The sequence below is a fragment of the Loxodonta africana genome, chromosome 5 (genome assembly GCF_030014295.1).
Source record: "Loxodonta africana isolate mLoxAfr1 chromosome 5, mLoxAfr1.hap2, whole genome shotgun sequence".
In the NCBI taxonomy this organism is placed as follows: Eukaryota; Metazoa; Chordata; class Mammalia; order Proboscidea; family Elephantidae; genus Loxodonta; species Loxodonta africana.
This window is the reverse complement of record NC_087346.1, coordinates 146,419,385-146,563,563: the sequence shown is the minus strand read 5'-3', so window position 1 is coordinate 146,563,563 and position 144,179 is coordinate 146,419,385. Positions and strand designations below refer to the sequence as shown.

Below are 144,179 nucleotides of genomic sequence, written 5' to 3'. Positions count from 1 at the left end.
GGTAAATAACTAAGATGAAAGAATGATCAATCAAGAGACAGCATAGAATAGAATAATATGCTCTTGAGCCCACTGCTTGGGTTTGAATTCCAGTTCTACCATCTATCAGCTAGGTGACCTTGGGCCAGTCACTTATTCTTTCTGTGCCTCTGTTTCCACTTGTAAAATGGAGCCACAGCTAACACCTACCTCATGGGATTGTTATGGGGACTGAATGAGTTAATGTTTGTAGAGCCTGGCATGGTGTTTTTCTCTGCAATATCTCCTCTTCAGTGTGTATTATGGATTGAACTGTGTCTTCCAAAACTGTGTTGTAAATCCTAACCTCTATGCCTGTGTTTATAATCCCATTTGGATTAGTGTAGGGTGTATCTTGAGTCAATCTCTTTTGAGATGTAAAAGAGATCAATTGCAAGCTAGTAAGCAGAGATGGGGGAAGAGAGATGCCAAGCCATATGAAGATTGCCCAGGAGCAGAAGCTCAGAAGAGACAAGGCCCTTCCCCCAGAGCCCACAGAGAGAGAAAGCCTTCTGCTAGAGTCAGTGCCCTGAATTTGGACTTCTAGCCTCCTCAACTGTGAGAAAATAAATTTCTGATGGTTAAAGCCATCCACTTATGGTATTTCTTTCATAACAGCACTAGATAACTAAGACACTGTGCAATGGGCATCTCAAACTTAACATGTCCAGAAGTGCTTCTTCTTCCACAGTCTTTCCCAACTCAGTAAATTATAAGTCCATCCTTCCAATTATTCAAGCAAAAAAACTTGGCATTGTCTTTGACCTCTCTTTAACCTATCAGAAAATCCTCTCATCTCTGCCTGCAAAATATATCCAGAATTCAACCACATCCACTGATGCCAACCTATTCGAGGCACCATCGGCTCTTGTGTGGATTATGGTCTCTCCGCTTCTGGCTTTGTCCCACTTCAGTTTATTCTCAACAAGCAGTGAGATGAGCCTGATAAAATGTAAGTCAGATATGTAAGTATTCTGCATATCCCCTATCCTTACCACAGGCAGTGATGTCTCTATCCTTACTCATCTTACTCATCTAGTGATGTTTAAACACAAACACCACAAATGAGTGGCTTGAAGGAATAGAACTTTGTTTTCTCACAGTTTAGGAGACCAGAAGTCTGACTTTAGGGCACGGCTCTAGGGAAAGGCTTTTTATCTCTTTCTGCTCTGGAGGAAAGTCATTGTCTCTTTTCAGCTTCAATTCCTAGGTTCCTTGGTGATCATGTAGCGTGTATCTTCCTCTCCTTTTGTGCTTACTTGTTTACTTGCTTAATCTGCTCTTTTATATCTCAAAAGAGATTGATTTAAGACATGTCCTACACTAATCCCCCATGTATCTGTCAGTTTGTAGTACTGTGGTGGCTTGTGTGTTGCTCCGGTGCTGGAAACTATGCCACCAGTATTTCAAATATCAGCAGGGTCACCCATGGTAGACAGATTTCAGCTGTGCTTCCAGACTAAGGCAGATGAGGAAGAATGACCTGGCAGTCTACTTCTGAAAAAAATTAGCCAATGAAAACCTTATGAATAGCAGCAGAACATTGCCTGGTACAGTGCTGGAAGACGAGTGCCTCAGGTTGGAAGTCACTCAAAGGACAACTGGGGAAGAGCTGCCTCCCCAAAGCAGAGTCGACCTTGATGACGTGGATGGAGTCAAGCTTTTGGGACCTTCATTTGCTGATGTGGCACAATTCAAAAGGAGAAGAAATAGCTGCAAACATACATTAATAGTTGGAACCTGGAATGTACAAAGTATGAATCTAGGGAAATTGGAAATCATCAAAAAATGAAATGGAACACATAAACATTGATATCCTAGGCATTAGTAAGCTGAAATGGACTGGTATTGGTCATTTTGAATTGGATAATCACATGGTCTTCTATGCCAGGAATGAAAACTTGAAGCGGAATGATGTTGCATTCATCGTCAAAAAGAATATTTCAAGATCTATCCTGTCAGTGATAGAATAATATCCATATACCTACAAGGAAGACCAGTTAATACGGCTATTATTCAAATTTATGCACCTACCACTAAGGCCAAAGATGAAGAAATTGAAGCTTTTTACCAACTTCTGCAGTCTGAAATGGATTGAACATGCAGTCAGGTAGCATTGAAAATTACTGGATATTGGAATGGGAAAGTTGGAAACAAAGAAAGATAGGTAACTGGAAAATACGGTCTTGGTGATAGAAACGATGCCAGAGAGCTCATGACAGAATTTTGCAAGACCAATGACTTCTTAATTGCAAGAAGTCATTGCTGGGTGGAATACACAGAAATCAAATCGACTACATCTGTGGAAAGATACAACGGAAAAGCTAAATATCATCAGTCAGAACAAGGCCAAGGGCCAACTGTGGATCAGACTATCAATTGCTCATATGCAAGTTCAAGTTGAAACTGAAGAAAATTAGAACAAGTCCACGAGAGCCAAAGTACAATCTTGAGTATATTCCACTTGAATTTAGAGACGATCTCAAGAATAGATTTGATGTGTTGAACACTAACGACTGAAGACCAGATGAGCTGTGGAATGACATCAAGGACATCGTAGTGAAAAAAGCAAGAGACCATTGAAAAGATGGAAAGAAAGAAAAGACCAAAATGGATGTCAGAAGAGACTCTGAAACTTGTGCTCAAAAGTTGAGTAGCTAATGTGAATGGAAGAAATGATGAAGCAAAAGAGCTGAACAGCAGATTTCAAAGGGCAGCGTGAGAAGACAAAGTATTATAATGACACGTGCAAAGACATGGAATTGGAACATACTCGGCATCTCTCAAGCTGAAAGAACTGAAGAAAAAATTCAAGCCTGGAGTTGCAATATTGAAGGATTCTTTTTTTTATGGTCAAAATACTGAACAATTCAGGAAGCATCAAAAGTAGATGGAACACAGGGTCACTGTACAAAAAAAGAATTCCTTGAAGTTCAATCATTTCAGGAGGTAGCATATGATCAAGAACCAATGGTACCGAAGGAAGAAGTCCAAGCTGCACTGAAAAACAAGGTTCTAGTTGAAAAACAAGGTTCTAGGAATTGATGGGATAAAATTTGAGATGTTTCAACAAACGGATGCAGGGCTAGAGGTGTTCGCTCCTCCAAGCCAAGAAATTTGGAAGATAGCTACTTGGCCAAACAACTGGAAGAGATCCATATTTATGCATATTCCAAAGAAAAGTGAACCAACAGAATGTGGGAATTATCGAACAATATCATTAATATCACACACAAGTAAAATTTTGCTGAAGATCATTCAAAAGCAGCTGCAGCAGTACATCAATAGGGAACTGCCAGAAATTCAGCTGTATTCAGAAGAAGACCTGGAACCAGGGATATCATTGCCGATGTCAAATGGATCCTGGCTGAAAGCAGAGAATACCAGAAAGATGTTTACCTGTGTTTAATTGGCTATTCAAAGGCACTTGACTATGTGGATCATAACAAATTATGGATAACATTGCAAAGAATGGAAATTTCAGAACATTTAATTGTGCTCATGAGGAACCTGTACATAGTCCAAGAGGCAGTTGTTTGAACAGGACAAGGGGATACTGTGTGGTTTAAAGTCAGAAAAGGTGTGTGTCAGGGTTGTGCCCTTTCACCATATTTATTCAACCTGTATGCTGAGCAAATAATCCGAGAAACTGGACTATATGAAGAAGAACGGGGCGTCAGGATTGGAGGAAGATGCATTGACAACCTGCATTATGCAGATAACATAACCTCACTTGCTGAAAATGAAGAGGACTTGAACCACTTATTGATGAAGATCAAAGACCACAGCCTTCAGTATGAATTACACCTCGACATAAAGAAAACAAAAATCCTCACAACTGGACCAGTAAGTAACATCAAGATAAATGGGGAAAAGATTGAAGTTGTCAAAATTTTATTTTACTTGGATCCAGAAATAACACCCACGGAAGCAGCAGTCAAGAAATCCAAAGATGCATTGCATTGGGCAAATTTGCTGTAAAAGGCCTCTTTAAAGTGTTAAAAAGCAAAGATACCACTTTGAGGACTAAGGTGCACCTCACCGAAGCCATAGTATTTTCAATGGCCTTATATGCATGTGAAAGCTGGCCAATGAATAAGGAAGACTGAAGAAGAAAAGATGACTTTGAGTAGTGGTGTTGGCGAACAATATTGAATATACCATGGACTGCCAGAGCAAACAATCCGTTCTGGAAGAAGTACAGCTAGAATGCTCCTTAGCTGTGAGGATGATGAGAGTCTGTCTCACATACTTTGGACATGTTACCAGGAGGGACCAGTCCCTGAAGAAGACATCATGCTTGGAAAAGTGGAAGGTCAGTGAAAAGGAGGCAGACTTATCAATGAGATTAATTGACACAGTGGCTGCAACAATGGGCTGAAGCATAACAAAGATGATGAAGATGGTGCAGGACTGGCAAAGTTTTGTTCTGTTGTACTTAGGGTCACTATGAGTCAGAATTGGCTCCATGGCACCTAACAACAACAACAACTACTACACTAGTACTGCCTCATTAACATTCCCAAACACAATTATAACCACAGGTGTAGGGGTTAGGATTTACAACACATATTTTGGGGGAATGAAATTCAATTCACACAGTCCTCATCTCTTACTTTCCTCCTTGCTCTTTCTGCACCAGACACCTGTTACTTGCACTTTGCTGTTCTTTGAACACACCAGGTGGACTTCTGCCTTAGGGCCTTTGAATGTGCTCTTTTCTTCCCTCTTCCAAGAACTGTTTCCCCAGGTGTTTATATGGCTCCCTCATTTCCCCCAGACCCTTACTTAAATGTCACCTTCGGGTTGAAACCTTCCTTTGCCCTCTATCCAAAGTTGCAATCCTCCCCCCACTTCTTATCCCGTTCTCTGCTTATTTTTTTCCTTAGCACTCATTCCTATTTCACGTATGGTACACTTATTTATCTTGTCTGTTATCTGTCTGCTTCCCCAAAAGAATATAAGCTCCAGAAGGGCAGAATTTTTTAGCCTGCTCTATCCCCAGAGCTTAACACACTTCCTGGAGCATAGTAGGTACTCAGTAAGCCCTTATTGTGTGAATTGATGAATAAATGAATGAAAGAAAAAAGATTTACATTAAGGTGTGTAATTTACCCACAAGTGGTTCGGTTTTTTTAGGAAGAATGTTTAAAGACAAAGTAAAATATCTATCATATAATGTTAAGTTGTAATGCTTAGAATATAAACTCTGGGAAAATTATATACAATAAAACCTTCAAAAGCTGGAACCTGTACAAGGCAAAAACCTATCAGGGAAGGAAAATTCAAATATTTTCCACTAAAAGGAATGATAAAAAAGTGGCACCTTGTCAAAGACGGAAAACTTGCAAGACGTGGAAAAACAAGGCAGTCCCATTGAGTTCCGGCTCTCACCGGTTTCACAGTATCTATGTATCATCAAAATGTTAATATTAACGGTAGTTATTTCTGAGTTATGAGGTTATGGGTAATTTTAATTTTATTCTTTATATTCTTCTTAATTATCAAAATTATATACGAGCATAAAATTGATTCGTAACCTGAAAAAAGGTTATTCGAATAGCTTGCCACTTTTCAAGAAGGGAGGGAGATTGCGTTCAATTCTTGGCCAATGCATCTCATGCAGAGCCACCACCCATCTGTCAGTAGAGGCTTGTGTGTTGCTCTGATGCCGAACAGGTTACAGCAGGGCTTCCAGACTGAGACGGACTAGGAGGAAAGGCCTGGCAATCTACTTCTGAAAATCAGCCAGTGAAAACCGTATGGATCACAATGGCCCAAACTGCAACCGATCAGGGGGATGGCACAGGACTAGGCAACGTTCTGTTCCACTGTTAATAGGGTCGCCATGAGCCAGGGGCAGACATGACTGCAGCTAACAACAACAATAACGTGCATCAACAAACAGTTTTGGACTGCCTACTGGGTACCAGGTATTTGGTAGTTACTAGAAACATACCCTAGAGAGAAGACTGTTCTGTGTCTGTTTACAGTGTAGTGGGGAGCAGAGAGTGTCAGGGACACTACCCCAAAAAAGGTCATTATAATCAGGAGGTACGTTGTGCATACAGAAACCCATGACAGAAGCTTGGAACCCAGATGTGGGGGCTCATAAAGGTGTCGTTAGAGGCCGGGTGTCTAAGCTGTGACCTGGAGGTTCAAGAATAGTAATCTGGTGGAGGTGAGGATGGAGCTCTGGTGGCACAGTGGTTAAGAGCTTGGCTGCTACCAAAAGGTCTGAGGTTTGAATCCATCAGCTGTTCCTTGGAAACTCTATGGGGCAGTTCTACTCTGCCCTATAAGGTCGCTGTAAGTTGGTATCAACTAGATAGCAATGGGTTTGGTTTTTTTGGTTTTGAAGGTAAGGAGAACTGAGAAGTCATTGACTCTTTTAGGCTGAGGTTAGCCCCCACGGAGGAAGTGGCTGAGAAGTTGACTTTTCATGTGCTTAGCTCTCTACCCAGATTAAACATACAAACAGCCAGTGCTCTATAAGGAAGAGAAGACAACCTGAGTGAATCAAAAACATTTTGAGGTATTCTGCCAAGTCCTGTTTATTCTTGTTTCATTGAAAATCTAGAATAAGCAGCAAATATGAGATACAGCTCTGCTCAGTTGGGGGATGTGGGAGGAGGAGCCATGCACCCTTCCTTTTCACAGGCTGCTAGAAAAAAACAGATCACAGGTACTGAGCCTCCCTGAGCTTCTCAATGATGGTCTGGCCTCTCAGTTGCCAGAGGCCCGGGCAAGGATATGTTTCCAGAAAACTCCCTGCTGGACCATAAATTCTGTACAAAACAGGGTGAGTCTAACTCTGAGCCAGCACATAGTGGGTGCCCATTAACCATTTGTTGGCTGATGGCTTAAAGCTAGCATTACTTGGACAGGATTGAAATGAGATCATCTGGCTTCAAAGCCCTTCTTGACTAACTCTGACTCTGACCAAGTTACTTACCTTGCTGAGCCTTGGATTTCTTATCTGTAACATGGGGTAATAAAATGTTTACATTATGACAGTGTTATGGGGCGTTGTGGACTGAACCGTGTCCCCCCAAAATGTGTGTCAACTTGGCTAGGCCATGATTTGCAGTATTGTGTGATTGTCAGTCATTTTGTAGAATGATGTGATTTTCCTGTGTGTTGTAAATCCTAGCCTCTATTATGTTAATGAGGTAGAATTAGAGGCAGTTATGTTATGAGGCAGGACTCAATCCGCAGGATTAGGCTGTATCTTGAGTCAATCTCTTCTGAGATATTAAAGAGACAAGCAAGCAGAGAGGAGGGTGACCTAATACCACCAAGAAAGAATCATGGGAACGGAGCATGTCCTTTTAGACTTGGGATCCTGCACGGAGAAGCTCCTAGACCAGGGGAAGATTGATGACAAGACCCTTCCCTCAGAATCAACAGAGAGAGAAAGCCTTCCCCTGGAGCTGGCATCCTGAATTCGGACTTCTAGCCTCCTAGAATGTGAGAGCATGAATTTCTGTTTGTTAAAGCCAGCCACTTGTATTTCTGTTATAGCAGCACTTGATAACTAAGACGTGGGGTTAAACTAAGATAATTGTACACAAAGCACTTGACATTCAAAGATGTTAACAATTGTTGCTGAAGGAGGAAGAAGAACTCTGTAGCTAATTTGCAGCATCTTGCCTCCTCTCCTGTCAGCACCGTGCTTCACTGCGCAGCAGATGAGCGATTGACGCTGGTTGATGGATTCTGACGAAGACTGCGGACCCACTGGGTGCGTCCAGTTGCAGTGGAGCTTGAGCTGTGGGAGCAGGAGTTGTTCATTCTGCAGGCATTGCTTGAGTGCCAACCACATACCAGGCAATGTTTCGGTGAACAGAAACACAGTGGTGAACAGAAGCAGGCAATGGCCCTGCTCCCATGAAGCTGACTTTCTGTTGGGAGAAGTGATGAGAAGACGCACCCCTGGGCCTAGAGGTTTACCAGGGAAGTTGGTTGCTATTTGCTTTTTTTCTTATAACTTATTTTTGTTGTTGTTGAGAATGCACACAACAAAACAGACACTAACTCAACAGTTTCTGCATGTACAATTCAGTGACACTGATTGCATTCTTCAACTTGTACAACCATGCTCACTCTCCTTCACCGAGTTTTCCCTCCCCCATTACCTGCAACTCACTACGCCCTAAGGCTCCTGTCTCATCCTTCAAGTTGCTGTTGTCACTTTGATCCCATACAGATATATCTTCAAAAAGCGTAATGCTCAAGGCAGATATTCTAGATAAGCTAAATTATTGTTTGATTTTAAGAAGACTTCAGGGAATATTTTTGGTTTAAGGTTTAAAGATTATCTCAGAGCAATTTTTTCAGGGTTTCATCCAGCCCTCTTGGCTCTAGAAAGTCTGGAGTCCATGAGAATTTGAAATTTGGTCTGCATGTTCCCCCTTTTGATCTGGATTCTTCTACAGAACCTTTGATCAAAATGTTCAGTCATGGTAGCCAGGCACCATTCAATTCTTCTGGTCTCATGGCAGAGGAGACAGTTGTTCATGGAGGCAGTTAGCCAGACATCCATGTCCTCCTCCTATCCCCAATGCTCTTTCTTCCTCTCTTGCTCCAGGTGAGTAGAGAACAATTGCTGTGTCTTGGATGGTTGTTTGCAAGCTTTTAACATCCCAGGAACTATGAAAAGAACTAAGAGGTAGAACAGAAGCACTAAACACTTATTAGGCCAGTTAACTGAGATGCCTCATGAAGCCATAAACTTAAGCCTCCCAACTAAGGAACTAAATCCAATGAGGTGTTTGCTTGTACATAAGCAGCCTCAGCAGCTACACATTTGTGTGTGTGTGTATGTGTTATTGTTATAAATATATTAATCTCATAACTTTTGCCAATACAACATTTTACAGGTATACAACTTTTTGGGAGCAATTATGATAATCAGCTCTGCAACCTTGTCCTTAGTCAATGTGATTTTTCCATCACTGTAACCTGAACTCAGTACTCCATATGCTCTTTTGCTTTATTCATATGCTCACATGTCCTTACAGCAAGCCTGAGGCACAAGTAGATTAAATTAAATAAGACACTCAGGCTCAAACAACTACCAAGGAGTAGAGAGGTAGGATTTGAGCCTGGGCTTTGGTGGTCTGGGAGAAAGGACATGGCCTGGCAGGAATCATGTCCACACAGTGAGGTGGAAAGAGCAAAATTCAGAATTTTTTTTATTATAATTTTTATTCTGCTTTAAGTGAAAGTTTACAAATCAAGTCAGTTTCTCACATAAAAACTTATATACACCTTGCTACATACTCCCAATTACTCTCCCCCAATGAGACAGCCCATTCTCTCCCTCCATTTTCTCTTTTCATGTCCATTTCTCCAGCTTCTACCCCCCTCCACCCTCTCATCTCCCCTCCAGGCAGAAGATGCCAACACAGTCTCAAACGTCCACCTGATCCACGGAGCTCACTCCTCACCAGCATCCCTCTCCAACCCATTGTCCAGTCCTATCTATGTCTGAAGAGTTGGCTTCGGGGATGGTTCCTGTCCTGGGCCAACAGAAGGTTTGGGGACCATGACCGCTGAGATTCTTCTAGTCTCAGTCAGACCATTAAGTCTGGTCTTTTTATGAGAATTTGGGGTCTGCATCCTACTGTTCTCCTGCTCCCTCAGGGGTTTTCTGTTGTGCTCCCTGTCAGGGCAGTCATTGGTTGTGGCCAGGCACCATCCAGTTCTTCTGGTCTCAGGATGATGTAAGTCTCTAGTTCATGTGGCCATTTCTGTCTCTTGGGCTCATAATTATCGTGTGACCTTGGTGTTCTTCATTCTCCTTTGATCCAGGTGGGTTGAGACCAATTGATGCATCTTAGATGGCTGCTTGTTAGCATTTAAGACCCCAGATGCCACACTTCAAAGTGGGATGCAGAATGTTTTCTTAATAGGTTTTATTGTGCCAATTGACTTAGATGTCCCCTGAAATCATGGTCCCCAAACCCCTGCCCCTGCTACACTGGCCTTTTAAGCATTCAGTTTATTCAGGAAACTTCTTTGCTTTTGGTTGAGTCCAATTGTGCTGACCTCGCCTGTATTGTGTGTTGTCTTTCCCCAAAATTCAGAATTTACAGTTTAGATGCATTTCCCCTTTCTGCAAACCTTGCTTGCCCTTCAACAGCCTGATCTATATCACTATCTTTTCAAAGCCTTCTTGAAAACCACTCTGTCTCAGCCATTTCTCCTCTCTATTGAAGCACCTTTGCAAAAATAATGCTTATTTGTTGAATACTTGCTATGGGCCAGACACTCTGCTAAATTCTCCAGATATGCTACCTAGTTTAATCTTCACAGTAATTCCATGATGCCCACAGGTATATTTAAGCCTATTTTACAGAATAAGTTGTCCTTCAGAGAAGTTCTGTTACTTGTACAAGTGGCCGGCCTCACCCAGATATGCCTGACCACAAAGCCTGTGCTCTTAACTGCAGCTCTACACTGGAACTCCTCAGGCCACTTACTTCTGTGTCCTCAGCACCCACACAGTGCCTGGCGTGTGTGAGTCCTTATTAGTTATTGAATGAATGAAGGCCAGAATATGCCATTTAAAAAAATATATTTTATTGTGTCTTAGATGAAAGTTTACATAGCAAATTAGGTTCTCATTTAACAATTTTTATACAAATTGTTTCATAACATTGGTTATAATCTTCAGAATGTGTCAGCCTTCTCTTTATTTCATTTCATTTTCTTCTCATTATTTGTTCTGTTTCCATTGATCTAGCTTCCCCTCCCCTCCTTGCCTTCTCATCTTTGCTTTTGGGTAACTGTTGATTGATTGTTCTCATATAGTTAATTGTTTTAAAGGAGCACATTACTTATGGGAGATATTGTTTATTTTATAAGCCAATCCATTTTTTGGCTGAAAGGTGATCGCCAGGAATAGCTTCAGTACCATATTTAAAGAGTATCTTAGGGCAATAGTCCTGGCGGTTTCACTAGTCTTTATCAGTCTAGTAAGTCTGACCTTTTTTAGGAATTTGAATTTTGTTCTAGATTTTTCTTCCATTCTATCTGGAATTTTCTTTTGTGTCCCTGGTCAGAACAATCAGTAGTGGTAGCTGGACACCATCTTGTTCTGGTCTCAAGTTAGAAAAGGCCATGGTTCATGTAGGCTATTGAAATAGTTTATTCTTTGTGTCTTTGGTTTCCCTCATTCTCTTTTGCTCCAGATAAGTAGAGACCAGTAGTTGTACCTTAGATGGTCGCTTACAAGCTTTTAAGACCCCAGATGCTACTCACCAAACTAGGGTGTAGAACATTATCTTTATAAACTAAGTTATGCCAGTTGACTAAGTTGTCCCATGAGACTACGATCCTTTTAACCTAGTAAACCAATCCTGTGAGTTGTTTGGATTCGTCTAGGAAGTCTCCATAACTGTGCCCCCATGTGCTTTATTGTTGTTAGGTGCCGTTGAGTTGATTCCAACTTATAGCCACCCTAAGTACCACAGAATGAAACACTGCCTGGTCCTGTGCCACCCGCACAGTGGTTGTTACGCTTAAACCCATTGTTGCAGCCACTGTATCAAACCATCTCACAGGGAGTCTTCCTCTTTTTCAATGATCCTCTGCTTTACCAAGCATGATGTCCTTCTCCAGAGACTGATCCCTCCTGATAACATGTCCAAAGTAGGTGAGACGTAATCTCGCCATCCTTGCTTCTAAGGAGCATTCTGGTTGTACTTCCTCTAAGACAGATTTGTTCGTTTTTTTGGCAGCCCATGGTATATTCAAAATTCTTTGTCGACACCACAATTCAAAGACATCAATTCTTCAGTCTTCCTTATTCATCATCCAGCTTTTACATGCATGTGAGGTGATTGAAAATATCATGGCTTGGGTCAGGCCCACCTTGGTCTTCAAGGTGACATCTTTGCTTTTCAACACTTTAAAGAGGTCTTTTTCAGCAGATTTGCCCAATGCAATGCGTCTTTTGATTTCTTGACTGCTGCTTCCATGGATGTTGATTATGAATCCAAGTAAAATGAAATCCTTGACAACTTTAATCTTTTCCCTGTTTATCATGATGTTGCTTATTGGTCCAGTTGTGAGGATTTTTGTTTTCTTTATGTTCAGGTCTAATCCACACTGAAGGCTGTGGTCTGTGATCTTCATCAGTAAGTGTTTCAATTCGTCTTCATTTTCAGTAAGCAAGGCTTACAGGTTGTTAATGAGTCTTCCTCCAATCCTGATGCCCCGTTCTTCTTCATATAGCCCAACTTCTTAGATTATTTGCTCAGCATACAGACTGAATAGTTATGATGAAAGGATACAACTCTGATGCACACCTTTCTTGACTTTAAATCATGCAGTATCCCCTTGTTCTGTTTGAATGACTGCCTCTTGATCTATGTACAGGTTCCTCATGAGCACAGTTAGGTGTTCTGGAATTCCCATTCTTTGCAATGTTATCCATAATTTGTTATGATCCACACAGTCAAATGCCTTTGCATAGTCAGTTAAACACAGGTAAACATCCTTCTGGTATTCTCTGCTTTCAGCCAGGATCCATCTGACATCAGCAGTGATATCCCTGGTTCCATATCCTCTTCTGAATACAGGTTGAAATTTGGGCAGATCCCTGTTGATGTGCTGCTGCAACTGCTTGTGAATGATCTTTAGGAAAAATTTACTTGTGTGTCATATTAATAATATTGTTTGATAATTTCCACATTCTGTTGGATCACCTTTCTTTGGAATGGGCACAAATATGGATCTCTTCCAGTCGGTTGGCCAGGAAGCTCTTTTCCAAATTTCTTGGCATAGAGGAGTGAGCCCTTCCAGTGCTGAATCTGTTTGCTGAAACACCTCAATTGGTATTCACTGTACCAAAAAGAATTGATTGTCATTCAGCCATTTTAGGAGGTAGCAAAAGGTCAGGAACTGATGGCGCTGAAGGAAGAAGTCCAAGCTGCACTGCAAGTATTGGCAAATAATAATAAAAAAGACTCCAGGAATTGAAAGAACCCCAATTGAGGTGTGCTTTATTATATATATGGATATATACACGGCTCACACAAACACGTATATACTCCTGAAATTGTCCCTTTTTCTTGAGCACTTCAATGTCTTTATTTACCTTGGTCAATTTATGCAGACTTCTCCCATATTTGGTATTGCCTTTCCCATCACCAAAAATAACACATGCCTACTATCTAGAAAGTGATTCCCTCTCCCTCCCCCTCCCACCCTGGTAACCATCAAAGAACGTTGCTTTCTGTGTGTATATGTATTCCTGGCTTTTTATAATAGTGGAGCCATATAATATTTGTCCTTTTGTGATTGATATATTTCACTTAGCATAACTACCCCCAGATTCATCCATGTTATGTTTTGCTGACTCCTTATTATTCTTTATAGTTGCGTAGAATTCTGTTGCATGTATGTACCACAATCTGTTTATCTATTCATCGTTGATGGTTGCTTAGGTTGTTTCTATCTTTTTGCTATTGTGAATAATGCTGCAATGAACATAGATATGAGAACATGCCATTTTTTGAGACTCTGCGCACTGTAACTATGGGCACATAACTTCATAACAGCAATATTATCATGCGTTGAATGCCTAGCCTGTCCCAGGTGTGTATATTATCTCAATTAAAAAAAAATTTTTTTTTTTGACCTGAGGAGTAGGTATTGTACTTTCCCATTTTACAAATGAGGAAACTGAAATTCAAAAAATGTAAGTAACTTTTCCAAAATCACTCCTTAACAATATGTTGTGCAAGAGCTGGAGGGGAATTTTTTTTTTTTTTTTTTTTTTTGTGCAGTTGTAGTCTTCCAGTGGGCCAGTGGGTGGGCAGTCTTCCCCAAGGCCACACCAAATGTTTGACATTTGTATTTGTAGCTCAACATCTTACTTGCAGAGAGATAAAATACAAAGGGAAAGTGTTTGGAAACCAATGACTTAGCAGGAGTTAAGCACGTTTTAAGTTCAAATCCGCCAGGCGCTCCTTGGAAACTCTATGGGGCAGTTCTACTCTGTCCTATAGGGTCGCTATGAGTCAGAATTGACCTGAAAGCACTGGGTTTGGTTTTTTTTTTTTTTTTAATAGGGTTGCTATGAGTTGGAATCGACTCGATGGCAACCGGTATTATAGGTTGTGTTTTCTCAAGTGTTCGTCACATTTAAAAGAAGGAGCTAAAAGCTGAAGTTCCCCCAAGTTACAGCTGACTAAGCAATAATCAGAAATAGAAATAAAGAAAATCAGATATTGCAGCTGTGTAAATGTTGAGAAACTCACATTCTCGTAAAGTGTGTGAGTTTCAATTGGTACGATCTCTTCGACTGGTGATATCTTTCATAAATTTCAAAGCTCCTGATCTTTGACTAGAGAAGTCTACTGTCTTAGTTACCTAGTACTGCTATATCATAATACTACAAGTGGATGGCTTTAACAAACAGAAGTTTATTCCCTCACAGGTTAGGAGTCTGGAAGTCAGAATTTGGGGTGCCAGCCCGGGGGAAGGCTTTCCCTGTCAGCTCTGGGGGAAGCTCCTTGTCATCAATTTTCCCCTGGTTCTAGGAGCTTCTCAGAGAGACTCCAAAGGACACAATCTGCTCCTGACTCTTCTTGCTTGGTGCTGATGAAGTCCCCTCCCCTCTGCTCGCTTCTCTCTTTTATATCTCAAAAGAGATAGATTCAAGATACGATGTAATCCTGTAGATTGTTTCCTGCCTCATCAACATAACTGCCTCTAATCCTGCCTCATTAACTTCATCAAAACTGCAAACCCATTGCCATTGAGTGGATTCTGCTTTCTAGTGACCCTATAGGACAGAGCAGAACTTCTCCGTAAGGTTTCCAACAAGTGGCTGGTAGATTCCAATTGCTGACCTTTTGGTTAGCAGCTAAGCTCTTAACCACTGCGCTACCAGGGCTCCCATTAACATCATAAAACCAAGTTCATCATAGCGGTTAGGATTTACAACACATAGGGTTATCAGATGACAAAATGGAGGATAACCACACAATACGGGGAAACATGGCCTAGACAAGTTGAAACGCATTTTTGGAAATGCAATTCAATCCCTAACATCTACTTTTAGGCATGTTCATGGACATGTGAACAAATTTATTGACACAGAATTTAATGTAGAAACAAGAGAGTAGAAAATCTAAGTGCCTATTACTATGGGCCTGGTTAAGTAAATGATGGTGTATCCACAGGGTGGAATGCTAGGGAGGCGCTTGAATTGGGTAAAGCAACATGCGCTGGTTATTTGTTTTAAGAAGTCCCTAACCAAAAAACCAAACGTGTTGCCACTGAGTCGATTCTGACTCATAGTGACCTTATAGGATAGAGTAGAACTGCCTCATAGGGTTTCCAAGTCTGCATATCTTTACAGAAGCAGACTACTGCATCTTTCTCTCATGGAGCTGCTGCTGGGTGCTAACCACCAAACTTTAGGTCAGTAGCCGAGCACTTAACCACTTCATCACCAGGGCTCCTAAAAGGCCCTTAAAAAAGAAAAAAATCAATTGCTGTGGAGTTGATTCCGACTCATAGCAACTCTACAGGACAGAGCAGAACTGCCCCCATAGGGTTTCCAAGGAGCAGCTGGTGGATTCCAACTGCTGACATTTTGGTTAGTAGCCAAGCTCTTAACCACTGCGCCACCAAGGCTCCAAAAGGCTCTTAGGTGGCGTAAATGATTTGTGGCCAACTACTTACTTAAGTTGGCTCTTTGAACCCACCCAGCAGTGCTGGAGAAGAAAGGCCTGGCAATCTGCTTCCATAAAGATTACAGCCAAAAAAAACCTTATGGAGTTCAGTTCTACTCTGTAACACATGGGGTCACCGTGAATTGGAATCGACATTTTTCTTTGAAAAAATATTGTTACAAAGCTGGCATTAATCCAAAAAACACAAAATAATAAATGTTAGAGAGGCCGTGGAGAGATTGGAACACTTATACACTGCTGGTGGGAATGTCAGATGGTACAACCACTTTGGAAATTGATTTGGCACTTCCTTAAAAAGCTAGAAATAGAACTACCACACGATCCAGCAATCCCACTCCTTGGAATATATCCTAGAAAAATTAGAGCCTTTAGGTGAACATACATATGCACACCCATGTTTATTGCGGCACTGTTTACAACAGCAAAAACATGGAAGCAACCAAGGTGCCCATCAATGGATGAATGGATAAATAAATTATGGTATATTCACACAATGGAATACTATGCATTGATAAAGAACAGTGAGGAATCTGTGAAACATTTCATAACATGGAGGAATCTGGAAGGCATTATGCTGAGTGAAATTAGTCAGTTGCAAAAGGACAAATATTGTATAAGACCACTATTATAAGAACTTGAGAAATAGTGTAAACTGAGAAGAAAACACTCTTGTGGTTACGAGAGGGGGGAGGGAGGGAGGGTAGGAGAGGAGTATTTACTAATTAGATAGTAGATAAGAACTACTTTAGGTAAAGGGAAAGACAACACACAATACAGGGGAGGTCAGCACAATTGGACTCAACCAAAAGCAAAGAGGTTTCCTGAATAAACTGAATGCTTCGAAGGCCAGCATAGCAGGGGCAGGGGTCTGGGGACCATTGTTTCAGGGGACATCTAAGCCTATTGGCATAATAAAATCTATTAAGAAAACATTCTGCATCCCACTTTGAAGAGTGGCGTCTGGGGTCTTAATCGCTAGCAAGTGGCCATCTAAGATGCATTAATTGGTCTCAACCCACCTGGATCAAAGGAGAATGAAGAACACCAAGGACACAAGGTAATTACCAGCCCAAGAGACAGAAAGGGCAACATGAACCAGAGACTACATCACCCTGAGACTAGAAGAACTAGATGGTGCCCGGCCACAACCGATGACTGCCCTGACAGGGAACACAACAGAGAACCCCTGAGGGAGCAGGAGAGCAGTGGGATGCAGACCCCAAATTCTCATAAGACTAGACTTAATGGTCCGACTGAGACTAGAAGGACTGTGGTGGTCATGGCCCCCAGGCCTTCTGTTGGCCCAGGACAGGAACCATTCCCGAAGCCAACTCTTCAGACATGGATAGGACTGGACAATGGGTTGGAGAAGGATGCTGGTGAGGAGTGAGCTTCTTGGATCAGGTGAACACTTGAGACTATGTTGGCATCTCCTGCCTGGAGGGGAGATGAGAGGGTGGATGGGGTTAAAAGCTGGCGAAATGGACATGAAAAGAGAAAATGGAGGGAGAGAGCGGGCTGTCTCACTAGGGGGAGAGTAATTGGGAGTGTGTAGAAAGGTGTATACGGGTTTTTGTGTGAGAGACTGATGTGGTTTGTAAACTTTCTCTTAAAGCACAATAAAAATTATTTAAAAAAATATTGTTGTTAGCTGTTGTTGACTTGACAGCAATGAGTTTGGGTATTTTTCTGTGTGTGCGTGTCTTTAAAATATATGATTACGTGAAGAATGCCAGGTACACAACACAGTATGCAATATACTTTAACTTATATGAAGCAACTAAGGCTTCTATCTCTGTACATGTATATGTACGTGCAGCCTACTCATTAATTCGGTAGGAGGTGAGTCCAGGAAAGGATAAAGAATGATTTTGTATGACGTATAATTTTGTTCTGTGACCTAGAGGGTTGCTATAAGTTGGAACTGACTCAACAACAACTGGTTTATCAAAAAACAGATTCAATTTTTAAAGGAGTCGTTTTTTGTGACAGATCTGAAAACTCTAATACCAGGCTGTTGGGGTCAATAAAAGACAGGTGGCAAGCCTCCTTGGTCACATAGTAACTGGTTTTGAACCTTGCGCAATAAACAACATGAAAGAAAGAAACTATTGCCAAGGACAGACCAGGAAGTGGAGGAAGGCAGAGAACATCAAGTTCAGAGTTTTGGGAAATGAATCTTTCTCTTTCCATTTCTATGTTCTTTAGATTAAATCCAGGATTGCAAGACCAATCCCACGAATCTAGTTCTCCATTTTTCAGAAAGGGTGAGGTGCCTGAGTAGTATGGGCTCTTAACCCAAAGGTTGGTGGTTGGAATCCACCCCTCAGTCCACGGAAGACCTGGTGAGAACTGCTCTCGTAAAGATTACAGCCAAGAAAACCCTATGGAGTAGTTCTACTCTGTCACACATGGGGTCACTAGGAATGGGGCCCACTCAACAACTAACAAGTAGGTGCCAGAAATAAAATTCAGGTCCTTCATTCATCCAGTCATTCATTGCACTGCCCGTACAATGTTGCCACTTTCCAGGGAGCAGGCTAAAGCCTAAAGTGCAGGGTTGCAGAGGGAATTAGTCCAGGGGTACAAAGATTAACTGCCGGCATTTACAGAGGTAAGGTGCCTAAGGAGCTCTGTTGTAATAGTGGTTAAGTTCTTCGCTGCTAACCTAATGCTTGGCAGTTTGAACCCACCAGCTGCTCGGTGGGAGAAAGATATGGCAGTTGGCTTCCAGAAAGGTTACAGCTTTGGAAACCCTATGGGGACTGCCTTATATGGTCTCAATGAGTTGGAATTGACTCGATGTCAATGAGAAGGCAGCTGTTTCTCTTTGGAGATGGAGAGTCTCGGTCTGTTTGCTTGGGAGACTAGAAGGGGGTGGGGGCGGGAGAGGTAGTAAAAAAAAAAAAAATCCTTGTAGAAGCCCTTTAAGTTTCTTAAACTCTTATTGGTCCATCCGGCCAGGGTACTTTGCAGGAGGGGTTTAAGGGAGGCAAAGAAAAGGCAAGTGAAAGATACAGGGGAGGTGCAGTTACAGAACCTCTTCCTGACCAGCCTCTGGCCGGCTCTCCTCCGTCTTCGTCCCCCCGACCCCGCATTAGGCTCCATGGCCCGGGTGTGCTGCGTCGTGTTTGGCCTCGGCGCCTTGATCCTGGCGACCGTCGCTGTAACGACCGGAATCCTGCTGTGGCGCCAGCGGCACTTGCAGTGGCACGGGAAGGGCACCACGGCCAATATTTCTGAGATCATCCTGAGGCGGTGCGAGAGCTACACGCCGAGGAAGGGGCTCCAGCTGAAGTGAGTGGGGCGCACGGCTGGGCACCCCGCGCGGCTGGGCACAGCTGGACACTTTGCACGGGACAGCCGGCCCGACTGCCCGAAACAAAGCATCATCTGTTTGGGGTCAGCTGAGGGCCGGATGGGGGCTGGCCTGGGTGGGGAGCCCGGGACTTAGGATTCCGCACGCGACTTGCAAGAACGGCTGGCGCTGGCGCCTAGCGTGCCCTCCGAGAGGGCGCTGCTCGATGGCCGGTCAGCTCAGCTGGCGGACCCTTGGCAGATGTGCCCGCATCCTGCGTCAGGTGCCGGAGCCCGGCGGAGCCGTGGGTGTAGCCCACCCTCGGCGCGCACAGCCCCGTGGCGCGAAGGGAAAATCAGCAGCAGGCGCGAATGTTTGCCCTGCGTTTGTCTCTTTGCAAGGGGTTTCCGTTTGCGCGCTTTGCCGGGAAAGTGCCCGAGTGTTACAGGTGACACCTGGTTCAGCGGTTTGAGCAACCTGAGATGGGGGCAGGACAGAGTCAGAAGGGCGTGACCGCCGAGATTAGTTTTATTACAATAAAACAGCCCCCCATTCTTCTCCTGGGTCTTGGAATGCGTGTAACCAGAGAACTCATGAAAAACAAACGATCAAAAAATTAAAAAAAATTAGGATATAACTTGTACCGTTAGGTACCTCAGCTAGTTGAATGTTTCCATCTGTATGGACGGTTAGAAGAGAATCCCTGGTGGCTCAGCAGATAAAGCGCTAATCCAGCAGTTGGGAGTCACCAACCCCAGGAAAGATGTGGCGGCCTGCTTCCGTAAAGATTTGCAGCCTTGGGAAGCCTATTGGAACAGCTCTACTTTGACCTATAGGGTTGCTATGAGTTGCAATTCACTCCATGGCAATGGTTTTTTGTTTGTTTAAGACCTTTAGAAACACCACCAAGATTAGTTTATGGAAACTTTCCAGAAGTTTCCTTTTGTCCTTTCCCAGATGCTAACCGTTGAGTCATTCAGACTTACAGCGACCATATGTATTACAGAGTCGAACTGCACTCCACAGGATTTGGCACTGGGTGATGGTTAAGCGTTGGACTACTAGCAGAAAGGTTGGCTGTTGGAACTCATTTAGAGGCACCTAGGAAGATAGGCCTAGCATTTGGCTTCAGAAAGGTCACAGCCTTGAAAACCCTATGGAGTAATTCTACTCAGCACATATGAGGTTGCCATGAGCCGGAATCCCATGGCAACTAACAGCAATCTTGAACAAAGGCAGAGAGTCAGGCCTTTCTTTCTTCCACACTGATGAGTGGAGGTGGACCACCAAGTTTTAGGTTAGTAGCAGAGTGAAAACTTGTTTGTGCTACCTGGGAACCATTCTTCCCCCAAACCCAAACCCACTGAAGTTGAGTGGATTCCGACTCATAGTGACCCTATAGGATGGAGTAGAACTGCCCCGTAAGTTTTCCAAGGAACAGCTGGTGGATTTGAACTGCTGACCTTTTGGTTAGCAGCCAAGCTCTTAACCATTGCATCACAAGGGCTCTATTTCTTCCCCAAAGAAAACTGCTATTTTGACTTCTATTTCCGGGAATTAGTTTTGCCTCATTTTGAAGCTGTACATAAAGTAGCAGATCCCTGGGTGGTGCAGTGGTTAAGAGCTTGGCTGCTAACCGAAAGTCAGCAGTTGTAATCTACGAGTTGCTCCTTGGAAACCCTATGGGGCAGTTCTGCTCTGCTTTGTAGGGTCATTTTGAGTCGGAATTGACCGAATAGCAACAGGTTCGGTTTTGGGTTTAGACTAGATAGATAGATATTTTTCAAGAAAATATTAGCAGATTAACCAAAATCAAATCGGTTGCTGTCAGTCAGTTCTGACTCATGGTGACCCCACGTGCTGCAGGCTAGAACTGTGCCCTGTAGGGCTTTCAAAGATCGTGACCTTTTGGGAGCAGATCACCAGGCCTTTCTTCTGAGGTTCCTCTGGGTGGTTCGAACTGCTAACCATTCAATTGGAAGCCGGGTACTCAACTGTTTGTGCCACCCAGAGACTCCTATTTTTTCTTGGTGCTGCAGTGGTTAAGCGCTCAGCCGCTAACCAAAAAGCTGGCAGTTCGAACCCACCAGCCATTCATTCCACAGAAGAAAGATGTGGCAGTCTGCTTCCATAAAGATGATAGCCTTGGAAACCCTATGTGGCAGTTCTACTTTGCCTGTGGGTTGGAACAGACTCGATAGCAATGTTTTTTGTTTTGACGTTTTGGTGACCATTTTTCCCGACATCCCTGAATATGTACACACATGTGTGCACTCACTGACTGATAGTAATATAGTGTTTACTGTGTGCTAGGCACTTAAAAATATTAAATCATTTAGTCCTTTAACAATTATTTAAGGTAGTTACTGTTATTATTCCCATTTATAGGTGAACAAACTGAGGTAGAGAGTTTGAGTAAATGCCCTAAATTTGGCTCCAGAGACTGAAGTCTTAGCCACTACACTATACAGCCTATGTATATTCTGTAGGTAGAGTAAAACTGTGGACTACGTCTGGAGACATTTGAGAATGAAAGGAGATGCTGTTAAAAATCATGCTGAGTCACAACAGGCCTAAACCATAACCTTTGATAACCCTGCCAGTGGGTGGTTTAAGGGCATGAACTCTGAAGTCACACTGCTTGAGTTTAAAATCTTGATTCTGTCACTTATAGTGTAACCTTGGGCAAGTTACTTAATTTCTCTGTGCTACGGTGTTGACAGCCCTAAAATGGAGGCATTCGTGATAGCGCTTATCATATGGAGTTAATATAAGGATTATAACTCCATATAGTTATATAAAATCTGTTACTGTCAATTCTGACTCACAGTGACCCTATAGGACAGAGTAGAACTGTCCTAGAGGGTTTCAAAGGAGCAGATGGTGGATTCGAACTGCTGATGTTTTGGTTATCAGCCAAGCTCTTATCCACTGCTCCACGAGGGCTCTATGTAGTTATGTAGTACTGTCATGTAGTACGGATAGTCCCTGACTTATGACCACAGGGCTGTGTTCTGACTAAAAATAATAAATCCTAAAATCATTGCTCTAGCTAGGACTTCCAGCAAATGTTAAATAGAAGTGGTGATGAAGGGCATCCTTGTCTTGTTCCTGTCTTTCAGGGGAATGCTTTCAGCCTCTCTCCATTAAGAATGATGTTGGCTTTTGGTTTTCACAGATCATTTTTGCTTCTCCTTCCTCTTCAACATTTCTGGCAAGATTTCTCAGAATCGAATTCTCCATTCTTACTTCCCCACGTTTCCCACTTTAATGGCTTCAGCATCTTATTAATGTCCACTTAGTAAATTAGTTGGGAAACCCTGGTGGCATAATGGTTAAGTGCTACGGCTGCTAACTAAAGGGTCAGCAGTTTGAAGCTGCCAGGTGCTCCTTGGAAACTCTATGGGGCAGTTCTACTCTGTTGTATAGGGTCACTATGAGTCGGAATTGACTCAATAGCACTGGGTTTGTTTTTTTTGGTTTTTAGTAAATTTCATCAGTACAAAATAGCAAATGCATGCAATAGATAGTAAACACTTGCTGTGTGTCTGGTGCTAGGCATGGGAGATTCAGAGAAGGAGTAAAACTTAGGTCCTACTCCCCAGGGCCTGGAGCATGTGGTGGATAGAGGGCCACTGTGGAAAGAGTACTTACTGCAGGATCAGGTGATCTGTGACAACACAGATGTGTGTGTATCGATGAGGGGGCATCGAGGAGAAAGTGGTTGTTTCTGAGCTGTTAGCCCTGAGCTAGATTCTGCAGTGGTGTATAAGATACTTAGTGTTGTGTTAGCTGCCATCGTGGTACCCAGGAATGTGCACCTGACTCTGACCCTCCTGCGCCCAGCTTCCTGCAGAGGCAGAGGGTGACAGATGATGGACGAGGGAGTAGATAGCTGAGACCTTATCCAGAAAAGGCAGGGAAGCAGCAGGAGGTGGTACAGTGAGTAGTAAGCCAAGGCTTCAAGCCTCTGGGGCATGGTCCATTGTCCCATTGGATTTCACTTGGAAAATACAAATTCAAAGATAAAATTATTAAGGATTTCAAGACAGCAATAGCAGGGCATTAAACTCCAAGTATGGGGCCCATCAGAGCACAGGGCTCGTTTAAGCACAGGGCCCTGTGTGACTGCACTGGTCTTATGCCCATGAAACTACTCTTGTAGTTAGTACATGGCAGAGTGAGGACTGAAATCTACCTCTTTATATCCCTATAGCTTCAGCGCTCATCAGACTGATGAGAAAACTGAGGCATAGAGTGATTTTCCAAAGTCCAGAACTAGTTTTTGACCTAGACAGGCTGACTGCTAAGCATGGAGCCATCATGTCAGGTGACCTCTAGAAAACTTTGTCCTCAGCAGGTCTCAGAGCCCAGGGCTATTGACTCCAATTGTATTAGCATTTCTATTGTCTCTAAAGGGAGGCATCTGTCCTTTTTTGTAGACCTCAAAGGGGAGTCACATGGCTGCAGTGTGAGATCACTGTTTTCTTCTTAGAGAGTCAGGATCCTAGAATTCAGCCCATTATCTCTGTACTCCAGGAAATATTGGGAACCTACCCAGGTAACCACCACTCATCTTCTGTCAGTTTGTCATCCTGTGGTGACTTGAGTGTTGCTGTGATGCTGGAAGCTATGCCGCCACTATTTCAAATATCAACAGGGTCATTCATGGCGGACTGGTTTCAGCTGAGCTTCCAGACTGAGACAGATTAGGAAGAAAGGCCTGGAAACCTACTTCCCAAAGTTAGTTAATTAAAAACCTAATGGATCACAACAGAACATGATCCAACTTGCTTGTTTTGGACATATTACCAGGAGAATCAATTGCTGGAGGAGAACATTGTGTTTGGTGAAGTAGGGGGCCATTGAGAGTTAGGAAGACCCTGGGTGAGATGGATTGGCACAATAGCCGCCAGGATGAACTCGAGCATGCTGGCAATCATGAAAATGATGCAGGACAGGACAGCGTTCCGTTCTGTTGGACGTAAGTTTGACAGGAGTCAGAGTCGACTCCACAGCAGCTATCTATTTGTCTATCTACCCAGGTAAAGTAGCAGAATGGCAGGTCTTCCCCTGGTTTCCAGGACATAGTCTTTATGATTTGCTCCATCTCTTCAAGAGTCATCTCTTAGAGCTGGTCAGGAAATAGGCAGCACACACCCAGAGTTCCTAACACTGTGTCCATGAAGGGCTTTGCTGATTGATGACAGCACTTTGGGTGAGCCTGGGTTCAGCCTCAAAATCTGCTACTCAGGAGTCCATGCAAGTGCTATTAGCTGGAGCTGTTCAGGAGATGACATCTCTTTGTGATTCTCGGGTCAGAATCGTGTTGCTTGTCAACCTAAGTAAGTAGGTGTAAAATACTGTTTATTTAACTCCATCATCGTGGAGTGTTCAGTTCTGGGTGCTTAAGTTCAGAAGGGCACCTAGCAAGATAGGAAGTCGATGAAGAGGGCTCAAGGGCCTGGGATTGCTTGGCTTGGAGAAATCTGATGGGAGATATCATAGGTGTCCCCACTGGTCGAAGAGCAATCTTGTCGCAAGGAGATTACATGTGTGCTGTGTAACTCAGCGAGGCAGAATCAGAGCCTAACATAGTGAAATGTCAAGGATAGCAGCCAGCGTTTGTGTGGCTCATCATGATTTGAATTCATTTGTCAAGGATAATTTTCAAAAAGTTAAGAACATGACTTTCATAAAACACAGAATAAACATGTCAAAGGTTTAATAAACTCATTTGTGAGGGAACCGGTAAAAAGTTAAAACCAACTAAAGAACATTTCGAGGCACTGAGTATTTATGTTGTTGTTATTAGGTGGTATTGAGTTAGCTCTGATTCACAGTGACCTAATGTACAACAAAGCAAAACACTGCCTGGTTTTGTGCCATCCGCTAATTATGTTTGAGCCTATGGTTGCAGCCATTGTGCCAATCCATCTCATGGAGGGTCTCTGTCTTTTTTGCTGGCCCTCTACTTTACCAAGCATGATGTTCTTCTCCGAGGATTGGTCTGTTCTGATGATGTGTCCAGAGTGAGTGAGATGAAGTCTTGCCATTCTCACTTTTAAGGATTTGCTTGTTCTTCTGGCCCTCATGGTATATTTACTATTCTTTGCCAATACCACAATTGGACTGTGTCAATTCTTCAGTCTTCCTTTTTTATTGTCCAGCTTTCACATGCATATAACGTGATTGAAAAAGACCATGGCTTGGGTTCCCTAGCCGTCAAAGTAACATCCTTGCTTTGTAAGTTCTTAAAGAAGTCTTTGCCTCAGATTTGCCCAAAGCAGTACATCATTTACTTTCTTGATTGCCATTTCCATGGGGGTTGATTGGTAAGCTAAGTAGAATGAAATCCTTGACAGCCTCAATATCCTCACCATTTTCCATGATGTTGTTTATGGGCCCAGTTGTGAGGATTTTGTTTTTTTCATGTTCAGGTGTAATCCATAATGAAGGTTGTAGTCTTTTACCTTCACCCAGGAAGTGCTTCAAGTCATCTACGAGGATTTATAAGTACTTTTTAAAAAAGTAATATTAGAATAGAATTGATGGTTAGATATAAAACTGGTTAATATTCTACAGGGCAATTAAAATCCATAACCTTTGGGAATCTTTTCTATTGGACAGAATTATCTGAATCTCTAACAGACAAGAGCTCAAGTTAACATGGAATTCATAAAACTTGAGCTATTAATTAAGAGTAAAATAGCAAAGACACACAAAGATTCATTCTGCTAGGTAATTAAATAATTTTCAGATAAACCTGTGAAACAATGCCCCAATAGGACATTGAAAGGACATATTGAAGACAGAAGTGTCTATAAACCCAAAAACAAAATCCTCTGCCATTGAGTTGATTCCGATTCATTGCGACACTGTAGGACAGAGTAGAACTGTCCCATAGGGTTTCCAAGTTCGTAAATCTTCACGGAAGCAGACTGCCACATCTTTCTCCCATGGAGCGGAGCAGCTGGCGGATTTGAATCGTCAATGTTTTGGTTAGCAGGGAGCGCTTAGCCACTGCACCTCCAAGGCTCTTCCCTCTGTGACTCTCTGTCTCTTTCCCTCTCCAGCCACACACACACACACATTTATGTACGTATGTACAGCTTTAGGTAAGATAGTCTTAAAATTCTTAAATTCAAGCATATACATTTAATTTTGAAAAACATTGCCCAATTTCTCTCCTTGAAACAGTGTATGGGAATTTCTATTTCCCCATACCCTCGCTAAACAGGGTGTCTTCAAACTTTCTGATTTTTGCCCGGTGGAGATATTACCTTACTTTAATTTTAATTTGCATGTTTATTAAATGTTTAGCTCTGCAGAGTAAGAACTAAATTGAACAAATGAATAGAAATATAAAATCAATATTTGTTTTTATTAATATAAATATATCTTATAGGTTCATATTGATAACATTTCCAGTTGGTGTGCCGTTGGGTTGACTCTGGCTCGTGACAACTCCGTGTGTTTTAGAGCAGAACTGTATTCCACAGGGTTTTCAACAGGTTGTTTTTTGGATATAAATCACCAGGGCTTTGTTCTCAAGCGCCCCTGGATGGATTTAAACCTCTAAACGTCCAACCTTTCAGTTAACAGCACCACCCAGGGACTCCATTTATAATACTGTTGTTGTTGCCGTCGAGTCTGACTCGTAGTGACTCCACGTACAACAGAACTTAACACCACCTGGTCTTGGGCCATCCTCACAATCATTGCTATGCTTGAGCCCATTGTTGCAGCCACTGTGTCAATCCATCTCATTGAGGGCCCTTCCTCTTTTTGACAGGCCTTCTAATAATCAGAAAAATGATAAATAGGTTTTGATGAGTGCAAGAATTTGAAATAAGGGTTTACAAATGACTGTCAGAATGATTCAAACTTGAAATCTCTTCTATTAATCTGTTTTGCTTCCCAGTTTCGGGAAAATCCAGGTTCAAACAGATAATTGGTAAGGAACCAACTTGCTTAATAACCTAGGAGAAGACCTGCTCGGGCTTGAAATTGGGGTGGAAGGTGAAGGCATGGAAAGATAAATTCAGGGCTATTGGTTTCCTAATCAATGATAAATGTATGCTGACAGGCAGGCTTAGAGGTGGCAGTGTTTCCCAAAGTCTTCCCCCAAATAAATTCACAAAAAATACATTATCTAACAAAAATGCAGGCAAATTAGAAATCACCAGCAAAGCAATATACAACCCGCCATGCATTCGGACATTTAAACAGCTCTTGATGTGGCCTCGAGGCTTGGTGATGACTCTGATGATCAGTTCTCAGTCTGCTTCCTTGACTGCCCAGGAACATTTGAAACAGCTGATTATTTCCTCCTGCTTAATCTACTTCCGTATGAGGATTAACCACTGCACCACCAGGGCTCCTTAATATAGTCTACAACTTACTTATTCATTATGGTCATTGTTTATTGTCAGTCTTGTCCTGGTAGAATATAAATTCACAAGAGCAAGATCCTTGGTTTTGTTCACTGGTGTATCCTAAGTGCTCTTAATTCTCCCACACAGCGGCTGGTGGGTTTGAACCTCCGACCTTTTGGCTAGCAGCCGAGCACTTAACTGCTGCACCACCAGGGCTCCTTTGCTAATTACTTAGAAAAATCCTAATTGCTTCAGTGAGTGTGGCACAGTGATTATAAGCTACAGTGGGCTATGGCTGCTAAACAAAAGGTTGGCAGTTCGAATCCACCAGCCGCTCGTTAGAAACCCTATGGGGCAGTTCTAGTCTGTCCTGTAGGGTCCCTGAGTTCGAATCAACTCCAGGGCAACGGGGTCAGTTCAGTGAATTTTATTAATTACTCATTTCTCTCACAAGGTGGCAGTCTTGACCTTAAATACAGGCACCCATAGCCTCAAATTTGAAGATTGACAGCACAGTTAACCTGCTTGTTCTCCTCGTGCCAAGACAGCCTGCCCGCAGGACTTGACAGCCGGAAAATGATAGAAGGGGCGTAATTACCCCTCCAGATCCAAGTGCTTTTAGGGAAGAGGATGTTGGGCGTTACAGCTTTCCCTGTAACAGTTTAGGAAGGTGATGTTGGTTTCTTGATGGAGGACTTTGAAATATGTTGTTTGTGAGTGGGGCTTGTGTTTGGAGGGTGGTGGCAGCTCAGAGTTATCAAAAAAACCCCAAACCCTTCGTCATCACGTGGATTCCGACTCATAGCGACCCTGTAAGACAGAGTAGAATTGCCTCCATAGAGTTTCCAAGGAGTGGCTGGTAGATTCGAACTACTAACCACGACGCCACCAGGGTTTTATTGTTTAGGTGAAAGTTCACAGCTCAAACTAGTTTTTCATTAAAAAATTTTATACACAAATAGTTTTATGACGTTAGTTGCAGTCCCCTCAAAGTGTCAGCACTCTCCCCCTTTGCCTTTCCACCCTGGGTTCTCAGTGTCCATTAGTCCAGTTGTTCTGTCCCTTCCTGCCTTCTCGTCTTTGCTTTTGGACAGGTGTTGTCCATTTGGTCTCCTATACTTGAGTGAACTGAGAAGTACATGGTCTCTGGTTTTCCCACCTTAGTATAAGGTTTAACTCTTTCTTCCCCACATCTTCTCACCCCACTTGTTTTACCTCAGCACCTGGAAGTAACTGTGCTCCTTATAGTCTTCAAACTCACATGTGATGTGGGGAAGCGACCACCCTTCTCCAGGTCTTAGGTTCTCATTTCTGTTACAAACAACTCCTTTGCTTTAGGGCAAAAAAAAAAAAAAAAAAAAGACAAGTTGCCATTGAGTCGATTCTGGCACATGGCCACCTCCCGTGTTACAGAGGAGAGCCAAGCCAGGAATCGTCTGAGGCCTGCTGGACGGAGCAGAGTGGTAGAATTCAGACTTTTTGTGCCCAGCCTGCACTACCTTGAGCATCTGGGCCGCTGTAGGAGGAGGCAAGCAGAAAACCACCATCAGAGGAAGCCACCAGCCCTCGATGAATTTTTTTTATTAACAAATTAAAGTCTTTGAGAAACTTCTACTGAAGCTTCTGCCAAGCATAAATGCTGAGTAAGCCAGTTAAAAAACCAGTGGCTGTTCGAGCCGATTCTAACTTACGGCAACCCCACATGTGGCTGATTTTTCAGAAATAGAATGCCAGGACATTCTCCCCAGGCACCTCTGGGTAGATCGGAAACTTCAACCTTTCAGTTAGGAGCTGAGCGCATTAGCTCTTTGAGCCACACAGGGACTCCAAATGCTGATTAAGGCTTCCTGATTTTCACACATCTTTGGGCTCTTTAATATTCCTTCAAGATTGCTCATTACTGTCAGTGCCCTCCAGCCTGAGACCAGCAGAAATGCACTGAGTTTAACAGACGGGTGCCTTGCTCTTTGCAAGAAGAGAGAACACTCGCTATGGAGAACTGTGGTGTAGAGTGGAGTGGGGATTCAGTACAAGGATGTTAGAAAGGACTTCTAGGATTTGGATTTGTGTTAGATAATTTCAGGAAGGAGGATGGCTTTGTTCTGGATGGGGTGCTGTCAGGAAGGAGAGGGGATGGTGGTAACTCTGTGGTAAACCATAAAACTCAAACCAATTGCCACCGTTGAGTCAATTCTGACTCATGGTAACCCATCGCGTGTCAGAGTAGAACTCACTCCATAGGATTTTCAAAGCCGTGACCTTTTGGAGGCAGATTGTCAGGCCTTTCTCCCAAGGTGCTTTTCGTGGGTTTGAACTACCAGCCTTTCACTTAGTAGTCAAGTGCTTAACTGTGCTACCCAGGGACTTCAATTCTATGATAGGGCATCTTAATAAAGCTTATCTGTCAGGCTGGAAGAAAGAAGCAAGGCTGGATCTGCAACTGGTAGAGCAGTTATTCATATCAGCTAAGATAGAAGGATGTTTGGTCATTTTTGTGATTTGGACAATGATCATGTTTTTGTCGGTGTTCATATCATGATCTATCCCAGTCACAAAGTGGCCTTGTCTGATGTTGGTGTTCTGTGGAATTTGTTTATGTTCAACAGAAGAACACCAAGTCTAGCTGTGAGTTCCAGACCAGCTCCTGAATGTCAGGGATGGTTTTCTCCTCATTACCCACGTCTCTGCAAACAACCTTGTACCCTTCAGGTCCCTGGGAGGAATGCAGGTGACCTGGTCTAATCTCCTTGTCAACTGGATCTCCAAATAGATAGACAAATGGTATTTGGTTGGTTGGTCCTATGTTCTCTAGACAAAGTGGTAAAAGAAAGAGATGAGCTCAGGGTTTCAGAGTTACAGCTCAAGAACCGCATAAATGACCTCAAAGTTGCCATTTGCACCTTAAAAGAAAGGCTTATTTCTTGTAGTAACAGAGCTGATATTGCCGAAAACCAAACCCAGAGTCTTATCATAATTGGTGAATTACAACACCAATTGAATTCTCAACTTTGAATGGTGTCGAAGTTAAAACAAGGGCATTGATTTGAAAGAAATGGGGTCCTGAAACTTGGGATGGGGACATATGGGCAGATGACCAGGAAGCTGGGGACACTGAGCCCCTAAATTCTGTTGAATCACTTTTGCCAACAGAACCAGCTCCCTCCCTCCCATCTGAAGACATTACTACATCTTTGCCAAGTCATCCTCCCTAGTAAAACCATTATCCTCTCCACCCCCAACTGATTAGATTAACCAAGCAGTGTCTGAAGAACCCTTGTATGAGATATTGCCTGGGGCAGAATCTGGGTAATCACTTGGGGAGGCATCTGAGTCATTGCCTGGGGCATCGCATGATTCAGATGCCTTAGAAGACATTGCTGAATGTTCTCAGAACACATCCCCACCACTCATTTTTTTTTGTTTGTTTTTTTAAATTTTTATTGTGCTTTAAGTGAAAGTTTACAAATCAAGTTGGACTCTCATACAAAAATTTATAAACACCTTGCTATATACTCCTAATTGCTCTCTCCCTAATGAGACAGCACACTCCTTCCCTCCACTCTCTCTTTTCGTGTCCATTCAGCCAGCTTCTGACCCCCTCTACCCTCTCATCTCCCCTTCAGACAGGAGATGCCAACATAGTCTCATGTGTCTACTTGATCCGAGAAGCTTATTCTTCACCAGTATCATTTTCTATCCTATAGTCTAGTCCAATGCCTGTCTGAAGAGTTGGCTTTGGTTATGGTTCCTGTCTTGGGCTAACAGAAGGTCTGGGGACCATGACCTCTGGAGTCATTCTAGTCTCAGTCAGACCATTAAGTATGGTCTTTTTAAAACAGTTTGGGGTCTGCATCTCGCTGCTCTCCTGCACTCTCAGGGGTTCTCTGTTTTGTTCCCTGTCAGGACAGTCATGGGTTGTAGTTGGGCACCATCTAGTTCTTCTGGTCTCAGCCCACTGCCCATTTTTGCTTCTAGGCTATAATTAGACTTAAGTCACAGTGAGTCCCAAAAGATGAAGTTCACAGTATGACCCAGGAGGAGGTATGCTACATTCCAAAAGAACTGTTTGTCTTTTCTAATATGTACAGATAGAAACTTGGGGGATATGTTTGGGAATGGCAATTAAGGGTGTGGGATAATGGTGCAAAGTACATAAAGTTGTATTAGTCTGAGTTTATTGATACGGGACCATTAAGCTCAGATTCGTTGTTCAGTGTTTCAGCTAGAGTAGTCAGGAAAGGATCTAATAGTTTATTAGGTTAGTTCACTGAATCATGGATTATGTGGTGGCCTACACTAAATCAGATTGAAGTACTAGACCTGCCTTGGTATACTGTACAAGAAAGTATCCAAAAGCTTATGGAAATTGACATGTTAAAGTGAACTTATCAATTTAGACTCACATGGAGTGCCCAGAGGCCACACTGTTACCACAACAATGAGGAACAAATTTGTGAAGAGAGCCCCAGCATCCTTGAAGCCTGCTGTGATTTCTGTTTTTTTATGTAAAGCAGATATGACTGTGGGAACTACCCTAATTGAATTAAGACACCTAACTACAATGAGGCTGATTGGACCCCATGGCAGTAGGGACCAAGTGGTGGTGCTCAATTGACAATGCATGGAGGACATGGTTCCCATACTGAACAGCAGAGTCAATGCAGTAATCAGAATAGTCTGACTTGTTATCACGTTAGGTGCTGATAACCCAAAACCCACTGCCGTTGAGTCGATTCCAACTCATAGCAATCCTGTAGGGCAGGGCAGAACTGCTCGATGGAGTTTCCAAGGAGCGCTTGGTGGATTCAAACTGCTGGCTTCTTGGTTAGCAGCTGTAGCACTTAACTACTACGTGCTAATATGACTTTGTAATTTATTCAGAAATTGTGTATGGTTTAAGGAGCTGTGTACAGGTGCTACGTTCACAAGGAGTGGACTGTGATGATTAAGGTTGTGTGTCAGCCTGGCTGGGCCGTGATTCTCAGTGGTTTGGCAGTTATGTAAAAATGTAGTTTGGCAGTTGTGTAATGATATAATTATCTTTTGGTTTGTGATATAATGTTATCATCTCCATGATGTGATCTGATGGGACCATCCAATCAGTTGTAAGGGAAGTTTCCTTAGGAATGTGGCCTGCACCCAATATATATGGAGGTTCTGTCAAAACTAACTGGCTTTTGCTCTTTCTGGATCCTGCATCTGACTTGTCCTAATCTGACCTCCAGTGGCCAGAGGACTTGAGCCAGTGACCTACTATGTTGCCTGTTGATCTTGGGATTCATTGCCCTCCACAGCCTGTAAGCCAGCATCTTGCTGTCTTACCTGCTGATGCTGGATTCCTCAGCCTCTGCAGCCTATAGGCCAGTAACCTGCCGTCTGACCTGTGGATCTTGGGTTCATCAGCCCCTGCAGCTACATGAGTCAGGAGAAGCCTCCAGCCTTGCCAGTCTCTACAACCACATGAACCATTTCCTTGAGATACATCTCTCCCTCCCTGTCTCCCTCTCTCTCTCTCTCTATATGTATGTATATATATGTGCTTCGCTGGTTTTGCTTCTCAAGAAAACCCAGCCTAAGTTGTTCAGTATTTGTCCTTTTGTAATTGACTTATTTCACTCAGTGTCATGTTTTCCGGTTCATCCATGTTGTGGCATGTATCAGGACTTCATTTCTCTTCATGGCAGAGTAATATTCCATTGTATGTATATACAACATTTTGTTTACCCATTCTACTGTTGATGAACATTTAGATTGTTTCCACCTTTTGGCTCTTATGAGCAGTACCATGATGAGCATTGGTGTACACTTTTCTGTGTGAATGCTTTTTTTGTAGTAAACAAATAATACAGAAAAATACAGAGTAAAAGTGGAGGTTGCCTTTCACTCCACTTCGCAGAGACAATTCTGACTACCAGTTTGCTGCATGTCATTTTTCTATTTTCTACAAGGTTAGGCCCTCTTTTTTCACTTAATGCCATAAAATAAACATTTCCGAAGCTATTCCAAACTCTGAGTAAACCTATTGTTCAAAGGCTAATTTATATTCCACTGAGTGGAGACCTGCTCCAAACCTCCTTTTTTGTTGGCTACAAGTTTCTAATCACTTAGGAATCCACCAAGAAATCAAAGCCAGAAAGTAGTCAGATAAAACCCACAGCAGTTATAAATGCAGAGAGATAGATCTTATGTGTTACAACAACATGTTAGAATACACTGTGGGGAAAAAAAAAAAACTAAATTAAAAAAAAAAATTATAACCCAATCTTCTTGTTGGACACAGGAAGTATTTAAAGTGCAAAGAGGGCTCTGTTGAAGGAGATCTGTTACCCTAGCCCATACCCCACACCATTTTCGTGGTGTTAGACCTAAAGGGGAGCAAAAAAAAAATTTTTTTCTCAAAATAAGGACACAAATTAACATTTAATCAAGCTTTTTGTTTAAATCTTATTTTCTATCTTCTGTAGTGGTAAATGTTCTACTACTATTTATTGTGTTTTAAATTTTTAGTTTTGTTGTTTTCTCTTTTTTGTACCGTAGTATGAGTACCTTGAGGGTAGAAGTGATACTGTGTTTTTCATCTTTATAGCCCAGTGACTTTAGTGAGGTGTCCACTTGGCCCTTGGTAAGTATTTGTGGAATGAAAGAATAGATGTGGGAGTGAAAACAAGGCAACGTTTCTGTTGCGCTCTAGCTGGTGTCATTTTCATTCTGGACTTTCAAATAATAAACACTTGAATGTACAAACAAGGGGCATAGAAACACCTTCATTTGTAAAAACACTTAAGAACCAAAAAAAAAAAAAAAGAAAGAAACAACAAACTAGTTGCAGTAAGTTCATCCTGACTCGTGGCAACCCCATGTGCGCCAGAGTAGAGCTGTGCTCTGTATGGCTTTCACAGCTGTTGCCTTTTGGATGGTGGATGTACGTTGCTAGGCCTTTCTTCCCAGGCACTTCTGGGTGAGTTTAAACTACTATCCTTTTGGTTAGTAGTCAAGCACTTAGCCAATTGAGCCACCCAGGCTCAAAATCAATCCCAGGGCTGTCACATCAATTCCGACTCATAGCGATCCTATAGGACACAGTAGAAGGGTTTCCAGGGAGCAGCTGGTGGATTAGAACTGTCAACCTTTTGGTTAGCAGTCAAGCTCTTAACCATTGTGCCACCAGAGTTCCACTTAAGAGTTAAAAAAAAAAAAAAACATTGCTGTCGAGTCAATTCTGACTTACAGTGACCCTAGACCCCGGGACACATATTAGGAAAGCCTGAATTTTCTGAAAGGTGTCATATGATTAGTAATTCACACACAGGCAGGCTGGGCATGTTTTTAATGGTAATAAGAGCGAAGAAACAAAGGGTGTGAGCACCAGGAGGAAATACCTGGGTGGCTCGTGTGACATCGCTCTTCTTTTGGATGAAATGTCTTTAAGGATGCCTGGGTTTTAAGATCTTATGGTGGTAGAATTATACTTGAATAGATCAAAATAATATTATTAATGATCTCCGGGTTCATTTGCTAATTGCACCATGTTTGCTGAGGGGTTCCCTGGTGCCTGACTAGCTCCATTGTGGTGGCTGAGTCAGGTAGCTTGGCCATCCTGGCCTTCCCCTCTGGGAAGGCGCTATTTAAGAAAAGTTTGTTTTGCTTATTTACTTTTTTTTTTTTTTCCCTTTTCCCCTTTTGTCTGTCTTAAGTCGTGCAGATATTGGTAAGGAAAGAGATAGATGAGTTTTACGAGGGAATTGGAATCTGGAACAAAAAAGTCCCTGAGAAGGCTGCTGTGTTAAATTAATAGAATTAAAACATGATCTCCTAAAGGGAAACAGCTGCCAAACACCTTTTTTCTAAACTACCTGTGATGGTGCCTTAAAATTTTGACTGATTGAAGAACATAGTGTAATAACTTTTTTCCTTAAGTATGTAATCCCTGGAAAGAGCCAGGTTGATTATGGTTTCCTGGCATAGCTTTTGAAGGAAAGCAGGGATGAAGCTGAAATGTTCTGTGCAGACTAGGGAAGTGGCGGGGCCTCGCAAAGAAAGTGTTTCCTCATTTCATCCTCGTAAACCTCCTATGAACAAAGTATTATTGATCCATATTCAAGTTCATGATTATTTCTTCTGCCAGTTCAAATCTGCTATTGAGCTCTTCCAGTGAAAATTTCCTTCCAGTTACGTATTTTACTTTTCAATTCCCAAATTTCTATTTGGTTCTTTAAAAAATTTTCTGTTTATTGATCTGCTGTATTAGATGTGACGTTGTTCTCGTACTTTCCTTTAATTCTTCAAATTTGGTTTCCTTTAGGTCTTTGGACATATTTATGATACCTGATTTAAGGTTTTGTCTAGTAAGTCCGGAATCTGCGCTTCCTCATAGACAGTTTCTATTGGTTGCTCTCGTTCCTATGGATGAGCTATACTTTCCTATTTCTTTGTGTGTCCTATAATGTTTTGAAAACTGGACATTTAAAATAGTATTAGTTGTCACCTCTGGAAATCAGGTCCCTCTCCCCCCTCAGGGCTTGTTGCTACTGCTATTATTGTCATCATTGCTATTTGTTCTTTGTCATGTGCAGAGAGTCACTGAAGTCTCTGCTCAGCTTATGGTCAGCTAATGAATGGACAAAGATTTGCTAAAATGCCTTAAGCCAGTAAGCTTTCTGGCCTTTGCTGAGGAGCTCTGTGTATCTGTTGGGACATGCCTTCGGTGCTCCAGGAGGTAGTTTAAAACTCCACCTTAGCCTTTACTTTTCGTTTGTGCAGAGCCATAAGCTCACCCAGAGACAAGAGCTTACGATCTTCTCAGGTCCTTCCTGGGCACAAGGCCTACTCTGGGCATGTAGACAGCCCAGTTCATGCACATGGTCACCCAGGAATATGTCAGAGATCTTCAAAGCCCCCTGTGAACCTCTGATACACCAGTTTTTCCGTCTGATTTTTTTCGCCAGTCTCATGTTAGCTTCAATGGTTAAGTTTGCCTCACGCATCTGCAATGTTAAATGTTGTTGTTGTTAATTGTGGTCAGTTCAAACTTATGGCAATCCCATGTGTGCAGAGTAAAATTGCTCCAGAGGGCTTTCAAGGCTGTGACGTTTTGGAAGCAGATCTCCAGGCCTGTCTTCTGAAGTTCCTTTGGATGGGTACAAACCGCCAACCTTCTGGCTAGTAGTCAAATGCTTAACTGTTTGCTCTACCCAGGGACTCAATGGTTAAATAATTGCCACTAATTAATTTCAGCAGTGTGGATAGAGCTGTTGGCACAGGGGGAGCTCTGAGTCAGATCCTATAAAGACAAGCCCTGAGAATTGAGCTTTTCAGCAAGCTGCCAGACAGGTCAAATACTGACAGTCTCTGGGGATGGGGCTTGTGGGGAGCACCAAACCTGCCCCTTGAGTGGTTGCTAGGTTCTTTTTCTCACAGGTCTCAGAGTTGTGGGGTTGTTGGCTTTTAAGGTTTCCATGGAACTGGGGAGAAAGAGATGGAATCAGGGCAGGTTAAAATGCCACAAAACTCACTATTCTTATGGAGATTCAGCTGTTTTACTGGAATAAACACTTCTCAGATTGCTGCAAGCCTTTATGTCATCTACAGAGTTCTGAGAAGTTGATTTTGATAGTTTTTGCCAGTCCTTTCATTGCTTTCATGGAAGAGCAGATTTTTTGGAGGAATTTACTCTGCCAGGAGTTAACACATTTGTCTGCTAACTGAAAGGCTGGAGGCTTGAGTCCACCCAGAGGCACCTCTGAAGAAAGTCCCTGTAATCTATTTCTGATAAATCGGTCGTTGAAAAACCTACAGAGAACTGTTCTTCTCTGACACACATGGGTTACCATGAGTTGGAATCAACTCAACAGCAACTGGTTTTTTTTTTTTATTTTTTTATTTTTTATTACTTTGACACTGTAGAAGTGAGATCTTCCCCCTTTCATCTTGTATATGTTTTGGATGCCCTATGAACCAGACTCAAATAACATTATAAGGAATTAGAACTGGAGGAATAGATGATAAAATAGTCATGGTCCCTGGCCTTGAGGCACTCACATTCTGGGAAATAGGCTGGGACTCAGCTAACATTTCTTAGAGGCAAGGTGACTTGGGAACAGAGCATAGGGGAGCAGGCTCACTCTTCATTAGAGGTATGAGAGCATTCCCTGAGGAAGGTGGGCTTTGAATTGGGTTATACTTAAGAAGCCCTTAAATCCAGCCATAAATTACAACTCCACACTCCTACATCCCTCAGTGCCAGGAAGGCCCACAGTACAAAAGGCACATGGGCCCAGAGGTCTCCTGTGTGAACAGCAGAGTCCTACCACCCCGCCCCTTCTCACTCCAGGATAAGGTCATGAAGTATAGGGGGGATGTCAATAGTTCTGGCAAGAATGGTACCCCATCAGTGGGGACAGTAGAGACAAGGGGAGGTGAAGATTTAGAGAGTTCAGGCTGAAGCATTTGGACTAAGGCAGCCGTCGTTGTTAGCTTCTGTCCAGTCGGTTCCAACTTATCGTGACCACATGTACAACGGAACCAAATGCTGCCTGGTGCCCATGATCTGTGGCAGATTGGACTATTGTGATCCATAGGGTTTTCACTGGCTGATTTTCAGAAGTAAATTGCTAGGCCTTTCTTCCTAGTCTTAGTCTGGCAAGCCTCCACTTGACAGACAGGTGTTGGCTGCACATGAGGTGCCTTGGCCAAGAACCAAGCTTGGGTCTCCTGCATGGAAGGTGAAAATTCTACCACTTCCTCCTTATGAAGGCAGAAGAAATCATGAAAAGTTTTTATGCAGTGTGTAATATGAGAAAGAAAAAACTAATTGTCTTTATAGGTTCTTCTTGATTTTATTTATCACGTGGGTAACTGAGTGTTAAACTGACCCTTTAGCCCTGGCATCAGGCAAACACAGATGTGAATCTTGGCTCTACCACTTTGCCAACTGCGTGAGCGAGGGAAGGCCATTTCAACCTCACTGAGCCTCTGTTGCTTCATCTGTGAAGTAGGGAGGATAAGCCTTATCTCATAAAAAATGTACAGATTAGATAAGATGATATGCATCAACTATCTGGCACACAGTAGATGCTTCATAAAAGAGATTTTTTTTTTTGTAATTATACTCCAAAAATATGTTTAAAATCTAATTATCTATGTTTTATTTTACTCACAGAGAGAAGAATTGCAAGGAGATATGGAAGGCATTCAAAAATTCATTTATTTCCAAGGACCCTTGCAGCATTACAGAAGAAGACTACCTACCATTAATGAAGTTGACAAATCAAACTGTACCTTGCCACCAGGTAACCAGGTCAAATTGGTGATTTTTAAAAACTGAGGATAAAAGTCAGAGGGAAGTGGTTACAGGACCACATTTTGACAAGGATCAGGGAAGAGAAACTCCCCAGACATTAGATCATGGGTGTGGTTGGGAAGGGATGGTGTTTGTGGGGCCACTGGAGGACCAGAGTTTAGGACATCTCAGGGAAGTGGTAGGAGAGAAATGGGAACATGGAAAGAGGGAGGGAGAACTGGCCAAAAATCAGAAAAAATGAACCTAACACAAAACCCAACACAAATAAACAAGCAAAAATACTCCAATCTTATCTAAGTACAAAACTTTTTTTCTGGTCTCTGATAACAATAATAATAACAATGCCAATGTGCAGCTTCCATCTTTCCTACTTACAAAGGACTCTCCTAACCATTACCTGTAGGAGCCTGGGTGGCGGACGCAAGTGGTTTGCCATCAGCTGCTCACCTAAAGGTTGGCGGTTCAAACCCACACAGTGGCACCATGGAAGAAAGGCCTGGAGAACTGCTTCCATAAAGATTACAGCCAGGACAATCCTAGGGAACAGTTCTACTCTAACACATAGGATCACCATGAGTCAGAGTGGACTAGAGGGCAATGGATTTAGTTCTGTTAACCATTATCCCATTAACTCATTAGGTCTTCCTAGTCATCCTGTGAAATGGGCATGTCAGGTGTTGTTGTTGTTAGGTGCCGTTGAGTTGGTTCTGACTCATAGCGACCCTATGCACAACAGAATGAAACACTGCCCGGTCCTGCGCCATCCTTACAATCGTTGTTATGCTTGAGCTCATTATTGCAGCCACTGTGTCAATCCGCCTCGTTGAGGGTCTTCCTCTTTTCTGCTGACCCTGTACTTTGCCAAGCATGATGTCCTTCTCCAGGGACTGATCCCTCCTGACAACATGTCCAAAGTATGTAAGATGCAGTCTCGCCATCCTTGCTTCTAAGGAGCATTCTGGCTGTACTTCTTCTAAAACAGATTTATTCGTTCTTTTGGCAGTCCACGGTGTATTCAATATTTTTCACCAACACCACAGTTCAAAGGCATCAACTCTTCTTTGCTCTTCCTTATTCATTGTCCAGCTTTCACATGCATATGATGCGATTGAAAATACCATGGCTTGGGTCAGGCGCACCTTAGTCTTCAGGGTGACATCTTTGCTTTTCAACACTTTGAAGAGGTCCTTTGCAGCAGATTTGCCCAATGCAATGTGTCTTTTGATTTCTTGACTGCTGCTTCCATGGCTGTTGATTGTGGATCCAAGTAAAATGAAATCCTTGACAGCTTCAATCTTTTCTCCATTTATCATGATGCTGCTCATTGGTCCAGTTGTGAGGATTTTTGTTTTCTTTATGTTGAGGTGTAATCCGTACTGAAGGCTGTGGTCTTTGATCTTCATCAGTAAGTGCTCCAAGTCCTCTTCACTTTCAGCAAGCACAGTTGTGTCATCTGCATAATGCAGGTTGTTAATGAGTCTTCCTCCAATCTTGATGCCCCGTTCTTCTTCATATAGTCCAGCTTCTCGTGTTATGTGTTCAGCATACAGATTAAATAGGTATGGTGAAAGAATACAACCCTGACGCACACCTTTCCTGACTTTAAACCAATCAGTATCCCCTTTTTCTGTCTGAACAACTGCCTCTTGATCTATGTAAAGGTTCCTCATGAGCACAATTAAGTGTTCTGGAATTCCCATTTTTCGCAGTGTTATCCATAGTTTGTTATGATTCACACAGTCAAATGCCTTTGCATAATCAATAAAACACAGGTAAACATTCTTCTGGTATTCTCTGCTTTCAGCCAGGATCCATCTGACATCCGCAATGATATCCCTGGTTCCATGTCCTCTTCTGAAACCAGCCTGAATTTCTGGCAGTTCCCTGTCGATATACTGTTGCAGCTGTTTTTGAATGATCTTCAGCAGAATTTTGCTTGCGTGTGATATTAATGATATTGTTCTATAATTTCCACATTTGGTTGGATCACCTTTCTTGGGAATAGGCATAAATATGGATCTCTTCTAATCAGTTGGCCAGGAAGTGGTCTTTCATATTTCTTGGCATAGACGAGTGAGCACCTCCAGTGCTGCATCTGTTTGTGGAAACATCTCAATTGATATTCCATCAATTCCTGGAGCCTTGTTTTTTTGCCAATGCCTTCAGAGCAGCTTGGACTTCTTCCTTCAGTACCATCAGTTCCTGATCATATGCCACCTCTTGAAATGGTTGAATATTGACTAATTCTTTTTGGTATAATGACTGTGTATTCCTTCCATCTTCTTTTGGTGCTTCCTGCATCATTTAATATTTTCCCCATGGAATCCTTCACTATTTCAACTCGAGGCTTGAATTTTTTCTTCAGTTCTTTCAGCTTGAGAAACTCCAAGCGTGTTCTTCCCTTTTTGGTTTTCCATCTCCAGCTCTTTGCACATGTCATTATAATACTTCACTTTGTCTTCTCGAGAGGCCCTTTGAAATCTTCTGTTCAGTTCTTTTACTTCATCAATTCTTCCTTTTGCTTTAGCTGCTCGACACTCAAGAGCAAGTTTCAGAGTCTCCTCTGACATCCATCTTGGTCTTTTCTTTCTTTCCTGTCTTTTCAGTGACCTCTTGCTTTCTTCATGGATGATGTCCTTGATGTCATTCCACAACTCATTTGGTCTTCGGTCACTAGTGTTCAATGCGTCAAATCTCTCCTTGAGACGGTCTCTAAATTCAGGTAGGATATACTCAAGGTCATATTTTGGCTCTGGTGGACTTGCTCTGCTTTTCTTCTGTTTCAGCTTGAACTTGCATATGAGCAATTGATGGTCTGTTCCCCAGTCGGCCCCTGGCCTTGTTCTGACTGATGATATTGAGCTTTTGCATCGTCTCTTTCCACAGATGTAGTCAATTTGATTTCTGTGTGTTCCATCTGGCGAGGTCCATGTGTATAGTTGCTGTTTATGTTGGTGAAAGAAGGTATTTGCAATGGAGAAGTCGTTGGTCTCGCAAAATTCTATCATTCGATCTCTGGCATTGTTTCTATATTTTCCAACTACTGATCCTTCTTCTTTGTTTCCAACTTTCACATTCCAATTGCCAGTAATTATCAATGCAGGTGTTAGCATCTCCATTTTACCAGTGAGAAAGCTGAGCTTAGTGAGTTTAGGTGACCAGTGATTGCCCAAGTTCAGCAGGTTTCAAAGGGGCTGGTTGAAATGTAAATGACATAAGATTTGTAGCTAGAGAGTACTGAGTTTTAATATATTGAGTATACAGGAAAAGGTATATTAATGGAGTGTATCTTTTGTAAAGTCAGTGTTTAAGGTGGAAATTTCAATGTGCTCAAAATCACCACTGAGAACCTCTTAAATTCATGCTCACATTATAGCTGCTTTTCCTATTGTTAGAGAGCTGAAGTTATTATACAGTCTTCCTTGGTGTAGCAAGCACCACGCCCTATAAAGAGCAAGTGCTCGGTAAATAATAACCTAGACTGACATTTGTTTAAATACATGACTATGCAGTAGACACTGTACTAAGCAATTCATTTGTATGATCTCATTTAATCTCTCCATCATCCTATGATTTTGGAATAATTATTATCATCACCATTTTATGGATTAAGAAAGTGAGGCTTAGCAACGATGCACTAGTTGCCGAAGGTCAGAAAGCTAATAAGTGGTGATGCTAGGCTTTCAATATGGCAGCATGACTCCAGAGCCTGGGCTTTTAACCACTGCCCTCCATGGCCTCTATGAAGAATGAATAGATCCCTGGAGCAGAATCGTATTCTGGAATTTGTCTTTTTGTACTTTTAAGAGGGACCCTGAGAAAAACCCACTGTATTCTTTTTTTTTTTGGTGGGGGGAGAAAGTAATGGAGGAAATTTGTGGAAGGAGAGGGGGCTATGGGACTTCTTAAGAATCAAAGAGCACTTCTCCCAGAATATAGCATACAGAATTTTCTTTTCCCTAATTATCTTGGGAATTTGGGAACTCCCTAATGCCTCCTCTAGATGTGGTCTGATTCCACGTTTATTATAAGGTTTGGACCAGTGGCTTTTGGCAGTTTTGACTGCAACCCAGAATCATAAGATGCACACACATGCTTTCTCTACCTCCTTCTTTCTCTTATACACACACACAGACTCTTTCCTTCTCTTTCTCCTTTTCTCTTTTACATACACACAACACTCTCTACACATACACACATGCATGCGTGCTCTCTCTCTCTCTTTTATGCACACACACACAAAGCAATGCTGCATGAAACGATACTCTTGCTACACTTGAATTACTCTGACATTTTTCTGTTTTCTTTCATTTACGAAAATATAGATTTTTTTTTAATAACTTTTATTAAGCTTCAAGTGAACGTTTACAAATCCAATCAGTCTGTCACATATAAGTTTACATACATCTCACTCCCTACTCCCACTTGCTCTCCCCCTCTTGAGTCAGCCCTTTCAGTCTCTCCTTTCTTGACAATTTTGCCGGCTTCCCTCTCTCTCTATCCTCCCATCCCCTCTCCAGACAAGAGTTGCCAACACAATCTCAAATGTCCACCTGATATAATTAGCTCACTCTTCATCAGCGTCACTCTCCCACCCTCTGACCAGTCCCTTTCATGTCTAATGAGTTGTCTTCGGGGATGGTTCCTGTCCTGTGCCAACAGAAGGTCTGGGGAGCATGGCCGCCGGGATTCCTCTAGTCTCAGTCAGAGCATTAAGTTTGGTCTTTTTATGAGAATTTGGGGTCTGTATCCCACTGATCTCCTGCTCCCTCAGGGGTCCTCTTCTGTGCTCCCTGTCAGGGCAGTCATCAATTGTGGCCGGGCACCAACTAGTTCTTCTGGTCTCAGGATGATGTAGGTCTCTGGTTCATGTGGCCCCTTCTGTCTCTTGGGCTCTTAGTTGTCGTGTGGCCTTGGTGTTCTTCATTTTCCTTTGCTCCAGGTGGGTTGAGACCAATTGGTGCATCTTACATGGCCGCTTGTTAGCATTTAAGACCCCAGACGCCACATTTCAAAGTGGGATGCAGAATGATTTCATAATAGAATTATTTTGCCAATTGACTTAGAAGTCCCCGCAAACCATGTTCCCCAGACCCCCGCGCTTGCTCCGCTGACCTTTGAAGCATTCATTTTATCCCGGAAACTTCTTTGCTTTTGGTCCAGTCCAATTGAGCTGACCTTCCATGTATTGAGTGTTGTCTTTCCCTTCACCCAAAGCAGTTCTTGTCTATGGATTGATCAATAAAAAACCCTCTCCCTCCCCCCTTCGTAACCACAAAAGTATGTGTTCTTCTCAGTTTTTACTATTTCTCAAGATCTTATAATAGTGGTCTTATACAATATTTGTCCTTTTGCCTCTGACTCATTTCGCTCAGCATAATGCCTTCCAGGTTCCTCCATGTTATGAAATGTTTCAGAGATTCGTCACTGTTCTTTATCGATGCGTAGTATTCCATTGTGTGAATATACCACAATTTATTTACCCATTCATCCGTTGATGGACACCTTGGTTGCTTCCAACTTTTTGCTATTGTAAACAGAGCTGCAATAAACATGGGTGTGCATATATCTGTTTGTATGAAGGCTCTTGTATCTCTAGGGTATATTCCCAGGAGTGGGATTTCTGGGTTGTATGGTAGTTCTATTTCTAACTGTTTAAGATAACGCCAGATAGATTTCCAAAGTGGTTGTACCATTTTACATTCCCACCAGCAGTGTATAAGAGTTCCAGTCTCTCCGCAGCCTCTCCAACATTTATTCTTTTGTGTTTTTTGGATTAATGCCAGCCTTGCTGGTGTGAGATGGAATCTCATCATAGTTTTAATTTGCATTTCTCTAATGGCTAATGATCGAGAGCATTTTCTCATGTATCTGTTGGCTGCCTGAATATCTTCTTTAGTGAAATGTGTGTTCATATCCTTTGCCCACTTCTTGATTGGGTTGTTTGTCTTTTTGTGGTTGAGTTTTGACAGAATCATGTAGATTTTAGAGATCAGGCGCTGGTCGGAGATGTCATAGCTGAAAATTCTTTCCCAGTCTGTAGGTGGTCTTTTTACTCTTTTGGAGAAGTCTTTAGATGAGCATAGGTGTTTGATTTTTAGGAGCTCCCAGTTATCGGGTTTCTCTTCATCATTTTTGGTAATGTTTTGTATTCTGTTTATACCTTGTATTAGGGCTCCTAGGGTTGTCCCAATTTTTTCTTCCATGATCTTTATCGTTTTAGTCTTTATGTTTAGGTCTTTGATCCACTTGGAGTTAGTTTTTGTGCATGGTGTGAGGTATGGGTCCTGTTTCATTCTTTTGCAAATGGATATCCAGTTATGCCAGCACCATTTGTTAAAAAGGCTATCTTTTCCCCAATTAATTGACACTGGTCCTTTGTCAAATATCAGCTGCTCATACGTGGATGGATCTATGTCTGGGTTCTCAATTCTGTTCCATTGGTCTATGTGCCGTTGTTGTACCAGTACCAGGCTGTTTTGACTACTGTGGCTGTATAATAGGTTCTGAAATCAGGTAGAGTGAGGCCTCCCACTTTCTTCTTTTTCAGTAGTGCTTTGCTTATCCAGGGCTTCTTTCCCTTCCATATGAAATTGGTGATTTGTTTCTCTATCCCCTTAAAATATGACGTTGGAATTTGGATCGGAAGTGCGTTAAGTGTATAGATGGCTTTTGGTAGAACAGACATTTTTACTATGTTAAGTCTTCCTATCCATGAACAAGGTATGTTTTTCCACTTAAGTATGTCCTTTTGAATTTCTTGTAGTAGAGCTTTGTAGTTTTCTTTGTATAGGTCTTTTACATCCTTGGTATGATTTATTCCTAAGTATCTTATCTTCTTGGGGACTACTGTGAATGGTATTGATTTGGTTATTTCCTCTTCGGTGTTCTTTTTGTTGATGTAGAGGAATCCAAGTGATTTTTGTATGTTTATTTTATAACCTGAGACTCTGCCAAACTCTTCTATTAGTTTCAGTAGTTTTCTGGAGGATTCCTTAGGGTTTTCTGTGTATATAATCATGTCATCTGCAAATAGTGATAACTTTACTTCTTCCTTGCCAATCCGGATACCTTTTATTTCTTTGTCTAGCCTAATTGCCCTGGCTAGGACTTCTAGCACGATGTTGAATAAGAGCAGTGATAAAGGGCATCCTTGTCTGGTTCCTGTTCTCAAGGGAAATGCTTTCAGGTTCTCTCCATTTAGAGTGATATTGGCTGTTGAAAATATAGATTTTTTTAACCTACTAAATTGATTTCAATAATGTTGTTATTGTTAGGTGCTGTCAGTCCGTTCTGACTCATAGTCCCCCTACATACAACAGAACGAAACGCTGCCCAGCCCTACACCATCCTCACAATCACTGTTCTGTTTCAACCCATTGTTGCAGCCACTGTGTCAACCCATCTCCTTGAGGGTCTTCCTGACCCTCTACTTTACCAAGCATGATGTTCTTCTCCAGGGACTGGTCCCTCTTGATTGCATGTCCAAAGTACGTGAGACAAAGTCTCATCATCCTTGCTTCCAAGGAGTATTCTGGCTGTACTTCTTCCAAGACAGATTTGTTCATTCTTCTGGCAGCCCATGGTATATTCAATATTCTTCATCAAAACCATAATTCAAATGCATCCATTCTTCTTCAGTCTTCCTTATTCATTGTCCAGCTTTTGCATGTATAAGGAGACTGAAAATACCATGGCTTGGATCAGGCACACCTTAGTCACCAAAAGGACATCTTTGCTTTTTAACCCTTTAAGAGGCCTTTTGCAGCAGATTTGCCCAACGCAATGCATTGTTTGATTTCTTGACTGCTGCTTTCATGGGCTTCGATTATGGAACCAAGTAAAATGAAATCCTTGACAACTTCAATATTTTCTCCATTTATCATGATATTACTTGTTGGTCCAGCTGTAAGGATTTTTATTTTCTTTATGTTAAGGTATAACCCATACTGAAGGCTGTAGTCTTTGATCTTCATCGGTAAGTGCTTCAACTCCTCTTCAATTTCAGCAAACAAAGTTGTGTCATCTGCATATCACAGGTTGTTAATGAGTCCTTTCTCCAATCTTGAAGCTGCAATCTTCTTCAAATACTTCAGCTTCTTGGAATATTTGTTCAGCATACAGATTGAATAAGTATGGTGAAAAGATACAACCCTGACACACACCTTTTCCTGCTTTAAACCATGCAGCATTCCCTTGTTCTGTTCAAAAGACTGCCTCTTGGCCTATGTGTAAGTTCCCCATGAGCACAATTAGGTGTTCTGGAATTCTCATTCTTCCTAATGATATTCATAATTTGTTTTGATCCAGTTTTCTTAGTCGATAAAACACAGGTAAACATCTGATATTCTCTGCTTTCAGTCAAGATCCATCTGACATCAGCAATGGTATCCCTGGTTCCACGTCCTCTTCTGAATTTGGCTGGAATTTCTGGCAGTTCCCTGTTGACGTACTGCTATGATCACTTTTGAATTATCTACAGCGAAAATTTCAATAACAGGCTGTGTTTATTCTTTCTTAGACACTCTTTTGGAGCAAAATACCTACTCTGGCCCGTCAGCTCTTCCAGGACCAGCGAAAGGTGTTCAGCCTGGAGGACTTACTGCTGGGCAGCATAACTGGTGGCCTCACTTGGTGTGGAAGCCGGGGCACGTCTGGTGAGGATCTAGGCCCCCTCAGGTGCCAGGACCTGTTGGGTGAAGGTGCCCTGAGCTCTGCTATGGGCTCTGAAAGATCAGTGTTGAGGAAGGAGCTGCAGGCACCCACTCTGATGCCATTGATAACCTTGGTGACAACTCAAAACAAAGCAAAACAGGAAGCTAAACCAGTTACTGTTGAGTAAATTCTGACTCATGGTGACCCCATTGTGTCAGAGGAGAACTGTGCTCCGTAGGGTTTTCAGTGGTTGATTTTTCACAAGTAGGTGGCATGCCTTTCTTCCAAGACGCCTCTGGGTGGACTTGTGCCTCCAGCCTTTCAGTTAGCAGACGAGCTTGTTAAGTGTTTGCACCAGCAGGGAGTCCACTGACAACTCAGGCAGGTGTAAAAGGAGCATCCCTTCGAATAATGACTGGTTTTTGAAAAGTTGGCTTAGAGTTTGGGGTTGCCCATTCCACTCCTTGTTTCTGAGTGCTCATGGAGCCTGCTTCTGATTTCTTGGTATTTTGCTTTTGTTAAAGGGCACCACTCAGGATCAAAGAATTCTAGAACATAATGAGGCCTCTCAGGGACCGAGGCCAAAATCCTTGTTCACAGACAGCTACAGCAGCCATGGGGTAGGCTCCTCTCATCTCAGGACAGGAGGTGGCTTTGCTGTCATTTTCAGGTGTCACCTTGCCTGCCCCAGAACCCACAACACTTCACTGTGGGGAGAGGTTTTCTGCTCAGAAAATCCTATTGAGATAGTTCTCAATTTTTAAATTTCTTCTCTTTTTATTTATATTGTGGATATTCTCACTTTATATTGTCTTATTCTGATTTTTATGGCTTTTGACTGTTTGTAAAAGCTTATTTTCTTATAGCTTCTTCCCTCCAATTTGCATTATCTTCAATTACCAAAGGCATGCATACTCACTTAAAAAATACTTGCGTATTGCAAAATGCCTAAAGGTAAAGATTGAAGGTCACTTTGCATCCTTTCCAATCTTCCAGTCTTCACGTCACTTCCCAGAGGGTGATACCACTGTCAATAATTTGGCATGTATTCTTCCAGACTTTTTGCTACGCTCATATTAACATGTACATTAAATGTGTATACACTGTTCTACAATTTGCGGTATTCACTTAAAATTAGTAAGTATAAATATAACCGTATTCTTTTAAAATACCTCACCACAGCTCTTCTACAGGTGTATCATTTAATTTACTTCACCCATCTCCAAGTTTTTATCTTTTTTTATCTCCAATTGGTAGACATTTAGGTCGCTGCAGTTTTTGTTGCTATGTTAACCACAGTTGCAAGAAACACTCATGTACACACACACACGTACACACACTTGCACATTTGTGGAAGTATCTCTGAAAGATAACTTTCTGTAAGTGAAATTCAGTGGTAAGAGACGAATTGTGATAGAAATGGATAAATTGTGATTCAAAAAGTGGTAAAAATTTATGCTCTTACCAAGAGTATATGATTGCTTACTTTCCCCATACCCTCATGAACACTAGGTATTAATACTTCAAAATATCTTTGGCAGTTTGGTAAAGATACCCCAATTTATTTTGTACTTCTTTGATTGTTTGGAAGGCTGAATATATATATTTAATGGCAGGAATATTTCTATTTCTCCTCTAATCTGGCAGTTCATGTATTTTAACCATTTTTTAAAATTGGGATACCTGTCAATTTCTAGAAGTTCTTTATAAATTATTAGAAATAGCTAACACTGAGCACTCACAAAGTCCCAGGCACCATTCTACATGCTTAATGAATATTCATTCCTTGGATCCGCCACAACCTCATGAGGGCTTAAGAAAGTCCCATTTTACAGATGGGAAATCTGAGGTACAGAGTTGTTAAATAGCTTGCCAGCTAGTGAGTGGCTGAGCTGGGAGCAAACCCAAAAAGGCTGGCTTCAGAACTTGTGCTCCTAACCATCGAGATGTCTTTTCTGTTTTTTATCTCAGAGATAACATTTGTATTTTTCTCAATTTGCACTTTTCTTTTAATCCTGTTTACATTCTGTCCTTTGCCACAGAGAAATGCAGTAAACCTATCAACACTCTCCTATAAAGGTTTCACATCTTTTGGAGAAAAGCTTTCCTCACCCCAAAAATTGGGAAAACATTTTCCTGTATTTTTATCTAGGATTTTCATTTTTGTAATGTTTAAATTAATTTTTAGCCCTGAATCTTCCCATCCAGAATTATGGTATACGAATATATCTCTCCGTTTATTTGTTTTCTTTTTTAGTTAAGTTTTATGGTTTTCTCCAAATTCCTGTTTTCCTTCCCTAATTTCTCTTTTTACAATTTAGCTTTTTCTGGACATTTATTTAACTCTTTCAGCTTTAAAATTGGTTTAAACTTTTTTCTTCTTCAATTCATCATCTAAATATTTTCTTGGTATAAAAGGGAAATATAGAAAATACAACAATCAGTTTCTTATCCATTTACATTAGACTTCTTTATTATTGCTTTCCTTTAAATTGAACTTTGTGCTTGTTGTCTCCACCACTCCTCTGTTAATTTGTTGTACTACCATGGCTTATGTGTTGCTCCGATGCTGGAAGCTAGGCCACCAGCATTTCAAATACCAGCAGGGTCACCCATGGTGCACAGGTTTCAGTGGAGCTTCCAGACTAAGACAGACTGGGATGAAGGACCTGGTGATCTACTTCTGAAAAAATTGGCCAGTAAACACTTTATAGATAGCAGTAGAACATTGTCTGATACCATATCAGAAGATGAGCCCCTCAGATTAGAAGGCACTCAAAATATGACTGGGGAAGAGCAGCCTACTCAAAGTAGAGTCAGCCTTAGTGACATGAATGGAGTAAAGCATTCAGGACCTTCATTTGCTGATGTGGCATGACTCAAAATGAGAAGAAATAGCTCTAAACATTTATTAATAATCATAACATGGGATGTATGAAGTATGAATCTAGGAAAAGTGGAAGTTGTCAAAAATGAAATGGAATGCTTGAAGATCTATATCCTAGGCATTACTGAGCTGAAATGGACTGGTATTTGCCATTTTGAGTTGGACAATTGTATGGTCTACTATGCTGGGAATGACAAATTGAAGAGGAATGGCATCACATTCATCATTCAAAAGAACACTTCAAGATCTATCCTGAAGTACAACGCTGTCAGTGATAGGATAACATCCATACATCTACGAGAAAGACCAGTTAATACAACTATTATTCAAATTTACTCACCAATTGCTAATACCAAAGATGAAGAAATTGAAGATTTTTACCCTCTGAAGTCTGAAATTGGTCAAACATGCAATCAAGATGCACTGATAATTACTGGTGATTGGAATACAAATGTTGGAAACAAAGAAGAAGGAACAGTAGTTGGGAGATCGCGTGATAATATTTTGCAAGACCAACGAACTATTCATTGGAAATAACTTTTTTCAACAACATAAACGACAAATATACACATCTGTGGAAAGAGACGATGGAGAGGCTCAATATCAGTCAGAACAAGGCCAGGGGTTGACTGCAGAACAGACTATCAATTGCTCATATCCAAGCTCAAGTTGAAACTGAAGAAAATTAGAACAAGGCCACGAGACCCAAAGTACAACCTTGAGTATATCCTACCTGAATTTAGAGACCATCTCAAGAATAGATTTGACGTGGTGAACACTAAGGACTGAAGACCAGAAGAGTTGTGGGATGACATCAAGGACATCATACCTGAAGAAAGCAAGAGGTCATTAAAAAGACAGGAGAGAAAGAAAAGACCAAATGGGGATGTCAGAAGAGATTCTGAAACTTGTTCTTCAACATAGAATAGCTAAAGTGAATGGAAGAAATGGTGAAGTAAAAGAGCTGAACATATTTCAAAGGGCAGCATGAGAAGACAAAGTAAAGCATTGTAATGAAATATGCAAAGAGCTGGAGATTGAAACCCAGAAGGGAAGAACACGTTCAGCATTTCTCAGGCTGAAAAATATGTAGACAAAATTCAAGCCTCAAGTTACAGTTTTGAAGGATTCTAAGGGGAAAATATTGAATGATGCAGGAAGCATCAAAAGAAGATGGAAAGAATACACAGAATCACTATACCATTTCAAAAGGTAGCATATGATGCAGAACCGATGGTATTCAAGGAAGAAGTTTAAGCTGCACTGAAGGCTATTGGTGAAAAACAAGGCTCCAGGAACTGACAGAATACCAATTGAGATGTTTCAACAAATAGATGCAGCACTGGAGGTGCTTACTTGTCTACGCCAAGAAATTTGGAAGATAGCTACCTGGCCAACTGACTGGAAGAGATCCATATTTGTGCACATTCCAAATAATGGTGATCCAACAGAATGTGGAAAATACAAAACAACATCATTAATATCACATGCAAGTAAAATTTTGCTGAAGATAATTCAAAAGCAGTTGCAACAGTACATCAATAGGAAACTGCCAGAAATTCAAGCCAGCTTCAGAAAAAGATGTGGGACAAGGGATATCATTGCTGATGTCACATGAGTCTTGGCTGAAAGCAGAGAATACCAGAAAGATGTTTACTTGTGTTTTATTGACTATGTAAACTGTGTGGATCATAAGATATTATGGATAACACTGCAAAGAATGGGAATTCCAGAACACTTAACTGTGTTCGTGAGAACCTGTACGTAGACCAAGAGGCAGTCATTGGAACAGAACAAGGGGATACTGCGTGGTTTAAAATCAGGGTTATATCCCTTCACCATATTTATTCAAACTGTATGCTGAGCAAATAGGACGAGAAGCTGGACTATATATAAAGAAGAATGTGGCATGAGGATTGGAGGAAGACTCATTAACAACCTGCAATATGCAGATAACACAACCTTGCTCGCTGAAAGCAAAGGGGACTTGAAACACTGATGAAAATCAAAGACCACAGCCTTCAGTATGGATTACACTTCAACATAAAGAAAACAAAAATCTTTACAACTGGACCAATAAGCAACATTATGATAAGCAAAAAAAAAAAAAAAATTGACAATGTCAAGGATTTCATTTTACTTGAATCTACAATCAACGTCCATGGAAGCAGCAGTCAAGAAATCAAATGACTTATTGTATTGGGCAAATCTGTTGTTAAAGACCTCTTTAAAGTGTTAAAAGCAAAGATGTCACTTTGAGGACTAAGATGTGCCTGACCCATGCCGTGATATTTCCAATTGCATTGTATGCATGGGAAAGCAGAACAATGAAAAAGGAAGATTGAAGAATTGATGCCTTTGAATTGTGGTGCTGGAGAAAAGTATTGTATATACCATGAACCGCCAGAAGAAGGAAAAAAATCTGTGTTGGAAGAAGTACATCCAGAATGCTCCTTAGAAGAAAAGATGGTGAGACTTTGTTTCATGTACTTTGGACAGGAGGATGTGTTATCCCTAACTTCAGAATTCTTTAATGGCATGTTTGCATAATGGCAGGCAGCAAAAGGGAAATATGCTAGTCTGGAGAGAGGAGGTTTCAAACTGAGATACTTCTCTCCAGATGTGATTGTGAAGATACAATGGGTTTATGCTGTTGAGACCACCACCCGTCTGTCAATTCTTGTACTGTGGTAGTTTTCCTGTTACTAGGATGCTGAAAGTTATGCCACCGGTATTTCAAATGCCGGCAAAGTCACCCAGGTTGGACAGGTTTCAGTGGAGTTTCTAGACGAAGACTACGAAAAAAGGCCTGGGAGTCTACTTCTGAATATTACCAACTCATAGCGACCCTACAGGACAGAGTAGAACTGCCCCCATAGAGTTTCCAAGGAGCATCTGGCGGATCCGAGCTGCCGACCATTTGGTTAGCAGCTGTAGCACTTAACCACTATGCCACCAGGGTTTCTTCTGAATATTAGCCAGTGAAAATCCCATGAACCACAACAGAACATTGCCCAACTCTCAAACTTTGGACGTGTCATCAGGAAGGAGCAACTGCTGGAGAAAGACATATGTGTGGTGAAGTAGAGAGCCAGCTGGGACTAGGGAGACTCTTGGTGAGATGGATCGTCACAATAGCCAGAAGGATGGACTTGAACATGTGGGTGATCATGAGGACTAGACATTGTTTTGTTCTGTTGTACATAAGGTGGCCATGAGTCATAGTCTACTTGACAGCAGCTATCATTCTTTCATCCATCTATCTATCTGTCTGTCTGTCTATCCGTCTGTTCATCCGTCCATCTATCCTTTCAATGTCTGTGAGTACCTATAAACTGTAAAAAAAAGCACCTTATAAAACGTATGTTCATTTCATCATCATCACATTTTTGCTTCTATTGAGAGGTAATTCAAATTTATCTTTTGACGCCACAGGAATTATTTTTGTCTGTACATGAGAAGGAGTCCCTGGGCAGTGCACATGGTCAGGTGCTTGACTCCTAGCCGAAAGTTTGGGGGTTTGAACCGTCCCAGAGGGACCTCATAATACAGGCCTGACGATCACCTTCTGAAAGGTCACAGCCTTAAAAACCCTACGGAGCACAGCTGTATTCTACACACACGGGGTCACCATTAGCTGGAACTGACCTGATGATAACTAACAACAACCCAAATACATGGAAATATTTCTGTTTTTATTAGTGTGTTTTTGATTTTAAAGCACTTAATTACTATAAAAATCCCAGAAGTACTTCATCATTCCACGAAGAGTTCTGATCTAAAACTTTCCTTGCCCTCATTGATGGTACTTGTCAAAGAGTAAAACTGCTACTCTGTTTAAAGTAAAAGCAAGTGAAATCCAACGCTCCAAAGAGGTGAAAGCAAGTGGGTACATTTACATGGTGGAATCGGAAACTAAAAGTACAAGATTCTGATTGGTGTTTAATGATTCAGGGGTGGGGAAGGAGGGCTCACTGGGAGCAAGGCAACATCTATGGGAGGGTTAAGGAGTATATGTGTGCTTTGTTGATTGGTTACTAAGCTATGAGTGTTAAGACTCTCTGATAACATGCTGATACCATTTTTTTTCTAGCTTGGTTGCAAAGAAAAACATTTCCTTAACATTCTCTCTTAGCTCAGTTACAAAGACAAACATTTCCTCAGACGCAAGATTAAGTCTGTATAAAAGTTAACTTCTTAGAGTACAGCCGGCTTTCCAAAATGGAATCTTAAATTCAGGCCCAGAGGCAGCCATCTTCTAGCTACATCACGTGCTCCAGAGTTTGAATTTAGAGTGCTCTTTCTCACACTTGATACTCAAGCTCATGTTTGTGATCTAGAGATGGAAGTAGAATGATGGGTATTACTCCACAGTCAGCTCTACACGTTGTTGTTAGCTGCCGTTGAGTTGGCCCCCAACTCACGGTAACCCATACACAGTGGAATGAAACTTTGCTTGGCTCTGAATCGTCTGCATGATTGGTTGTAGACTGGACCACTGTGATCCATAAAGTTTTCATGGAATGATTTTTTTCAAAAATAGATTGTCAGGCCTTTCTCCCTAGTCCATCTTAGTCTGGAAGCTCGCTAAAACCTGTTCAGAATCATAGCAACACGCAAGTCTCCACTGACAGATGGGTGGCATGGTATCTGTGCGTGAGGCACATTGGCCGGAAATTGAACCTGGGTCTCAAGCATGGAAGGTGAGAATTCTACAACCAAACCACCATTGTTCCCTACAGAGGAAATAGGCAAATGCCACTCTGCTTGATTTCTGGAGCACAAGAAAGAGTCCCAAGCTCTTGCTCCCTATATCTCCCACATCTGCCTGGCTATGCAAAGTTGAGATAAGACATTCCCAGATTCTGTGCTCTTTCTTACCCCTTTATATCCAATCATTCACATCTTAATCTACTTACCTAGTAATCTGTCCTTTCCTTTCCACCCCCACTGCCACTGCCCAGTGCACTGCACAACCTCCTTTCCTGTTTGGACTTTTGTAGTCACTCCTCATCTCTTTAAGTCAGCTTTCTTTAGCCCCCACTTTGTTCTTCCTAAAAGGAAAATGTGGCTGCATCTAATTCCCACCTACAACCCTAAATGGCTCTTTTGCTTCTAGGATAAACTCCAAATTCTTTGGCATGGCCAACACTGTGTTCCATATGACTCTTCCTTCATTCCTCTCCTCACCCCTGATGTGGCAGTACCAATCTAAACCCACAGCTCTGCACATTTGTACATGCTCTGTCTGCGTGGAGTGCCCTCTTCTCTCATGTCTGGCTGAAGACTCCTATTCATCCTTCAAAACCAAGTTCAACATCACTTCTAGGAAACCTTTCCTGTTGGTGCCACCTCTCTTCACCTCCCTAGTTAATCTTTCTCTCCTCTGAACCTTACACCACTGCCGTAGTGTATGGTGGTTTATTTGATTACATGCCTGTCTCCGCCACTAGATCACAAGTTTTATGAGGGCAAAGCCCCTCTCTTATTTACCTCCCTAACCCTAGGATCTAATGCTCAGTAAATGTTTGTACATTCAGGCAAACATCCTTGGGAGGAGGAACACAGAATCTATGCATCCATGTTCTATTCTACCTCACTGACGTCTTATCTATCTTGATGGGGATGGATGTAGAAAGACTCTGAGACCATCTGAGCCTAAAGGCATAGGGCTGAGGTAGGAGGGGGAGGAAAGTGTTGAAAGAGGGAGAGAGAGAAATTGAAAGAGAGAGATAGAGTTGGCAGAAAGCAGAGAAATGGTGAGAGAACATCCCCTGAGGACCCCGTTTCACCTCTAATTCTCCGTGGCCTCAGGGACAATGCTGGGGGCTTGTCTCTGTCAGGTGAACTTTTGCTGTGCTCTCCCAGAATGATGACTCAAAACTGGTCACTATGTTCCTGTCTGGGGTTTGGAGGGTGAGGTGAGGACTTGGAAGCGATTCGGGGGCACTTAGTTAAATTGGGTCCTGTGATGTCTACTCCATCCTCTGTCTTGGCAGTGATGCCATCTGAAAATGGTTCCACTCTGATTGAATAGCCAGGGAAGAAAGGAACTTACTTATAACCTTTCTTTTCCATTTTAACTATGTCTTTTAGAAATGAACTATCAATCTTGCCCAGACTGGAGGAAAGACTGCAGCAACAACCCCGTTTCTGTATTCTGGAAGACAGCTTCCAAAAAGGTCAGTGCCAAGCAGTAAAATTCTAGAATTTTGGAGACCAGAGAGCTTAAGAGGTCATCCAGTCAAGTGACTGGTTGTTCACCTTTTTTGGGGGGGGTGGTCACAGATCGTTTTAGGATTGAAACGATTCGTTTCCTGAGGAAAATGTCCATAAGCGCATACCAGAAGATTTTCACCTACAATTTCAGTGTGTTCATGACGGGCCCATGGGCGCCAGGTGAAGAAGAGCCTCTGCTCTTAAACCAACTGTTTGGCTTTGGTAGCCAAGAAGCTGGGGGCTTGGTTTAATCCTCCCACCCAGGTATCGGAGACTGGTGCCATAGCGGGTAAAGAGCACAGTTGCTAACTAAAAGATCAGCAATTCAAATCCACCGGCCACTCCTTGAAAACCCTGTCGGGCAGTTCTACTCTGCCCTATAGGGTCGCTATGCATAAGTTGGAATCCCGTTGGGTTTTTTTTTTTTTTAAATCCAGGTATCGGCCAATGATAGATTCCTGGAAAAGTCTTAATAAATATATATATATTTTATAGACCACTTACTGTGTGTCAGGCACAGTACTAAGCTCTTTACATGCTTTAATATCTTTCATCTTCACAAGACTCCTATGAAACAGGCACCATGATTATCATGCCAATTTTATGGATGACAAAATGGAGGTGCAGGTGAATACAGTGAGTGCAGAGCTGGGAGTTTCACCCACATGGTCTGACTCCAGGTGCAGAAGCCAGGCTGGGAGACACTGGCCACGTCCCTCTCCCTCTCTCTCTTTCTGACTTCGCCCTAAGCTGCCTTTGTGCATGTTTATCTGTCGTATCTGTTACTTCAACTCCTTCTTTGCAAGTGAACAAAGCAAGAAAGATGAAGAAAGGAAGGGAGAAAGAAATGAAGAAAAGAGGGAGAAAGTATAAAAATACTCATTACAGTTTTAATAAATTAAGATTATTATAATTAAATTTAAACTGAGGCACTGGGGCAAGTGGAAATTTGCTTCCGTTAAGTCATATTTGTGACAAGCCCTGGGTCAGGTTCCTTTCTCATGCCATCTCATTTAGTCCTCACAATAGATGATATGAGATGGTACAAATCCCCATTTTCCAGGGGAAGAAACTCAGGCTCAGAGGTTAAACAACTTGTTCAAGGTCTGTTGACTAAGAAGTAGCAGAGCTGAGAGCCTAACCTTAGTCTGATTCCAAAGCCATGCTCTTCAGTTTTGGTTTTTGAATCCACTTGCTGGTTCTGTCTTTTAAATGGCAGGTATGGTCTCCTTTAACTTTCTGTTGGTACCTAACTAAACCTCTACGTTAAGGGAATTCAGGTAAATCCTGGTATGTTGGAGACAGAGACATAGCACAGGATGAGAAATAAGGAGGCCATGTTTAAACTTGGGCAGCTGCCTCAGCCACTTGAGCTTCAGATCTCTCTTTTGTGGAAATAATGCCTGTCCCACAGGGTTACTGCAGTGTTTAAACAAGATAGCACTACTCCGTTAAATAACTAGAGTCTATTCATTTGTTGAATTCCTCCTGTGAAAACTCAGGAGCCCTATATAGGTTTTCTGTTTGTTTGCTCTTTTCAAGAAAAGTTTCCATTTATCATTTATGATAGTTTTGGGGCACTGCTGTTGCTAAAAACTTTTAAGTCGAGTCACATTTATAGGAGTCCCTGGGTGGTGCAAACAGTTAAGTGCTTGGCTACTAACAGAAACCTTGGTGGTTTGAATCCACCCAGAGGTGCCTTGGAAGAAAGGCCTGGTGATCTACTTCCCTGAAAACCCTATGGAGCATGGTTCTGCTCTGAAACGCATGGGATCGCCATAATTTGGAACTGCTTTTTTTTTTTAAGCGCCCACTCAGACCTTAGAGCTAGGAGCAAAGCACAGTGGCAAAGGGGGTAGAAACCGCTCTGCCCCTATCATGGACTTAGGGACTTGCACCTATCTTTGTCAAATGCTCATGGCAGACTCATCTCTTTCATTTTATCACAATAGAGGCAGTGTTGCCTGGTGGTTTGAATCCCCACCTTACCTCCCCACTTCCAATTTGAGGCAAATTGATCCCATGCACCCTTTGTCTGGGTTCTTTCAAGAGTGATGCATCTCAGGCTCAGTGCTTGGAGCCCTGTAAGCCCACTATGGAGTCAGCACTTGGGATTAATGGTAACAATTGAGCTTTTGCCCTCTGCTCGTCGCCCCTCAGTGGAAAGACAGAAACAGCACTGGATTTTCACAACCCATTGTTTCAAATTTTCAGTGCTTTCTTCGCAACCGCAGAATAAAGTCCAGACTCCTTGACGGGGCTTAATGGCTGCCTGTGAACTCACTTAACTACTCAGCTTCAGCATCTGCTGACATTTCCCCAAAGACATTATCATTCCTTCAAACTTTTCCATTGGCAGCTGCCTTTGCCTGGTGAGCTCCTTTGAGACGTGGCTTGTGATACTCTCCATTTCGCGTGTCCAGGTTCTTTCTTAATCTCCCTCCTGGTGTATTGGACTTCCTAGTTCCAATTTTCCTTCATCCCTCTCTTCCGCAGAGCACTATGCACCAGATAGCAGGCACCAGGGCTGTAGTTGCAAGCAGGAAGGCCAGGCTCTTCGTGCCCGTGGCTAAATGGACATGAAGCTGGTCATTACATGGACTGGCAAGAAGGAATGGGAGATGCTGCTGGGGCTCAGGGAAGGGGATCTGAGCTAGTCCCGGGGGTCTGGGAAGTCCTCCTGCAGAAGCATATAGAGTGACTTTGTCTTGTTCATTTTGTTCCCCCTTCCCAAAAACAAAACAAAACAAAAAGCACCAAACCCCTTGCTGTCAAGTCGATTCTGACTCATGGTGACTCTGTGTGTTACAGAGTACAGCTGCTCCATAGAACTTTTGCGGCTGTAATCTTTATGGAAACAGATCGCCAGGCCTTTCTTCTGTAGCCCCAGTGGGTAGGTTCAAACTCCTAACCTTTAGGTTAGTAAAAACAAACAAACAAACAAACAAACCCATTCCCATCAAGTCAATTGCAACTCATAGCAACCCTCTAGGACAGGATAGAACTGCACCATAGAGTTTCCAAGGAGCGCCTGTTGGATTCAACTGCCGACCTTTTGGTTAGAGGCCATAGCACTTAACCACTACGTCACCAGGGCTTCCTTAGGTTAATAGTCAAGCACAAACTCTTTGCGCCACTTACAGACTTTGTTTTCCCCAGCGCCTAGTCAGTACCTAGCAAATATTCTAGGTGAACATTTGCTGCCTGGCAAAATGAAACTCCTTGCCCAGTAATATTCATTCATTCATTCCCCTTTCTCTTTGCGCCTGTCCGGGTTTCCAGTGTCTCCTCAGTTTCCTCTTTGCTGGTGTTCCTGTCTCCCTCACCGCTGAATCATCCACCCCGCTCCTGCTAAATGGAACGTGCAGTGTCTGCAGGGGAGCCAGTCCATTTTCCTTCTCCAGCAGTGTTCCTCTCACTCACCCGGGCTTCTGACTTCTCAGCCCCCTGATCTCAGCAACTCCTTGAACAATGACTTTGAACCTCATTGTTCAAGCTATTTGCAGATTGGGGCAACTGTTACAAGAACTCTGGTGGGAAGTATCATCCTTCCAATGGCTTGGAATTAAAATTACACAGACCTCGCCTTCCTGTGCTAACACCTGTATTCCCTCTCTAACCTGTGAATGTTAAGAGCTGTTTTAGAGGGAACTGTGGGTGACGGCACTGGGTTTTTTTGGGGTGGGCGCGGTGATTAAGTTTGCACGCTAAGGTGTGGCGGGCCTTTTTTTTTTTTTTTAAGTTTGCAGCAGATGCCTGTGGTGAGGTCCTCGCGCTGCTCAATGGGTCCATCCCTGAACCCTTTGACCGAAACAGGTATTCATTCCTTTGCATCCTATTTGCAAGGGTTGTGGGGTTATCACAGCCTCCTGTTGGATATTTCATCCCTAGAAGAATATGCTTTTCATGTTTTGGTTCAGTCCTGAAGATTTGAGCTAAAAAAGGTAAAATCTCTGTATTCCGTGAGAGACTCCTCTTTCTCAGTCAATGCTTTTGTCTGGTGTTCTCCTTTACCCCAAACCCTCAGATGATCCTGATGGTCACTGCACTGTGCCCAGCCCCTGCCCTTAACTTTTCTAAGTCCTCACCATTCTTCACAGTCTGGCTGGATTTTTCTCTCTGCCATGAAGTATTTAAAACCCTATTCAGCAGTAAGCATACTATTGAGAACATCAGGGACTGTCCTGGGCTCTTGATCTCCAATTAGCTCTTTAAGAAAAAAAAAAAAATTTTTTTTTTTTAGCTTTCAATTGTCTGTTTCCTGACAGTGCTAGCAATCTATTGTAGTGGTTAACAGCAGGGACTTTACAGGCCATTATGTGTTACCTATGTGGGCCTGGTGGCATAGTGGTTAAGAGCTATGGCTGCTAACCAAAAGGTCAGCAGTTCAAATCCACCAGCCGCTCCTTGGAAACCCTGTGGGGCAGTTCTACTCTCTCCTGTAGGGTCACTATGAGTCGGAATCGACTCGACAGCAACAGGTTTGGTTTTTTTGCGGGGGGGGGGTGGTTTATGTGATCTTGTAGGAGCCCTGGTGGCACAATGCATAAGTGCTTGGTTGCTAACCAGAATTTTGGTGGTTGGAATCCACCCAGCGTCTCTGTGGGAGAAAGACCTGGTGATCGGCTCCTGTGAGGATAACAGACTAGAAAACCCTAGGAGCTGTTCTACACTGTCACAATGGGTCACTTTGAGTCAAAATTGACTTGACGGCACTTAACTACAAACAACATGTGACCTTAAGAGTCCCTGGGTGGCTCAAATGGTTAAGCTCTTGACTGTTAATGGAAAGGTTGGCGGTTCAAACCCACCCAGAGGTACCTCAGAAGAAAGGCCTGGTGATCTCCTTCGGAATAACCTTGAAAACCGTATGGAGCACCCTTCTACTCTGTAATACATGGGGTTGCCATCAGTTGGAATCGACTCAATGGCAACAGATTTGGATTTTTTTTTTTTGGTCCTTAGGCAGGGCACCTAACCCTGTGAACCCCTTTAGCATGTAATTAACAAGGTGATGGTGATACTGAGATAATGTGTGAAAAGTATCATGCACTATGCCTGACAACTTAGAAAGTGCTCAGTGAGCATCAGCTATTGTCATCTCATGTCATCCTGACCCCTGCACTGGCCACACCAATGCCATCCTTTCCTGACCTTCTGCTACGCTTACCATCCTGCTTTCCTTTTCATTCCCTGTACCCCAGTCATTCCCTGGTTAAGGCTCGATTGAGAGGAGGCAGCAGATATTAATTTGTGCTGGACACCCTGCTGTTGATAGTTGCTGCTGACTTGATCCCAACTCATGGCAACCCCATATGTGCAGAGTAGAACTGTTCTCAAGGCTGGTGACCTTTCGAAAGCAAATCACCAGGGCCGTGTCTTGAGGTGCCCTCTGGGTGGGTTTGAACGACCAACCTATTGATTAGTAGTCGAGTGCTTAATTGTGCTACTCAAGGACTCAAAATTAATTTTCGTCCTCCATGTTTTAATATTTAATTCCATTTGTCTTTTTATTTTCTTCTCCCACCTCATCTTGAGGGCATTTGGATGAAAGTATTAATATCCCAGATTTTTATATTCTGGAATTAGTGATCTGCATATTTGCAACAGAAGTGGCAGCTTTCAGAGACTAACAGGGAAGAGGTTGGGCTTGGGGTTCGGGCAGGACACCGAGGTCGTTTGAAACAGCGCTTCTCAAACTTTCCTGAGCAGGTGAACCACCTGGAGATTGTTAAAATGCAGATTCTGATTGTGCAGCTGGTGAGGGGGGGCTGAGATTCCGCAGTTCTAACTAGCTTCTGGAGTCCCTGGGTGGAGCAAATGGTTAGTGCCCTTGGCTGCTAATTTGAGTCTACCCAGAGGTGCCTTGGAAGAAAGGCCTGGGGGTCTACTTCTGCAAAATCAGCCCTTGAAAACCCTATGGAGCACAGTTCTACTCTGACACACATGGGATCACCATGAGTTGGCATCAACTCCATGGTAACTGGCTTAACTGGTGATGTTTATTATGCTGGTCCAAGAACCATACTTTAAACAGCAAGTCTTTAAAGAATCAATGTCAGTATATTGATGACAGCGTTTCCTTCCTGTTGGTCACCATTGAGGGTCACACTGAATGAGAAAAGGTGACTGTTTCCAATGCACCATCTAGAAATAGATGGTAGAACTTGAAATCACGGGTCTATTCAAAGGGTGGTTCTAACAGTGGCCTCCTGACTGTTGGTTTTTGGCACTGGCTACCGATGCGCGGATGCTTTAGTTTGAGGTTGACGCTGTTCTTTGTCTCTTCCACTTTAGTATATTTGGAAGTGTGGAGATTCTTAATTTGAATTCGAAGGCAGTTCATTTACTACAGGCCTGGGTGATACATGACGCTGGAGACTCCAGGTATATTTTATTGCTTTGTGCTCATATACCGTCAGGGTTATTTTATGATCCGTCCATGAAATAATCCATAGTCACACGAATGCATCGAGAACAGATTGGCTCGGGAAATTAATGAGACCTTGCTCTACATTTAAGTAGTGCCGGGTGGTGCAAATTGTTAAGTTTTTAAGTGCTTGGCTACTAACTGAAAAGTTTGGTTTGAATCCACCCATAGATGCCTTGAAAGAAACTTTTGGTGATCTACTTCTGAAAGATCACAGCCATTGAAAACCCTATGAAACCCAGTTCTACTCTGACACACATGGGGTCACCATGAGTTGGAATCAACTCGATGGCAACTGGTTTTACTCTACATTTAGCCAATATCCATGGCTTCTTAATATTACCTCTGTAATAGGAATCTAGAGCCCTGGTGGTGCAGTGGTTAAGAGATTGACTGCTAACCAAAAGGTCAGCAGTTCCAGCTGCTCCTTGGAAACCCTATGGGGCTGTTCTACTCTGTCCTATAGGGTCACTATGAGTTGGAATCTGCTTGATGGCAACAGGCTTTTTTTCTTTTAGTGGGAATCTGGGCACAGCGGTGGTTCACTGATAGAATTCTCACCTTTCATGTGGGAGACCCAATGTTGATTCCTGGCCTCTGCATTTCAAACACAGACGCCATCTGTCTGTCATTGGAGGCTTGTGTGTTGATGTGATGCTTAATGGGTTTCAGTGGAGCTTCCAGACTGAGACAGACTGGAAAGAAAGACCTGGTGATTTTCTAAAAATCAGTCAGTGGAAACCCTGTGGATCACAAAGGGCCATCCTGTTGTGCATGGGGTCGCTGTGAGTTGAGGATTGAGTCAATGGCCAACCTGTGAGCTCCTAGAGACAGGCCTCTGCTTCTCTTTTCCCCATGGCCTTGGCCATGACCTGATATATAGAAGAGACTCAGGGAATCCTTGCAAGATGTTGTTATTTTAATACTTTCTTCTTGCTTTCCCAGGGACTCGTGCTTGAGTTCTTCCATAAACGACCTTAAGTCAATCATTACCGAAAGAAATATTAGATTTACCTGCCAGAAGGAGTACAGGTAAGTGATTTCTTCTCAAAGAAGAAATGGGTGTCTTGCCATGGGCCAGCATTTTCCCCTTTTCTCAGCCTCCTCTGAGCCAGGAAGCTGAGCAGATCGTTCCTGGGCCTTGTGATCTCTGGTGATCTCATGGAGATCTCAGATGGTAATCTTTGTCACTCCCCCCAGACTAGCCCGAAAGGTGTTTCCAGCCCACGGACCTCACTTGGTCATTCTTCCCCCTGTCTTCTCCTCCCTTTCCTGCTAACCCCCAAGGTAGAACTCTGAAGCTGACCCAGTCTTTGAGGGGGTAATTCCTGGTTTCCTGTGTGAGGGTCCCTCCTCAAGGCTCACGGGCCCACAAAGCATCAAGGGAGCAAAAACGCATTTTGCCAAGCTCTTTCTTGAGCCCAGTTGTCAAATCCTCATGACCTGACGTACTTCTGCACCTGAAGTTTCTTTAGCTGGATCTTCATGTAGAAGCCTAACACTTGGTAAGATGCTACATGACAGTCTACCAAGCTTTCTCTCTTTTTCTTTTTTACTAAAAAACCTGACATCTTTTAAAAATTTTACAAGTAATGTATGTTTTATTGGAGAAAAAAAATTAAATAACAGACAATTTCTTTTTTTAAAGTCACTTGTAACTCTGTTATCAAAGCTGAGACTCCTGTAGCATCACTAAATTGTACATGTGAAAAATCTTGAATTGGCAAATGTTGTATTATACATACGTTTACAACAATTAAAAAAAAAAAAAAGATACGTATCAACAACAAAAAACAACTCAAAAACTGGGACTCCTTACTCATTTTTAACTAGTTGCGGCCAATAACGTAGCCAGAAACTCTTGGCTGGAAGTATCTTTGGAGATTTTCCCGTAAGCAATAGTTTAGAATGAGACGGCGGCACAGAGATAGTTTCACAGAGGATGGAGAAGCTAGAATATTTTCCCTGTCTCCTTCCTGCCGCCACCCTCTCCCATCAACCATGTCACAAAGACAGAAAGCCAGGTTCAAGGGATTCTTGCTGAGGGCCCTTGTCTCTCAAATGGCCTGAATTTCCTAACGGTCAGCTGTCTCCTACCCAGGACTTCCTATCTGGAAGCTGTCAGGAAAAGAACACCAATATTCTACAGCACTTAAATGGGGGAACAGAAACAATAAACCGGTTTTGTTTCTGTTCCCCCATCTAAGTGTGTCATTCACCTGTTGTGCAAAGGAAGTATGGTCCTCAGTTCCACCCAGGTTCCAGGGAATGTCTTGCTGATGGCCTCTAACCTTATAGTAGAGAATTTATAACCTCTGTGCCCCCGCTGATCCTATGACCCAATATGCCCTTAGGAGGCTTCTGAAAAGGAGAAGGCAAATCATCAAAAATATGGGGGTGCCTAGGTCCCTGGTCTGAGATTTGGAAGAAAGACCTGGTTATCTATCTATGAAATACCAGCCATTGAAAACCCTATGTAAAACAAAACAAAACAAAAAAGTCATGTGGAGCACAGTTCTGCTTTGATACATCTGGGGTTGCCGTGAGTTGGAATCAACTCAATGGCAACTGGTTTGGTTTTTTGTTTTGATCCCAGCTGGACACTTCTGTTGTCTCTTAGTCATCAGCTGACATTTGTAGCACATATCTGTGACGTATTAGAACTCAGACCTCTGGTTCCATAACCCTTTTCGGTATTTATCCTATGGTTTACAAGTGACTGAAGGGGCCCTGCTGGCACAGTGGTTAAAGCGCTGGGCTGCTATCTGAAAGGCCAGTGGTTCAAGCCCATCAGCCGGTCCTTGGGAGAAAGATGTAGCAGTCTGCTTTCATAAAGATTTACAGCCTTGGAAACTATGGGGCAGTCTCCTCTGTTCTATAGGGTCACTTTGAATTGGAATCGACTCGACGACAGTGTGCTTGGCTTTTGTTTTTTACAAGTGACTGCAAATGAAGCTAAATTGGACCACAAGTGAAGTCATTCACTCCTGGACTAGACCTTGCTCTTGGAGTAGACATTGTCCTGGTTGGAGAAGAACTTGTGTGGATTCTAAGTGATCCATGCATGTTCCTGTTTAAAATGAAGGGGCTTCTTAGTGAACTGAACCACAGATGTATCATCTCACCTCTTGATCTCCTTTTTTGCTTTCTTGTCATAGGTCTGCCCGCCTTGTCTAGTGTATGAGCCACGTTGAGCACTGGTCTTGCCGTCCTGTGAGATGAGTTCGTCTGCATGGGGGCTTCAGATCTGGGACCCCTTGCAGACCTCAATGTGTGCTACTCAGGAGACAACTGGGTGTACAGCTGAAGATATCGGATGGTCCTCTGTCATAACGTCAACCCCGAAAGTCTGAAAATAACTTATGACATCAGCATCATTTTTATTTTGATTGCCTCACATTCAAGAAAAAATGAATTATTGTATAAAATTAGAATGAAAGTTTTATATTAAATTACTTCATTTTCATATGATGCTTTGATGTTGTTTACATATTGGTAACATCCTTTCTATTAAAAATGACCACACCAAACCTCTTTTTTTTTTTTTAATTTTTATTGTACTTTAGATGAAGTTTTACAGAACAAACTAGTTTCTCATTGAACAGTCAGTACACACATCGTTGTATGATATTGGTTAACAACCCCATAACATGTCAACACTCTCCCTTTTCGACCCTGCTTTCTTGTTCCCTCCTGCCGCCTAGTCTCTGCCCCAGGGCTGGTGTACCCCTTTAGTCTCATTTTGTTTTATGGGCCTGTCCAATCTTTGGCTGAAGGGTGAACCTCAGGAGTGACTTCATTATTGAGCTGAAAGGGTGTCCGTGGGCCATACTCTCAGGGTTTCTACAGTCTCTGTCAGGCCAGCAAGTCTGGTCTTTCTTTTGAGTTAGAATTTTGTTCTACATTTTTCTCTAGCTCTGTCCATGACGGTCTGTTTTGATCCCTGTCAGAGCAGTTAGTGGTGGTAGCTGGGCACCATCTAGTTTTACTGGACTCAGTCTGGTGGAGGCCATGGTAGATATGGTCCACTAGTCCTTTGGACGAATCTTTCCCTTGCATCTTTAGTTTTCTTCATTCTTCTATTCTCCTGATGGGGTGAGACCAGTGGAGTATCCTAGATGGCCACTCACAGTTTTTAAAACCTCAGACGCTACTCACCAAAGTAGAATGTAGAATGTTTTCTTTATAAACTACGTTATGCCAATTGAGCTCGATGTTCCCTGAGACCATGGTCCCCACAGCCCTCAGCCCAGCAATTCGGTCCCTCAGGGAATTTGGGTGTGTCTATGGAGCTTCCGTGACCTTGCCTTGTACAAGTTGTGTTGGCTTCCCCAGTATTGTGTACTGTCTTAAAAAAGAAATACCCTTCAACAGAGTTACCACTTATCTATTTTCTATTTCGTGTTTTTTCCATCCCCACCTCTCCCATCCCTCGTAATCGTCAAAGATTGTTCCTTTTTGTGCGTAAACCTTCTCATCTGTTTTTACGGTAATAGTCTCATACAATAGTTGTCCTTTTGCGATTGACTTATTTCACTCAGCTTAATGTCCTCCAGGTTCATCCATGTTATAAGATGCTTCACAGATTGATCCTTGTTCTTTATTATTGCATAATACTCCGTTGTGTATATGTACAACAGTTTGATTATCCAGTCATCTGTTGATGGGCATCTAGGTTGTTTCCATCTTTTTGCTGTTGTGAACAATGCTACAATGAACATGGATGTGCATATGTCTATTCGTGTGATGACTCTTATTTCTCTAGGCTATATTCCTAGGAGCGGGATTGCTGGATCATACGGTATTTCTAGCTTTCTAAGGAAGCACCATATCATTTTCCAAAATAGTTGTATAATTTTGCATTTCCACCTGCAGTTCATAAGAGTTCCAATCTCCCCAAAGCCTCTCCAACATTTGTTATTTCCTGGTTTTTTGATTAGTGCCAGTAATGCCGGGGTAAGATGGTATCTCATTGTACCTTAGATTTGCATTTCTCTGATGGCTAGTGATCACAAGCATTTCCTCAGGCGTCTGTTGGCCACTTTAGTGTCTTCTTTGGTGAAGTGTCTGTTCATTTCCTTTGACCATTTTTTAATTGGATTACTTGTCTTTTTGGTGTAGAGGTGTTAGGTTTTCCTGTAGATTTTAGAGATCAGACCTTTATCTGATTTCTAATAGCTATTTTTTTTCCCCAGTCTGTAGGTCCTCTTTTTACTCTTTTGGTGAAGTCTTTTGATGAGCATAACTGTTTAATTTTTAGAAGATCCCAGTTATCTGTCTTATCTTCTGGAGTTTGTGTGTTGTTGATTGTGGTTTTGTATCTTGTTAATGCCATGTATTAGGGCCTCTAGCATTGATTCCATTTTTTCTTCTATGAACTTCATAGTTTTTGGCTTTATATTTAGGTCTTTGATCCATTTCGAGCTAGTTTTTATGTATGGTGTGAGATATGGTCATTTTTTGCAGATGGACATCCAGTTTTGCCAACACCATTTGTTAAAAAGGCTGTCTTTCTCCATTTGATGGATTTTGGGCCCTTGTCAATGATCAGTTGACCATAGGTGGATGGATTTACATCTGCGTTCTCAATTCTGTTCTATTGGTCAATGTGTCTGTCGCTGTACCAGTAGCAGGCTGTTTTGACTACTGTAGCTGTATAGTAGGTACTGGGGTCAGGTAGTGTGAGTCCTCCTACTTTATTCTTCTTCTTCAATAGCACTTTACTTATCTGGGGCTTCTTCCCTTTCCATCTCTTTAAAGAATGTTGTTGGTATTTGGATTGGGATTGCATTGTATTTGTAAATCTCTTTGGGTAGAATTGTCATTTTCACAATGTTGAGTCTACCTATCCATAAGCATGGTATTTTTTTTTTTTTTCACCCTTTATGTAGATCTCTTTTGGTTTCTTGGAGTAGTGTTTTGAAATTTTCTTTGTATAGGTACATTACATCCCTGGTTAGATTTATTCCTAAGTATTTTATTTTTTCAGGGGCTATTTTTTTTTTTTTAATAAATGGTATTGTTTTCATGATTTCCTTTTCATTGTTCTCTTTATTTGTGTATAGGAATCCAACTGATTTTTGTATGTTTATCTTGTATCCTGCAACTCTGCTGAATTTTTCTATTGGTTCCAGTAGTTTTCTTGTGGAGTCTTTTGGGTTTTCTATATATAGTATCATATCATCTGCAAATAGGGACAGTTTAACTTCTTCATTACCAATTTGGATGCCCTTTATTTCTTTTTCTTGCCTTATTGCTCTACCTAGAACTTTCAGCACAGTGTTGAATAGGAGTAGTGATAAAGGGCATCCTTGTCTTGTTCCTGTTCTCAAAGGGAATGTTTTTAGCCCTTCTCCATTAAGAGTGATGTTGGCTCTTGGTTTTTGCATAGATGCCCTTTGTTATGTTGAGAAATTTCCCTTCTATACCTATTTTATCGAGAGTTTTTATCAGGAAAGGGGGGTTGGACTTTGTTGAATGCCTTTTCTGCATCTATTGAGATGATCATGTGATTTTTTTCTTTCCTTTATTTAGGTGGTGGATTATGTTGATTGATTTTCTAATGTTGAACCATCCTTGCATACCTGGTATGAATCCTACTTAGCCATGGTGTATTATTTTTTGATATGATGCTGAATTTATTGGCTATAATTTTGTTGAGAATTTTTGCATCTATTTTCATGAGAAATATTGGTCTGTAAATTTCTTTTTTTGTGGTGTCTATGCCTAGTTTTGGTATCAGGGTTATGCTGGCTTCATAGAATGAGTTTGGCAGTATTGCTTCTTTTTCTATGTTCTGAAATAGTTTGAGTAGTACTGGTGTAAGGTCTTCTCTGAATGTTTGGCAGAATTCTCCAGTGAAGCAATCTGCGCCAGAGTTTTTCTTGTTGGGAGTTTTTTTTTTTTTTTTTTTATTACCTTTTCTATCTCTTCTCTTGTTATCGGTCTGTTCAGATTTTCAACACTTCGTGTTAGTTTGGGTAAGTAGTGTGCTTCTAGACATTTGTCCATTTCCTTTAGGTTTTCAAATTTGTTGGAGTATAGTTTTTCATAGCGTTCTGTTATGATCCTTTTTATTTCATTTGGGCCTGTTGTAATAGTCCCCATTTCTTTTCTTATTTGGGTTATTTGCATCCTCTCCTGTTTTTCTTTTTATCAATTTGGCCAGTGGTTTGTCGATTGTGTTGATCCTTTCCAAGAACCAACTTTTGGTTTTGTTGATTCTTCCTATTGTTTTTCTATTCCCTATTTTATTCATTTCTGCTCTGATCTTTATTATTTCCTTTTTTCTGGTGGCTGTGGGCTTCTTTTGCTGTTCTCTTTCTAATTGTTCAAGTTGTGTTGCTAATGTTTTGATTTTGTCTCCGTCTTCTTTTTTGATGTGTGCATCTATTGCTATAAATTGACCTCTAAGTACTGCCTTTGCTGTGTCCCAAAGGTTTTGGTATGATGTGTTTTCATTCTTGTTTAATTCTAGGAATTTTTTGGTACTATCTCTGATTTCTTCTAATACCCAGTGGTTTTTAAGCAGGGTGATTTTTTTTTTCTTGCTCTTTCTGTTGTTAATTTCTACCTTGAGGGCATTGTGGTCAGAGAAGATACTTTGTATTATCTCAATGTTTTGGATTTTGTTGAGGGTTGCTTTGTGGCCTAAGAAGTGGTCTATTCTGGAGAACTTTCCATGTGCTTTGGAAAAAAGTGTGTGCTTTGCAGCTGTTGGGTGGAGTGTTCTATATATGTCTGTGAATTCAAGTTGGCTGATTGTGCCCTTTAGCTCTTCTGTATCTTGTTGAGTTTCTTTCTAGATGTCTGTCCTTTACCAGTAGTGGTCTGTTGAAGTCTCCTACTATTATTGTGTAATTGTCAATTTCTCTTCTCAGTGCTGTTAGAGTTTATGCATTTTGGAGCCCTGTCATTCAGTGTGTAGATGTTTATTATGGTTAAATCTTCATGACGGATTATCCCTTTAATCATTATATAGTGCCCTTCTTTGCCTTTTTTGGTCGATTTAGTTTTAAAGTCTATTTTATCTGAGATTAGTATTGCCACTCCTGCTTTTTTGGTAGTTATTTGCTTGATACAGTTTTTTCCATCCTTTGATTTTTAATAAATTTACGTCTTTGTTTCTAAGGTGTGTCTCTTGTAGACAGCATATTGATAGACCCTGTTTTTTAATCCATTCTGCAACTCTCTGTCTCTTTATGGATGCATTTAGGCCATTTACATTCAGTGTAATTATTGGTAGGTGTGAGTTTATTGCTGCCATTTTGTAGTGCTGACATTTTCTTTGGTCCTTTTATTCTCCTGTGCTGAATTCCCTTTGCTTGTGGATTTCTTTTGTTTTTATTGAGGCTTTATGTTTTTTATCTTTATTTTGATGAGTAGGTTTGTTAACTTTCTTTGTGGTTGCCTTGATATTTACCCTTATCTTCTTAGGTTTGAACCAGTCTATTATTACTTGGTATTGCCTTGCCTTCCTCTCCATTAGAAAATTCTATACCTACACCATTTATTCCTTCTTTTATTATTCTGTCATTGTTATCATTTACAGATTAACCTCTCTGGTTTCCTGTTGTAATTCTTTCATTTTTGGATAGTCCTTGAGGGTTCATTTCCTAGGTTGGTATCTGGCTGGTACAATCTTGAGTCCTTCAGGCTGTGGTCTGATGTTGTTTATTCTCAGACCTAAGGACTCCCTTAAATAATTCTTGTAAGTTTGCTTTGGTTTTTACATATTCCATTGATATCTATTTATCTGGAAATGCCCTAATGCCCTAATTTCACCATCATATCTGAATGAGAGTTGTGCAGGATATATTATTCTTGGTTGGCAATTTTTTTCTTTCAAGGTTTTATATATGTCATCCCATTGCCTTCTTGCCTGCATGATTTCTACCAGATAATCAGAGTTTAGTCTTATTTTTTCCTCTTCTGTATATGACTTTTTGTTTTTCTTGAGCTGCTCCCATGATTTTTTCTTTGTCTTTGGTTTTAGCGAGTGTGATTATGATATGCCTTGGTGATTTTCTTTTGGGGTCTATCCTATATGGGGTTCGTTGAGCTTCTTGGATGGCCAGCTTTTCATCTTTCATGATATTAGGGAAGTTTTCTGTCAGCAATTCTTCAATAATCCTTTCTGTGTTTTCTGTTTTCTCTTCTTGTTTTGGAACTCCGATCACTCACAGATTTTTGCTTTTAATTGTATCCCACATAATTCTCAGGGTTTCTTCATTTTTCTTCTTTCTTTTTTCTGATTGTCCTCAAACTGAGTTGTACCCAAGTATTTGTCCTCAATTTCGCTGATCCTGTCTTCAATCATTTCAAACCTGCTCCTCAGCCCCTCTATGATACTGTTCATTTCTGAAATCTTGTTTTTTTCTTTCGGATTTCTAATTGTTGTTTTCATATGATTTCTACTTGTGAATTTATTTTGGCATTTTGTTCCTGTATGATTTTCCTGAAGTCTTCCATTTTTTGTCTGTATTTTCCATGAACTTCTCTATTTTTTTCCTCATTTTTGTCTGCTTTTTGCTTTGACTCTTGGGTAGCTCTGTATATTAGACATTTAAATTCCCTATCAAGTAATTCTAGTGACTTTTCTTCTACTGGAAAGTTATCTGGTGTTTTGTTTTGGATACCTGCTGAACCATCTCATCCTTTTTTAAAATAAGTTTTGATATTGTCTGTTGTCTTTGGGACATTCTATAGTTATTTTCTTTGTTTATTGATTGTAGATCTGTTTGTTTTGTCTTGCTTTTTTGTTTTATTTGGTTATGTCTGAGCGAGTGGGCTGTGTGTTCTTTGCTGTTTACTTGTCTGTTGGCACAATACCTTTCACCTTCTTGTCCAATGGGCACGGCAGTCACTCAGCTTTGATGCAGCAGGGCAGGTCTAGCTGAAGGGGAGGGGCTGGGGTGGGTTATTTGTGGCACATACTGGGGCCAACAGGGTGGGCTGGGAATCAGTGCTGGGCAGGTTGTAGCAGGCCCTGCCTGTACTGCTTGGGGGTGTGATGTTCAGTGCATGGTGTGGGTAGGCAGGAAGGAGAGGAGAGGTTGTGATGTGTGGAGCTAATATGGGTATGGGGAAGAGGAGAGAGAAACAGGAGCCAAAAACAAAGAAACAAACAAAAAAAGAGTTCTAAGTGAGCTTGCCATTGGAGTGGAGTAATGAGAAACAGAGAAATGGCAAAAAAAAAAAAAAAAAAAAAAAAAAAAGAGGGTGCAGATGAAAAAAATAATGAGAGAAAAATTTGGAGGGAAAAAAGAAAAGAAAATCCCCCTGGGGTTCCGGTTGTACAGTTGTAAAAACCAGGGAAGTGGCTCCCAGGTTGGGCAGTATAGCCTAGAGGGGGTGTAGATGTTGCACAGTGTCAGGTATTCATGAGACAGGAAAAGAAGGTAAGTACAGAGAGAGGAGAACTGAGAAATGAAGAAATAAAGAGAGAAAGAGAGATAGATAACTCCGGAGATTCTACCTATGTTGCTGTGCAGATTGGGGGAGTGGCTCCTAAGCTGTGCAGTGCAGCCTGGCTAGAAGGGGCTCCCAAGGAGTGAAAAGAAAAAGAAAACAAACAAACAGAACAAGGCAAAACAAAATAAAACAAACACACAAAAAGCCTTAGGGATCCCATCAGCATGGTTTCTCGGGCCAGGAGAGTGGTTCCCCAGTCGAGAATTGCTTCACAGCCTTTCGAAAGGAAGCAAAGATGGCACACGGAGCCAGGTGTTTGAGAGAAAGAAGGGGGAGGTTGTGGGAGGCACAGAAGAAACCAAAAGAAATGGAAAAAAAGCAGCGTCTGCAACAGACTAACGGCACTCAGTGTGGGTGGGGTGAATCCAAGTGGCCTGGGTCAGAAGCAGTTGCCCTAGGCCAAGAGACTGTGGCCAGAGGGAAGCAGAGGAGGCTGGGGGTGGGGGGTGGTGGCGGGGAGGTGAGGCTTAGAAAAGCATACATCACTGGCTACTGGGTGGCTGTCTCCTGCTGGGAACTTTGTGAAGCTGCATTCACGTACTCCCTGTCTGACTTTCTCCAGTGTGGGTGGGGTGAATCCAAGTGACACAGTCGCTGTACTTCCTGGCCAGCTGAGCCACTGCTGCCAGCCAGGAAGCAGGGAGGTAGAGCAGCAGGGAGAGGATGGGGGTGGGAAAGCATATATTGCTGGTTACTGGGTGCTCTGTCTCCTGCTGGGAGCTCTGAGAAGCTGCTTTCCTGTGCTCCCTGTCCACTGATCTCTGACAGGAGCCCAAGATGGCAAATCTGTGCCTCCTTAGCTGATAGGGGACCTCTGCGAGTATTTCTTCTACCTCTCTGTTCTCTGTCAGTTTCTTATTCCTTTCGGAGCTTGGCTGAGTTCTTTATCTCTTCATTTGACAGTCAGGGTTCCAGGACTGATGTTTGTCTCCATTTTGCTTAGTTTTTTGGGTCTTTGCTGTGGAAGGATGGCATGGTGTTTCTGTCTATGGCACCACGTTGGCTGGAAGTCCCAAACCTCTCTTATTAGAACAGGGAAGTAATGAAAGACCAATACCCAAGTTTATCAGAGGACATTGTGTTTCCACACAAATAACCTTGTCTCAGAATATATTTTTGTTTTGTTCCAGTGGATAGTCAAACTATAAACTCCAGGTTTTTGAGTCATGTTGGAAAAAGTGTTCTACAGGATTTATACTACCCCTGTGCTAGTTACAGAACCCTGGTGGCAAAGTGGTTTAGAGCTCAGCTACTAACCCGAAGGTCAGCAGTTTGAATCCACCAGCTGCTCCTTGGAGACCCTATGGGGGAGTTCTACTCTGTCCTTTAGGGTCATTGTGAATTTGAATAGGCTCGATGGCAACAGATTTTTTTTTTTTTTTTTTGGTGCTAGGTGCATTATATTTCTTGTTCTTGTTATGGGTTGATTTGGATCCTCCAAAAAGATATGTTGAAGCCCTAATCTCCAATACCTATGAATGTGACCTTATTTGGAAAGAGCATCTTTGCATATGTAATTAGTTAGGTTAACACGAGACCACACTGGAATAGGCTAGGCCCTAATCCAATATGGCTAATGTCCTTGTAAGAAGAGAAGAGACAAAGAGAATATCATGTGGTGACAGAGACCAAGATTAGAATGATACTGTCACAAGCTAAGGAACACCTGGGGCTACCAGAAACTGAAGACTCAAGGAAGGAGCATGGCCCTGATAATATCTTGATTTTGGACTTCTGGCCTCTACAACTATGAAATAATAAATTTCTGTTGTTTAAGCCACCCAGCTTGTGATACTTCGTTACTGTGGCCGCAGGAGACTAATACAGTCTCTATCCCTTGAAGTTGGTATTATTACCACCCGTTTGTTAGGTAGGAGCCCTGGTGACACAGTGGATAAGTGCTTGGCTGCTAACCAAAAGGTTGGTGGTTTGAACCCACCAGTTGCTCTGTGGGAGTAAGAAGTGGCAGTCAGCTTCCATAAAGATTACAGCCTTGGAAACCCTATGGAGCAGTTCGACTCTGTCCTATAGGGTCTCTATGGCAACAAGAATGCTTTGTTAGATAGGAAAATGGAAGCTCAGAGAAATTACGTAATTTGCCTAAAGTCACACACTTGGTTCACGGTTGTTGTTAGTTGCCATCAAGTCGATTCTAACTCACGGAGACCCCATGTGTGCGGAGTAGAACTGTGCCCCATAGGGTTTTCAAGGTAACTTTTCGGAAGTAGATCGCCAGACCTGTCTCCTGAGGTACATCTGGGTGGGTTTGAACCACCAACCTTTCAGCTAGTAGTTGAACGCTTAACCGGTTTGCACCACCCAGGGACTTAGGTCAAGGTAGAGGCTGGATTTTAATTTAGTCGTATGGGTTCAAAGTATACATGTTCTCCCTTTCTAGGCTTCTAATACCAAACTTAGAGTTTCTTATGTTCTTTGCTAACAAATGGGTATTGGATTAAATTGCATAAAATAGAACCTGGAATGTGATTTTTCTGGATGTCCTCAAAAAAGATACTTTTTTTCCCTCCTACTTGTCATGCTCAGTGTCTTATATATGTAAAAAAAAAAAAAAATTTTTTTTTTTTTAGTAACCAAAAAACCAAAAAAAAACCAGAGCCGTCAAGTCGATTCCGACTCACAGCGACCCTATAGGACAGAGTATGACTGCCCTATAGAGTTCCCAAGGAGCACCTGGTGGATTCGAACTGCCGACCCTTTGGTTAGCAGCTGTAGCACTTAACCACTACGCCACCAGGGTTTCCATATATGTAGTAAGCAGTTAAAAATATTCCTGATATTGGCAATTTGTGTTTTCTCCTTTTTTTTTACCTTTTAACTTGCTGATCTTTTTTTTTTTTTAATTGTGCTTTAGATGAAGGTTTACAGAGCAAATTCGTCTCTCATGAAACAATTAATATACATATTGTTTTGTGAGATTGGTTGCCAACACCGCAACGTATCAACATTCTCCTCTTCTTGACCTTGGATTTCCCATTACCAGCTTTCCTGTCCCCTCCTGCTTTCTCGGCCTTGACCCTGGGCTGGTGTGCACATTTAGTCTTGTTTTATTGGCTTGTCTAATCTTTGGCTGAAGGGTAAACCTCAGGAGTGACTTCAATACTGAGTTAAAAGTGTGTCTGGGGGCCGCACTCTCAGGGTGTCTCCAGTCTCTGTCAGACCAGTAAGTCTGATCTTTTTTTTGTGAGTTAGGATTTTGTTCTACATTTTTCTCCAGCTCTGTCTAGGACCTTCTCTTGTGATCCCTGTCAGAGCAGTCAGTGGTGGTATCTGGGCACCATCTAACTATGCTGGACTCAGTCTGGTGGAGGCTGTGGTAGTTGTGGTCCATTAGACCTTTGGACTTATCTTTCCCTTGTATCTTTGATTTCATTCATTCTCCCTTGCTCCAGATGGGACGAGACCAGTGGAGCATCTTAGATGGCCTCTCACAAGCTTTTAAGACCCAAATGCTACTCACCAAAGAAGGATGTAGAGCTTTTTCTTTATAAACTACGTTATGCCAACTGAGGTAGATATCCCCTGAGACCAGGTCTCCAGCCCTCAGTCCCGTAATTCGGTCCCTCAGGGAGTTTGGATGTGTCTATGAAGCTTCCATGACCTTGTCTTGGTCAAGTTGTGCTGACTTTCCCAGTATTGTGTTCTGTCTTACCCTTCACCAAACTTACCAGTTATCTATTGTCTAGTTAGTGTTTTTCCCTCCCCACCCCCTCCTTCCTTGTAACCCCTTAACTGCTCCCCTCTCTCGTAATCCTTTTTTGTTTGTTTGTTTTTCTTGATTATCTTGCTAGGAGTTTATCGATTTTATTATTCTTTCAAAGAATCAGCCTTTAGTTTTGTTGATTTTTCTCATTCTATGTCATTTATTTTTGATCTTTATTATTTTTGTCCTTCTAATTTCTTCGGGCTTTTAACTTCGGTTTCCTGAGATGGAATTTCAGATTGCTGATTTTTCAGCCCCCCCCCCTTTTTTTTCTTGTTCATACATTTTAGAACTATAAATTGAGCAAGGACTCAATCAATACTAGCTCCTTTCTGCCTCACCCTGATTGCTAATCCACTAAGACCAGTTTCCTTCAGGAGCTGCTGCGGCTGCAGCTACTGTGGTTACTCCAGGGGTTCTTCGTTAGCCCCTTTTCTACTTAGGCACATCCCATGGGAATTTAATGTTGGCTGGACACAAGGATGAGTGTTTGGGACAAGTTTTGATTAAGATCAGACTTGTCCTAAGTTTCAATTAACACCATCTGCAGAGTATCTTCAGAAACAGGTCTTTGCTAGTGGACTGGGAGACTTGGTTCTTTTTCTCTCAAGCTCTTTTCACCTTATTTTTGGGATTGATTGCTGATTTCTGGATTCTCTAATGTATCTTCCATGCTTACCAGGATACCCCTTGAACTGGAAAACTTTGCTGGAAAAATTTTGTTCTTTGCATCCCCTTCCAAAGAAGAAATGGACAGAGTAGAAATCATTTTGCAAGAGGCCTCCCCCAAGCAGACTCCTGTAAGTGCTCAAGTTCAGAGCTGCTGGAGACTTTAGAGGATCCTGGTCCTGAGGTTTGCACGCTGCACTGTGGAGGGCCCAAGGGTCTCATGGAGGTGACCTGGAGGCCAGAGCGCTCTTCTCGTCTTGTGCCACCTTTGTGTCTGCATTCACATGATGTCCCATCCCTGCCTCCTTTCTCTCTGTAGTTCCAACTTAGGGTACTTTTCCATTGATCATGCAGCCATCTCTTTCCCTATGGAATTTCTGGCCCACATATATAAATGTTCTTGTTGTTTTTAGTTGCCATGGACTCGGCCCCGACTCATGATGACCTTACATATAACAGAATGAAACATTGCCTGGTCCTGTGCCATCACCATGGTTGTTGGCATGCTTGAGTCCATTGTTGTGGCTACTGTGTCAATCCGTCTGATTGAAGAAGAAAGGCCTGGTGACCTACCTCTGAAAGTTAGTCAATGAAAACACTATGTATATAAACAAATTCCCCGTATCCTGTTCTTCTAAGTGACTTCTCTATTGGATTACTGTTTGCTCATAAACCTCAAACTTTACTCAAAAAATTTGTTACTCCCTGTCTCCTCCCTCTATCAGTGTTTGCTCTAGAAATTTCTCTCACCATCCCAAATTGTGCCTGCCATCATACTTACTCGAAGGTCCCCATGCCCTTTTTCTAGCTTCCTAAGTTCACTATTTTCCTACTGCAATGGTTCTTGACCTTATAATGCTCGAGGCATAAGTTCAAATATAGGGTGTGTGTATATATATACTACACACATATCTGGAATTTCAAATCCAATACGGTCTGGTCTATAGCCAACAGATCGAAGGGGTCCCTTTCACCAGCACACTTGCGACTCTGTCTGCCTTTGAATTATGACACTTGCCCAATGAATGCAAGGTTTGCATTGCTTTGCCAGTGTTGAATGTATCTTTAACAATCAAGGCATTCTTCCCAGCTGAAGTTGTGAAGCCATCTCCACCAGTTACTTTTATGCCCCCAGTTGATTGGTCATTACAGAAGCTCTTCAGTCTGACAAAATCTGCAGTCACAGGCACGGATGTAGCACTACATCTGTTCAATGCTGTGATATAATTCAGCCTGTCAATGAACAATTTATAGCCCCTGGAGCACACAGAAAGCTACAGTATGGTGGCCTCCTATCTCCTTCATAGGATTTCAAGAGGAAGCCATTTTGCCCTGTCCGTGATTAATCCATGAGGAATAAACCTCTTTGTAAATCTTCAGTGGAATGATTAGACAAACAAAATAAATCCAGGCTGTAACCTGGTTCAAAGGAGCCAAGGTGGTGAAAGCAGTTTGCAATCAGATGCTAAGCTAAAGATTGGCGGTTCAAACCCACCCAGCGGTGCCATGGAAGAAAGGCCTAACTGCTTCCATAAAGATTATAGCCAAGAAAACCCTAGAGAGCAGTTCTACTCTGTAACACCTGGGGTTGCCATACGTCGGGGGCCAGCCTGAAGGCAGCTAACAACAACAACCGGGTTCAGCATCACTCATCATGACATGGAGGTGTGACTTGCCATGACAGATCTGGTCGAGGGTGAGGAGCATAAAAATTTATTTCTAAACTGCTCTTTGAAATTTTCATGTCATAAACACTGGTTATATGCTCAAGCCATCTCATATCCACCCACGTAAGCTCTTAATAGAGTGGTCTAGCAGAAAGAGCATTGGATGTGACTGTGGCTTTGCCTGGGACTGTCCCAGTTTTAGCACTGGAGGTCCCATGTCTGGGAACCCCCTCTGTCCGAGCAAACTGGGATGACTGATCATCTTAACTTGGAGTCTGAACCCCAACTCTGCCATGAACTAATTATGTGACTTTGAGTATGTCACTTCATCTTGGGTGGAAAATAGAGGAAGTAGCACCTCTTTTCCAGCTTGTTGTGAAGATCTTGTGGTAAAACCACTCCTGGTCACATTCAGAGAGACAGAAAGTAGGTCAGCGGCTACCAGGGGCTGAAGGGGAAGGCGGAGAGGGAGTTACCGGGTAATGGGCACAGCTTCTGTTTGGGCTGATGAAAAAGTTTTGGGAAAAGATGATGGCAATAGTTGCGCAACACTGTGAATGTACTCAATGCCACTGAATTGCACACTTAACATGACAAATTTTAAGTTATACATATTTTACCAAGGAAGAATTGATGTATTTGAATTACGGTGTTGGCGAAGAATATTGACTATACCATGGACTGCCAAAAGAAGGAACAAATCTGTCTTGGAAGAAGTACAACCAGAATGCTCCTTAGAAGCAAGGTTGGTGAGACTTCATCTCACATACTTTGCACATGTTATCAGGAGGGACTAGCCCCTGGAGAAGGACACCATGCTTGGTAAAGTAGAGGGTCAGCAAAAAAGAGGAAGACCCTCAGTGAGATGGATTGACACAGTAGCTGCAATAATCAGCTCAAAAATACATACCTTTGTGAGGACGGCACAGGATTGGGCAACATTTCGTTCTGTTATACATAAGGTTGTCACGAGACAGAGCCAACTTGACTGCACCTAACAACAACAACATGTTTTACCACAATTAAACAAAGGAGCCCTGGTGGTGCAGTGGTTAAGCTCTTGGCTGCTAACTGAAAGGTCAGCAGTTTGAATCCATCCAGAGGCTCCAGGAAAGAAAAGACCTTTCGATCTACTTCAGTAAAGATTACAGCCCTGGAAACCCTAAGGGACAATTCTACTCTACCCCATGGCAACAGGTTAAACAAACAAACAACTACACCTGGCACTCAGGAGTTAAATTTAGAGCTATCATTGACTTCCGGGGTCAAGACACTGTTCACCCCCAAGGGGCTGCATTGATTGGTCTGAGACTCCATGGGAAGCACCATCCACCACAATATAGCCCCGGCTGACTTTATTTGTAAGCTATTTGTGACTCAGATATTTGTAACCCAAGAATTTATTTCTCCTGTTAAAAAAAGAAAGAAAACTGAGCTGGGTAATTTGAGACATGACCTAATGTGAGGCCTTGAATTTGATTATGCTAGTGTCTGTACCAGGTGCTGTGGCTGTAAGACTATAGTATATCTTTTGAGTTTTTAATATATTCAATGTCCTGTGCTAGAAATTTATAAGAAAAGCCGTTGATATTTAAATCTTTTTGCAGAAAACCAGGTATTTGAGTTACATCATGGATGTCACCTAATACTCAAGAAAGTCAGGAGAAGCAAGGTGAAGCTTCCAACTTGAGAAACAGACTTGGGGTTTTCCATTTTCTGAGCCATTAGAGTTACCGACTTGGACTCATGCATAAGGGCTGATGACCGGATCTGCGGCCAGAACTGGCAAATGACATGGCGTGTGACTGGTCAGTTTTTCTGTATGCTGTGGTTTTTTTTTTTAATTCCATTTCCTTGCTGAAATGGGATGACTAATGGGTGTCATGCAACAAAAGCAAGTTGGTGAAAAATCCCAAAAAGGAGAAGATGAGCGTTGCTGACGTAGTAAACTAAGTAGATGGAAATTGGGTGTAAGAACATTCTGGAAAATCAAAAACATCAAGCAAAAGAAGTTCCAACCTTATTTCCTCAAATCCAAGAAGGTCATTCATTTCACTTCTTCTCATTTCAAAAATTATGAGCATCTTAACACGGATGTGTTTATTTCATGTGTTGTTTTTCCTGAAGAGTAGTTATTATATTGATGGCACATGTAACAATTAATGAATAGAAGAAATATATAATTCTCCATTCGGATATCCCTCTACGTCTCATTTTCATCCAAGTAAGAAAGTTCAATGGTTATTTAAGTCCATTGGTTTTGCATGAAAGGAAAAAGAAAACAAACCAAACAAACTGACATAGCTTGGTAAAAGAAAAAACATAGCAGGTAGTAATCATATTGCCACCACTTGTCAGTTTGTCATTCTATGGTGGCTGGCATGTTGCTGTGATGCTGGAAGCTATACTGCTGGTATTTCAAATACCAACAGAGTCAGCCATGGTTTCAGCAGAACTTCTAGACTAAGACAGACTAGGCCTGGCAATTTACTTCTGCGAATCAGTCAAGGAACATGCAATAGATCACAAGAGAATATTTTCTGATATAATGCTGGAAGTCAAGCCCGCTAGTTTGGAAGCATTACATAATAGTCACAATAATGGACTCTAGCACTTTGGAATCATGAGGATGGCCCAGGATCAGGGAGCCTTTTGTTCTGTTGTATGTGGGGTTGCCGTGAATCTGAGCTGACTTGACAGAAACTAAAAACAGCCCAGATGTTGGGGAGATAAGTGTTGCGGCCATCAATTTGTACTGGACTTAGAGCTCCTTACAGGAATTATTTTTTACTGAGTCCCTTCTGTGTCTCCCGGGTGGTGCTGAAAGACACAGATCAAACCAGTCAGTTATCTGTAGCTTAAACTTCCTGACTCACCCAGATAAGTAAGCTCGCTGAGTATGGCTCTCAGTGACAGCACACCCAAGAAAAAGACTTCACTGGATGACAGCAATGTCCTAATGCCAAAATGGAAACGTTAACTTTGAACACTTAGCAATTAATATAAGCTGCTCCTTTTCAAAGGTCCTGAAAAATATTACGTTCAAAAGTACCTGGCCTGGAAATGGCACAAAGCAGAGGCTCAAAGAAGAACAGTGTCCTTCCCTCCTGCCTCTCAATTCAGCTTCTCTGTACTTTCCACTTCGCATTATGAGGCCTTCCTGGGACTGTGCCTCTTCATATGTCCAACTCAGAGCCTTGAAGAATAACAAAATACAGATAATAATAGTAATCGCAACTAGAATGACAACAAGAACAGATATTTGTTGAATACTAGATGCCAGGCCTATGCTGACCACTTTTGAGACACCCATTTGCGCTATTAATTCTCACAGCACTCCTGTGAGGTGGCTGCTCTTATGCGTCCCTCCCTCTCTTTGTTTTTTTAATTTATTAATTAATTATGTTTTAGAACAGTTATAGGCTTGTATAAAAAGTGACAGAATGTCTGGAGTTCCCATACACTCCTCCTCCCCCTGCCCACAATTTCCCCGGTTATTAACATCTTGCATTGATGTGGTACGTTTGCTACAATTGGTAAGCCAATAGTAATACGTTATTGTTAACTAAAAGGCAGCCTGGTGGCACAACAGTGAAAAGCTCAGCTGTTAACCGAAAGGTTGGCGATTTGAATTCATCTAGCGGCTCTATGGGAGAGAGACCTGGTGATCTGCTTTGGTAAAGATTATGCCCAGAAAACCCTATGGGGCAGCTCTACCCTGTCACATGTGGTTGCTATGAGTTGATTGACTCAATGGCACCCAACAACAACATTATTAACTAAAGTCCATGGTTTACATCGGGGCTTAGTCTTTGTGTTGCCCAGTCCTATGGTCTTTTGACAAATGCATAATGTCAGGAGTCTCTAGAAAGGATGAGGAAGCCAGGATCAGGGGTACCTAGACGGGAAGAGGAAGCCAGAGTCAGGGTGTCCAGATAGGAAGAGAAAACCAGGGCCAGGGGTGGTGAGAGAAAATGGTATGGACTCTGGAAACAAGTTCAAATCCTGCTCTAAAACAATTTACTTAATAGCTGAGGGACCATGGAAAAGCCACTTCCTGTATCAATCTCAGAGGGTTCACAGGTAGCATGGAGTTAATCAATGGCACCTATTTCATAGAGATGCTGAGGGTATTGATTGACTTTAGCACAGTTCCTGGCATGGAAACAAAACCCAAAAGTAAAAACTCACTGCTCTTTAGTTGAACTGCCCAATGGGGTTTCTAAGGCTGTACATCTTTATGCAAGCAGACTGCCACATCTTTCTCCCATGGAGCAGCTGGTGGGTTCAAACTGCTGAACTTTTGGTTCGCAGCTGAGAGCTTTAACAACTGTGCCACCAGGGTTCCTCTGGCATGGGACTAAACCAAAAACAAAACAAAACATCCAAACCTATTGCCATCGACTTAATTCTGACTCGTAGTGACCCTATAAGAGAACTGCCGCATAGGGTTGCTAAGGAGCAGCTGGTGGATTCAAACTCCCAGCCTTTTGGTTAACAGCCAAGCTCTTAACCACTATGCCACAAGGCTCTGGTATGGGACTAAAAGGTCATGAATAGTTCTTATTATTAAGGGAGATTAGAAAAGTACTACACAGGATTTGAAGAAATGTTACAGTGGTCTCTTGTTTGGTATTTATGTTATCCAAGATTCCTGGTCATATGGGGGTATTTTCCAGTGAAAAGAGTATCGGGAACATGGCAAAGCATCCCGAGTTTTGAGCAGGCAAGTCACATCACCTTCCCAAACCTCAGTTTTCTCTTATGTAAATGGGAATAAAATCTTAGAACCTACCTCACAGTGTGATGTAAGATCCAAATGCATGATAAAATGCTGGAAAAAGTGTGGACAAAGTTGAATTGTTGATGTGACGATGTTATAATTTTCTTTTTTCTTGGAATGTTGGGAAAAATAGAATGTTTATAAATCTGACTCTATTTAAAATGCCCTTATGAAAACCAGATATGTAAAGGAAGTCTATAGCAAATATTCCGGGTAAGTAAAAAATACCAGAATACTTAGCAAGTAACAGCTGATGTGCACACTGAAATACAAGAATGGCCTAAGGAGGGAGACAGACCAGCTACTTAGTCCGGGCTCTTGCTCTCTCACTGCCGTCTGGCTGCTTCGCAAGTGGCTTGGGCCCTTGTTCTGTGTGCTCTTGGACTTTAATGCACTTAATATGTGAAAACTAGCTCTCATTGGGGAGCCTTGGTGGCACAGTGGTTAAGAGCGTGGCTGCTAACCAAAAGGTCAGCAGTTCGAATCCACCAACTGCTCCTTGGAAACTCTATGGGGCAGTTCTACTTTGTCCCATAGGGCTTGTGAGTCAGAATCAACTCAGCTGCAATGGATTTTTTATTTAACTCTCATTTAAGGGGCTGCTGTTCAAACTGAATGGTCATTTTAGTTCCCACATTTTAACTGCTACTCTAGGTGATGGAAACGGTTAACGCACTTGGATGCTAATCAACAGGTTGGAGGTTTGAGCCTACCCATAGGCATCTTGGAAGAAAGGCCTGAAGATCTACTTCCCCCAAATCAGCCCCTGAAAACCGTAGGGAGCACAGTTCTACTCTGACACACATGGGGTCCCATTAGTTGGAGTTGACTTGGCTGTAACTGGTGGAGATGGTGGTTGTTACTGACTCCTGCCCTGGGGCAGCCCCCACTCTGCTTTCTCCAGGCCCCTCCCAGAACTCCTTCTTGCCTTCAGCGCTCTGACACTTCTCTGTTGTTACGCTCCTTGATCACCCATCTCTCAACCCCACCTCCAATCCAACAGAAAACCTCATTCAGCTCTACCTCCAAAATGTATCCAGAACCTGACCACACCTCACCACACCGATCAGGATCCCAACATTCTCACTTGGATTCTTGCAAAGCCCTCCCTGACTGGTCTCCTGCTTCCACACCCTTGGGGTCTAGGGCAGTCCTTCTAGAAAGCAAAGCACACCGTGTCACTCCGCCCGCCCCCCACTGCTGCCACCGCCCTCAGCTCAACACCCTCCAGCGGCTACCCAGTTCTCAGAGCAAAAGCCAAGACGGATGGATGACGGAGCCCTGCCAGGCTCTCTGCCTCCCCATTCCCTGCCGCTCTGCCCTCATCTTCCCCTCTTCTCTCCCCTGCTCATCTGCTACAGCCACACTGGCCTCCCGGTCGCTGCTCATTCCCGATTCAGGGCTTGCACTGCCTGGAACAGTATCCCCAGGTATTCAGATGGTGAGCTTCCTGCCCTCTTTCTTGTCTGGGCTTAAATGTCCCCCTTTCTGCACAGTCTTTCTTTTACCCCTCCATGCTTTTATAGCCCACTGTCTCTGCTCTAGGAGTCCCCATGTGGTGGAAATGGTTCATGTGCTCAGCTGCTAATGGAAAGATTATAGGTTTGAGTCCACTTCGAGGTGCCTCCAGAGAAAGGCCTGGCGATTTACTTTTGAAAAATCAGGCATTAAACACCCAATGGAGCACAGGTCTATACTGAAACACGTGTGGTCGGATGGGTCAGAGTCAACGGCAACTGGTTTTTGGTCCCTTCTCTGTGTCATTTTTCTCCATCTTCACCTATTTTCACGGTGCTTCCTACACGTCGGGCACTGTTCCAAGCTTTTTTTTTTTTTTTTTTAAGCTATCTCACTTAATTCTAAAAAAATCCCTATGAGGTGGATATTATTATTACCTGCATTTTATCGATGAGGAAATGAAGGCACAGCAAAGCTATGTCACTTGACCGAAGTCCCAGAGCTAGCATGAGGCAGAGCTGGGCTTCCAACCCAGGCAGTCTGGCCTCAGACCCCCCCTCCCAACTCTGCACGGGCTGCCGCTCACTGCACTTAGCACCACATGGCATATTATTGAAATATGAGCTTATTTATTTTCTGTCTTCCCTTCTGTAAGCGATAAAAAGGCAGGGACTTTTGTTTGTTTTATTTGTTGTTTGAGTCCATGTTGTAGCCACTGTGTATTTTGAGTGTCTTCCAGCCTAGGGGGCTCATCTTCCAGCACTGTATCAGGCAACAGTCTGCTGTGCAATCTGCAGGTTTTTATTGGCTAAGTTTCAGAAGTAGAGTTCCATGACTTTCTTCCTCGTCTGGAAGCCCCACTAAAGCTTGTCCACCATGGGTGACTCTGCTATTTGAAATACCGGTGGCATAGCCAGTATCACAGCAACATGCAAGCCACCACAGTACAACAAACTGGCAGATGGGTGGTGGGCTGCATTCCTAGTACCCAGGAAAGTGCTAGCCCATAGTAGTTGTTCAGTAAATATTTGTTGAGTGAGCTAATCAACTTATCACAAGTAAATTAAATAACTATTAAAGGCCATAATTAATAAGCTCCAGGACAGGAGAAATTATATCTGTCTTGTTTACGGTTAAAACTCCAGTGGGTAGAAGAGTGCTTGGCATAGACTTGGACCTGAAATTCTTGAAAGTACCAATGAATAGGTTGCAGTTTCCTTATCAACAAATGAGCTATATGGCCATTAAGATCCTTCCAGCCGGCAAGTTTGCATTGCCCTTCATCCATGAATACCAAATGCTTCCAAGAGGTCACAGCCTTGAAAACCCTATGGAGCAGTTCTGCTCTGCACACATGGGCTTTCTATGAGTCAGAATTGAATCGATTGCAACTAACAACAGCAATCTACCTGGCAAGTTCCTGGGCGGCACAAATAATTGGCATTTGGCTATTAACTGAAAAGTTGGTGGTTCAAATCCACCTAGTGTTGTCTTGGAAGAAAGGCCTGATGATCTACTTCCATAACATTACCAAAAACCCAAAGCCAAACCAGCTGCCGTCGAGTCGATTCCGACTCATAGCGACCCATAACATTAAAAACATTACAGCCGTTGAAAATCCTACGGAGCAGTTCCGCTCTGAAACATGTGGGTCACCAGTAGTTGGAACTGACTCAAGGACTTTTTTTTTTTTGTTGTACTTTAGATGAAGGTTTACAGAGCAAATCAGTTTCTCATGAAACAATTAATACACATATTGTTTTGTGACAACGGTTGCCACCCCCACAACTTGTCAACACTCTCTCCTTCCTGACTTTGGGTTGCCTATTACCAGCTTTCCTGTCTGCTCTTGCTTTCTCAGCCTTGCCCCTGGGCTAGTGCCCCATTTAGTCTCATTTTTTTTTTTTATGGGCTTGTCTAATCTTTGGCTGAAGGGTGAAACTCAGGAGTGACTTTAGTACTGAGTTAAAAGTGTGCCTGGGGGCCATACTCTTGGGGTTTCTCCAGTCTCTGTCAGACCATTAATTCTGGTCTTTTTTTGTAAGTTTGAATTTTGTTCTACATTTTTCTCCAGCTCTGTCCTGGACCCTCTGTTGTGATCCTTGTCAGAACAGTCCATGGTGGTAGCCAGGCACCATCTAGTTGCGCTGGACTCAGTCTGGTGGAGGCTGTGGTAGTTGTGGCCCATAAGACCTCTGGACTAATCTTTCCCTTGGATCTTTGGTTTTCTTCATTCTCCCTTGCTCCAGACAGGGTGAGACCAGTGGAGTCCCTAAGATGGTCACTCACAAGCTTTTAAGACCCAGAAGCTACCCATCAAAGTAGGATGTAGAACATTTTCTTTATAAGCTATGTTATGCCAGTTGAGCTAGATGTTGCCCGAGATCGTGGTCCCCAGGCCAGTAACTCTGTCCCTCAGGGAGTTTGGGTGTGCCTACGGAGCTTCCATGATCTTGCCTTGGTCAAGTTGTGCCAGCTTCCCCAGTATTCTGTATTGTCTTACCCTTCACTAAAAGTTACCACTTATCTATTGTCTATTTAGTGTTTTTCCCTTTTTTTTACCCCTCCCCTCCCTCGAAACCATCAGAGATTGTTTCTTTCTGTGTGTAAACCTTTTCATGAGTTTGTACAGTAGTGGTCTCATACAGTATTTGTCCTTTTGTGATTGACTCATTTTACTCAGCATATGGAGGGCATTTTTTCTTTTTTTAATGAAACCGGCACAGTGCAAAAACACAGCCAAGGTCGCTCAGTTATTTAAGCAGCCTGGCGGCTCAACAGTTAAATGCTAGGCTGCTAACCAAGAGTTGGTGGTTTGAACCCACTCGGTCGCTGCATGGGAGAAAGACCTGGCCATCCGCTCCTGTGAAGATTACAGCCTATGTCTGTTCCTTCTACCGTCTGTAAGCTCTTAAAAAGCAAACACCGTCTTTTTCATCTATTTTAATCCCAATATCATAGTGTTTATTGGCTGAAACGTAAGAATAACATATTCAAAAACAAAAGTAAAGCATAAAGGATGAAAGAAAGTGGGTCCTAAAAAATACAAACAGCAGCAAATTAACCTCACTGTGTATCATATGGAAACCCTGGTGGCGTAGTGGTTAAGTGCTATGGCTGCTAACCCAAAGGTCAGCAGTTCAAATCCACCAGGCACTCCTTGGAAACCCTATGGGGCAGTTCTACTCTGTCCTATAGGGTTGCTATGAGTCAGAATCGATTCGACGGCAATGAGTTTTTTTTTTTTTTTTGGTGTATCATATAGATAACATGACCACCCAGACACAAGGAATTAAGTCATGTTTGAACATAATACTCCGTCTGACTGTGCATTATTAAAGGGATGTATTCTAAGGTCAAAAATAACCTCAAATAAATCTTGGCCTTTAGTCAATAGGTTTGTTTTGATATATTTCCTGTGTTGTAGGTTAGGCCAAAAACATAGAGTATATGCCTGAAATGGGAGATAAGCAAAAACACTGTGATAGTGGAATGGAATTGGCAAGATCACTGTGAACTCATGTTTATGTTTGAAACGTAAATATGAAATGAAAGCTCAACCCACCAGAACAATGAAATACACAATGATATGAATAATGAATAAACAATGATATAAACAGTGATATGAATGATGAATGAACAATGATATGGGCATTGATATGAACAACAAATTAACAAGGATATGAACAACTGAAGAAGAGAAAGCCTGTGCCTGGTTTACAGATGGTTCTGTGTGATATGTAGTCACAAGTTGAAAGTGGATAGTGGCAGCACTACAGCCCCTTTCTGGGATCTCCCTGAAGGACAGTGGTGAAGGGAAATCCTCCCAATGGGCAGAACTTTGAGTGGTGCACTTGGTTGTTCACTTTGCTTGGAAGGAGAAATGGCCAGATGTGCAATTGTATACTGACTCATGGGCTGTGGCCAAAGGTTTGGCTGGACGGTCAGGGACTTGGAAGAAACATGATTGGAAACTTTGAGACAAGGATTTATGGGGAAGAGGTATGCAGATAGACCTCTCTGAATGGGTCAAAGAAGTGAAGATACTTGTGTCTCATGTGAATACCCACCAAAGGGTAACCTCAGCAGAAGAGAATTTTAACAAGCAAGTGGATAGGATGACGTGTTCTGTGGAAACCAGTCATCCCCTTTGCCCAGCTATTCTGTCTTTGCTCAGTGGGCTTATGAACAAAGTGCCCATGGTGGCAGGGATGGAGGTTATGCATGGGTCCTGCAACATGGATTTCCACTCACCAAGGCTTGTTAATTTGTTGTTCATATCAATGCCCATATCATTGTTCATTCATCATTGGCTACAGCCACTGCTGAGTGCTCAATCTGCCAGCAGCAGAAACCAACCCTGAGTCCCTGATATGCTACCATTCCTCAAGGTGATCAGCCAGCAAGCTGGTGGCGGGTTGATTACATTGGACCAGTTCCATCATGGAGAGGGCAGTGTTTTGTCCTAACTGGAATAGACACTTATCCTGGATACAGATTTGGCTTCCCTGCATGCAATGCTACTGCAAAAACTACCATCTGTGGACTTTCAGAATGCCTTATCCCCAGTCATGGATCCCACACAACTTTGCCCCTGACCAAGGAACTCACTCCACAGCAAATGAAGTGTGGCAGTGAGCCCATGCTCATGCAATTCACTGGTCTGACCATGTTTCCCACCATCCTGAGACAGCTAGCTTGATAGAATGATGGGAAGGCCTCCTACAGACTCATCTATGAGGCCAGCTCGGTGAAAATACCTTGCAGGGTTGGGGCCATGTTCTCCAGGAGGCTGTATATTCTCTAAACCATCATCCAATAAATGGTGCTGTTTCTCTCATAGCCAGGAGTCATGGGCTCAGGAATCAAGGGGGAGAAATGGGAGTGGCACTACTCACTATTAGCACTCACTATTAGCCCTTGTGACTCACTCACAAGATTTTTCCTTCCTGTCCCCTCGACCTTATGCTCTGCAGGTCTAGAGGTCTTAGTTTAAAAAGGAGGAATGCTCCCACCTGGAGACACATCACTGATTCCATTGAACTGGAAGCTAAGAATGCCACCTGGCCACCGTGGGCTCCTTATGCCTCTGGATCAGCAGGCAAAGGAGGGAGTTACTATACTGGCTGGTGTGATTGATCCAAGAGGAAATTTGATTAATATTACATAATGGAAGCCAAGAAGAATATGTCTGGAATACAGGAGAGTCCTTAGGGCATCTCTTAGTACTACCATACCCTGTGACTAAAGTTAATGGAGAATTACAGCAACCCAATTCCAACATGATTACTAATGGCCCAGACCCTTCAGGAATAACAGTTTGGATCACCCCACCAGGCAAAGAACCACCACCAGCTGAGCTGCTTGCTTAGGGCAAAGGGAATACAGAATGGGTGGTGGAAGAAGGTAGTTCTAAATACCAGTTATGGCCACATAACCAGTTGCAGAAATGAGGACTGTAATTGTTATATTTCTGCTTTGTATGTGTGCATCAAATATTTTTGTTTTCTTCACTTACAAAGTGTAACAGGGCTAGTATGTTTTCAGTTGTACATGTGTTAGTTGTATCAAGTTAGGCACAAATATGACTTCGTAATTGTTTTTATTCAGAAATTATGTATGGTTTGGGGAGATGTGTACAGGTGCTAAGTTGACGAGGGGTAGACTGTAAGGGTTCAGATTGTGTGTCAACTTGGTGGGGCCATGATTCTCAGTGTTTTGGTAGTTGTATAATGTTGTGATCACTTCTCTGTTGAAATTTGATATGTAATCTGCCCCATGATGGAATCTGCTGAGTTATGCTGGCAGAGGCTGGGCCTATGATGGCTCATCATCCCCTCAGCCTTCATCTCTCTGCCCTCCACCTCCTACTACCTTCCTGATCACCTTGCCAAGGTTTTTGGTGTGTTCTGGATCCTGCAGCTGCCTCTTGTCATCTGACCTCTGGTTCTTGGGACTTGAGCTAGCAGCTTACCTGCTGATCTTGAGATTCATCAATCTTCACAGCAAGAGCCCTGCTCTCTGACCTGCTGATCTTGGGTTCACCAGCCCCTGCAGCTACGTGAATCAGGAGAAGCCTTGCGGTCTTGCTTGCTGATCTTGGGATTCATCGGCCTTCACAGTCTGTGAGCAGGAGCCCTGCTCTCCAACCTACTGATCTTGGGTTTGCCAGCCCCTGCAGCTGTGTGAATTGTGAGAGGCCTCTATCCTGATCCATGGACTTGGGACTTTCTAGCCTCTACAATCTCATGAGCTGTTTCCTTGATATAAATCTCTCTTTTCTATATATGTATTTATATGCTTTACTGGTTTTGCTTCTCTAGAGAGCCCAGCCTAAGACAACACCCCAGTAGCAATGAGTATATTTAGCATCCATATTTTAGTTTCTAAGGAACTAGTGGTTCTGGCTGATTCCAGATCTAGGTCAGGGAAAGTACAAGATGAGGCTGGAACATTTTATTATGTCAGAAATCAAGGAAGTGCTTAAAGAATGATGGGACATGCCTAAAGGACATTAGAGCTGGCTTGAAGTAGCTCCCACTAGCCACATTTGAACATTAAAAAAAAAAATGGTAGAGGATTATAACGCATTGAATAAAAAAAGAACCTAGGAGTCCAGAATCATATTTTAAAAAGGATGCAGGGAGCTTCCCTTTATAAAAGAATGGAAGTAAATAAATGTGTTGTTAGATGCCATCTAGTTGATTCGGATTGATAACGACCTTATATGACAGAGTAGAACTGCTCCATAGTGTTTTCTTGGCTATAATCTTTATGGAAGCAGTTTTCCAGGTCTTTCTTCCGTGGAGCTACTGGGTGGATTCGAACTACCAATCTTTAGGTTAGCAGTTGAATGCAGACTGCTTGCACCACCGGGACTCCTTTAAGGCTTGTAGGGAGAATAAAACAGCTCTTTGGAGTTGCCTAATTTGTCAATAGAAGTATTTGAGCTCATTTTGCATAGAGCATACCCTAAGATGCCTGGGAGGCAAGAAGCCAGGGGTTTTGACTCAGCACTGCCAATCTCAGCTACATGACCTTGGGCAAGTACACTTGACCTCTCTGTGTCCTCATTTCTAAATTGAAGAAGTTGGATGACATCAGGGTCACAGACTCAAATACCTACAAGGGTGACATAAAGAAGTAAAATGCCCAGATGACTTGTGTCCTGTCTATGGTGGCAGTGACTCATCAGGTCCCGCCCAATGCTGCTAAGCAAGTGTATGGCTTGAGGTCACCTGATATTCCAGCTCCTCAAGAGAAGCCAGGAAACCAGACTTTTACATGACATTTTCCAAACCTTCCATTAATTAAAAAAACAACATTTCTGTGCAAACCAAACAAAGCATACCAGCATTAAAGAATGCTTTTTTCTGTGTTTAAACTTTTTTTTGAGTTCTTATAATATTTGTCCTTTTGTGACTAATTTCGTTCAGCATAATGTTCTCCAGATTCATTCTTGTTGTGAGATGTTTTGCGAATTCATCACTGTTCTTTATTGTTGCATAGGCCAACGCTTTGTGATTTCTGGCTCAAATGAACTCGGAAGTCCCTTCAAAGATTCTTTGTGAAAAACTAAATGATCCCTTTGGGCACGGAGCTGGTGTTCTATGCTTTAAATTGTTATGGTCCAAGGTGATTATCGGATTCATTCTCTTAGCGCTTTGCAAGATGACATTGGGAGAGGGGACAAGGCCTGGCACCTCTTTAAAACCAAATGTGTGGCCGTCGAGTAGATTCCGACTTATAGTGACATTTTAGGGTAGAGTAGAACTGCCCCCATCGGGTTTCCAAGGCTGTAATCTTTATGGGAGTATGAAGCCACATCTTTCTCCTGTGGAGCAGTTGGTAGGTTTGAACGTCTGACCTTTTGGTTAGCGGCTGAAAGCTAAACCATTGCACCACCAGGGCTCCTTGGTACCTTTTTGGGTCCCCGTTTCCTCACCTGTAGAATGAAGAGGTTGAAGCTCTCTGGGGAAGAGGGAATGAAGCTAATATTCACTGAGTGCCTGTTATGTCAGGCACTTTTCATAAATCATACCATTGAATCCCAATCATAATCCAACAAAGTAGATTTTGATCCCATTTTATAGATGAGGAAACTGAGGCTCTGAAAAGTTAAGTGAGTTATTCAAAGACATAATTGGGGTAGAACTGGAATTCAAGCCCAGGTCTATCTGACTCCAAAACTCATCTTTTCCAGTTCTGATATTTCATGATTCTAGAAAATAATGTTGGAGTCCCTGGGTGGTGCAAATGGTTAATATGCTTGGCTGCTAACTGAAAGGTTAGAGGTTCAAGACGGATGACTCGGAGGAAAGGCCTGGTGGCCTACTTCTGAAAAATCAGCCATTGAAAACCCTATGGAGTGCAGTTCTACTTTGACTACATGGGGTCACATGAGTCAGGATCCACTTGACGGCAATTGCAACTGGAGAAATCAGTGTGGCTATTTAATAAGGGTGAGACCCAATTGGTGATTGATGCCAAGTTTAAGAAAGCTGGCTGCAGAATCCACAGCTCCTGTCCTGACATCCAGGGAGCCACCCACAAGGGGATATTATCATGCAAGTTGCTGTTTACATGAAAGGAAACTGATTCCTGGGTCATGCAACACAGTGGCCTGGTTAATCAGGGACAGGGGCCTAATTATTGTGCACCTGGGCCCTTTTCAAAGCTCTGCCTGCATTTTATCCAATCAGTATGTAGTTACTGGGTGCTTCCTACCTACCAGGCATGGTGCTGAGGATAGAGAGGTGGGTAAGACATGTTCTTGACACCAAGCAGCTCTGGTCTAGTTAGAGAGTAAGGCAAATGAGTAGATCAATGCAGTGTGGCTCAGATGGAGTTCAAATGGAGCCCTCTGGGGGACCAAAGAAGAAAGTGTTGGTCTCAGGCCCCTCAAAGTCTGGGTTCCTAGCCTCTGCATGAATTTTGTATTCTTGAAGCCGAACATGGTACATAGCACAGAGTAGGTGTTCAACGAATGTCTCCTGGATGTCTGCAGGAGGAATGCATAAGTGGAAATTATCTATTTACATGTCTGTAGATTTCATTTCCAGGAGCCCTGGTGGTACAGTGGTTAAGTGCTCTGCTGTGAACCAAAAAGTCGGAGGTTTGAACCTACCAGCTGCTCCACCAGAGAAAAATGTGGCAGTCTGCTTCCACAAGAATTACCCATTGCTGTCAATCCTGACTCATAGTGACCTTATAGTGACCCTATAGGACAGAGTAGAACCATCCCATAAGGTTTCCAAGGCTGTCATCTATTTTATTTCGCTTTACATTTTTTTTTGATATTTTATATATATATATATATATATGTTTTTATCGTGCTTTTGGTGAAAGTTTACAGCTCAATTTATCATACAAAAATTTATACACATATTGTTTGGTGACATTAGTTGCAATCCCCACAATGTGTCAGCACCCTCCCCTTTTTCACCCCGGGTTCCCTGTGTCCATTTGGCCAGTTCCTGTCCCTTTCTGCCTTCTCAACCTACTTTTGGACAGGAGCTGCCCATTTGGTCTTGTATACCTGATTGAACAAAGAAGCATGTTCCTCGTGTGTATTATTTTTTGTTTTTTAGTCCTGTCTAATCTTTGTCTGAATAGTGGGCTTTGGGAAAGGTTTCAGTTCTGGATTAACAGAGTGTCTGGTGACCACAGTTTTGGGGGTTCCTCTAGTCTCTATTAGACCATTAAGTCAGGTCTTTTTGAGTGAATTTGAGCTCTATATGTTTTTCATGCTCGGTCCAGGACTCTCTGCTATATTCCCTGTCAGGGCAGTCATTGGTGGTAGCCTGGCACCATCTAGTTCTTCTGGTCTCAGACAGGTGGAGCCTCTGGTTCATGTGGTCCTTTAGTGCTTTGGGCTAATATTTTCCTTGTGCCTTTGGTTTTCTTCATTCTCCTTTGGTCTAAGTGGGACGGGACAAATCGATGTTATCTTAGATGGCTGCTCCCAGCCTTTTAATACCCCAGACGCCACTAGCCAAAGTGGGATGTAGAATATTCTCTTAAACTTTGTTATGCCAATTGACCTAGATGTCCCCCAAAACTAAGGTCCCCAGACCTCAGCCCCAGCTACTCTGTCCCTCAAAATGTTTGGATGTGTCCAAGAAACTTCTTAGCTTTTGCTTTGGTCCAGTTGTTCTGAGTTCCCCTGTGTGTTGTCCTTCCCTTCACCAAAATTGATCCATGTCTCCTATCTAGTGATTTCCTCTTCCCCTTCCTCTCCGACCTCTTAACCATCAAAGAATGCTTTTTTCTGTGTTTAAACTTTTTTTTGAGTTCTTATAATAGTGGTCTCATACAATATTTGTCCTTTTGTGACTGAATAATTTTACTCAGCGTAATGTCCCCCAGATTCATTCTTGTTGTGAGATGTTTTGTGAATTCATCGTTGTTCTTTATTGTTGCATAATATTCCATTGTGTGTATGTACCATAATTTGTTTATCCATTTGTGTGTTGTTGGGCATTTAGATTGTTTTCAACTTTTTGCTATCGTGAATAGTGCTGCAATGAACATGGTTGTGCATGTGTCTATTTGTGTGATGGTTATTTCTCATGGGTATATTCCTAGGAGTGGGATTGCTGGGTAAAGGCTGTTATCTTTATGGAAACAGACTGCCACATACTTCTCCCGCAGAACAACTGGTGGGTGCAAATCACCAGCTTTTTTGTTAGCAGCCAAGTGCTTAACACTGTGCCACCAGGGCTCCTTTCCATAAGGGTTACATTCCTGGAAACCCCACGGGGAAGTTCTACTCTGTTCTATGGGTCTCTATGAGTCAGAATCGACTTGACTGCAATGAGTTTTTGGTTTTAGATTCGATTTCCACCACCTGTCTATTTGTCACTCTGTGGTGGCTCTCATGTTGCTGTGAAGCTAGAAGCTATGCCTCTGGTATTTCAAATACCAGCAGGTCACCTATGGTGGCCAGGCTTCAGTGGAGCTTTGGACCAAGACAGACTAGGAAAAAAGGCCTGGTGATCTAGTCCTGAAAATTAGCCTATGAATCACAGCAAAATGTTGTCCAATATAGTTGTGGAAGGCACTGAAAATTTAGAGGGGCTGCCACAATGGACTCAAATATGCCAATGTTCATGAAGGAGGTGTAGACCAGGGAACATTTTGTTCTGTGGCACATGAATGGAGCCAATGCAACAGCAACTAACAACAACAACACACTTCACTAGACAGTGATCTCCTTAAGGGCAGAGACAGTAGTTAAAAATGAGAGTTCTTTGCTTGGTTCATTTGCTTTCAAATTCCAACCACGCCTTTTATCAGCTGTGGGCTATGATCTCTCCAAGGCTCAGTTTCTTCAACTATGAAATGGTGCTAATAGTAGTACTTACCCACAGAGTCACCGTTAGGATCAAATGAGATCATGAAATTAAAGTGCTTAGTAGAGGACCCAGGACAAAGTAAATGCTTAGGAACTATTCCAGTGCTATCATCATCATTAGTTTCTGTCTTCCTAGAACACAGCAGGGCTTGATAAATGTCCGTGGCTAGATCAGTGTATGAATCAATGAATTCATCACGGGATAATGGGTTGTTGAATGGGGGGAGGTAGACCCTCTCTTTTCCTCTCTGACTTGTTTCATCTTTTTTCTTTCTTAATTGTTATAAAGTATACACAGCAAAACAAATCAATTCAGTAATTTCTACATGTACAAATCAATAACACTGATTACATTATTCAAGTTGTACAACCATTCTCACTCTCCTTTTCTGAACTGACATTCCCCATTATCATGAGCTCACTGCCCCCTAAGTTTCCTACCTGACCTTTCAAGTTGCTGTTGTCAATTTGATCCCATATAGATAGTTCTTCAGAAGAGCACGATGTTCAAGGCAAACATTCTTTATTAAATAAGCTAACTTACTGTTTAAAGGGCAATTCGGGGAATTTTTGGTTTAAGTTTTAAAGACTATCTCAGGACAAAACTTTCAGGGCTTCATCCAGCCTGCATGGTTACAGAAAGTCTAGAGTTCATGATAATTTGGAATTCTGTTGCACATTTTTCCTCATTTTCATCAAAATTATCTATAGAATCTTTGATTAAAATGTTCAATAAAGGTAGCTGGGCACCATCCAGCACTTCTGGTCTCATGGCAAAGGAGGCGTTTGTTCATGGAAGCAATTAGACACATATTCCATTTCCTCCTTCTATTCCTGACTCTCCCTCTTCCCCTACTGCTCCAGGTGATAACGACCTTAGGTGGCCGTTGCAAGCTTTTAAGACCCCAGGTAATACGAAATGAATAGAAGGTAGAAAAGAAGCACTAAAAATGATATTAGACCAATTACCTGTGATGTCCCTTAAAACCATTACCCTAACCTTTCAATGGGTTGCTGCGTCTTATCTCACTGTTCTGTCCCTATCAAGGGCCTTGCTAACCCTTGAAACCTTGGAGACCGGGGCAGTGGAATAAGGAGCGTGGGTGGCGGTGAGGATACAGGCCCAAGGTGCTTTCAATGATCTTTTTCCTGGTGTAATAGCAGAAAACTTTCTTGAATACCAACTGAAAGGACAATGACGACCCTAAATAAAAATCAGCACCAAAGCAGAGGTCAAATATACCCCAGTAATCCAACTCCTCCACCATTTCTGACACCAACTGTACTCCTCCTGGCACTCTTTCTCTACTGGGTTCAATAATTCATTTGAACAGTCACAGAGAATTCATGGAAACAACTGAGGTAACAACTTTAATACCAGACAACGATATAAACAGAAACAAAGATACGCAAAGAGTGAGAGGTTCAGTAGGGGTTCTAGTACAACTCTTCAAAGTTTAAAGAAGACCGGCTTAAGTCGCAAAGGGACCCACTTACTCTACCCGAAAATGTTCATTTTCACCCAGCTGGAAACTTTGAAACAGGAACCTTTCTGTGATATCACTAGGTGGATTCTGCTGTCAGTAGCTCGCTCCTCTCTGCTGGCTCCCAGCTTCTGGCTCTGTCGCTGGGTTTGATCCTTACACTTTGGAGCCCTTGCGTAGGTCTGATTGTTGTGTCTCTGCCTTTTCTGGTGTCAACGCAGGTTTACCTGGTTGGGGAGGTTCATAGTTCAGGGCCCCATGTCCAAAGGAAAAGCTCCTCTCCTGGCTTTCATTGGTCAGGAAGCGCCTCTGATCCTGGTGTTCTAGGGTTTTTATCAGTGGTGGCGGGGCAGCCAATTCATGTAAAGGTCAACTACAGGGTGGGGCCTTCCCCGCCAATCTCCGTAAAGGCCAGACTGTGCGATGGCCCACCAACCAATCACCAATAAAGTTCAGCTACTGGGTGGGGCTTTGAAATTAGGACCAAAGGCCTAAATTGCTTTTTTTTAGTAAAGTGATTCCCTACTTGCACCTAGTTAGTTTTCATCTAATCCCTAAATTAATCTCATCTCAAACCTGAGCAGTTCAGAGATGCACCCAGGAGTAAGCGATAAACTAGGGCATTGTTCAAAGTGTACAGGGTAAGAGAGCAAGGCAGCCTCCCTCCCTCCCACACGGCCAGCCAGTGTTGTCTCATTAGATGTTTGTGTAAACTACAACCATTAAGAAATCGGCTAAGTTAGCCCTAATCAGAACAAGCAAACTCTCGTTCTGAAAAGGAAATTTTTGTTACCTTCCTTTATGAGTCGGAATCGACTCGACAGCGCTGGGTTTGGGCTCCGCTGACCTCAGATAGGTGGCACACAGGAGGAACATAAAAGTTTCCCAGCGCTGAGTCTTCACATGGATGCCATGGACATCAAGAAAGGGCAGAGTCTGGACTTGAAAGTTGAGGGCAAACCTCAAGCACCCTGATATTCTTTAGCAGCCCAACTTGGAATCTGACACCCAAAGATTACATTCATTCATTCTTCTTTCCCACATGCATACTGGGAATGCATTGTTTACATCTGGTCTTTAATTTGAAGAAATATTGACAATGCATTGTCATTCTAAGGTAAAAGGACAAAATGGAGGCAAAACATTTTACAGTATTATTCTTTCCTCAAAAATATATTTGTTTTGCTTTTTTTTTTTTTTTGGCTCAAATAAGCATATTTTATTACATCTTTCTGGCAAAAACTTTTGACTGAATTCAAATAAGGGTACCTGAAGGTTGGTTGAAATGTGGCCCTTTTTATGTAACCTCTTCCAGTTGCTAATGAATTTCTGCCAAGCCCAGATAAAGGATGAGATGTAAAGATAAGGTGATGCCTCCCAGTGGGGTCCTCAGGACTCTTTTGGCCCCTGGATTCCCTTGTCTTCCTACATGCTATTCCTCAGTCATTGGAATATTTCTAGCTTGTAGGAAGAATGAGTCTGATGATTTAGGCATCTCTGCAGGGAGGCAGATAAGTGAAGATTACCTTGAAGATGGCACCGATTCAGGTGGAAAAGCTGCATGTGGCCTTGGATAAGTCACTTCACCTTTCTAGGCTTCAATTTTCTCATCTACATGATGACAGAGTTGGACTAGATGATCCAAGATTGCTTCTTGCTCTGAACTTTATGATCCCCAACTGTGGAGTTAAATAGTCTCTCAGCAAGTATGTGTAGGAATGAATGCTGTTTTAGGGAGAGTAGTCTACCAGTAAACCCTGGTGGTGTAGTGGTTAAGTGCTACGGCTGCTAACCAAAGGGTCGGCAGTTTGAATCTGCCAGGTGCTCCTTGGAAACTCTATGGGGCAGTTCTACTCTGTCCTATAGGGTTGCTATGAGTCGGAATCGACTAGACAGCACTGGGTTTGGTTTTTTGGTCTTAGTCTAGCAGTAGTCCCTGGGTAGTGCAACCGGTTAACAAGCCTGGCTACCAGGACTTTGAACCGGTTTTTTCTGGTTCAAGCCCCTGCAGAATTTGCATTTCTAACAAGTCCCAGGTGATGCTAATGCTGCTGGTTAGGCCCCAATTCTGAGAACCACTAGTAGAGCAGTAGTTCTCAAAATTTATCATACATAAGGATCAACTGGGGATCTTGCTAAAATGTAGATTCTGATTCAGTATATTTGGGGTAGAAAGGCAAATTCCTAGCAGGGGTTCTAACCAGAATGAAATGATTGGAATCCCTGCTGGCTACTAACTGAAACTTGGAGGTTCAAGTCCACTTGGAGCTGCCTTGGAAGAAAGGCCTGTTGATCTACTTCTGAAAAGTCAGCCGTTGGAAATCCTATGGAGCATGGTTCTACTCTGATTGATACACATGGGTTTGCCATGAGTTGGAATCAACACTACAGCAATTTTTTTTTTTTTTGTGGTTTTAGTCTAGCAATAGCTTCTAGGATAGCCCGGAATTCTAGTGGATCCTGGAAGAGTGAGGATGATATAGATGGCCACCAGAATCAAAGAAGGAGACCTCTCCTTGTGTACACAATCAATGAGACCAAAGCACCCTGTGCTTCCACTTTCTCATCGCATGCTATCTGATACCCAGCTCCCTTCCAATGGTTCCTGTTCTCCCTGATAAGAGGGCTCTAACCTGAGCAAGGAGTCCCTGGTGGTGCAAATAATTAATGCGCTCAGCTGCTAACTAAAAGATTGGAGATTCGAATCCACCCAGAGGTGCTTCAGGAGAGAGATCTGGTGATCTACTTCCGAAAATTGAACCACTGAAAACCCTACGGAGCACAGTTACACTCTGACACACGTGGGGTTGCCATGAGTTCGAATTGACTTGACAACAACTGTTAGACTTGAGCAACTCTCTAATGAATACTCTGTGATTTCTTTGAATATGATCAACATTGCTAATTCCCAGAAGCCCTTGCTTTGCTTTTGTTTGTTACAGACCAGGGAAAGTTGGGAACTGTTTAAAGGGGTCATCTCTCTTGGCTTCTCACTTCCCGTCTCTTTAATTACACTATGTTCAATTAGATCAGACAGTGCCACCCTGGATGTAATTTGGCGTGGAATCACCATCATGGCATGACTCGTAATTTGAAAGGCATCACCTTATCTTTACATCTCACCCTTTATCTGGGCTTGGCAGAAATTCATTAGCAACTGGAAGAGGTTACATAAAAATGGCCACTTTTCAACTAACCTTCAGGTACCCTTGTTTGAATTCAGTCAAAAGTTTTTGCCAGAAAGATGTAATAAAATATGCTTATTTGAGCCAAAAAAAAAAGCAAAACAAATATATTTTTGAGGAAAGAATAATACTGTAAAATGTTTTGCCTCCATTTTGTCCTTTTACCTTAGAATGACAATGCATTGTCAATATTTCTTCAAATTAAAGACCAGATGTAAACAATGCATTCCCAGTATGCATGTGGGAAAGAAGAATAAATGAATGTAATCTTTGGGTGTCAGATTCCAGGCTGGGCTGCTAAAGAATATCAGGGTGCTTGAGGTTTGCCCTCAACTTTCAAGTCCAGACTCTGCCCTTTCTTGATGTCCATGGCGTCCTTGTGAAGACTCAGTGCTCGGAAACTTCTATGTTCCTTCTATGTGCCATCTATCTGAGGTCAGCGAAAGGTACTGAAAATTCCCTTTTCTCTCAAATCCTGAAAATGTTCAAAACTTGTCCTTCAACTTTTGTTGGCATGAAATGTCTCCTTTTTGGTAGGTCTTAGGCTTTTTGGAGCATAGAGGGAAGATCTTGGGGATACACGTAATATCAAAATTATTGCAAATGTTCTTTGAAAATGTTTGGTATAATTCAAATTTATGTATGGCTGATTTATAAAATAATTGTTTTTATTTTGCTTTAGGTGAAAGTTTACAGAACAAATTATTTTCTCATTAAACAATTAATACACATATTATTTTGTGATATTGGTTGCCAACCCCACAAAGTGTCCACATTCTCCCCTTCTTGACCTTGGGTTCCCTACTTCCATTTGTCCAGCTTTCCTGCCCCCTCCTGGCTTCTCATCCTTGCTCCTGGGCTTGTGTGCCATTTAGTCTTACACACATGATTGAACTATGTGTGTTGTTGTTTGCTTCATAGATCTGTCTAATCTTTGGCTGAAGGGTGAACCTCAAGGAGTGACTTCAGTACTGAGTTAAAAGGGTCTTGGGGGCCAGAGTTTCTCTAGCCTCTGTCAGACCAGTAAATCTGGTCTTTGGCCTTTTTTTTTTTTTTTTTTCGGTGAGTTAGAATTTTGTTCTCCATTCTTCTGCAGCTCTGTTCGGGACTCTCCATTTTGTTACCTGTCAGAGCAGTTGGTGATGGTAGCCTGGCACCATCTAAGTTGCGCTGGCCTCAGTCTGGTGGAAGCTGTGGTAGTTGTGGTACATTAGTCCTTTGGACTAATCTTTCCCTTGTGTTTTTGGTTTTTTTCATTCTCCCTTGCTCCAGATAGGGTAGGACCAGTAGAGTATCTTAGGTGGTTGCTCACAAGCTTTTAAAACCCCAGACCCATACAGAACATTTTCTTTATAAACTATGTTATGTCAATTGAGCTAGATGTCCCCCAAGACCATGGTCCCCAGCCCTCAGCCCTGTAACTTGGTCCCTCAGGGAGTCTGGATGTGTCTATGAAGCTTCTATGACTTTGCATTGGTCAAGTTTTGCTGACTTCCCCAGTGTTGTGCACTGTCTTACCCTCTTATCACTTTGTCTGTTTAGTGTTTTTCTATCCCTACCCTCCTCTCCCTCGTAACCATCAAACATTATTTCTTTCTGTGTGTAACCCTTCCTGTGAGTTTTTCTAATAGTGGTCTCATACAGTATTTGTCCTTTGGTGATTGACATTTCACTCAATACAATGCTCTTCAGATTCATTAACATATAAAATAATATTTATAACTTAGTATTTAATTACAAAACAAAAATTGAGAAATATTATAAAAAGAGGAATAAGATAATAAAAATCACTTGTAATCCCACCATCCAGAGATATACTTGATATAATGCCTAATCTAATGCCTGGCTCAACATAGGTACGCAAAAAAATACTAGTTCATTGCCTACTTCCTCAAGTCCTTAATTATTATGAAACCCCTGTATTTGTATACATCTTTTTTTTTTATTGCAATCATAATATGCTTTATAATATGCTTTTTAACATATACCTTAAAATTATAAGCCAAAATGGGTTTTCTGTTTCAAAACAATGCCCTTGGGAAACAGACTCGGAGGAGATTTGTGAACAGGAATTTTATCAGAGTGATCTTGGGATCAGTGCTTGGGGGGCTAGAGGGTGGGGCAGGGGAAGCAATGAAGAGTGCACAAAAGGAGAAATGGAGCTGCTGTGCAGTGTCAAGAAGCCCTGGTGACGTAGTGGTTAAGTGCTACAGTTGCTAACTAATAAGGTCAGCAATTCGAATCCACCAGGCACTCCTTGGAAACTCTATGGGGCAGTTCTACTTTGTCTTATAGGGTCACTATGAGTTGGAATCAACTCAACAGCAATGGGTTCGGGTTTTTTGTTTGTTTGTTTTTGTTTTATTAAGTCTCATCAAAGGCCTCAACTGATCCCAAGGTGAGCCGGGATGGCCCTTTGGCATTGTCTCCCCTTGAGCAAGGGCTGGGCCTTTGTTGCCTCACATTGACAGTCATTAGATGTAGGCAGACCCCAGGGAGGGAGTGTGACTGTGGATGAAGTGAACTCAGTCAAGAACAATTTCTGGAGGGGGACTCAACTGAGAACCATTAGCTGCCAGCACACCACAGGTGAGGGAGGGAGCAGCGGGTGCCTCAGACAATCAGAGGCATCTGAGCAACTCACCACAACAGCCACTCTGCTGTACCATGTGTGCCAGGGACTGCTGCGGTTGATCTTAGCTTTTATTTCTTTTGGCTTTGAATTAGTTAATATCCTTTGGATTCTGTTAACATAGACCTCTTTCAAGTGTTAAAAAGCGAAGATGTCAGTTTGAGGACTAAGTTGCGCCTGACCCAAGCAAGCCATGGTATTTTCATTTGCCCCATATACGTGTGAAAGCTGGACAATGGATAAGGAAGACGGTAGAAGAATCAATGCCTTTGAATTATGGTGCTGGTGAAGAATACTGAATATAACATGGACTTCCGGAAGAATGAACAAATCTGTCTTGGAAGGAGTAAAGCCAAAATATTCCTTAGAAGTGAGGATAATGAGATTTCATCTCACAAAAGATGTGGATTGGTTGGTGCCTTTTCTTAAGCTTCAAATTGTAGGCCTCGTTGTCTTTTATTTTTCACTGTAGCCCAAATGCTACTGGCTCATTCTCTTGAATATCCTTGATGAACTTGATTTTTATAAGTTTGGCAGAGAAAACAGGTGACCATGTTGCTCAAACAAACAGAAAAATGAGGCACAACTCTAAAGGAATACATGGCTGACTATAATGGTTAAAAGGAAACCTGGTGATGCAGGATTAAGTGCTCAGCTGCTAACCAAAACGTTGGCAGTTTGAAACAATCCAGTGGATCCCTGGCAAAAGACCTGACAATCTGCTTCTGTAAGGATTACAGCCAAGAAAACCCTGCGGGGCAGTTCTACTGTCATGTAGAGTAGCTATGCCTTGAAAATGACAGCACCTAACAACAACAATGATGGTTAAAGGTCCCTGGATAGCACAAACAATTTATGTTCAACTATTAACCTAAAGGTTGGTGGTTTGAATCCACCCAGTGACACCTCAGAAGAAAGGCCTGTTAGTCAGCTTCCGTAAAGATTACAGTCAAGGAAAATCAATGGAAAAGTTCTACTCTGTAACACATGGGGTCACCTTGAGTCATAATCAACTCAACAGCAACAGGGTAATGGTTAAAAATCTGTATCCCAGTGAAATTCTCAGAGCAAACTTCCAGAAATTCTTCTAGCATAAAGCAACATTGGCATAAATATGCATTGTCCCATGGTCTTAGGAGCCCTGATGGCATGGGAGAAAGATGTGGTAGTCTGCTTCTGTAGAGATTTACAGCCTTGGAAACCCTATGGGGCAATTCTACTCTGTCCTATAGGGTCACTATGAGTTCAGAATCAGTTCAACCGCAATGGGTTTGGTTTTTGGTTTGGCCCAGAGCTTTGTGAAAGATATGTTCCCCCACCCTGCCATTTTTTGGTTTAAATGACCTTAATCTGTAGTCACTATTTGCTATAAATAGATGGCCATAATATAAACAGATAAAAGTGAAAACCTGAGTCTGTTTTACCAACCCTTGGGTCCACCCATCTGAAGGCTGCTTGGTTCTAAAGACGACCAAGCATTGGTTTTCCACTGTTCTTTTTAAATATGGTTGTTGTCTTGGAAAACGTTAAATAGGAGTGTGTTCAGGAAAACTATTAAGTTTAAAGGAAATGCTGTTGCATGAAAAGCTACACAGACGGTTTCGCGGCCTGGTAAAACTACAGAGAATGATTGAGCAGGACTGAGAGGGCAGAGACCAGCCCCAGGTTGAGAGGCCTCTCCTTCAATGCTGATCCAAGCAGAGGCCCCTTTTCTTTTATGAGATCAAAGTGCTTATCTTCAAACAGTAAGACATACACAGCTCACCAATTAGGCAATCAAGAATTGACAGCAAGGTGTGATTTCCAGAAGCCTGGGGAAAGTTCTCCATAACCCTTGGAAAGTACTCTGGAAACCACGCAGGCTTCTCTTATACACATTTACATCTTTATTTCTTAATTTTATTTCCACTAATACCTTCGCAATCATTTATGAAACTTAGGAATCAGTCACTTTAGTCAGAGTTTCCAGCTGCCATTCCTTGTTGCTAAATATTATGAGTTATCACTTAGCAACAGACATCCTGCCATCCTTTGATACACCGATGGAAATAACTGGCATTTCCTTGGCGTTTCTCTGGATGTTTGGAACTACAACAGATCCCCAAGGCTGTGTCATACCTCAGCAACTGATTCTTAAGTGTGAGTTTGGCTGCTGCTTAGACAACAAAATGGAGTGTACATTTGGTATATTTCCAGTTAATTTGATTAATTAGCTTAGCCAACACAAAAATTTGGTTTTTAAGCAAGTCCTTCAGCCAAGTGTTTACCAACAATAAGGGTGATATTTTATTGTCCATTTGCCTTATTTCTTTGTCTAAGACTCAATCAGGGTGCTATTTCTTGGGTTCTTAAAACCCCAAATCATGCTTATTATATGAAATTTGAAACTTCAGAGAAGCACAAAAAAGAAATAACATCCATAGTTTCAACATCCAAGGACTGCAATTCGGTATATATCCTTTTGACCATTTTTCTTTTTAAAATAGAACAAAAAAATAAAACTTTTTCTTGATTAGAAACTAGATGTTGACCTCAAATAATACGAAACTTCCAGAAATATGTAACAATTAAACTCACTTATAAACTTCTTCCTGTTCACCCATAGTATTTTTTCCATGAATATTTTATTTTTTTATTTTGTTGTTGAGAATGCACACAACAAAACATACACCAATTCAACCATCACTACATGTAAAATTCAGTGACATTGATTACATTCTCCAAGTTTTGTAACCATTCTCCAAGTTGTGTAACCGTTCTCCAAGTTGTGCAACCATTCTCCAAGTTGTGCAACCATTCTCCAAGTTGTGTAACCATTCTTACCCTTCTTTTCTGAGTTGTTCCTCCTTCATTAACATAAACTCACTGCTCTCTAAGGTTCCTATCTAATCTTTTGAGTTGCTGTTGTCATTTTGATCCCATGTAGATAGTTCTTAAAAAAGTATAACACTCAAGACATATTTTTTACTGGTTAAGCTAAACTATAGTTTGCTTTTAAATAATTGAGGTCACACTGTATATATAATTTTCTGACTTGATTTTCCCCTTACTTTAAATTTTTATCAGATTTCGCAGATGCACATCATTAAAGAGTCAAATTGTCTTGAAAGGCTTATAAAAAAATCAGTCTTTTTATTTTTGGTGAAAATATACACAGCGAAATATACGTCCATTCAACAATTTCTGTATTAGGGTGGGATGTAACACCCTTGCTCAGGGTTACATTCCACCCTAATACTCTTTAACCTAAGGAGAGATTCTGATTTATAACACATAAGAAAATCACAAAATGGAGGGCACCCACACAGTCCTGGCCTAACCAAGTCGACACATATTTTTAGGTGACACAACTTAATCCATGAGACACGGTAACATAGGAATTCGCCAAATTATTGGGAACTCTTCCTAATGCTAATTTTTATGACTGCCTAACTTAATTTTCCAACAGGAAAGTATCATGCTCTATTTCTCTTTTTGACCTATGGTTTTGTTTCTCCTATGATTTTGTTTCTAAGTTTTCAATAGAAATAACACTACAGTAAACTTCTGGATCAACAGTATTAATTTTGGGGAGGGGGGAACTTTTTTAATTCTTTTTTTATTGTACTGTAGATGAAAGTTTACAGAACAAACTAGCTTCTCATTAAACAGTTAGTACAAATATTGTTTTGTGACATTGGCTACCAACCCCACGACATGTCAACATTCTCCCTTCTCTACCTTGGGTTCTCTATTACCAGCTTTCCTGTTCCCTCCTGCCTTCTAGTCCTTGCCTCTTGGCTAGTGTGCCCCTTTAGTCTCCTTTTGTTTTATGGGCCTGTCTAATCTTTGGATGAAGGATGAACTTCAGGACTGACTTTATTACTGAGCTAAAAGGGTGTCTAGGGGCCATACTTTCAGGGTTTCTTCAGTCTCTGTTAGGCCAGTAAGTCTGGTCTTTTTTTGTGAGTTAGAATTTTGTTCTACATTTTTCTCTAGCTCTGTCTGGGACCTCCATTCTGATCCCTGTCAGAGCAGTCAGTGGTGGTTGTATTTTTGGGAGGGAAATGTGGAACAGAATGTCAGATTCTTATGGAATTCAGACTTCCTGAGCTCATTGAGACTAGAGGAACCCCCGTATTCTGTTACCCTGAGGTAATCTTTAAGCCTTGAACCAAAACTATCCCCTGAAGTCATCTTTAAACCAAACGAGCTTAGCTCAATTAGTGAAGAACATTTGCCTTGAACAGCATCCTCTTTTACAGAATTATATATATGAGATCAAATTGACAACAGTAACTCTAAAGCATAGACAAGAAGCTCCTAATCTGGGGGAAGATTGGTGAGAAGGCCAACAGAGAGGGAAAGTCAGCTCCCTTGAAGCTGGCACCCTGAATTTGGACTTTTAGTCTACTTTACTGTGAGGAAATAAACTTCTCTTTGTTAAAGCCATCCACGTGTGCTATTTCTGTTATAGCAGCATTAGATGACTAAGACACTATGTTAAGAGATATAAAACCAAAAAACCAAACCCACTGCCGTCAAGTCGATTCTGACTCATAGTGACCCTATAGGACAGAATAGAGCTGTCCCATAGGGTTTCCAAGGAGCACCTGGTGGATTTGAACTGCTGACCTTTTGGTTAGCAGCTAGCACTTAACCACTATGCCACCAGGGTTTCCAAGAGATAGAAAGCAGGCTAAAAGTATCTGAATAGGTTTCAGTGGAGTTTCCAGACTAAGACAGACTAGGAAAAATGCCTGGTGATTTATTTCCAAAAACGAGCCATTGAGAGCACTGTGGATCACAATGTTCCAATCCACAACCCATTATGGGGATGGCACAGAACTGGGCAGCATTTCATTCTGTTGTGTGTGGCATCACTATGAGTTGGAGCAAATTTGATGGCAGCTAAGAACAACAATTTGTCTTGGAAGAAGTGCGGCCAGAATGCTCCTTAGAAGCAAGGATGGAGAGACTGTGTCTTACATACTTTGGACATGTTGTCAGGAGGGATCAGTCCCTGGAGAAGAACGTCATGCTTGGCAAAGTACAGGGTCAGCGGAAAAGAGGAAGACCCGCAAAGAGGTGGATTGACACAGTGGTTGTAACAATGAGCTCAAGCATAATAATGACTGTAAGGATGGTGCAGGACCGGGCAGTGTTTCGTTCTGTTGTGCATAGGGTCGCTATGAGTCAGAACCGACTCAACAGCACCTAACAACAACAAAGACAGCTGATGGAATATGATGGACAGAACACAAATATTTACTTTTGTTGACTTCTAAAACCACATCAAAATGAGAATAAACAAGACTTTTAGAGAAAGGCATAAACCCTTCAGGATAAAGACTTTGGGAGAAGAGTTAAGGGTAACTATATTTTGAAAGGTAGAAACAGTTGGTTGACTGGACTTAGCAAGACCAACAATTGCAATTCCAAACTAGCCCAGAAGAAGGCCAAAGTAACTCAATTTTAAACTGCCAAACCTTCCAAAGATCCAGGAATTGATGGAAGCAGATACCTCTGGAAGTGAAGATGAGAGTTGTCTAAGCTAGAGAATTGCTTAAAAGTCTGCATAAGTAGATGAAATCCTCGTATCCTCCTCTCCTTAACTTTATCCCCCTCTACCCTGGGAAATGATTGGAAGTTTATTTCCTGAACAGGCTAAGATAGAATATCTAGACCGGGAGCAACAGCCCTGTGAAAGCAGGGGGTACAATACAAAAACAAAATGAAGGATTAATTAAAATTTGTGTTCTAAATGCTGAGACATTGCTTCCAGACTCCTTTCTCCACTCAATCGTCAGAATATAGAAACCTGCTTTTGTACTTCAGGAGGGGTTTGAAGAATCTTCGGTAGTGGATTTGACCAGCCCAAGATGTCAGGGGTTTCTTCCATGAAACAGCCCAGCCAGACCATCCTATAGTGAAGCCTACAATCGAGATGCACCCCCTCCCCGTGCCCCACCCTTTGTATTCAGAACTTCCAATCAGCTTTTCAGGGTCTCATTCTTTAATATGAGTAGATGAGGTGTACTGAAGTATGGTTCATAAATATTCTGTGCTCCTTCCTGAGGGAAGAGTATACATCACTCCATGTTGAACTCAGCACGGCTATGTGAATTGCTTTGGCCAACTTAAAATGTGAAGAGAGGTGGTGGGTGTCACTTCAGGAAATAAGTTTTAAAAGCCTGCCCCTGGGAGCATGGGAACATGAGTTGATATGGAGCTCACACAGGACCTTGAGTGAAGATGATGAAGAAAACCCCCTTGACAATTCATGATGGGCACAAAGCATGAGCAAAACAATGAACATTTTTATTTTAAACTATTATAAGTTCCAGGTTGTTTGTTGTTACAGTAGAGTCAAATTATTCTGACTGATAAAGACCACTAAAGATCACTAGATATCTGAGGTAACTCTAGTATGAAAATTAGATACCCAAACAAATAGAAAAAAAAAAAAAGACCTAGAGGAAATTAGACCATGCAGGAAGAAGAAAATTAAAAAAAAAAAAAAAAAGTGTAATAAATACGCTCAGAAGTATAAAAGATAATATTATCACCATCAAAAATAACAATACTATTAAAAAAAAAAAGGAACATTTAGGGAAAAAAAACTTTCAAAAATTAAAAATATTATACGAGAAGTGAAAAATTCAGTGGAAGGGTTAGAATATAATGTTGAAGAAAGGCACCAAAAATTTGAGTGAAAAGAAAAAGAGTTGGAAAATAAAGAAAATATAAGAAAATTAGAGAAAAACACCAAAAGGTCAACATCCTTTTAAAGGAAGGAGGAAATCATAATTTAAAATATTTGAAACATTTCCCTGAATTGAAGCACTTAAATTTCAAAAGTGAAAGAGGCTGCCGAGTACTCAAAAAAATCTTCCCCAAAGCATAGCTTTGTGAAATTTCAGAGTTCAGGAAACAATAAGTTAAGAAAAAAATAGGCCACAGAAAAAAGATCAAGAATTAGAATGGAATTTACCTTCTAAAAGGAACACAGTAAAGCAGAATATGATGGAGGGTTCAAAATCCTAAAGAAAAGTTATTTCCAATTTAGAACTTTATGCCCAGTCAAACTATTAAACAAATGTGAAGTTATGTAAAGAAACTTTCAGAGATGGAAGACCTCAAAAAATTCACCACTCATGCATCATTCCTCAGGACCTATAGGCGTTGTTTTTAGATGCTGTTGAGTTGGTTCCCATTCATAATGACCCTATGTACAACAGAATGAAACATTGCCTGGTTCAATACCATCCTCACAATCGTTGCTATATTTGAGCCCATTGTTGCAGCCACTGTGTCAATCCATCTCATTGAGGGTCTTCCTCTTTTTTGCTGACCGTCTATTTTACAAAGCAAGATGTCCTTCTCTGGGGACTAGTCCCTCCTGATAACATGTCCAAAGTACATGAGACGAAGTCTCACCATCCTCTCCTCCAAGGAGCACTCTGGCTGTACTTCTAAGACAGATTTGTTCATTCTTCTGGCTGTCCTTGGTATATTCAATATTCACCAACACAATAATTCAAAGGCTTTGATTCTTCTTCATATATTCCATAGAATGAGAAAGTTAGCCAATTAAGAATATGACAAGAGGTAAGGAAACAGGGATGCAAGATGAGTTTGTGAAAATTCTCGGGCTAAATGTAATGAGAAATCCCTGCATGACAGTTGTTTACCAGATGTAATGGATAACATTTCAAAGAATGAGAATTCCAGAATACTTAATTATGCTCATGCAGAACCTGTACGTAGGCCAGGAGGAAGTCGTTTGAACAGAACAAGGGGATACTACATGGTTTAAAGTCAGGAAAATTGTGTGTCAGGGTTGTATCCTTTCACCAAACTTATTCAACCTGTATACTAAGCATATAATCCAAGAGGCCAGACTATATGAAAAAGAATGAGGCATCAGGATTGGAGGAAAACTCGTTAACAACCTGCGATATACAGATATGAAGCACTTACTGATGAAGATCAAAGACTACAGCCTTCAGTAAGAAGGCTCACCTCAACATAAAGAAAACAAAAATCCTCACAACTGAACCAAAAAGCAACATCATGTTGTTGTTGTTAGGTGCCATCGAGCTGGTTCTGACTCTTAGCAATCCCATGCACAACGGAACAAAACCCTGCCCGGTCCTGTGTCATCCTTACAATCATTATGTTTGAGCCCATTGTTACAGCCACTGTGTATCAATCCATCTCATTGAGTTCTTCTCCTTTTTCATTGACCCTCTACTTTACCAAGCATGATATCCTTCTTCAGGGTCTGGTCCCTTCTGGTAACATGGTCAAAGTATATGAGATGAAGTCTTGCCATCCTGGCTTCCAAGGAGCACTCTGGCTATATTTATTCCAAGACAGACTTGTTTGTTCTTCTGGGAATCCATGGCATATCCAATATTCTTCCTCAATGCCATAATTCAAAGGTATCAATTCTTCTTCATGTTAAAGGGAGAAAATACTGAGGTTGTCAAGGATTTCATTTTACTGGGATACACAATCAATGCCCATGGAAGCAGCAGTCAAGAAATTAAATGACGTATTGCTTTGGATGCTGCAAAAGACCTCTTTAAAGTGTTAAAAAGCAAAGATGACAGTGTGAGGACTAAGGTGAGTCTGATTCAAGCCATGTTTTCAATCACTTCATATGCATGCAAAACTGGACAATGAATAAGGAAGTCTGAAGAAAAATTGATGCCTTGAAATATGTAGTGGTAAAGAAGAATATACCGTGGACTGCCAGAAGAATGAATACATCAGAATGCTCCTTAGAAAGCAGGATGGTGAGACTTCATCTTGCTTACTTTGGACATATTATCAGGAGGGACCAGTCCCTGGAGAAGGACATCGTGCTTGGTGTCTTGGATTGAATTGTGTCCCCCAAAAAGTATATGTCAACTTGGTTAGGCCATGATTCCCAGTATTGTGTGGTTGTCCTCCATTTTGTGATTGTAATTTTATGTTAAAGAGGATTAGGGTGGGATTGTAACACCATCCTTCCTCAGGTCACCTCCCTGATCCAGATAAAGGGAGTTTCCCTGGGGTGTGGCCTGCATCACCTTTTATTTCTCAAGAGATAAAACGAAAAGGAAGAAAGCAGAGTAGGGGGCCTCATACCACCAAGAAAACAGCACCAGGAGCAGAGTGCATCCTTTAGACACGGGGTCCCTGTACCTCAGAAGCTACTCGATCAGAGGAAGATTGAGGACAAGGACCTTCCTCCAGAACCAACAGAGAGAGAAAGCCTTCCCCTGGAGCCAACACCCTGAATTTGGACTTGTAACCACCTAGACTATGAGAAAATAAATTTCTCTTTGTTAAAGCCATTCACTTGTGGCATTTCTGTCATGGCAGCACCAGATGACTAAGGCACTTGGTAAAGTAGAGGGTCATCAAAAAAGAGGGAGACCCTCAATGAGTTGATTGACACAGTGGCTGCAATGATGGGCTCAAACATAGCAACAGTTATGAGGGTGGCACAGGACTGGGCATTGTTTCCTTCTGTTGTACATAGGGTCTCTATGAGTCAGAACTGACTCGACAGCACCTAACAACAACAACCACAATGATACCGAAGTGGAACAGATAAAACAGTACTACGAGAAATGTCTTCAAGAAGTTGAAATTGATGGAATTTCTAATGTGTCTGAGCTTAAGCTTTTCGATGTTGAAATTAGCGGCAGGTACATAAAGCCTAAATAAGTTGGGGGGAGGAAACAATTACAAGTGTCACAGAAAATAAAAACGTGCAGGAAAGAAAATAAATGACAATAGTTACAGGGCTATATTGTGGATTGTGTTTAATAGTCACGATAGTATAAACACTCAATGCTAATCTAAGTAAATTACATTCATTCGTTAATTTTACAGACATTTTCTGGGCACCTACCATGTGTCAGACACTTGTAGCCTACTTGGGACACATTTCAGAACATAATATACAACAGTCTGCTCTCATGAAAGTTATAGTCTGTCTGGGGGATAATTGGATACTGGGGGTATGAGGTATGTGGTCAGAGGTAGGAGAGAATGAAATCGAGCTAATATGACTTCTTCCATTGTGAGAATTGAATGTTGTTGGTTTTGTTAGCTGGGATCGAGTGAGCCCCCTGACTCACGGAGACCTAATGCGTGTCAGAACAAAATGCTGCCCGGTCCTGCACCATCCCTGTGATCTGTTGTGAAGCAGACCATTGTGATCCATAGAGTTTTCGTTGGCTGATTTTTGGGAGTAGATCGTCAGACCTTTCTTCCTAGTCTTCTTAGTCTGAAAGCTCCTCTGAAACCTCTTAAGCATCAGAGGAACAGATAGGTGGTGGCTGGGTATGAGGTGCACTGGCCAGGAAACGAACCTAGGTTTCCCTCGTGGAAGACAAGAGTTTTACCACTGAGTCACCAATAGATTATGCTTAAAACTGAACACTGAGAAGTAGCAATCTAAACATGTGTGATACAACATAAAAATTATTTTCTATTAAAGTTCTAAGGGACAATAGATGCACAGTTCCAAGTCAGGTTACTATAAATGGAGTTTACTAAAAGGATGCCTAAAAACTTGTTCCCTGTTTCTCTCGCTGTCTCTCTCTCATACACAGACACACAGACACACACACAATAAGAATATAAATGGCTGAGACAGTAGAGAGAGGATCTGTGAGGAGACTGCTCTGGAAAGTTGTCTTCGGGCTGTGAGTTCCAGCCCTTGCAAGGGCGAAGTAGAGGTGAGGAGCTGCCTTCTTCATGTCAGATCTACCAGGGGCTCTCCATGGGACGTCAAAGAGTTTAATGTGTTCCTTGCAATCAGGAAGGTAGAAAATTGGAGCCTGATTCATACCAGAGAAGCTAAAAGTGGGATGTGGCAGCAGGCTAGAGGTGGTTACATTTGGTTCAGTGGACATTCCTGGAGTTTATTTTGTCAAGCAGCTATCTTGACACTATTAGGTGAGAAGCATGATGGAAAGGTCTACAAAATATCAAAGATTTTGAATTTGGCATCATCAAGCTACTGAACCAATGGTATGGACTACCTAGCTCTAAACACCTAATTATGTGTTAGAAAATAATCCCCATTTATTTAGACCCTATTTTCTGTTACTTGGGGCTCTTCTCTTCCTTGCATGTTTAATGGATATAGGTGGTTTAGTACTGGACTGCTTGGGAAACCTCAAGCAATAGACTAGAGAATTTGGACTTGTAAACTTTTCCATAGTAACTTCCTTTATAAGATTTAAACCTATACAGTCTTGTCTTGGAAATATTTTGTTGTCTACTAGGTCCTCAGGTCTGAAAAGGGCAACCCTAGCATCCCATAGTATATCATCTGGAAAAAGCTAATAAGAACTTGATTCAAGGAAGACATCCATTGCCCGGGATGAACCATTCATATTTTCTCTCTCTGTCTATAATTGGAACCAGGAGACCAGAGAATGATGGCATTTTGTGATGGCCACAGAAAATGAGAGTTCAAAGTCTGGGACCAGGGCTGCCCAACAAGAGCTAGACAGAAGCATTAAGTTGAGAGAGAAGAGAATGAAGCACATGCCCTGAAACAGAGCGAAGAGTGAGAGGCAGCCTCAGCTTCAAAGGGTTTCCAATGTCCTGTTTCATTTTTCCATTACTCTCTGATGAACGTTTTGCTCTCTGGTTGGCAAATTAAAAATGAGCACAAATTCTTGGTAGCTCCTTTCATCAGAGATGGAGTCTATTTCCCACCTTTTGAATCTGGCTGGCCTGTGACTTTCTTTGGGCAATGGAATGTGGCAGAAGTGACCTTGTGTATTTTCCAAGTATAGGCCCCAAGTGGCCTTGCAGCTTCTGTCCTCAACCTCTTAGGATACTGCTGCCATGCTTAGGTTCACTTCTGAGAGTTGGACAGGCCACAGAGTGAGAGAGGCTCTAGTGACAGCCACATCAACATTAACCACCAGACATGTACCTGAGGCCACCTTGGGCCATTCAGCCCAAAAAGAGCTGCCAGATGACTGCAGCTGCATGAGTGATCCCAGGCAAGACCAGCAGAAGAACCATCCAGCTGAGCCCAGCTCAAATTTCTGATCCACAAAATCATGAGCAAATAAAATGGGTGTTTGTTTTAAGCCACAAAGTTTTGGGTGGTGTGTAATATAGCAATGGATTAATTGATACACTCCATATATAAGAATACAGATATTCTTCCTTTCCCCTCCACTGCCACCTCCTTTTATCTCAAGTTGGTAACTTTCTATTGCTTACACTCAAAAAGCCTTGGTTAAAATTAGAAGAAAATCTCATCAATAAAAATTACAAACACTTACTGGACACATTAAATACCAGGGACTGTTCTAAATTCTCAAACCAGTGATAGGAAGTAAGTGCTCATATTATCCCCCATTTTTTAGTTGTGAACACTGGACAGAGACAGATGAAGCATCTTGCCTGGGATCACACGTGAGTGAAAGAGAACTGGGATTCAAACCGAAGAGGACTGGCTCCAAAGCTGGTTCCCTTAAACCACTTCAATATGGTTCCCAGCATTGCTGGCACCCCTACATCCTAACAGGCTTTCTCCTCTGCATCCAAATGATCTAAATGTACCTGGTGGAATGAAAGGACGTACAGACCAACTGAGATGGACTTGGGCTTATGTCAGACCCCAGGAATTCAAGAGAGTTCTTCCAGGTGACTCTGTATGAGCAGTGCCGTCAGAGGTAAGGAGGAATGCAGGAGATCTATTCCTCCAAATCCTCTGGTCAAGTGTTGCTTGAAGGAAGGTGGAAATGAAGTAAAGGATTCAAGAATGAGCAGTCTGAGGGTTGGAAAAGGACTTCAGGATATTATCTGGTTTGGCCCCTTTAGTAATCAGTATATTCCTCACCTCCGTTTTATGGATTAGGCACCCATGGTCCATTTGGGATAAATGACCTTGCCTTATGGTGGTGAGGGCAGTGCAAGGATGATAAACCTCAGGTTTCTCTGAGAACCCCAAAGCAGCAGATCCGTTGTCACAAATTCATGTGCCTGCAGGGGCAGGTGATATGACTTAATAAGCAGGTGGGTGGAGATTGTGACAACGAAGGGCAGGTGATATGACTTAATAAGCAGGTGGGTGGAGATTGTGACAACGAAGGGCAGCCATGGTCAGTTCCAGCCAATTGTTGCCACGTGAAAATTGGTGGCATGGGCCACGTGATATTGTTTGTTGCATTTTGTTAGCTGCTGTTGAGTGGGCTTCTGCCTCATGGCAACCCCAAGCACAGTGGGATTGGACCTTTGTGATCCATAGGGTTTTCAATGGCTAATTTTTGAAAAAGTAGATCTCCAGGTCTTTTTTCCTAGTCCATTAATCTGGAAGCTCCCCTGAAACCAGTTCAGTGTTAAAGCAACAGGCAAACCTCCACTGATCGGCCGGTGGTGGCTACACACAAGGTGCATTGGCCAGGAATCAAATCTGGGCATCCCCATGCAAGGTGAGAATTCTACCACTGAACTGGACCTTCGGATTATTTTAGAGAAGCAAGGAGTGATGGGCATTTAGATTTTTATGTGAAAGTTTCTGAATATTGGTGACTGGTTACAAATATTAAGAACACTATGTAGGACTTCAAAAAACACATGTGAGTTGGCTGCCTTTTGTTACCTTTGAACTAAGAGCCCTTCCCTTCAGAAAGGGGAGCTAAGGTTTCTCACTACAGGGAGTCCTCAGGTTATGAACAAGATCCATTCTAAGTCTGTCTTTAAGTTGGATTTGTAGGTAAATCTGTACAGGTAGTCTTATTTAGCATCAGTAAAATGTCTGTCTCAGTATGTAGTATATACTTTACCTTTTTATGCATATAACACACTTATGAAACACTTCCAAACCGTGTAATGTTTTCATGAGTGTCACAAAGTAGTGCATGCATTCATTATTACAAACAATTGCATTTAACTCAAATTTTTAATATAATAGGGTTTATGGAAGTACATTCTTAAGTGTGAATTGTCCTTAAGTTGGACTTTTGTAACCTGCAGACTGCCTGTATATTGGAATCCAAACGCAATGTTTTGGAAGCTTTAGTTTTCTTTTCTTTTTTAACTTTTTTACTGCAGTATAACCCAAACAGACATACCTAAAAGCACACAATTATACTCTTCGGTGAGTTTTCACAAGATGAACACGCCCATGTTAACAAAACACCCTAGTTGAGAAACAGAACACTTTCATCATCCCAGGTTTTCTTGTGCCTCTCCCAGTTTCTAAGCTCCTGGGGCAACCACATCCTGTTTTCTAATACTGTGGAATACTTTTACGTTTCACTTTCTTTTTTTTTAACTTTTTATAAATGGAATCATATAGTATATACTTTTTGGTTTGGCTTCTCCAGCTGAGCATTATGGTTGTGAGATTCATCCCTACGGTTGTATGTGGTTGTAATTTTTTCATTCTTATTGCTGTATGGTATTTTATTGGGTGAACGTATCACAATTTATTTATCCATTCTACTGCTGGTGGTTATTTGGATTATTTCCAGTTTTTGGTTACTAGGAATAATGCTGCTACATTCTCATACATGCCTCTTGGCAAACATATGGACACGCTTCGCGGGCATATCCTTAAGGAGTGGATTGCTGAGTCGTAGGTTATGCATAATATGACACAACCAAACGAAACACTTCCTGGTCCTGTGCCATCCTCACAATTGTTGCTATGTTTGAGCCCATTGTTGCAGCCACTGTGTCAATTCATCTCTCTGAGGGTCGTTCTTTTATTCACTGACCCTCTTACCAAGCCAGATGTACTTCTCCAGGGACTGGTCCCTCCTGAAAACATTTCCAAAGTACGTAAGATGAAGTCTTACCATTTTCCCTTCTAAGGAGCACTCTGGCTGGATTTCTTTCAAGACAGATTTGCTCGTTCTTCTGGTAGTCCATGGTATATTCAATACTCTTCGTCAACACCATAATTCAAATGCATCAATTCTTTTGTCTTCCTTATTCATCGTCCAACTTTTACATGCATATGAGGCAATTGAAAATACCGTGGGCTGGGTCAGGCGCACCTTAATCCTCAAAGTGACATCTCTGCTTTTTAACAGTTTAAGGAAGTTTGCAGCAAATTTGCCAATGCAATATGACATGGTATTTACCTAAGAGGGATTTTTAATAATAATAAGAAGAAAAATATTCTCTGTCTCAATTTGCTCAACTGGCTTAAGCAAAGTGTTGTCTCTGGAAAGCATACAACATTCTTTTTTCAATTTGATGCCAATGTTGAAAGAATCACGAGAGGTGCTCCAGGTTTATGTAAGATTGAATTCCTTTAATCGCCACATGTTACTCAGTAGGCCACAGGGAAACTGATTAAAGCAGATGACTCACTACTAGGTTCAGTGGGAATTTGGTTCAACCCTGGCCCAAAGGCCTAGTGGGTGGAGAGGTTTGATACTCTTGCAGTTATCGTCAGGCTCAAACATGGTCAATGCATGTTTGATCACTTGGTATTTCCCTCCCCATTTCCTAAGTAGGAATGCTCTTATAATCCAAGAATCATCTATAGAACAACGAACCACCAGTGGGTCATCTGATTGATCTTTGAATGTCATGGCACTGTGAATTTATCGAGCAACATATTGGTGGACTCCAGACTCAAAAGTATTGATGGATGGGCTTTTCAGGCAGATTTAAGAAGCACTGTTCTGTAGCATTTACCAGCATGTGCCAATGATACCAGACTCCAAAAGTGGGAGAGGAAACCTTGACTCCATAACCCGGGTGGGGCTGCCAGCTCAATTTCTCCAACTTCCAGAAATTCAGAATTGGTTGAGAGATAATCAGTTACTAGTGAAATTGATTTTTTATTGTTATTTTTAGCACACAATGTTATTTTAAAATTTGCTTCCTATTCTAAAAACTGAAGCCCTGGTGGCGCAGTGGTTAAGAGCTCAGCTGCTAACCAAAAGGTCACCAGTTTGAATCCACCAGCTACTCCTTGGAAATTCTATGGGGCAGTTCTAGCCTGTCCTATAGGGTTGCTGTGACTTGGAGTCAATTTGACAGCGATGAGTTTTATTCTAAAAACTAACAGGATGGGAAACTTAACCTATAACCCTAAGAAAATAGTTTTGTTTTATAGGAAGGCACCCTTTCCCATGTCCTTCCACTACTATGAGCTTCACCAGGGGAAAAACATGCTTTGCTCATCTCTACATTCTCTGTAGGAGCCTTGGTTAAACGACTGTTAAGTGCTTGGCTGCTCACTAAAAGGTTGGCCATTCATACTCACCCTGCAACTCCATGGGAGAAAGACCTGGCCATCTGCTTCTGTAAAGATTACAGCCTAGGAAACCCTATGGAGCAGTTCTACACTGTCACATGGGGTCACTGTGAGTCAAAAATTGACTTTACAGCACCCAACAACAACATTCCTAATGCTCAAGACAATGCCTAGATCTCATAGATGTTCAATAATTTTTTGTTGAACAAAATGGCACTTACGACCCATGCTCTGGCTTCCTTTGACTGCAGATTTTGTTGTTGCCACGCAGCAATTTGAAGCCTAACTCAGCGCTCTTTTGTATTTAAGTGGAACTCCCTGCATTTTTTTTTTTTTTTTTTTTTTTTACCCTGCATTGGCAGGCACTGTAGATTTTACTGAGAATTTCTGAGGGAGAGTAGAGAAAATGTTTGCCTTACAGAGCAAGCAGCATTTCATCCTCCAAGTCCCCATCGAATATGCTGTTTTTGTTGTTAGCTGCCTTCAAGTTGGCTCCTGACTCATGGTGACCCTGTGTACACGGGGATCAGATTGTTGTGAGCCATAGGTTTTCACTGGCTAATTTTTTCAGAAGTAGGTCACCAGACCATTCTTCCTACTCCTTCTCAGTCTGGAAACTCTGATGAAACACACAAGTCTCCACTGATGGATGGGTGGTAGCTTCACTTGAGGGGCATCGGCTGGGATTGGAACCTGGGTCTCACACATGGCAGGTGAGAATTCTATCACTGAACCGCCACGGCACCTCTTTATCAAACATGTATTGCACTCCCTCTCTCTCTCTCTTTCTTTTTTTAGCTTAGACACTGGATTCCTCCTCTTCAAAAGCAGTGTTCCTTTCTGTTCCTGTACCCACCTTGGAGTTCTGTGTTTCCCAAAGAGTAAGATTTTTAATCATAAGAAACAATTTTTGGTGATAGATGTAGTCATTTTAGATCACGCACTGAAAGAGCATAAAATAATATTGAGTCTTATTGTAAGAGAAACCATCCCCTTTACCTTTTTTCCCCAATACTTCTGATTACAACAAAGAGAATGATTTCAATTTGCTGCTATTATGCCTTCTCCCTTCCTTTCTCTCTCTACCTCTTTCCTTCCTTTCTTTTTTTTAATGAAAAGAGAGCCTAGGCAAGGCAGCAGTTTCTGGCTAGTCTTTAATTTGATTTTCTTCACATTGTGTTTATTTTTATAATTAGCTTTTCTATGTATAAAATCATACTAGCTTTTATTTTACTATAGTGAAATAAACTTTTAAAATAAATTTAAATTTTAAATTGGATCAATTTAAATTTTAAATTGGATCAATTTAAAGAAAAATAATAGTACTGGAATATTGAAAAGTTCTAGAACTATTACTGCAACCAATCAATTTCAGAAAGGTAGAAAATGATATTTTGAGCTGTTACAAAATGACATGAGATCAGGTTGGGTTTTTTTTTTTTTTTTGTCTGCTCTATTTTGCACCAAAAGTCTGGTATTGTTAGCTCCAGTTTAAAATAAGGCTCAAAAATTAATTAACCCACCCCCCTTCAAATCATTATTTTTCATAAGGCCTAGGACTCAACCTAGGTTCCAAGAGTGTCCACTGTATCATGTGGCCTTTGCCGTTAGAGAAACTGTTATAGGTGAAAAAGAAGACAAAAAAGTTTCAAACTTCAGTGATGACACAAGCAAAGAGATCCCTAAGAATGACAGGGCAGGTGAAAGTAAACAGAAAGCCTGTGAAACCCATCTGGCCAAAGAAAGAATCTACTTGAATGTCACCTCTTTTCAGGAAGCCCTTGGCCGTACACAGATACACACACATACACACGCTTGTGGAGCCCAGATCCAGGGCTACCAATACCAGTTGCCATCAAGTAGATTTAGACTCATGGAGACCCCATGTGTGTCAGAGTAGGACTGTGTACCATACGGTTTTCAATGGCTGAGTTTTGGAAGTAGATTGCCATCCTTCCTTTTGAGGGAACTTTAGGTGGATTTGAACCACTAAACTTTCACTTAGCAGGAGAGCATGTTAACCATTTTCACCATCCAGGGACTCCCAGTTCAGAGTTAGGTACTTGTTTTTATTCTTAAATGGTTTTTCCCTGAAAACACCACCAACGTAATCTGTTGATAAACCAAGCTGAGTTTACTGCCTCCCACAGTAAAGGAGATCACCACCCAGACAGAGTCTGAGCAGCTTCTCAGGGTGGGGAGGACAAAATCAGGATATTAAGATATTTATGAGGTTTTAGGGTCAGATTTATGTGGGTTATTCAATTGAGGGGCTTGATGAGGATTGGGTAAGGACCATGATATAATGATTGAGGATTGTTGGAGACAGCAAGACAGGGGTTTCCAGGAGAGATTTATGAGTCTTGAGGCATCAACAGTCATTTGATATTACTTATTAAAAAATTCAGCAGTCTGATGTTCATTTAAATTGGTTTCTCAGGAAGTTCCCCATGGAAACAACAAAGCTATTTGCAACTTTTTATATTCTTGGGCAAGTGTTTCCTGGAAAGGTAAAATCATGTTGATGAAGATGGTGAAGATAGGGCATGTCAAGGTACACAGTGAGTAATGTGGATTTCGTTCTCATACCAAGATTTTTTTGGTTACAAGTGGCAGAAAACACAACCCAAACTGAGTTTTCATTAAAAAAAGGAATTCTGTCGATTCATGATACTGCAAAGAATCCAAGTCCAGGCATGGCTAGAACAGCTCACACTGTTGTATCATGAATTGATCTCTCTCCATTTCTCAATTCTGCTGTCCCCTGTGTTGACCCCATTCTCAAGCTGTCTCTCCCTACTTATGGGGAAGATGGACATGATAATGGAGTGCTATTTGAGTCAGAGGGATCAAGAATGTCTTCTATGAGGATACCGGTTCCTTTAGTCATGTTAATACTGAAGGCAAGCCTCCTCAGTGAGAGAAAAGCAGGGAGTGTAGACCTCACATTAGAAATGAATCTGGGGTGTGTGTGTTTTTTTTTTTTAAAAAACCACAAGCAAGCCAGTGTGATTGAAACAGGGTAAGTGAGGCAGACTGTAGTTGGAAATGAGACCAGAGAGAAGCAGAGCCAGATCATTAGGGACACACAGGCAGTGGACAGGAGTTTGGATCTTCTTCTGCATGTGACGGGAAGCCTTTGGAGGGTACTGGGAGAGGAGTGATTGGTGTGTTTTCTGTTTTTGCTGACTTACTCTGGCTGCTGTGTGGAGAATTGCTGTATAGGGGTGGAGGCACGAAGCCCAGTTATGACACAAGATGAAAAGTGTTGATGGCTTAGACCCAGAGGGTAGAGGTGGGGTTGGTGACCAGAGGACATTTCGGAATATATTCCAATGGTAGAGACAGCAGGATTGGCTAATGGATTAGATGTGAGACTTAAAGGAAATAAAGGAATCGAGGATGGATCTTAGGGTTATGACCTGTATAAATGGATACCTTCTGTCTTAGAGTTCTCTAGAGAAACAGTACCAGTGAGATTATCTGTCTATCTATCTGTCTGTCTGTTTATCTACAGAGAGAGAAAGACATACACAGAGATAGAGAGAGAGATAGATGGAAATTTACTTCAAGGAATTGTCTCATGTGATGGTGGGGTCTGGCATGGCCATAACCCTTAGGTCAGGCAACAGGCTGGAGAGCCTTACAGGCTTGCATCCCAAGATCTGTAAATCAGGCCATGGAAGAGTCCAGTGTAAAGTTCTGCTAAAACATTTATTTATATTCTGGAGGCAGAACACACCCTAGGGGAACTCTTTTTGCAGCTGATTATTTGATTACATTACATTCCTTTATGGAAAGAAGTTGCATTACAATTTACATTAGATTACATTGTGGAACAGCAACTAGATCAGTGTTTGGCCAAACAACTTCGAATCATTGCCTAGCCAAGTTGACACATAAAATTAATAAAGACATTGTTTGTGTCACTTATAGAGGTGGGGGAACATGCAGGAGAAGTAGGTTTGGGGAGGGGTAGATGGGGAAATCAAGAGTTGTGTTTTGGGCATGCTTAACTTGAAATGCCTACTAGATAGCCAAACAATATGTCTAGTAGGTGATTAGAGAGAAGAGTCTGAAGCTAGGGGAGATGTTAGTCTTGGGATATTTTGGAAGGCATGGATGTCGATGACAAAGGCAGTGTTCCAAAGACTGATCCCTGGAGCACTCCAACATATAGAGGTCAGAAAGGAGATGAAGCTGGCAAAGGATATTGAAAAGAAGCCATCGAAAAGGCAGAGGAAAGTGTGATGCCCTATAGTCATGGAGAGTGAATGTTTGCAGAAAGGCTGAGTGACCAATGTGTCAGAAGGTCAGGAGACTGTGAGATAAACTCTGAGTCTACAAATGGAAATGAGCACATTACAATGCAGGTCTACAAAAAATGCTTGTTTTCTGTGAACTGGTCTCCTCACACTCTGAAGTCCCCATTCCCGCTCGTGATGGTGGGAGAAGAGGTAAGGACAGAAGGGGTTAGAATGGCAATTAAACATTAACTCATCATTTTCAGTTTTAGGCACTGTCTTTAGGGTGGAGCCCTGGTGGTACAGAGGTTAAGAGCTTGGCTGCTAACCAAAATGGTCAGCAGTTTGAATCCACCAGCCACTCCTTGGAAACCCTATGGGGCAGTTCTACTCTGTCCTATAGGGTCTCTATGAGTTGGAATCAACTTGACAGCAGTGTGGTTTTTTTTTTTTTTTTTTTGGTTCTTTGGGGTTAACTCAATCTCTTTGGGGTAAATAGTAAGTGCAGACAAAACTGCTCATCATCATTGTTCTCCCACCCTCTCAAGAGTGTTCCTCCTCTATGCCTTGTTCTTAAGAAGGTATCTAGGGATAGGAGGGAGTGGGTGGGCTAGAGATGAGGCCACTGGTCCTTGTTCTGCATTGATGTCCCCAAGGCATGGCTCATGCTGACTAGTCGCCTGGTCCTGATTTTGCTGCCAAGCTCCTTGTCAGTAGTCCAGGCTTCTTCTGGTCTACCAGTTCTCTCAGCTGGTTGTGCACTCCCCTGTCCACCATAACATAGGACTAACCATTCCCTCCTGGACTGCTTACCCTAGCATTGCTTTTGAATAATCTAGGCCAGTTGCCTTTAAGAACACGCTGCCTTCTGAGTTTGTCTGATTGTTTCCTCCTAGTGTCGGTTAGGGGTCACTATGAGTCGGAATTGACTCGACAGCAATGGATTTGGATTTTTCCTTAATGTCACTTAACTTGCTCCTTAGCCCCTGAATTTCCTGCACTCAGAATCAAGTGCAGACACTCCATTAGGTTCAGGTTAAACACTTTGGCCCAGAATACCTCTGAATTAGTTTCTATTGCTGCCATAAAGAACTATCACAAATGTACTGGCTTAAAACAGCTCACAGTTTATTACCTGAGAGTTATGGAGGTTTGACGTCTAACATGGGTCTCATTGGGCTAAAATCAAGGTGTCAACAGGGTTAAGTCTCTTTCTGGAGTTTCTAGGGTAGAATCTGTTTCCTTGCTTTTCCATCTTCTAGAGCTACACATGGTGTTAGCCCTGGTGGTGCAATGGTTAAGCACTAAGCTGCTAACCAAAAGGCTGACGGTTCAAACCCACCAGTCACTCTAATCAGACAAACTCAGAAGAAAAGACCTGGTGATCTACTATAAAGACTACAGCTTAGGAAACTCTATGGGGGCAGTTCTACTCTGTCCTATAGGGTCATGATGAGTTGGTATCGACTTGACGGCACACAACAACCAGTGGTGTCACTAGGGCTGGTGTCACCCAGTGAGGTGATAACTCATGGGGTCATCTCCTTCCCCACTATGGACCTCCTCCCATACCAGATCATACAGAATCCTTAGTAATGTTTTTTGTACTAATGTTACTAGTAAACTGTAACTCCTGTATATCATTCCTTTTCCTTTAATTACTACTTCATTCTCAAAAGTTATTGATATGGGTTCACAAATACTAATTACCACACTATTGTAGCTAAAACATCAGAAAATTTGACAAAATCAGCAACTATAAAAATACCAGCAGCAACAAAAACAGCGGGTGCTTATAGCACGGCAGACGAAACCACGTGATTCGAAACATCACTGTAATTGGGTAATCATGACAGCTTGTATGGGAACACCTTAGCATGTTCAAAAGTAAATTCGTATAGAGTTTCAGCCTTCTTGGTATGTTGATGCATGTAAGTTGGGCTCATGAAAAATGTTTTTGTTGTTATAACTAACTACAGGGATTTTTTTTTTTTTAAAAAATAATAAATTTCTGCTGAAACACTGCACGAAAATTTTAGACAGTCCTTTTGATGTCACCCCCTCTGACAATGTTACCTCGTGTGGTCTGCACTCCCTGCACCCTCCTAGTGACGCTGCTGCCAACAAAGCAGAGCCACCCACATTCCTTGGCTTGTGACCCCTTCCTCCATCTTCAAAATCAGCAATGTTGCATTCTTCTGACCATTCTTTGTAGTCGTATTTCCCTCTGACCAAAGCTGGTAAAGCTTCTCTGCTTCAAAATTGGGCTCACCAGATTATTTCAGGATGACCTCTCTACCCCAACATCCTTGATTTAATCACATCCGCAAAGTCCTTTTTACCACGTGAGGTAACATATTCATAGGTCCGGGAATTAGGACGTGGACATCTTTGGGGGGCTATTATTCTGCCCACCACAACTTTATAGTGACACTTAGTGTGTCATACTGCGATATATTAAGAGGCCTATTAGGAAACTGTCCCTCTAAATAGTGAAACTGGAAACCCTGGTGGCATAGTGGTTAAGTGCTACAGCTGCTAACCAAAAAGTCAGCAGTTCAAATCCACCAGGCGCTCCTTGGAAACTCTATGGGGCAGTTCTACTCTGTCCTATAGGGTCACTATGGGTCGAAATCGACTCAACGGCAACGTGTATAGAGACACTGGTGGCACAGTGGTTAAGAGTTGGGCTGCTGACCAAAAAGTCAGCAGTTGGAATCCACCAGCCACTCCTTGGAACCCTATGGGGTAGCTCTAATCTGTCCTATAGGGTCACTACAAGTCAGAATCCTCTAGATGCCAATGGGTAATGGGTTATTGGGGAAACTAAGTTTTAGGGGCGTTAAACATGAATTGGAGGTCTGTAGATGGCACAAATGGTTTGCACTAGACTGCTAACCTAAAGGTTGGTGGTTTGAATCCACCCAGCAGTACTGCAGAAGAAAGCCTTGGTGATCTGCTTCTTTAAAGATCACAGCCGAGAAAATCCTAAAAAGCAGTTCTACTTTGTAATAAACGGGGTTGCCATGAGTCGGAATCAACTTGATGACAACTAACAACAACAACAAATGTGAACGGGGAAGGGAGCTATTAGCAAAACTCGACGTGCCTCAAAATAACCTGGAGGCAGGAAGGGAATAAAAAATGCAGCTGCTGGAACCTAGCCCTGAGATTCCGATGCATTGGGTAAAGGCTGATGGCTGCCATGTTAGGCCCGCTTTTCTCATTAGAAATGGATGAATCACACTTGCCCAAGCCAGAGCCCAGCCCAGAAGGAAACAAAGGAGAGATAACAGGAGGCAGGTGTTTTTTTTTGATCCCCTACAAAGCCTAGCCTCCCAGGGACACCTAGGTCATTGAGTCATTTCCCAATTTCTTTCTCAATAGTCACCAGCAGGAATGAACATGCAGGTGATAGTCAAAATGGGTGCACTTTCTCAGGAAAGTGATTCTTGATAGATTTCCTCCATAGGGGGTAGGGAGAGGGGCTGGAGGAGGGGACAACCAACTTATTCTTCCCGGGCATCTGCAAAGAAAAAGGGATGATAAGAACTCCTTACAGAACAGTGTCTGATATAGTGATGGAAGATGAACTCTCTAGGTTGGAAGGTACTCAAAATACACAATGGTGGCAACAACGGACTCGAGCAGACCAACGATAGAGAAGATGGCACAGGACCAGGACAACATTTTGTTCAGTTATACATAGGATGACTATGAGACGGAGCTGGCTTGATGGCAACTAACAAGTACAAGCAAAGGCTTTCTTGACGTGTGTTAAAGTCCTGGTCTGCCACTGAGGGTATTCTTAGCTAAGTCTTTTCCCACTTCATGACACAGACCAAGACCTGAGAGTTTCTGGCTCTGAAAAAGGTTCTGGAAAAGCTTATATATGAATCCTCCATCAAAGCTGTCTGAAGTTGAGTAAGTTTCCTGACCTCCTGAGGCTCTGGAGCAATAATCCCTTCTGGAGACAGAAGACACACAAAGCGAGGCAGGGAGCAGGAAGATTTGGTGAACTCCTTCTGTGGAGACATAAGAGGGAAGAGTCTCTGTTGATCAATAAACTCATGCAGAGAGCCTCCTGTGTGCCTCTCACTGGTATCAGCACTGGAAGAACCAAACCAAATCCAACCCATTGCCATCGAGTTGACTCTGACTCATAGCAACCCTGTAGGACAGAATAGAACTGCCCCTTAGGGTTTCCAAGGCTGTAATCTTTATGGAAGCAGACTGCCACATCTTTCCACCATGGAGAGGCCAATGGGTTCAAACTGCTGACCTTTCAGTTAGCAGCCAAACGGTTAACCACTGTGCCACCAGGGTCCCTCTTGCTAGAAGAAGAGAGAGGAATAAATCCTGACATGGTTCTCTCCCTGGACAGTCCAGTTTAGGAAAGAAGAAATGGTCAAGAACCTCAAGTTTTGGGGCACTCATTTACTTGACTTTCACTGAGTATTTATCAGGAGTGGGGCAATCAGAGGAACAGACCCATGGGGATCTATTGCTTTTCTTTAGGGCTTTGAATTGGTTCATTCTGGTTTGATCCCACTGAGAATTTGCATTTCCACCTCAGATATACTGAATCAGAATCTGTATTTTAACAAGAACTATAGGCGATTCTTATGTATGGATGTATATGTAGCTTCTTATATATACATAAGAATCACCTGGGAATCTTGTTAAAATTCTTATGTATACATGAAAATCACCTGGGGATCTTGTTAAAATGTAGATTCTAATTCAGTATATCTGGGATGGAAATGTAAATTCTCAGCAAGGGGGTTGAACTGTGTCTTAGTCATCTAGTGCTGCTACAACAGAAATACCACAAGTGGATGGCTTTAACAAAGAAAAATTTGCCCTGTCATAGTTTAGGAGGCTAGGAGTACAAATTCAGGGTGCCAGCTCTGGGGGAAGCCTTTCTCTCTCTGTTGGCTCTGGGGAAAATCCTTCTCATCAATCTTCCCCAGTCAAGGAGCTTCTCAGCGTAGGGACCCTGGGTCCAAAGGACATGTTATCCTCCTGGTTCTTGTTTCTTGGCTGTTTGAGGTCCCCATGTCTCCCTGTTCGCTTCTCTCTTTTATATCTCAAAAGAGATTGATTTAAGATACAGCCTAATCTTGCAGATTGAGTCCTGTATCATTAACGTAACTGTCACTAATCCCACTTCATTAACATCATAAAGGTAGGATTTACAACACATAAGAAAATCACATCAGATGACAAAATGTTGGACAATCATACGATACGGGGAATCATGGCCTAGCCAAGTTGACACACATTTTTCGGGGACACAGTTCAATCTGTAACAAACTGGAATGAACCAGTTCGAAGCCCTGCTTATCCACATTTAGGTTATTCACTACTCAATTATGCTTATGAAAAAAATCATTTGTTCATTCATTCACTTATCAAAAATACATTGTTTGGGGATGATCAAGGAGTCCCTGGGTGGTGCAAATTATTAAGTGCACAGCTACTAACTAAAAGGCTGTTGGTTTGAACCCACCCAGAGGCACCTTGGAAGAAGGCCTGACGATTTGCTTCCAAAAGATCACAGCTGTGAAAACCCTATGGAACCATTCTACTCTGCAACACCTGGGGTCTCAATGAGTCAGAATCGATTTGATAACAACTGTTGTCAACAACCGGGGATGATCAAGACACAGTTCCAGCCCTTTGGTTGCTAAAGGTCTAGTCAGAGAGAAGCAAATGAATTTAAAACAGGGCAGAATGTGCTTATAGCAAGATGTACAAAGCAGGTTGTTAGTTGTTTTTGAGTTGGCTCTGACGCAGAGCCAACTATGTACAGCAGAACAAAATGTTGCCTGGTCCTGTGCCAACTTCATAATTGTTGGTATATTCAAGTCCATTGTTGTGGTCACTGAATTTTGAGTGCCTTCCAACCTATGGAGCTCATCTTCCAGCACTATATCTGACAATATTCTGTTATGATCCATAGGACTTTCATCAGCTAATTTGCAGAAGAAGATCACAAAAATTAGCCATGAAAGCACTTTGGAGCACAGTTCTACTCTGACACACATGAGGTCACCATGAGTTGGAATCGACTTGATGGCAACTTTTTTCTTTTTTATATACTTACATATCTGTAGAACCATCACCACAATAAAAACAAAATGAATCTCTACATCACTCCCAAAAGTTTCCTCATGCTCCTTTCCTACCCCTCTTTTCCCATCCCTATCCCTATCCCTAGACAACAACTGATCAGCTGTCTGTCACTATAGGTGAGTTTCCATTTTCTAGAATTTTCTGTGAATGGAATGCTATATGATGGAACCAAACATAACCACTACCTATTAGAATGGTTAAAATTTTTTAAAAAACCATAATACCTATTATAATGACTAAAATAAAAAAAAATCTGACAATACCAAGTGTTGGCAGGAATGCAGAGTACCTGGACCTTTCATGTGTTGCTGGTGGAAGTGCAATACGGTACAGTCACTATGGTATAGGAGCCCTGGTGATGTGATGGTTAAGAGCTCGGCTGCTAACCAAAAGGTTGGTGGTTCGAACCCAGCCAGCAGCTTCACGAGAGAAAGACCTGGCAATATGCTTCCATAAATAGTACAGCCAAGGAAATTCTATGGAGCAGTTCCACCCTGTCACAGGGGGCACTATGAGTCAGAATCAACTCAGCGGCATCTAGCAACAACAATAACAGAAATTTACAAGTCCCTGGGTGGTATAAACATTAATGTGCTAACTGAAAGGTTGGGGGTTCAAGTCCACCTAGAGGTGCCTCAGAAGAAAGGTCTGGTGATCTACTTCCCCAAATCAGCCATTGGAAACCCAGTGGGGCACAGCTCTACTCTGACACACGTGGGGTCACCATGAGTTGGAGTCCGCTTGAGAGCAACTAGTTAGAACCGTGCCAGGCAGCTGCTCTGGACGGGATGCTGGGGCAGACTGAAAGGCCGAAGCAAGGGCATGGTGGTGTGAAAACCCAGTTCACAATGTGATGGTTACCACTGGAGCACAGGGAAAGCACACACACCAAATGTGGCTGTGCCCTGTCACATGTTTGCACCATTGCTGGGGAACAAAAATGAAATCCTAATCAGCCCCCTACACACCCCCATTCCTTCCATAGCCTTTCCTTTGTCAAGTGACAGCACGTCGATTCTTTCAGCAGCTCACACCTTCAAATTATCCTTGACTCCTTGTGTTCTTAACCTATGTCCCAAAACCCAACCCAATGCCGTCGAGTTGCTTCCGACCATAGCGGATCTATGTCCAGTCCAATTCAAATCCTATTGACTAGATCTTCAAAACGGATCCAGAATCCAAGTCCTTCTCTCCACTTTCACTCCTCCCACCTTGGTCCATGCCGATATCATCTCTCAACTGCATTGCTGTGAATACTTCTTAACTGGTCTTCCTGCTTCCATCTACGACTCCTGGCACGCTGTCCTCCACACAGTGTAGAATGGTTCTGTTAAAATGAAAGTCCAATCATGTCACTCCTCCATTGTCTCCCAGGGCACCCTGAGTGAAAGACAGTCTTGACAAAGATCTACAAGATCCTGTAGGACATGACTGCCCTTCCCCACCACTCTGACTTCATTTCCTATTATTCTTGCTCCTTCCATTACTCCCTCCCTCCTCTCCACCCCTACTAGCCTCCTTGTTGCTCCAGGCACACTCCAGCCTCATTGCACTGCATTGGCCCTTCACCACACCTGGAAAACTCTTTCCTAAGACAGCGGTAAGCTTACTCTCTCCCTGCCTTCTCAATGAATCCTACCCTGAAAGCCCTATTCAAAATGCAGCTTGCTTCCACCTCCCCTGCCCTCAACCAGCACAACAACCAACTGCCTTAGAATTGATTCCTACTCACGGCAACCCCATGTGTGTCGGAGTAAAACTGCACTCCATAGGGTTTTCGATGGCTGATTTTTCAAAAGTAGATCGCCAGGCCTTTCTTCTGTGGTGCCTCTGGGTGAACTACAACCTATACCTACAACCTTACCATCAGCAGCTAAGCACATCTACTGTGTGCACTATCTAGGGGCTCTACCCTACCATCTCAATCTCCATTATTATGCTCTAATTTTTCTCACAGCGCTTTTTTCACTATATAATTATTTATTTTCCTATATTTATTATTTATTGGAGCCTTATTTTTTTTTTAGTGGTGCAGTGTTAAGAGCTTGGCTGCTAACCAAAAGGTCAACAGTTTAAATCCACCTGCCACTTCTTGGAGACCCTATGGGGCAGTTCTACTCTGTCCTATAGGGTCACTATGAGTCAGAATAGACCCAACAGCAACAGGTTTTTAAAAATTGTTTATTGCCTGGCTTCTCTCCGACTGGAACGTTAGTTCCACACATGCGGAGATTTTTGTCTTACTGCTGCACTGCTGTACAACAATGCCTGGCTCATAGAAGGACTCCCACATGTTTGCTGAATGAATAAATAAACAGTGGGATTTTCTGTCTAGCTGCTATGGAGACAAACTGGACATTCAAGGAGACACCACACTACAAGGTGGACAGTCAGCATCAAGATGGGTATTTTTTCCTTGCTCTGTTTTTATGTCTTCTGCCCAGGAAATTAGTGTGTCCTGTTTGGACTTTCAGAGCCCTGGTGGTGTAGTGGTTAAGAGCTCAGGCTGCCAATCAGAAGGTCAGCAGTTTGAATCCACCAGCCACTCCTTGGAAACCCTGCGGGGCAGTTCAACTCTGTCCTATATGGTGGCTATAAGTAGGAATCGACTCAATGTCGACAGTTTTTTTTTGTTTGTTTGTTTTTATTCTGACTTTTATTCTGTTATAGATAAGATCATCAGGGTACTGAGCCAATGGATAGCAATTAACAAAAACAACATCCTGATTCTGGAGCCCGATATCAAAACCAGTTGCAGTCAAGTTGATACCAACTCATTGGGACCCCATATGTACAGAGTAGAGCTGCACTCCATAGCGTTTTCATGGTATGACCTTTTTGAAACAAATTGCCAGGCCTTTTTTCTGAGGCACATCTGGGTAGGTTCAAATTGCCAGCCCTTTGGTTAGTAGTCAAGTACTTAGCCCTTTGTGCCACCCAGGGTCTCCTGATCTCTTGTGGTTTAAGAGAGGTGGAAAAACAAGAGCTGTTACACCAAGGCTTTGCTTCCTGGCTGTCACTTACTAACTGTGTAAACCACCCTCACTGTACCTCAGTTTCCTGACCTGTAAAAGGGGGGCAATAATACAAACCTCCCAGGAGAGAAGATTAAACAACAGTGCGAGAGCATTTCAGCAGGGCACCTGTCATTTCTTTTACAATTACTCGAGAGACATTAAGTAACTGTTGCTAACAAAGGCACCTGTCTCCCCCTGGAATTTGCCTCTTAAAGAAGTGATTCAAAGTCCCATGAAGCTCCTGGCTCTAAGGAAACTCTGGTGGGGAGGACATGAAGGTCACACCGGAAGCATTTGCACTTGACCTCCCTGTTTAAGGCTTCTACATCCAAACCGACTGACCCCTTCCACGGTCCACTTCCTATTCTGTGCAGTGGCCTCCCTGCGACAACTTTTGTCAGGGAAGAGAAAAAAAAAAGTAAAAGTTCACAGTTTAGGAAAAAAAAAAATAAGTAAAAGCTGGCTCAAAGGCCAAACCTTGGAAAAAACAAACAAACAAAAAGCAAACTGCCTTCAGTAAGGTGGCTCCCTGCCTCTCCTTCCCCCATCCCTGCCTTATAAGAAGAAGGGGCCCTGAAAAGGAAGGGGCCCTGGGGGAGGGCTGTAAAGGCTCAAAGACAGCTGCCCAGGCGGAGTAGGTGAGGAAGGAGGAAGAGGGGGAGCCCGCCCTGCTTTCTCACCTCAAGTGCAAGCCAGGTGCCTGGCGAGGGCGGAGGCCTGGCTGATTGGCCCCTGTGCATGGGGTGACATCAGGCGGGGCAGGGCAGGGCGGGGCGGGGCGGGGCTGGGCCAGCAGCTCAGCCCGGGCTGGCATTACCTTACCTCTTCCTCAGGTGCAATTAGGCAAGTGTGTGAGTAACCAACCCCCACCCCTGCCAAATGGGTGACTAAGTCTGCCCCGGGGGAGGGAGAGAGTGAATTTAGAAAAAATGATAAAGGTTTTCTGATGGCCACTCAAAGGGACCCTCCAGCAAAAAAAGGCGATTTATTGGCCAAAAAAAAAAAAAAAAAAGAACGAACACATCTGTCTTGGAAGAAGTACAGCCAGAATGCTCCTTAGAAGCAAGCATGGCAAGACTGTCTCATGTACTTTGTACATGTAACCAAGAGGGACCAGTCCCTGGAGAAGAACGTCATGCTTGGTAAAGTGGAGAATCAGTGAAAAAGGGAAGACTTCGGTGAGATGGACTGACACAGTGGATGCAACAATAGGCTGAAGCAAAACAACAATTGTGAGGGTGGCGCAGGACTGGTTAGTGTTTTGTTCTGTTGTACATGGGGTTGCCGTGAGTCAGAACCAACTCAACAGCACCTAACAACGACAACCGCACTAAATACCAGGCACTATGTTGAGAACTTTCAGTGCACCTTCTAGTTGAATTCCCACAACAATCAGAAGAGGTAGAGGCTTTTACCCCGACTTTATAAATAGGCAAACTGAGGCTCAGAGAGGTAAAGAACTGCCCCCCACCACGGTCAGTAAATGGCCAGATCAGGCTTCCCATCCACATCCCTTTGCCTGAAAGAAACAGAACCACTATCCTTTATATAAATATATGTATAAAACCCACTGCTGTGGAGTTGATTCTGACTCACAGAAACTCTATAGGACAGAGTAGAACTCTGTCCATAGGTATTCCAAGGAGTGCCTGGTGGATTCAAACTGCCAACCTTCTGGTTAGCAGCCGTAGATCTTAACCATTACTACATTACCAGGGTTTCCATATATATATGCTGTTGTCGTTAGGTGCCGTCGAGTCGGTTCCGACCCATAGCGACCCTATGCACAACAGACCGAAACACTGCCCGGTCCTGGGCCATCCTTACAGTCGTTGTCATGCTCGAGCTCATTGTTGCAGCCGCTGTGTCAGCAGCCGCTGTGTCAGCCCACTTCCTTGAGAGTCTTCTTCTTTTTGCTGACCCTGTACTCTGCCAAGCGTGATGTCCTTCACCAGGGACTGATCCCTCCTGACAACATGTCCACAGTATGTACAATGCAGTCTCACATATATAAAAGGAATATTTTTAAGGAATATGTTTCAATGAATGATTAACAGATTTTCTGGACACCAGTTTAAAGCCGATTTACTGCATCATAGTTGGTGACAAGAAGCTCACTCACACCTCAACTCCCACCTGCCAGGAAACCACACACCCCGCCTTCCCCTCCAAACAGAGTCCTCTCGAGTTCCTTGTTGTTTGTTGTTGTTGTTGTTAACTGTGGTCCATGTGGCCCCTGCCAGGCATGACAGAATAAAACGCTACCTAGTCCTGTGCCATACCCATGATCCTTTGCGGATCAGACTGTGGTGTTTTCATTTTCGTGGATCAGGCTGTTGGGTGTTCATTGGCGGATTCTCAGAATTTCCAATTTTCAGGTCACTAGGCCGTTTCCCTAATCCGCGTTAGTCTGGAAGCTCTACTGAAACCTTCCACCCATCACAGCAATACACAAGTCTCCAATGACAGACGGGCGGTGGCTGCACACGAGGTGCATTGGCCGGGAATCGAACCCAGATCTCCTGCATGGAAAGCAAGAATTCTACCACTGAACCATCAGTGCTTCTCCTTGAATTCCTTATGTCACTGAATCAGTCAGCGTCCTCACAGCTCACCCCCTCCAGACTGTTCTTCTGGCAGTGAGAATGAGCTTTCTAAAATGTGATGTTGGATGCCCCACCCTTCTTCCAGGGGCCTGCTTTGGGGAGTTTTCCTTGTCATGGTTGGGAGACCCTTCTGCTTCCTCTGCCTCTTGTTACCACCTCACCTACCCTACCCCGAGGGCTCCAGCCCTGCTGGCCCAGGAGCTGTGAATAATCTTCACTGTATTAGAAATTGTTGTTATTGTTAGGTGCTGTCCAGCCAGTTCTAACTCATAGTGACCCCATGCACAACAGAATGAAATACACTGCCCAGTCTTTCACCATTCCACACAATCGTTGCTGTGTTTGAGCCCATTGTTGCAGCTGCTGTGTCAATCCATCTTGTTGAGGGTCTTCCTCTTTTCCACTGATGTCCTTCTCCAAGGATTGATGATGTTTTGCTCTTTTTACCAGGCATGATGTCCCTCTCCAGGGATTGGTCCCTCTGGATAGCATGTGCAAAGTACGGGAGATGAAGCCTCACCATCCTTGCTTCTAAGGAGTATCCTGGCTGTACTTCTTCCAAGACAGAGTTGTTCATTCTTCTGGCAGTCCATGGCATATTTAATCTTCACCAACACCATAATTCAAAGATATCAATTCTTCATCTTTATTAGTGGTTAGTAAATTTGAATAATAGTCATATTAACTGGTCTCCCTTGTAGGCTTGTGGATATTATCCGATGACTGAGAGCATTGTACTTTAGGGTAGATCTTGAAATGTTCTTTGTGACCGTGAATGTGCTGCCTTTCCTCTTCGTCACTCCAGGCATAGTAGACCATATAATTGTCCGATTCAGAGTGGCCAGTACCAGTTCATCCCAGCTCACTAATGCCTAGGACGTTGATCTCAAGCATTCTGTTTCATTTTTGACAACTTCCAATGTTCCTTGATTCATACTTCATGTATTTCACGTTCCGATTACAAGTGGATGTTTGAAGCTGTTACTTCTCATTTTGGGTCTTGCCACATCAGCAAATGAAGGTTCTGAAAATTTTGCCTATATCATTAAGGTCAACTCATTTTGAGGAGGCAGCTCTTCCCCAGTCATATTTTGGGTACCTCCCCACCTGTGGGGCTCATCTTCCAGCACTATATCAATGTTCTGCTGCTATTCATAAGGTTTTCACTGGCTAATTTTTTTCAGAAGTAGACTGTCGGGTCCTTCTTCCTAGTCTGTCTTAGTCTGGAAGGTCTGCTGAAACCTGTCCATCATGGGTGACCCTGCTGGTGTTTGAAATACCAGTGGCATAGTTTCTGGTAGCATAGCAACACACAAGCTACCACAGTAGCTGACAGATGACTGGTGGGTATTAGAAATTGAAACTGATAAAAATTTAAACTATTACTTTAAAACAATAATGAACCTATCACATGTTACCATAAACATTTTTATGAAAAATAACTATTTTTCAAAGCCAGAAATAACTAGCTAGAAGAGTTTCATTGCTTTACATTTTTGCAAATCTCCTTATTGTCTGGCTTCATGGAAGTCAGCTGAATCCTCCTATCTGCTTCTGAACTCAATCTGTCATATCACATGTCAGGTAACTTCTGGAAATGCGACTGTATACTCGTGAGGAAGTGACAGTGAAAAAGGCAAATAACATTTTAGCATACTAGGTGCTACAAGGTCCCTGGGTGGTATGAACAGTTTGCACACTTCTACTTACCTCAAGGTTGGCAATTAGAACTACCCAGTGCTAGGGAAGAAAGGCCTAGCAAACTGCTTCCATAAGGACTACAGCCAAGAAAAATCAATGGAGCAATTCTACTCTGTAACACATGGGGTCACTATGAGTCAGAATCACCTTGACAGCAATGCGTTTATACTAGGTAGTGAAAATCGTTAACACTCCTGGTGCTAGTCTAATGGTTTGAATCTACTCATAGAAGTCTCAGGAGAAAGGCCTGGAGATCTACTTCTGGAAAATCCCCCACTGAAAGCCCTATGCGCACCAGTCTATTCTGGCACATGGGGGCCACCATGACTCATGGTTGACTTGATGGCAACTGAAACTGAAAGGTTTTGTTTTGCCTTATGTAGGGTAATGCTATTTAGCTATATGCATTCCCTTCCTAATGGAATCAGCTTTGCTCTTCCCCAAAGCATGCTGGGAATGAATTCGGGATGAACCCGGGCTAAGGTACAAGGCTGGGAGTGGCACGACTGAGCCAGCAGCCAAGGCTGAGCAATGCCTTAGCAACAAGAAGGAAAACATCTAGCCCTGGACGTGAAGTCCCTGGGAACACTGACTACCCAAGGAGAAAAACAATGGGCCTTGGTCCCAGCAGGAATGGTATATAAGCTTGGGTCCCTTGCTAGGGGGTTATGGACAATACTCCAGCTGGCCGCCACTGGAGAGCAGCTGCTTGCCCGTGTCAGTAAGTTTCCCTGAACGCATGAATCTGGAAAGGGCTGTGTCAGTTCTTCGGATTATCTGCCAGGATGCACGGTGAGGGCCTTTCCTTGCTGGGGCTGTCCCCCGACACCTTGTACTGTTTGCTTTCCATTTCTAATTCTTTTCTACTAGTTATTTCTGTCCTGTGCTGACTGTAATAGATAAAGGTTGCAAGGGACCTAGATGCCCAACAATAGAAGGACATTGGTAACTGCCCAAGTCAAACAAAATTGAGCCATTTTAAACATATCCTTTTCTTATTCCAAGTCAATGTCTTCCCAGTGACGATAAAACCAGAAAACAGTGAATATCCATAACCCCATATAACTAAAGACAATCATGGTTAACACATGTGTATATATTAGACCTGAGCAAGTGGGATCCCTGCGTGTGGTAAAGTAAATAATGCCCTCACCCTGCCCCTAAGATGTCCAAGTCCTAGTCTCAGACCCTGCGAATATGTGACTTTCCATGCCAATAGAATTCTGCAGATGCGATTAAGGCTAAGGATTTTGAGATGGGCAGATTAGCCAGGATTATCCAGGTGGGCCCAATATAATCACATGACTTTTTAAAAGTGGAGAAAATTTTCCAGCTTTGATCAGAGGGAAATGTGACTATAGAAGAATGGTCAGGGAGATACTGGCTTGATGATGGAAGAAGGGACCATGAGCCAAGGAAGGCAGGCAGCCTCCAGACGCTGGAAAAGGCGAAGAAGCAGATTCTCCCTTAGAACCTCCAGAAAGTAATGTAGCCCTGTGGACACTTTGATTTTAGTCCAGTGAGCCCTGTGTCATTGACTTCTGGCCTCTGGATCTGTAAGATAAAATATTCATGTTGTTTTAAGCCATTAAGACAGGAACCATTCCCAAAGCCAACTCTTCAGGCAGGGATTCGACTGGATTATAAAATAGAAAATGATACTGGTGAGGGGTGAGCTGCTTGGATCAAGTAGACATATGATTGCGGTAGGTTGTTACAAATGTGGTAACAAATTACCACAATCTTACCACATAATTACTAAGTATGAGGAAGAACATGGCATCAGGATTCCAGGAAGACTAATTAACAACCTATGATATGCAGATGACACAACCTTGCTTGCTGAAAGTGAAGAGGACTTGAAGTACTTACCAAGGAAGATCAAAGACTACAGCCTTCAGTAGGGATTGCACCTCACCATAAAGAAAACAAAAATCCTCACAAGCGGACCAATAAGAAACACCATGATAAACGGAGAAAAGATTGACGTTGTCAAGGATTTCATTTTACTTGGATCCTGCAATCAATGCCCAGGGAAGCAGCAGTCGAGAAATCAAAGGACGCATTGCATTGGACAAATCTGTTGTAAAAAGCCTCTTTAAAGTAAAAGATGTCACCTTGAGGACTAAGGTGTGCCTGACTTCCTGACTTAAGCCATGGTATTCTCAATTGCATCATATGCATGCAAAAGCTGGGCAATGAATAAGGAAGACCAAAGAAAAACTGATGCATTTGAATTATGGCGTTGGCCGAGAATATTGAATATACCATGGACTGCCAGAAGAATGAACAAATCTGTCTTGGAAGAAGTACAGCCACAATGCTCCTTGGAAACGAGGATGGCAAGACTTTGTCTCACGTACTTTGGACATTTTATCAGGAGGGACCAGTCCCTGGAGAAGGACATCATGCTTGGTAAAGTAGAGTCATCGAAAAAGAGGAAGACCCTTGACAAGATGGATTGACACAGTGGCTTCAACAATGGGTTTAAACATAGCAATGCTTGTGAGGATGGCTCAGGACTGGGCAGTGTTTCCTTCTGTTGTACATAGGGTTGCTATGAATCAGAGTCTACTTGATGGCACCTAACAACAACAATAACGTGTTACAGAAAAAGAGGAAACTAAGGGCAGCTCTTGTCTGGAGGGGAGATGAAAAGGTAGAGGGGGTCAGAAGCTGGCTGAAAGGACATGAAAATAGAGGGTGGAGAGAAGGATTGTGCTGTCTCATTAGGGGGAGAACAACTAGGAGTATATAGCAAGGTGTATATAAATTTTTGTATGAGAGACTGACTTAATTTGTAAACTTTTACTTAAAGCACAATAAAAATTAAAAAAAGGAAACTAAGGCATTGCCCAAAGCCCCCCTGAGACCAGGCCTCCCTCCACCAGGTAAGGACTCTGTGGGGCCAAAGGGATATATTCAGGGGCGGATTAACTAGTAAGCACGGTATGCACTGGCTTGCATTGAGCAAGGTACCCACAGGCTTAATCGTATTTACTTGTTAGTCTGTGATAAGCAATTTTGCATGGGTTTCACCACATCTTTGATGTGGTGGGGAAAAGGCGAAACTGTGCACTGCAAATTGGTGGGAAGGTACAATTGGGCCTGTGAGTACCTTGCTTATTGGGTAATTCAGCCCTGGATGTATACACCAAGAGCTAGTGCCCATCCTCCTTCTAGACCTCTCTTAGAGCACTCAAGACCCCAGACAGAATTCCTTGCCCAATGTCCTAAGCCCACATCAATGGCCTGCATGGGCCTGTGTCCTGTGTCCAGTCCATCATCACAAGGGTGGACCACGGTGTTGGTGTATACTCCTAGCTCCAGGGATGCCCAGTAGTGGATCTTTAGAGGAGGTGTCGACAGAACTTGGCTGTGCAAGCTGGGGGGTTCATACATGTGCATATGAAGCTCTTCATGATGTGGGATGGAGTTGTGAGTGAACAGAGAGGGGACAGGCCAAGGGCTGATGGCCAAGGGCTAGCACTGGGAGTCCAGGGTTGGGGACGGAGGCCAGCCTACCCCAACCTGCCACGCTCCAGCTCCAGGCTCTGAAGAGTCCAAGGATTCCACATTTCAACCCAACCTTCTGGCCATTGTTGTTATTTGCTATTGAGTTAATTCAGACACAGGCAGCCCTATGTGCACAGAGTAGGACTGCTCCATAGGGTTTTCAAGGCTGTATAATCTTTTGGAAGCAGATCACTAGGCCTGTTTTCTGAGGTGCCTCTGGGTGGGTTTGAACTGCCAACCTTTTGGCTAGTAGTCAAGTGCTACCTTTGTACCACTCAGGGACTCCTCCGGGTCATTAGAAACGTTATTTGTCAAAGGAAGGGTAGAACATATTTTATTTAACAGTTTGCTAGCTTGATCTATGATTTTTAAATATCTCGATAGATTTTTTTTTTTTGATAGATAGTATCTGGGACCCCATTTGGCCTCTTTCCTGGGCCCTCTACGTATTGAGGACAGGCCTGATGTATACTTCCAGATTATTTTCTATTCATTTATGCACTCACATGTATGGGTAAACATACTATTTTTTTCTGTAAAAATTTCATCAGGCAATAAGTACTGCATTGTAAACTACCACGGCTTATTTACACATGCCACTAATTGTGGGGTGTTATGTGCTTTCCAACTAATCCTCTGGTGGTGTACTTTCAGGTTGTTTAAACTAATCCATCTTCTTAAGGATTTAGATTGTTCCACCCTTTTGGTTTTGCAGTTCAGATGAAACAGTCACAATAGGCTAATGTTTAATTAGAAATAAGTAGCAAAACATTACCCAAAAACTCGAATCTCTTTTTTTCAAACCAGAAAAATTCTGAAATACAGAGAACAATGCTTAAAGGCAGATTTAAAAGATTTCCGATTTGCTCAATCCATCCAAATTACAGATTGCAAAAAAAAAAAAAAAATCCAAACCCATTGCTGTCGAGTCTATTCTGACTCACCGTGACTCCATATGACAGAGTAAAAAGGCCCATAGGGCTTCTAAGACTAAATTTTTACAGAAGCAGATTGCCACATCTTTCTCCTGCGGATCAACTGGTGGGTTCGAACCACCAACCTTTTGGTTAAAAGCTGAGTGTTTAATCACTGTGCTACCAGAATACCTTAAAAATTACGAGTATGCAGTATAAAAACCAGGAAAGAGCAGTAGCTAGAAAAGGACATCGTGTTTGGTTAAGTAGAGGGTCAATGAAAACATGGGAAACTTTTCATGAGATGGATTGACACAATAGCCTCAAGAAACCTGAAAAATTCTGAAATACAGACAAAAATGCTTAAAGGCAGATTTTTTTTTGGCTGAAATATATCAAAGATGATGGAGATGGTGAAGGACTGGGCACTGTTTCGTTCCGTTATATGTAAGGCCACCATAAGTTACAGCTGACTCAACAGCAAAGTAACGACAACAACAGTATAAAAATCAGGACCTGGGGCTCTTCTTTTTTGACATACGTTTATTTTAGTTAGGTGATCTTCTTAGCTAACTGTTTTTCAGCTGAACTTTTTTTTTTAATTGTGGTGAAAATATACCAGAACATTCACTAGGACCACAACGTCAACACTTCAACATTTACGATTCAATAACATTGATAACATTTTTCATGTTGTGCCACCATCATCACTATCCTTTTCCAAAATATTCTACCACCATTAACATAAACTCAATGCCCCCCAGACAAAAACTCCCCTTTCCCCCTCCCTCCCACCCCTAATTAACCATTAATACTCTTTGGTTTCCATATATTTGCTTATTCCATATAAAGGAGATTGCACAGTATTTGTCCTTTTGCAACTGACTTATTTCACTCAGCACAATGTTTTCAAGGTTCACCCACATTGTTGCATATATCAGAACTTCATCTCTCTTTACAGCTGCATAATATTCCATTGTATGTATATACCACATTTTGTTTATCCATTCGTCTATCGACGGACACCTTGGTTGTTTCCACCTTTTGGCTAATGTGAAAGTGCTGCTAGGAACAATGACATACAGGTTTCTGTTTGTGTTCCTGACTGCTTGTCTTCTAGGTATGTACCTAGGGTTGGGATTGCTGGGTTATATTGTAGTTCTATGTTCAACTTTTTGAGGAATGGCCAAACTGTTTTCCACAGAGGCTGTACTATTTGACATTCCCGAAAGTATCAGACGAGGGTTCCAGTTTCTCCACAACTTTACTTGTTGTTCTCCATTTTTTGATCATTGCCATTCTAAGAGGGGTGAGATGTTATCTCATTGTGGTTTTGATTTGCATCTCTCTAATGGCTAATGATGTTAAGCATCCTTTCCTGTGCTTGTTGGCCATTCGAATATCCTGTTTGTTGAACTGCCTGTTCAAGTGCTTTGCCCAGTTTTTTTTGATTGGGTTGTTTGTCTTTTTGTTGTTGAGAGGTA

The 144,179-nt window shown here is 42.3% G+C and overlaps 1 non-coding gene and 1 pseudogene across 1 annotated transcript; both read right to left on the bottom strand.

Annotated features, from left to right (window-relative positions):
- Window positions 1-78,613: 78,613 nt before the first annotated feature.
- On the bottom strand, window positions 78,614-141,667 carry LOC100660573 (hypoxanthine-guanine phosphoribosyltransferase-like; annotated as a pseudogene).
- TRNAG-UCC (transfer RNA glycine (anticodon UCC)) lies at window positions 136,451-136,521 on the bottom strand. Its single transcript has one exon. It is a non-coding gene; the product is annotated as a tRNA-Gly (tRNA).
- Window positions 141,668-144,179: the final 2,512 nt, after the last annotated feature.